General features: G+C 27.8%; 1 protein-coding gene across 1 annotated transcript; it reads left to right on the top strand.

Annotated features, from left to right (window-relative positions):
• Positions 1-19,004: 19,004 nt before the first annotated feature.
• On the top strand, positions 19,005-121,557 carry LOC136079998 (uncharacterized). Its single transcript, XM_065796643.1, has 13 exons — positions 19,005-19,131; positions 27,306-27,342; positions 29,002-29,091; positions 48,827-48,946; positions 66,401-66,877; positions 67,993-68,118; positions 76,347-76,383; positions 77,641-77,800; positions 103,483-103,711; positions 107,379-107,454; positions 115,966-116,015; positions 120,696-120,932; positions 121,009-121,557. The coding sequence occupies exons 1-13, from the start codon at positions 19,105-19,107 to the stop codon at positions 121,080-121,082; spliced, it is 1,740 nt and encodes a 579-aa protein (XP_065652715.1). The 5' UTR covers positions 19,005-19,104; the 3' UTR covers positions 121,083-121,557.
• Positions 121,558-134,762: the final 13,205 nt, after the last annotated feature.

Raw genomic sequence — 134,762 nt, 5'->3', positions numbered from 1 at the left:
TTTGGTTATATATAAATTTCTAAACAGAGCGATTTATAATTATAGTTAAAAACGATAAAGAAAAAACTTTTTATTATGGAACTTTCATAGTGCTCGACTGGTGGAGCGTTTATATATCGTTTGATTTAGTGTTGTATTATAATAATACAAAACTCTTGTTCGTTTAAAAGTGCTCAATATTTAGGAAATCTATTTTGGTTATATATAAATTTCTAAACAGAGCGATTTATAATTATAGTTAAAAACGATAAAGAAAAAACTTTTTATTATGGAACTTTCATAGTGCTCGACTGGTGGAGCGTTTATATATCGTTTGATTTAGTGTTGTATTATAATAATACAAAACTCTTGTTCGTTTAAAAGTGCTCAATATTTAGGAAATTTATTTTGGTTATATATAAATTTCTAAACAGAGCGATTTATAATTATAGTTAAAAACGATAAAGAAAAAACTTTTTATTATGGAACTTTGATAGTGCTCGACTGGTGGAGCGTTTATATATCGTTTGATTTAGTGTTGTATTATAATAATACAAAACTCTTGTTCGTTTAAAAGTGCTCAATATTTAGGAAATATATTTTGGTTATATATAAATTTCTAAACAGAGCGATTTATAATTATAGTTAAAAACGATAAAGAAAAAACTTTTTATTATGGAACTTTCATAGTGCTCGACTGGTGGAGCGTTTATATATCGTTTGATTTAGTGTTGTATTATAATAATACAAAACTCTTGTTCGTTTAAAAGTGCTCAATATTTAGGAAATTTATTTTGGTTATATATAAATTTCTAAACAGAGCGATTTATAATTATAGTTAAAAACGATAAAGAAAAAACTTTTTATTATGGAACTTTCATAGTGCTCGACTGGTGGAGCGTTTATATATCGTTTGATTTAGTGTTGTATTATAATAATACAAAACTCTTGTTCGTTTAAAAGTGCTCAATATTTAGGAAATTTATTTTGGTTATATATAAATTTCTAAACAGAGCGATTTATAATTATAGTTAAAAACGATAAAGAAAAAACTTTTTATTATGGAACTTTCATAGTGCTCGACTGGTGGAGCGTTTATATATCGTTTGATTTAGTGTTGTATTATAATAATACAAAACTCTTGTTCGTTTAAAAGTGCTCAATATTTAGGAAATTTATTTTGGTTATATATAAATTTCTAAACAGAGCGATTTATAATTATAGTTAAAAACGATAAAGAAAAAACTTTTTATTATGGAACTTTCATAGTGCTCGACTGGTGGAGCGTTTATATATCGTTTGATTTAGTGTTGTATTATAATAATACAAAACTCTTGTTCGTTTAAAAGTGCTCAATATTTAGGAAATTTATTTTGGTTATATATAAATTTCTAAACAGAGCGATTTATAATTATAGTTAAAAACGATAAAGAAAAAACTTTTTATTATGGAACTTTCATAGTGCTCGACTGGTGGAGCGTTTATATATCGTTTGATTTAGTGTTGTATTATAATAATACAAAACTCTTGTTCGTTTAAAAGTGCTCAATATTTAGGAAATTTATTTTGATTATATATAAATTTCTAAACAGAGCGATTTATAATTATAGTTAAAAACGATAAAGAAAAAACTTTTTATTATGGAACTTTCATAGTGCTCGACTGGTGGAGCGTTTATATATCGTTTGATTTAGTGTTGTATTATAATAATACAAAACTCTTGTTCGTTTAAAAAAGCTCAATATTTAGGAAATTTATTTTGGTTATATATAAATTTCTAAACAGAGCGATTTATAACAAGAGTTAAGAACAAGAGTTTTGTATTATTATAATACAAACAAGATTATTATAATACGAACAAGAGTTTTGTATTTTTATAATACAACACTAAATCAAACGATATATAAACGCTCCACCAGTCGAGCACTCTACTCGAAGTCGTCCACAAGATGGAGAAATTAAACTTGCAATACTCAATTAAAAATATCTCAATACCATCAGAGAAAGAATATATTTTACAATTACTGGCAAAGACCGAAACACTTATTAAAAGAATGAGATGGAAAGCGCTTTTTTTCATTAACAAACAATCGAATGAAAAAGATTCTCTCGATTACGTTAACTACGGTATTAACTCTTCTAAATGTCCTCCGCAAATTAAGGAAATGTGTGCTTTCGAAAACAATTTAATTAATCTTGTTAAAACCATTAAATTTCGGAAAATCAACAATGTTTTTCAAGAAAAAATAGCAAACGATATAAAATCTATACGAACCTCGAAAAAAACTTTAACTCTAGCCGACAAAACATCAAACATGTACAAACTATCCAAAGATCAATACAACCATCTCCTTAATAATGCAATTACTTCCACGTATAAAAAGGCGGACCCTAAACTCAAAGATCAAGTAAATAAACAAGGTAAAAAAATCTTAATCAACCATGATGTATACAATAAAATTGAAATTAACGGTACTGCAGATTGTTTCATAACTCTAAAAGACCATAAAGAGAACTTCCTAGATAAACCAACTGTTAGACTTATTAATCCTGCTAAAAATGAGATAGGAAGAATTTCAAAGTCTATTGTATCCAACATTAACTCCGAACTGAGAAAGAAGCTATTTTTGAACCAATGGCAAAACACCCAAAATGTTATACATTGGTTTCAAAACATAAAAGAAAAGCAATTCTGTAAGTTCTTAGTCTTTGATATTAGTGATTTTTATCCGTCGATTAATGAAAACCTACTAAAAAACGCAATAACTTTTGCAGAGCAACATCTAACAATAAATAGCGAACAAAAGAGTTTTATACATCATGCAAGAAAATCATTATTATTTAGCAATGGAACTGCTTGGATTAAAAAAATGGGAGGATTATTCGATGTTACTTTGGGGGCCTTTGATGGCGCGGAGATTTGCGAATTAGTTGGGATTTTTATTTTGCATCAAATCTCGCAGTTTTATGATAAAAGCAATTTCGGCATATATCGAGATGATGGGCTAGCTATGTTTAGGAATAAAAGTGGTCAAGAAATGGAGAGGATAAAGAAACATTTTGTACAAATTTTTAAAAATAACAATCTTCTTATCTCTATTCAATGTAATTTGAAAATAGTTAACTATCTCGATTTAACGCTAAACCTTAACGATGGATCTTTTCAGCCATATCGCAAACCAGATAATATACTGAATTATATACATATTAGTTCTAATCATCCACCGAGTGTAATTAAAAGTATTCCTAAGACTATTGCATTAAGATTGTCAGCAGCATCGTCGAGTGAACCAATTTTTAAAGAAAGTATTCCTCCTTATCAAGAAGCCTTGAAAAAATCGGGTTACAATTGTGAACTTGCATACCATCCATGTATAAAGTCAACAAACGGCAACCATAAACGCAAGATAATTTGGTATAATCCTCCTTTCAGTGCAAATGTTGTTACAAAAATAGGTAAATGTTTCTTGAAGCTCATCGACCTCCACTTTCCATTTAACCACAGACTTCGTAAAATATTTAATAGAAACACAATCAAAATAAGTTATTCCTGCATGCCAAACATAAAATCCATTATTAACTCTCACAACAAAAGCATTTTACGTAAGGAGGCAAAAACTAATGAAATGAAATGCAACTGCATTGAAAAAACCAAATGTCCCATGAACAACCATTGCCTTTCCAACAACATTGTTTATCAGGCCACCATCTATTCAAATAACCCGGAATATAAAGAAAAAGTGTATTTTGGAATTAGCGAAACACCTTTTAAAGTTCGGTATGCAAACCACTTAAAATCTTTTAATGCAGTTAGATACAAGAATGATACAGAGCTATCTAAAGAAGTTTGGAAACTAAAAGAAAATAACTTTACACCTTTTGTCAAATGGAGGATTGTTAAAAAATGCAAACCATACAACCCAACATCAAGAGTTTGTAACCTTTGTTTGAACGAAAAGTTCCAAATTTTGATGTATAGAGGAGAAAACCTACTAAATACAAGAAGCGAAATAATATCGAAGTGCAGGCACAAAAATAAGTTCCTTATCTCCTCTTTTGATACCGAAGATTGATCCTGGTTGGTTTACGTCACGTTTACGTCACGTTATACTAAATTTACATATACGTTAAAATTGTGTTTCCATGGAGTCATTAGAACTCACGCCACCGTAATTCTAATTGTAATTTAACGTTTAATTTTTAATTTTGTAATATATGGCTGATGATTGCCGTTAGGCATGAAACTTAAAGTTCCATAATAAAAAGTTTTTTCTTTATCGTTTTTAACTATAATTATAAATCGCTCTGTTTAGAAATTTATATATAACCAAAATAAATTTCCTAAATATTGAGCACTTTTAAACGAACAAGAGTTTTGTATTATTATAATACAACACTAAATCAAACGATATATATATATATATATATATATATATATATATATATATATATATATATATATATATATGTACATATATATAAGTAACAAGTTTTGTTTGTTATGTTTACATATTGCATATGAAATGTTATTTTTTTAAATTCCAATCTTATTTTTATAGTCTTTTAGATTATTACAAACTTTAAAATAAAGATTTCAAATAAAAGTTTTAGTGAGCATTCTTTTATATTAATTTAAACTGAAATTTTGAGTTTACGAAAAATAAAAACCTAGAACTAACAGAGACAATATCCATGCACAACAAGGGATTGTTAATACTCTGATATTTTTTTACTATTGATGGAATCACCTATTTCAAAAGCTACAACACACTTGAGGAAACCTTACTAACAGCCAGCCAGAGTTTTAGAGCTGCACCCTGATTAGAATAAAACGGAAAAAGTTACGCAGCCACTAAGATGTGCAAACAATAACCCATGAGTGTAGAGTCAAGGCGATATTGCATCATCCTAGCTAGGAAATAATGTAATACAGGTTTGCATCTACACCAGTCTAAAGGAAAAAGAAGGAATTAGTTTAGGATTACTTCCTTATACTTTAAACAAGGGCCTGTAAGACACCATCTTAACAGTTTTTAAAAAAGACTTCCATAATAGATCATCAGTTTTAAAGAGTTCTATAATAAAAGTTAAGATTCTTAAAAAAAGTCAAAGCTTTGTTAAAAACAACATTTGTTATAGGTTTATTTTTTTTAAATGATAGTAAGTTGATAATTCATTTCATCTTTTTTTAATAAGATAAAAGTGTTTTTGAAGTCAGGTTCATGTAATATGCTAATTATGTCACTAAATGAATACCAATTGAAATACCAATTGAATACCAATATGAAATACCAATTGACATCTAGTGTTATTATATAATTGAAATAATTGAGAAGGATTACTGTCTTGTGTTAAACCACAATGTCTAAACCGTTACACTAGGAAATCTAATAGTTCAAATTCAACCTAGCTACATAATGAAGATAAAGATATGTAAAAATCATGGAAATCAGTTTGATTTCAGCTGTCTCATCTTGTGATCTTAGTGTTAATGGTTATCTTCCTTTAATTTGTTAAGACTCTAATAATCAGATGCTGGGCATCTGATTATTAGAGCTCAATGTCAATCTCTAACCCAAATTTCTACCCTTGGGTAGAAATCAGGGGTGGTAAAAGATTAACGATTAATTAATTAATAACAACTAATTGTTGATTGATTAATCAACAAACGATTAATCAATTATTTTTTGCTTTAAAATGCTATAGATGTAATAGTTTTTTTTTATTAACACTTTGTTGTTATAATTACAAAATAGCATTTTTTAAGAAACAATAACAACTTTTTTCACTTTTCGGGTACCAGTAAAAAAATATAAGCAAATAATACAAAGCGGCCGAAGAAAAGCCTGAACGCCATTTACAATGTTATCCGGAAAAAGTTATTCTGACTTTTGGAAGAATTCTTCATTATAAAATAAAGCAAAATCAATATACAAATGCAAACATTGTTCAGTCGAAATTCAATTTTATTCATCAAATTTAAGTTTTTTATATCATTCAGAGCACAAACATAAAATTTTTCCAACCAAATCTTTTCAGAAAAGACAAAAAAATACACAGCTAAGTGTTGCTGTCTACTATAATAAAACGGGTAACAAAGCTGATGAAGTATTAGCTCGTTTAACAGCTGTAAATTGTGTTTTTTTGCAACTTTGACCAATAGTAAAGTTATTAAAAATGGCGGGAAAGCTCAAGGACTTAAAATCCCTGATGATCCACATCCTATAAAGGCAACTGTTATGAACTACACAAGTTCAATAGAATTAAAAGTTGCTCAAAAGCTTCAGCAAAAAAAATAACTGGAGAAACGTTTTCTATTTCTCCTAATAAGTGGACTTCAGGTGGAACTAGAAGGTATTTGTGTCTTGATGTAAATTGTTTAGACAAATTTTATTTTGGTCTTGGAGTGATTATTGGAATGATTAGAGTAAATGGTTCAATGCCTTCAGAAAGAGCAGTTAATATTTTTATTGAAAAGATCTAATATTGTTATTGAATTGATTTTGGCTTAAATTTGATCAATAATATCTTTCAGTATGTTACTGATATGCATTAGCCATGAAAAAAATGGGGCGAGAAATGGGAGCTACCCACCAAGTTTGCTTTTGCTAATTAAATTCATCTTGCGGTATGTGATATTCTTTGTAAGAAAGAAGCTTCAGCAACAGAAACAACTGGAGAAGAACTAACTATGGAAGAGCTAAATGAAGGAAAGTATCAGCTTTGTTGATAAGGAAATGCCGTTTAACAATTACTATGGTATTATTTTATCAAAAGTTCGTAAAATGGTAGATCAGAATTAGGAAAAGAACTCAGGCCTATTATGGATACTAAAACAAGATGGAGTTATCTAATCAGTATGTTAAAAAAATTTTTGGAATTAAAAAATGCTATTGGAAAAGCTCTTGTAGATATATTTAGAACAGATTTGATTTTATCAGAAGACGAAATAAAAAGCATTTCTAATATTGTTCAGGCTCTTCATGTTGTTATGTTAAGTGTTACAGCATTGGAAAAGGAGACTTTGATCTAATAAAATCTGATAAAATTATTTTGTTTTTACTACAAAATCTTAGAGAACAAAATACTAACGTTGGTCAAAAACCATTAAATGTAGTATCTGAGAGAGTTACTTAAAGAAGAAATTATGTTATTGCTGGTTTACTATGCTATTAACATAATCCAGATGACTTTAAATCAGATTCAGAGTTACCAGATAATCTTTTAAAATACCCAAATAAATATAAAGTTTGCTAAATTAGCTCGAGATGTTTTCATATGTTTGTTTCTAAATGAGAAAGTAGAAACAGCACCTGAGTTGATATTAAATCTACTTGTAATGTAGAACCAATAAGAAAAAAAAAACTGAAGCTGAAGAATTAGCAGAAATGATTTCAAAAATAACTTCAAAAGTTAGAAAAAGGACTAACTAGTAAGTCATCCCCTCAAGAGGTTTTTACTTGTATCAAACGAGAAATGGTAGTACTTGCAAGTACTGGAAAAAAGCCAAACTCCTTAGAAAAAGTTTACAACGTCTTTAAGTTTAAGTTTAAAAGTTTAGCCTTCCACCATCTTCTGTAGAAGCAGAAAGAAGTTTTAGAGCTGCAGGTTTATTTATTACTAAGTTAAGAATTAGTTTAAATGATAACACTGTTAATAACTTATGTTTTTTAACTTATGTTTTTTTTTCTTAATATCTGATGAAAAAAGAGAAATAAAATCATAAGAAGTTGTGTTTACTTTTTTTGAACAGCAAAGAATTTATTTGTAAAAATTATTTAAAGTTAATCGATGAATCAATTAATTTTTTGAAAGTTAATTCACACCCTAAAAACGTTTGACCTAATCTGAAAAATATCCCATCAAACTCCTTTTAACCAATGATTATTTTCGTTATAAGGTTCTCATAGCACCAAAATTTGAAATCATAGTTTGAAATTCAAAAGAGATATTTTAATTTGAATATTTTGTGTTGAAAGTTAAATTTGACCGTTAATGATAGATGTCACCTCTTAAAAATTCATTTTACAAGTTTTTAATTATCAAAGTGATAATTGATCACACTAAACTTTGTATCGGTACTTATGAAGAGCCTATCTGGAATTTCGATTGATTTTTTTGAGCTTAGAAAATTCACTCAGCATACCCCTATCACGTACTTATTGTTTACATCCACGCAAAAAATATTTTATTTGCGCGCGGCAAAAAAATTCTTTTCCATCATGCTTGCGTTTGCCAAAAACCATGAAGACTGCAGAAAATTTGTTTGCTTAATTTAAATAAAAAAGCAGACAGTCACTTTGAAAATTTGAGGCCCTAACGCTGATGAGAACTCTAATCAAAATCCTTTGAAGTGGTGATACTATATTGTATACCATAAAGTATCCATAATGAGACTTCATAAACTTTTATTGAAATCCAAGAGTTATAAACATTTTTCTACAACTGATATTTATCTCAAATTAAAACAACTTAAGACTTTTCCCAAAAAAAATTATTTCACTCAAAAAGTTTAAATATTAAATAGAAATACACAGAATTGATTCCTAAATTATTTTATCACTCTTTTTTTATTAACAAAGATATTGGCCATAAAAACACTTCTCAATAAATAATTGTAACAACACAACATTTGTCAGATTCTTCTTATTCAAATTTTTTCCATCTTGGTCCAGTTCTGCGCAGTTGGTTTACACTTTTTGCTGTTGTAAACAACACCATAGTTTAGGTGATGAGAGTAGTTGGGATATTAGTTTAGCTGATGAGAGCAGTTGGGATGAAAAGCATCTTTTTTGTATTTTTCCTAATGACTTTTGAAACAAAAATGTAAAGCTTTGGTGGCTTCTTAACTATTCAGTCCCAGGCTAATTTTTTCACCTTAATAAATTGTTGATCCTAATAAAAGACAGCAAGATCCTTTGGAGTGACAGAAATCTGGAGCGTCAGAAGATTTGAAATCTTTGATTTTTAAAACATAATCAGGTGAAAAGGAACAGCCAAAACAAGCTGTAACAACTTCCTTGAACGATTTCAAAGCACGGAAATCCAAGGCTTCTGAATGATTTTTAGCTATAGCACGGAACTTCAGCTCATTCTCATTTTTGAACAACTTCATGCAATCATTGTAATTGTAGTGGCCACCATGGTAAGGTCTAAGAGGGATGTGAATGGCTCAAAGCCAATCCATGGCTTTCAGCCATTTTCGTATCAGGTTTTTCACAACGTGATTGACCACACAAAGAAGGAATAAAATTCCATGGGAGAAAGTACTTCCAAAACAACTGTTTGGTTAGGAAAAATGAGCAAAGTTGGATGAACAGCATTGAAGTAAGCTTTGGCATTTTTAAAATCACCTACAGATTAGACAAAACTCCGGTATTGCTGTCTATTGCATCCAAAGGTGCGAAGTTTTCCAAATGGTTTGAGTAAGTGTTTTCACACCAAAAACATGGATGTTTGCTACTATGAAATTGAAAAACTGCTTTGAAATTTTCAAAGTTTTCTCATGTATTTTCTAAAATTGCCACTATCACTTGCTTCTTAACCCCTGTACTTTTGTGGCCCTCTTGTAACCAAAGTTTGACTGACTTTTGAAGAGGACTCAGACTCATTGAACTTTGAGTCGATTAAGCTTAAACTCACTTTTAAGGAAGTGCCACCACCATCTATTCCAGGCTTTAGAATAGCCTTGCTTTCAAGTTCTCTTGATGATATAATTTTTCTTTGAGCTGATGCAGATCCTAGCAATAAACCTGTTACTCAACTTGGATTCTATTACTTTTTTTATTTTTATTTTTACTTTATTTTTTACTTATCTTTATTTTGCTTGCTAGTATTTTATAAGGTTTTGACGACAAGACACTGTGATCTTCTTTCAGATCCTAGCTTATGTTTAATTGTTAGCAGTTTATGTATGTGCACATCTATGCATTTGTAAGTATATATATGCTTATATTTATATATGTAAATATGTTAGTGTTTTTCTTATTTTAAACATGCTGATATTGAAATTTTTTAATTGTAACACGATTTATACGGCATATATAATTGTACTGTGACATTTTAATATAAACGAAATAAAAAAAAAAAAACTCTATATTATACGGACCTTTAATACAGAAGAATATTGGCGCAAACAACACTTCAGCAATTGCCTTCGGTAAAAGAACAATAGACTATAATGTTTGTAACTTTTATTTGAATGGTTGGCATATAATGGTTGGCCTCTAATTCTAAAAAAAAACTCGCTAAACTCGTTCGATCAATAGGTGAATTAGGATCACCTCTAATATTTTTAAAACCAATATAATAAACCTGTAAAAAATAAAAGAAAAACTAACTTTAAAAATGTTTTAAAATAATTAAAAAAAGTATTCACCCAAAATATATAATTGATAAACAGAAAAAATCAATAAACGTACAAGTTTGCTGATATTAACTAAAGTTTCAAAATTCTCTTTAATAATTTTAAATAAATTTTCAAAACTAATATATCAATCTTCAAATAATCTTCACATATCTTGGAACCCTGCTTATAACTATTGCATGAAGTAAGTAGGCTATGTTTATTTCGTCTATCACAACTATTTAAGAAACTATTTTATTTTCTTGTAGAATTTCTAAAATTTTTTATGTGTATTATTAACTGGCCCCATAATGGTGGGGCTGGCGGTACTCTAGCACTGGGGCCCAGAGGTATAAGGGTTTGGCAAGCCCCTTTTTAGCTTGGTGTTTACAAATAGTTTTACAAAAAAAAAAGAGCTAAGAAAAAAAAGCTAGGAAAAAAACCATCTAAAATTTAAAATTTAGTATCTTGTCTTTTTTGTATTTTAATATTTGCAATTTCTATTTTTACTTTTTAAATTACATTTAATGGTTTTTATTTAAACATTTTCTCAGAAGAAACAAATAAACCCGCTTGCTTTTACATCTTTTGCAGAAAAAACTGGTACATCATAACAAAATATTTTTGTTTTGAATTAAAAATAAACGTGAAAAAAAAAGCAAAACTTTTTAACCAAAAATGTAGTCTTAAACAAAAAAGTACGAATCAAACAGACATTTAGCAATTCTGGTAGGTTTCTCTTTTTATTTTCAAATTACTCATTAGTTGCAATTTTTTTTACGCTGACTTTTTTGAGCAATTTAATCAAGGTGTTTAACTGAATTTTTTTCGTTTTAATTCCATTCCTTTTGCAATTGTAAAACTTTTTAGTCTAAATTAAATTATAGTTGTGCCCAGGTTGTGTCCAAACTCATTCACTTAGAATTTAAAGAAACTTTAGGATGGAGACCTTAATTTAAAAGAAGTTAGTCATGTAAATGCATACAAGAAAGATCTTTCATATGATATACCCAGTGAAATACTTAATCACAAAAGTATTTACAATACTCTCACTTTCTGAATTAAATTTATCATAAACAAGTTCAAAAAATTTGCATTAGCTTAAAGCTTTTTTAGCAAACTGGCAAAGTTTGCTAAAAAAAGTCGTTGCAATTATGGCAAAAAAGGACAACCTGTTATCTTGCCATTTTATATATTGAAAATAGTTTAGCAAAGCGATTCGATTTTAGTAATGTCATAGAAAATTTTGCTTTGGAAAAAATTCAATATATCAATTGAGATAATACTTTTAGTTTTTAACATTATAAATACTATTTAATATATTTTCTTTCAAATAAACCTTTAAAATGCATATATATATATTTTTTGTGGTTATTAATTAGCTCTCAGAGATGCTTACGGTCTTGTCACAGAGCACCGTGAATGATCATTACCAATGTCGTTTATTGGGCTAGAGCTGACGTCGAACCTCGGGACTCTTGGTTCTGAGTCAGAATGTTAACCATTACCCTATTATGCCACGGCTGCACAGGTGTATTGAATGTCATTATTCAAACAACCTTATTTTTATAGATCTTGATTTTCAGATTTTTAGTCTTCATGGAATTACCATCCCAAGAGCATTAAAAATAGGTAATAGTGAACTGTGAAAATAATTTCATATTTATAATAACATTTTTAAATCATGTTAGGACAAAAAACTTTTTTTGAAAGTTAAAAGTTTAGTACTAAATAAGAAAACTGTCTTGTTAGATTGAAAGTAATCAAGCTTTGTCATTTTTGTAGTCTTAATTAAAGTAGTTATTTAATGTTTTATAAGAGGCATAATGGGGAACCATTTCATAATAAATGTAAATTTAAGCACTTTAATCTTAATGTGGGTATATTCTTACAACCTTTAGTCTCATTAATTAGAAAAAATAGTTTTGAAAAGTTGATCATTTGAGGTTCAACTAAATTCATTTTAAAACTTAATTCTTCCTAAAACAGAAAATCCTAAATAAATAAAAAAAAAGACCTTTTTTTTAAAGTACATGATGTTTTTATAAAAAAGAATTTTTTTTAAGTTTTCTATGGTTTCCTACCATTTTTATTAAGTTTATAATTCAACGCTCATAATTAATTATTATACCTTACTCATATGAAATAGGGCGAGTAAAAATAGGCGCAGCAAACGTCACTAATAAAAAGTAATGACGCTAGAATACTAGTAAAAAACCAATAAATAGATAGTTAACTATAAATCAAAGGCTTTAACAGTGTAAAAGTTCTCAAAACTTTTTTTTGCTTATTTGGACATCTGCAAACTGTTTAATCAATTGATTTATTATTTACTAAAGCGTTTTAGACTTTAACACTCAATTTGATTGCACTCAAGAAGTAGTTAATTCCTTCCCTTCAGAAAAAATTTAATCTTTCTCAATTTGCTTTTGTGCCTAGTCCATATAACGATTCAACTAAGGCTCTGCTAATGTTAGTTATTTGGAATTTAAACTAACTCTTAAATTCAGGTGGGTATGTCCGATATATTTGTGTTGATTTAAAATAGCATTTGACGAAATCTCTCATCTAGCTGTACTCTTTGCAGCTAAAAATAATTTTAATTTACCGGACGCTGAAACAAGTACGATTTGTTTCAGCGCCCGGTAAATTAAAATCATTAAATATTTGTGAAAAATATGCTGCATTTTCATGTGGTTCTGTGATTTTTTAATAATTTAAAAGAGACTTTAAATAGTATGTTGCCACAAAATATAAATATATATGATGAAACTAATCTTTCTGATGACAAGGTTAAGCAAATAATTTTTGGAATAAATTTAAACAAATGATATTTTGGTACTAAACACACTGAAAGATTTATAAATAGATAAAATCATCAGTGTCTATTATGTTTTCATCTACTGCTGATGGTGTATTTTTTCCTCCATACACAGTGCATAAACCTAAACGTCTGATGGACCCTGGAGGTCCAATTGCTGCATCCAAACAAAACCTGGATGGCTTGATGAATATTGTTTAAGAGATACTAACATTAGTAATACCTAACTTCAGATATGTTGACAACAACACACCAAAAACTCCTATAAGGGATAATTTAGCATGACGTTGGTCTATTAAAGTTATCAAATTTGTAAAGGTAATAAAATTTGGATGATCTTTATACCTCGTAACAGTGCGGATTTGCTGCAGTCTCTTGATCTTGCAGCTTATGAATCAATGAAATAGAGAAAAGTAATATACTGAATAGAAAATTAAAAAAGAAAGGTTTCATACATTCATAAAAAAACTTTTTTTCTAATATTTGTTTTCAATCTCTTGACTAACATTACTCGTACAAAGGGTTGCAGTAAATGTATTCAAAACATCTAATGTCTACCCACTGATATTTACCTGGATAGTGTTGCAAAAGTGTTTTCTGTTTTCCAATAAAAAATAATATAATTATATAAATATACATCTTTTCACAAAATTAACTAATTTTTTAAAAATTTTCAGTTAAACTTCCAGATGATTTGACAAAAAAAACTTTTTATTACGCATTTGTACACATCTAAAATAGTTAAGGCAACAATGCCTAGGCTAGTACTTACCAATTAAGACTAGATTTAGTATATAAAAAATAAAAGCCAATGTAGAAAAAATACTAGTAAATATGTTAATACCAATCAAATAACTAGAAACTGAGAGCTTCAAATACTTACGAACATAATATCAAATCAAATCAATCAAATCAAATATATTTCGAAATAGTTATAACATTTCAAGGAAATTTACAATAATACAAGTACTAATATAAAGTAAATACCTGAATATACAACATAACCTTATAGTCAATGATGAAAATAGTAATAATAACTGATAACAATAATACTAATTGTAATAATAATGATAATTATAACAACAATAATAATAAAAACAAAAATAATAACAGTAATAATAATAGTAACAAAATGATAACAATTATAATAAAAGAAGAATTTCATAAATAAGGACAATAACAGCAGCATCAAAAATTTAGTGAATAATGCCAGCGACAACAAACATTTAGTACGAAGTAGAGAATGGTTGAATGAAAAGAGATAAATAAATAGACAGATATGCAAAAATATTGGTACTAATATTGATAATATTACAATGTAAAAAGTTTAAAAATTGCAGATAGAAAAAAATTTCAAAATGTTAAAAATATCAAATAAAAAACTGAAGGATCACAAATTGATATACATAATAAAGAATTCCAATAATAATTTGTAGAAATATTTAATTGTATTTTTTTAACAAATAATTAAAAAGCTTAATTTTGAATTCAGAGATTGAATTAAGAGATTTTACTTCAGGAGGTAGTTTGTTCCGTGATCTAATAGATTGATATTTAATGGATTCATTTCCATATTTAGCAGAGTGGTGTTTTGGAATAACTAAGTTTAAGCAACTGATGGAGCGAAGAAGATATTGACTATTTTTACTTGTAAAGAAATTGTTGAATGATAGGGAAAGTTTTTGTGATCATAATTCCAGACGAATTGGCAGTTAAGGAATATCACAAGGTCGCTTAATTTTAATATATCGGAAATTAGGTATTGCACATTAGATTTAAAGTTATTGTATTGAAAATATATTATTTTCAAAGCTTTATTTTGAAGATGGGACAACCTTAAAATGATTTGTCTATGGGATTGTTCCCATACTTGACATGCATATCTTAGATGGAACCAAAAAATAGCATAATATATATTTAGCAGAGTTTCTAGATTTACATAATGGCGGACTTTGGGTAGCATTCTATTAGATCTGCTGAGTTTCATTGCTAAGTCATTCAGATGGCCTTGAAAAGAAAGATTAGAATCAACTTTAATCCCAAGATATTTAATAGAGTTTAAAGGATAAATTATTTGTCCGCTTAGTCTGAAATTTAAGTGCTTATTAATTGGTGCCAGATTGGATTTAAAGATGATCAGCTCTGTTTTTTTAAAATTGAGAGAAAGTTTATTAGAGCGAAGCAACTGAACAAGATTTTCAAGATCATGATTAATATACTTGTTGATTTTTAAGTGGTTTGTCAACCAGTAGCATGTTAGTATCATCAGCAAAATGGTAAGCAGTTGCAAATTTAAAAGAAGTATTAAAGTCATTAATAAAAAGAAGAAAAATAAGTGGTCCTAACACAGAATTTTGTCGGACACCATTTGAGTAATTCTGTAAATCAGATTAAGTGCCGTTAATCGAAACAAACTGTGTTCTGTTTTGAAGCTATAAAGTAAACCATTTTAGTGGGATGCCTCTGATTCCATAATATTTCAATTTTGTGAGAAGGATGGAGTCATCCACAGTATTAAAAGTTTTTTGCGAATCTATAAACACCCCACATGCAAAGTGTTTATTATCTAGAGTTCTTCTAATTTTCTCAGTAATTTCAATAAGTGCGAGGGTTGTGGAATGTTTGCTTCGAAATCCATATTGATGTTGGTACAAGCATCTAAATTTTTCTAAAAACTTATATAGCCTGTTATGCATAGCCTTCTCAAAAAGTTTGCTTAGGTTGGAAAGAAGGGAAATTGATCAATAGTTAGAAAAGTCTAGTAAAGAGCCTTTTATTATAAATTGGAATGACTTTAGCTACTTTGAAAACTTCAGGGAATTTGCCACTTTTAAAAGAATTATTTATCATAATGCTAAGAGGTTTGGAGATTATGTGAGAAATAAGTTTAAGAAAAAATGTGTGTACGCTGTTAGGTTCATAACTTTTATCACTTTTAAGAGCATTATTAATATAACTAGATACCTCATCTTCACTCACAGGGTCAATAAAGAAAGAATTAGTATTAGGCAAATTAAGAAAGTCACTATAAGTACGTTTTGATGGCATGATTTTATTGAGTAGTTTTTCACGAATAGAGACAAAGTAATTATTAAATGTATTTGAAACAGTAGCATGGTCTATGATGATATTTTCATTCAGATTTAGCTGAGTAGATATTTTATGTAATGATGCTTTAACATTTATGATATCTTTTATGCCTTTCCATGTATTTTTTATGTTGTTCATGTTGTTATTAAAATAAGTTATGTAGTATGATTTTTTACTACTTTTTAATAAGTTGCTAATTTTATTTCTATAGAGTTTAAGTTTTGTGAAAAGTTCATTTTTAGTAGTAATGTTTTTATATCTTGCAAATTTTTAATAGAGTTTGTTTTTGACTGACATAGGTTTAAGTAAGCCTTCCAGATTTAAGCTATCCGGGGTTTAGACTTAAGTTTGATTTGATTTTTAGTTTTATAGGGAGCACATTGGTCTAAAACACTATTAAACAATTTTAAAAATTGATTGATGGATTCATTAGTATTGTCATCTTTTTTATTCATAAGCTCCCAGTTGATTTTAGAAATTTCTAGAATAAATTTGTTAGAGTCTAACTTTTTTAGACGTCGTCTGGAAATTTTAACTTTATTTGGTTGGTTGGTATCTATAGCATCATACTGTTGCTTAAACTAACAAATAATTCGATCCTAAAACTGTTTTATGATTATTTTCAACTCATTGGATTTTGTTGGATTACAAATAAATACAAATACAACAAAATATTAGATTTTATTCTTTCATTTAAAAAAATTTCAAGAGCTGAATGAATTTTAAAGTTTTTTAAAAATGTTTCAAAAACTTTTTCAGACGATCTCACAAGTTTTTGAAATATTTTGATTTATATTTTGTTAGTTCTCAATATTTAGCAGTAAACCACAGTTGTTAAACTCATTTCTCACAAATAAAGAGATAAAGCTTCATCCAATATTTTAAATGTGCCGTAAAGCAACTGCTACACGACGTCAGCATTACTCAAACAATTACTTATTTTAGAACTTTAACAACCTTTAAAATTATTTTAAGTATAATATCTGTAAATAGTCTTCGATAGATTTTAACCTGATTTTTTATCTTATTATTTTTGATTATGTTATATATGAGGAGCTAGTTTTCAAAACGCTGTATATGCATGTTTAATTTTGTGTACCGCTTTAAATATTATTTAATTAAAAAAAATTAACAAATGAAAGTGCACTTTATTATTATTTTTCATTTTATTTATTATTAATAACTATTCAAAGTTGTTTTTTTACATAATTGTTTGTTATTATTAGTTGTGTGTTATTTGTTTAAGTTACGTCAAACTTTTTTATTTAAGTTGTCATTTAAAAACAAAACCTCTCATACCAAGCTTTGAAAACAAGCTATTTATTCGTTTGTTAATTTTGTTAATATTGGTTGCAAAATACAAACTTTCACAAACATATTATAAATGTTTTTTTTTTGGTTAGGTTATGTTTGGTTGGTTATTTTAATGATAATAGTTGTGAAGTTTTTTTTTCTGCTTTCTTTATTTCTTATCATAAATTTTCTCAGGATTTATCTTAAATTTTCTCATTAATTAAAGCAAGATAGTAGTGAAAACTTTAAGAGATATGATGTCCAATGACTTTGCAAAAGCTAACTTTTTTAACAGAAACAAAATAAATAAAAAAAAAAGTTGTACTTGTTCTTTTTCATTTTTTTATAAATAATCAGAAGAAATAGTAAAAGTTTCGCCATTTTAACGGATATAAAAACTTATAACGGAAAACGGAGAGTATAGTCTATAATTTTATTTTTATAAATAGAGTAAGAATTTCAAAATGAATAGTTGAACCATACATGTAGAGGTTAAAACTTAGATCTCAAAATAAAGCATTAATACATAATTGATATTACTGATTTCGCAATTGGATAGGTAAATTTTCTTTTTTAATATTGCAATATTATTATTCTTTAATTGTTGTTGTAATTATTACTTCTTATTACCTAAAGTTTGGTTCACTCCTTTTATAGAATATTGTTTAAGTGTTTAAGTGACACGATCCTTAATAGCCATTTCCTAATTAGTTTAAATATGATAGTATTGAGTTTTAGTATGAAAATTGTTATCGTTATTATTGTTATTATTGTTATTATCATTATTACTTTAAGTATATAGTTATTTTAAAATGTAATGATTGTAAAAGAAAACAAATATCTATGAAGGTTATTTAAAAGCATTTAGAAACCAAATCAAAATCAAGCACAGTGTTAATAAACTATCTTCTAGTCTCTGATCAGGATATTTTACTTAAAACAATAGCAGATATTGCCATGAAAGAGTCTGCTTCTGAAGATAGAAAAAGAACATTTCTTCAAATAAAGCACAATTCTTCAATTAAATTCTTTATCAGAATTGAATTTGTGACTTTCTGAAAAAGTTTGTCAAGAAAAGACTAAAAAAAAAAGAAACTTTTTACATATTTTATACCCGATTATTTGCATTTAATAACTAGTTAAATACCAAATACCAAAAAATAAATAAAAATTGTGTTTAATAAAAATTATGCGTTATATGGTTCATCTGAAGAGAAAGAAGAAAAATATTAAATAAGCAAACTTTTTGGCTAAAAAAGATGTCGGTGTCTGAATGTAGTCAAGGTTTAAAATGCTTCTTAAATAATATAAGAATAGTGAACATTATTTATAAAGTAACTTAATAAAATTATATTCAAGAAATAAAACCTATTTACATTTTGTTTTTCAATGAGCTTTATAGCGTTGTATTCATAATTCATCCCACAAAAAAAAGTTAATGAAAAATTTATTTACTGAAATCATACACAAATTTCAAACTGAAATCGTAGAAAATTTTTAAAAGGAAATCACGCAAGTTTAACGTTCCTATGAAAAAAGAAGACCAAAAGTCCTAACGTATTTTTATACTTTAAGAATGAACTTCCGTGTTCTTTCAATTCTGGTAATTATTTTATTTACTACATTTTTTGTTACAACCCTCTCGTTTTGAGGAGGTTATAAACCTTTCATGCTAATATTTTTTAAACACCAAACAATTTTATAATGAGACTTTAAATTAAAACCATTATAAAAAGTTCCGAATCTTTCCTTGTTGAATATTTAATTGTCCTCCTGATACACAATCAACACCTAAAAACTTTAACGAACATTTAAATGTTCTTTAGGAAAACATGCAAATATTTGCATGTTTTTCCAAAAGAAATAGCAAAGAAGAACTGAGAAACAATTAACATTGGTAGGGAGTTCAATTGTATTTAAGTAATCAAAAATTTATTTTTAATTTAATTTTTTTGATTAAGTTTTTAAAAACGATACAATTAAAAAATATACTGTGATTAGTTACTATTGGAAAGAACAGTTTACTAAAACTTTGTTGTCAGTTATAGAGCGTTTTCATAAATTTAAAACATTTTTACAAAAATGAATGTCGTCTTACTATTTTGATTTATTTTATTTTTACTAAAAATGGTTTACTGACTTTGAAAAAATATATACATTCTGAGCATTAAAAAGACACTTGATACATTTTTATTTGTATTTTGAATAGATTTATATTTTGTGATACATCGTACAAATAAGCCTTCAAGAGGAATGTTACTACCCTAATTAGAGACAAAATTGATCAAACCGAAAGAACATGAACCAAGATATCAAGTTGATGTCTTAAAATTTTGAGCATTTTCTCAAGAAATTGTCAAGAAAAGAGACTGTTACTGCTAGTAAGCAGTTTATATCGTCCCAAAAATTTTTTTATAAAACTGAAATTGACTTCAAAATGCTCATATTATAGTTAAAAATGCTCAAAATAGCACATGCCATACTATTTTTAACTAGTGTTGCAGTGGTTAGAGTCCTGGCTCAGAACAAATTGGTCCGAGATTCAACGCCATCTCTAGCCCATTAGACGACATTGGTAAGGAAGGATACGTAAACTTCCTAGTTAAATACTCTTCGGCGCTACTCAGCAATAAGAACGTAAGGACGTCTGGGGGCACCTTAACCACCAAAAAAAAAAAAAAAATTTCAAAACACTGAAATTGAATTTAAATTGCTCAGCTTCTAGTTGAAAAAGTGGTCAAAATAGCCATGTCACACTATTTGATTGATTTAGTTCAAAAGAAAGCAATTTAATAATAAAAATAATATTAACGTTTCTAATAGTTATAAGTAACAGTTTCTAAACTGTTAATTCCGCTAATCAGGTTTTGTTTCATCTGGACTGAGAAAGAGGCCACTGTTGTGTAATCATAAACTAATAGAATCTCTTATAGAACATCATTCAAATACATTCGCCAATATTTAACAGCTGCTTGATGTGAATCAAATTATTTTATTGCATACATTTTTTTTGGGCAGCCCTTTGCTCATATTTTCTTATAATTGCTATTGTATGGGTAATGTTGTAATATTGTACGGGTATATAACCCTTAAATCAAAAAACATACCACAACTCAAAGCTCCCTCACCGAAACGTGTTTGTTAAATTATTTAATGTGCATCAATGAAGTGTTTGCTTCAAACAATATAAAGAAATTACAAAAAAATTTATATAAAGATGTTTTTTATGCTTTTTAAGTTGTTTCATAAATATCGGTACAGTGAAAAGCAAAGTAAATAATTTGTATAAATCAAAGCAAAAAACATTTAGTTTCAATTTTTGATATTTATATTTTTAACAATTTTTAATTTTATTTAATTATGCTGGACTTTGTCACCCCTTGAAATTATACCGTTCTAGACAGCCGCCGTTATTGCATATATTTCATAAGACAACACTGTTTAATGACGTTATTTTTCCTCTCAACACTAAATTGTTGTTAAAAATAACGAAGCCTATCTTTGAATAATTCTTAATTTAACTTGAATATTCTATACTTGAAAAAAAGTCATTGCCATAGTAAAAACTTTTATTATTTAAACTAAAATTACAATGAACCTTTAATGGTTGGGTGTTTGTGTTAGTTAGGGTGCTCGAAGTAAATCTTTTGTACCAAAATTAAATGTCAAATATCCAATATTCAGTTGTTTGCATTTTCTTTATAATAATGCAATCTATTGATTTGTAAATTTACTTTACATATACGCCGTAAACTTTTTATGAAACGCATTACAATAAAGTTTAATTTTGATATCGCCATTTTTACAAAAGTTATAAAATAAGTTGCTCTTACTTGTAGTGTCCTGAAACTTGCTCTTTGTCTGATCCTAGTCAATTGATTTTGTACAATTTTTTTTATTTGGCAATCAAACTGGTTATAAAAATCAGATAAAAAAAATAATAACTCTACCGATATCCAACTTTTTGTTTTGGCCCGATAGCAACAAGGAGTATTTTTTACACACTTTTAACATCTAGCAGACTTCAATATTCTAATTACAAACATTGAAAGTCTTTCTCCTTTAACATTACCCGCAGCCATCCCAGTCAAGCGGAGGAGGTTTTCGAATTATAGAGGTTCAAAATATAGAAAGTTAAACGTAAAAGTTTCTTAAACTCATTTCACGGTGACTTTGTATTTATTCGAATTATGGAGGTCTATGAACTAAGGAGATTTAAACTAGAGAGATTCTACTGTATTAATAGACAGCATATTCCAGACTACTTTACTTAAAAAGATTTCATCAAGCTTGTTTTTATCATTGTTTTAAACAGCTAACTTTAGGGGATCATTTTTGTGAATCCACATGACATTTATAAATATACGTAGATTTTGAATGTATTTATGAAATCGTAAATAAAGTTCGAGGACATTAGGGTTCTCAGTTTTGGATAAACATAGAAGAAATTTTTACAGAGTATTTTGGTATAGAAACTTTTGCAGTTGATTCTTAGGACTAAAAAAATGTTTGAAATGGTCAGCATGCAACGTCATAAACATTTCAGGAAATAATTAAAATGAAATTATTGATACGTTTAACTTTATCAAAAACATTTTCTAAAAATTCATTGAAAGCAAAAAATCAATTTCAGCAAATAAAAATACAGATATTTGTACGACAGAATTTCAACTTTTTAACAATCTTTGGGTAACAATAAATGCAATCAAGCTTAAACAAACTTTTTGCAAATTATGCGAGTAACATTTAGTTGAGATAAATATTAGATATAAAACATTTAAATCAAGTACTTTAACCTCTTTGTGACTATATTACTTAAAGAGGTTAAAGATTCTTTCCTACTTAATTACTTTAAAGAGTGAGTTGCAGAAAAATTCGAAGCTATAACAATTGAGTTTAATTCAAGCCATTAAACTTAAAAATATGCCACTACTTTGAATCGATTAAATACGATGTTGTTTAGCACCTACAAGTTGATAATTAATCAACAACTAGTTAACAAATTATTTTTATTATTGCAACGACTAAAAACAAATTTAAAAATACACAAAAAATCGAATATATAAAGCTACTTATTGTGTCATGCAATGACTTTTAATAAAAACCTTTTTCCCGAGAAAAACCTTGGGGTATGATAGCACAAGTATGTAGGAGTATATTTGAGTTGGTTTTAAAATCTTTTATTATCGTCCGTGAAACGAAAATTGATTTGAAGTTTTTGACTTTATTGCTCTCAATAAATGAGTTACATTTTCTATCGAAAAAATTTAAAGCTTGTTCTAACGCAGTGTACTTACAACTTAAAAACAACGAGAAATCAAAAAGCATTCAATTTCTTTAAAAGTTCAGAAAATCAGATTCTAAATTAACTGATCAATCAACTTAAAAAAAAAGGATTACTCATTAAAAATATTTATTAAAAATTAATCTTGAAGGGTAATTTCTTACAAATCATATTATATAACACAGTATTCTCTACAAAAAAGTTAAAAGAAACGTTTGCTGTTGTAATCAATCAAATATTTTCGAAGATTCTTAGGGTAGTCTGGATGATTACTGGGCTATTTGAACCGCTGCCAGTGATGGTTGAAGTCATAATGAAGTGATTCTGTTGCTTGCTCTGAGTAGATGCCTAATGAATAATTGTGGCGATCAATAAATAGATAATATATTTTTCAGAGAGGTTTTCTGCAATAGCCATCAGAAGTTAAGACTTCACTACTTCACTTCCTAATTCTTGACTAAGACGCATAGTGTCATGGGGTTAAGAATCCTTGTTAGCTATCACATAAGCAGCTACTCTTTCTACTGCTTTTGTGTCTTTTACTGCAACTTCAAGTAATCTCTGTTGCAGTATTCCTTTTGTACAATTATGTAGAATCCCTCTTCTAATCAGTGAAAAGCGTGTTGCCAATTTGTGAAAAGCTCCAATTATGTGGAATCCCTCTTCTAATCAGTGAAAAGCATGTAGCGTTTCTCAACAACCGGGTATTCTTGTGGCTGACTGGTAGTGTTTGTTGTTCAAATCGGTTGAGGGATTCTAAACTTGGCTTTTCCCACAATTCATATCATGCAACTACGTGGTGATTCTCTTGTTGCAAGATAAATCTTTACGTTTTGCTATTCAAGCAGTTAGGGAAGTTTCACAGTTTCACCGTTGTCACTTTTTCTAAGACATAGTTGACAGTTCTCGCAAATACCAAATGGGTCTCTTTAATCTTCAAAGTTGATAGCTTGATCATAAAATTTTTAACAGCGTTTAACCATAAAGTTAGACAGCTGCCTATTTGCTTTTTTTAAACAGAGTAAACAGACAGTTTTTCTGTTATCATCAAGAGCTTTTGCTCGTTTCGGCATTTTAAATAGTTTTGCACTTGTATTTTGCTCAAAAGTCACAATGAAACTGTTTGCAGGCCTTTGCCGAATTTTAAAGTTATTAAAGGGCCTAGGGAATTTTACTTAAACAAGTTGCTTATCTTTGTTAGTATTGTATTTGACAAAACGTACAAATTTTTTGTAAAAAATATTTTACTTTATTTCAAATCAATTTTTCTTTCACGGGCAATCATGGAAAATTTTAAAACCAACTCTAATGTACTCCTACATACTAGTACTATTATACCCCAAAGGTTTTTCACGGGAAAAATGGTTCGAACTAAAAGTCTTTTTGTGACGCAGTAAACTATTAAATATATAAAGCAACTGTTAATGAGACTTAATGTAACAAATACTAATTAGGTTACACATTATGAAAAATGAAACTAAAATTACACTTTATTTTTTAATTAAAATAAACTTGATTTCACATTATTTTAGACAATTACTCATTCTAATTTTTATTAATTTGATAATAAAATCATTGCTCCAATATGTACATAGCAAAGAATACACACACACACACACACACACACACACACACACACACACACACACACACACACACACACACACACACACACACACACACACACTCACTCACACATATATATATATATATATATATATATATATATACAAATTATAAATTTTTATAGCTATGATAAAGATCGTAGCTTTAAAATACATAAAATAATGTATAAAAATACATAGAATTATAATTAAACTTGACTAAAAATGAAAATGGAAAAATGGGTTTTATTAATGATCTTTAAAACTACATTTTAAAAATTATTAATAAACCCATTGCGCATGTGTCGTCCGGGGAATATCCGTCAGAAGTCTTATGGTTGTTTTGACGTCCGTTAGACATTCAACGGATGTCCCAAGTACGAAGCGTTCCTACTAGAAATAAGCAATAAAAACAAGTATTGATTAACTGATGACTAAACGATGTCATCTCTTTTTAAATTTACTATAATAATGAAATTTAATTTATAATAAGTAAAATATCTTTTATAATTAAATAATGAAATCATTTAAAAAGCATGGAGCAAACATCAAATATTTATATGTTTATATTTAAGTCAAAAAATAATATTATGCAAAATTTACAATGATTGGAGCCTGGGAACAAAAAACTCGAAATTATTTTGCCCCTTTCCTGCCTTAAACGTGAGAGCAACATATTGATATAATACTTGTTGTAAGAAAATTTTCTAAAAGACCAAAAAAAAAATGTTGGATCCGCCCCTGTATGACTGTTAACTTTTACGCTAAAGCGTATCAGTTTGCTAATAAAATATTATATGGAGTATAATACTGTGAAATAATACACTTCTCAATACTGTCTTGAGGCACATTCGCTTTAGAATGCACAAAACGGTTAAGTGGTAAAAAAGCTGTAAACGTCCAAATTCATGTGTTGTTTTAATATTAAATAATTTTAAAATTCGCTTTAAAATCTTAATATTTAATATAAAATTACAATTTTTTATTATAACCTCATTGAAAACATACTCCTCAAGTCCTTTTTAATGGCGCAAACATAAAACATAAAATATTTTAAAAAAAGTTTGACAAAATTGCTGTTTGTATCAATATGCAACCTTTACCCTCTATTAGAATTTGAAATTCTTCAATAACTTAAAAATTTAACAATACACTCTATCTTTTAAGTAAATTTAGTAAGTTTTATTAAGTTATAGGTCATCTTTATCTAAAAAAGATGATTAAATTTATTTAACATAATATTTTAGGTAATTATTGTCATTTCTTGTTATTTCAAATATCTGTATAAAGTATCAATATTAAGTTGGATTTGCAAACTATCACACAGACTAAAAGAAAATATTGAGTTCGTTATGAAAGTTTACTGCCAAATATGGTTCAATGTAAGAAGTAATCCATTATACTTCGAAGGTATTAGAAATTTTTGGGTAACCATTAACTTTTCCAGTATGCCAGAAGTGACATAAAAAATCATCAATCAAATGATACAAAATTATGTATTTTTAATGCATCAGAGAAACATGTTTATTGCTATGATATCAAAAACTCACCCACATGTAAGAAAATTGGCATTTTAACAAATAATTAAAGCATGGCCTATAAAAAAACAAAGTTTGACAGTTATTCGTATAAGAAATTAATTTGAAGCAAAAAGTTAGGCAGACCTAATTAAATGGCAAAAATCTGAACTCAAGGAACCTCCAATTACTGTGAGCAGCATCTCACACTAAAACCTCAGATGAAAATCTTATAGAAATGTTAACAAATGGTTATGTTCCAAATGTGCAGCATTTTCCATGCCATATCAAGGAGGAGAGAAAAGCATCACACTTTTAACCAAGCCTTCGGCATCAGGTTTGCGGTTCGGATGGTAGAAATAGCTTCATTTGTGCAAGACTTGCATCGCAAAATTTAATGCATGTTTTCCACACAGGAGACAGTTTAAGACAAAGACAGATTAAGACAGTGTAATAAATACTCACAAAACAGTATTTTTTCGTAATAACCCAGCCCTTCAGCAATAACTGAAGTTCTTAAAAATTGCAAACATTTCTAACTGAGTAATTGTGTAATATTTAAACTCTATTACATATTTAACATATGCATAAAATTTGCTATTTTTGTTTTGTAAAAAATAGCAGAAATCTTGTTTTTTTTTAAAAAAAAAAACAACTCCCAGGCGCCTATTTTTTTTTAATTTGGTTTAACTGAAATTTGAATCAATGTGCAACTCTTTCGCTCTATTACAATTTGAAAATCAAAAAAAAAAATGTTTTTCGATAACCCATACTATTAGAAAAAGATGTGCTTTATTTTACTCAATAAAAGTTTTAGCTGCAATTGATCACTATAACTGTATAGAGCAACTACAGCTCATAGTATAGAATAAACAAATGTCTAAAAAAGTTGAACAACTCCACAAAGTTAAGTTAACAACTCAAAAAAAAAAAACCCCACTCAAACTATATAACAATAATTTAAAGCAAATAGGTAACAAAAAATAGATCGAATTTGTTTTTAATAATTTTAATTTTCCTAATAAAATTGAAAGAAAAATAAAATAAAAAAATAAAATAAAAGCAACAAAAAAATCTTTATTTTTATGTTTCGGTCAGCGATGTTTTCTCTCGTATATGTAAACTTAAGAGCTCTTTGTCAACACGCACGAATGAGCATTAGCAGCAGAGAAATTCTCATTCAAAAAAATAAAATAATAGTTAAGACTTTTCAAAGATAAAAAATAACTTATCATTTTTCTTCAAAAATTTTAAGTTTTGATCTGATGCCTTATAAATAAAAATTAAAAGCACATATTTTAGTCATCTTTTTTAATTTTTGTGTTATTTGATTTCAAGTCAAAGCAATTTTAATATTTTTTTTATGATTTAGATTTGGAACCACTTTAACTTAATATTGTATTCAAGAGGTAAAAGTTTTTTTGCATCATGATTTTTTTCTTTAATAGTTAACTTTTAATATTAGACATTATTTTTTATTATCAGGACACTAAAAAATAATTTAACAGTCTTTGGATGTTGGCCGGTATTATTTTTATCCCTTTTAAAGGAACAGAACCATGCATCCTTTGATAATATGTTAGCACTCTTGACAATCCATTATAACGGATAGTTTTGAACTTAGTGCATTTATGTAGCGAAAAAAAAATCCAATTTTTATTTCATACACTTGCCTATGTATTTTTATAAAATGCTTTGTATAAAAAAATAAAATGCTTTCCAAAACATTTAAAAAATTTAAAAATTAAACACCTTTACTATAAAAATTGTATAACCTTAGGCTCTACTTAAATCTTTTTTTAGATATGAAATCCAATACTTTTTTTTTTTTCTCAATACCAATCTACCGATGCCAAAAAAATATCAATACTGCATTCCAATACTTAGAAAAAAAAACTAACTTAAAGTAAAATAAAGCCAACTTTTTTTCTTTGCATCAAAATTTTTTTTTATATCAAATCATAATACAAATAAAATCAATCCAACGACTAAATCAACTGTTTTCACTTTATACTTAATAAATATCAAAATAACTTGACGAGCTTGTTAAACTATCTATGTGCAATTTATAACTTGTTCAACAGTTATATATTGCACATATATAGTTTAATTTTTTTTTATCTTTTCCAACATATTTCAAAACATAAGTATTTTTATTTTAATAATTTTTAAACTTTTAATAATATTTAACAATTGTATTTTAAGCACAATTCAATAAAATAGATGTATGTCTCTTTTGTTATATATATATATATATATATATATATATATATATATATATATATATATATATATATATATATATATATATATATATATATATATATATATATATATATATATATATATAATATATAAAAGAAATATCTGATGAGTATTTATTGATGAGTCACAGTGTTAAATGAAACTGAAGTGAAAAGCTTACTAAAAACTAAAAGAAACTAATAGAACTAAACTAAGAAAAACTAAAAGAAACTAAAATGAAAATAAATTTTTTTAAATGATTTTCTACTAATTTATAATTGCTCTGTTCTTTTAAGAACATTGAGCACTCTATTCTGTAGAATACATTTTAAAGTTGTTTAAATATATATAAATATATATATATATACATACATATATATATATATATATATATATATATATATATATATATATATATATATATATATATATATATATATATATATATATATATATATATATATATATATATACAAATATATATAGCTTTATAGCTAGATTGATATTGAAGTAACTTAAAATAAACTTGCCTTGGTAGAGTCCGCCCATAACTTGTGGGTGCAGAATTTGTGACAAATGAGTTGGTAAACAAATTAACAAGGTATTATTTTCAATGCATAAAAATATGTCCTAACAAGTTACGTTTGCCTTGTGTCCATCTTCGACTAAAGTATGAGTACCTACAACTTAGTGACTATGGTAGTTTTACTTTTAATAACTACCTACAAAAAAACTATTGAAAGAAAATAATATATTCATTATAATAACATTGCATTTTTAAAAGTAATATTTAGTTAACTATATGAATTGTTATTTTTTGATAGAAACTTGGGCAGAGTTTAACCATACGTGCCCTGGCATATATTGGACAAAATTTATTGACGCTCAAACAAATTTTAGCTGCAATAATAAAGGTTCGTTTTTTATTGTTTGATTAAAATTATTTTTAGAACTAACTTTTTATGGTTAGTATTTAATTATGTAAATAAAAATTTTGAATAGAAATAATTAGCAGCCTTGAGCAGACAATTAATTTAATTAATATTTTAAATTCAGCTGTAAAGCTTGCTGGTGTCTTCAGGAAACTTTTATTTAACAAAATTTGGATTTCAGATTTTGTGTAATCCCTAGTTAAAAAAAAAAAAAAATACTTGTCCAACAAGGATTTCATCTTGGTTCCCATTAATTCCACACAGAAACCACATAAGAACTCATATGAGACAAGCGTTTTTTTTCACTGGGTCAATGACTTTTCATACTCGTAAAGGTTCATTTGATGCGCTTTATCTACATGCAAGTAGTAAAAATTACAAGTTCTACGGTTTGCCATATTTGATTTTTAATTAAGCCTTAATTACAATAAAGTTGTAGGTTTTAGCAGGCAATCTGTTAAAACCTAAGTCTTTAACCATTAAAAGTGGCTGATTATCCAATATATATATATATATATATATATATATATATATATATATATATATATATATATATATATATATATATATATATATATATATATATATATATATATATATATATATATATATATATATATATATATATATATATATATATATATATAGCGGGTGATGCAGAAGTTATCGAACAAATCCTAATTTCATTATTTAAGCATAATAATTAGTTTTTGTAGTTTTATGCGTAGGCATAAACGTTCCATAAAATATAAACTTTATTATTTGAAACACAATTATTTAAAATGAGGTTAAATGCAGCTGAACGAGAATCTTTTCGAAAGCGAATAAAAATATTTTTTGCAAAAACACCTAATATAAAAAAAAAAAAAAAAAATCGTAAATCATTTTGAAAGGGAAGAATTTGCTCGAAGTACAATATATGATAACCTAAAAAGACTTGAAACTGTTCAATCATTTTCTGATAGAAAGCACCCTGGTCGTCCGACATCCTGGACTAGAGAAAAGAAAGCCGAATTAACGAGACTTGTCAACAATCGAAAATGGGTCAGTCAGAGATAAATAGGTATTAAATTCGGTGTAAATCAATCAACAATTGGTCGTCAGTTAAAAAAAATGAATATTAAATATAGAAAACATGAAAAGACTCCAAAATACACTATAGAACAACATTGATATAAAATATGTGGATTATACCACATATTTTACGGATCTTAAATGCTGTATATTTTAAACCAAATGGTATAAACGTACTCGATACCAGATAAATGAACGTCCGAATGCTTCTATGATGATATTTGAAAATCTATTAATTAAACAGTAATTCGAAAACAACCGTTAAAACTTTCAGAGAAACAAATTTATTTGGTATTCACTACTTTATTCAATTTGGGAATTTTAATATAAATAAATGCGGAATTTTTTAATCTACCACATATGTGATATTTTCCACCTAAAGCCCGAGTGAAATTTACCGTATGCTATTATAACGAAATTTTCCAAAATTAAAATGTTGAAAAATGTATGTATTTTTAAAGAACTGCTATTATTACCTACATTCAAAACAAATATTAAAAATTTTATTTGCTCTTTTGCTAATTAAATCTCATTTGTTGTATCTTGGGTTTATGAAGTATTGCCTTGACTCGTTCAATACCAGAATTTTTAGAATCTTCAAACATTTTCTGAAAATATAAAAAATAAATACTAATGAATGCAATTCTAAATAATAACGGTGTGGCGGAATAGGGCCACCACACCGTTATTTTTGATTGTCGCAAATTTGTTTGACGAAAATGTGAAAAAGGATTAGCGTCGCAAACTGTCACATTATTGGTTGTTGAATAACAGAATAATGAATAATGTCACAAATAAATTTAATGAATAATTTTGAAAATAAATAAAAAGGAGAATGTAGTAAAGGAGTTTAATTAATAGTTGCAAAAACAAAAAAAAAAGAAACGGTGCCGCAAATAGTAAAATTGAAATAATGTTGAAAACAACAAAAAAGGAGTATTGTCGCAAATAAATTTAATGAGTTGTGTCAAAAATGGAAAAAGGAATATTGCCCTAAAGGATTTTAAGGAATAGTTTTTTATTTATTAATTTCGTCATTAAAAAAAGAATACAATGCCGTTTTATATAAATAAAATTTACATGACCGGAGCTAAAAGAAGACAATATTTGCCTTTTTCACTACGCCCCGACTTGCTTTCATCAGCAAGCGTATACAATCATTAAAATGTAAACATAAAATTACTTTGTACGGTATAAAAAATAAATACAAGTTTTACAAGTATGTTAAGATCAGTACCTAATCTATAATCAAAAGAAAATCGTAAAAAAAAAAAAAAATCATAATAATAATAATTACACCTAAGAATTAAAAATAAGTTAATAGGAGAATTTAAGGAAAATTTAAATTAAAATTAATTAAAAAAGACCAGTTAATAAGATAGGTGTTAAAAAAGATAAAAAAAAAAAAAAGGCGAAATAAAGAATCTTAAAAAGAATTTAATTAATTAACATCGTTAAGAAGTTTTTGTGCATTTTAGGTTGCTCATAATTGTAATTTGAAAACCTTGTAGGGTACTCGTGGTTAATTTTATTGTTAAAGTGTATTAAATATTATAGGAGTTACTTTATTATGAAGTTTGTACATAAATATAAGAATTTGATAAAGGTTCAACTGAAAAACATTAAGTATGTGATGATTTTAAAGTAGTTCTTTAGAATGTGTAAATCGACCTGCACCTGAAATAAATCTGACAGCGTGTTTTTGTCTACTAAGCAATTTTTTAACTTTACTTACATTAGAGCTGCACCATGCAATATTTGCATAGTTTAATATAAAAATGTATGCGGGAAAAATATAAGACTTTTAAACAGTTTTGGTTTAATAATTGCTTAGCTTTGTATAGAATGCCAATATTTTTTGAAATTTTAACTTCTAACGTTCTTATGTGTTCTCTCATGTCAAATTTTCGTCAAGTATCACTCCTAAAAACTTTAATAATGACTCTTTAATTACTTTAGAGTTACAAATATTAAGATCAGGAAGTTTTAATGGAATATTGTCTTTATCGTGAGTTCTATGAAAAAAAGTATACTTAGTTTTATTTAAAAATAAAGGACAACTTGTTTGAATTAAACCATTCTGCTAGATTTAAAAATTCCTTGTTTACTATTTTAAATAAAAGGTTGACATCTCCATTAGAATAAAATAAATTTGCGTCATCTGCAAATAAAACCGAATTTAAAATGTTTGAAAACTTATGAAAGTCGTTTACATAAATAAGGAATAACAGTGGATCCATAATTGAGCCTTGGGGAACACCGCAAGCTATAGTCAAATAATCAGTTTTTCCTTCTTCGTGTGCTATGTTTTGTTTTCTATTACCTAGATAAATTTTGAGCCATTCTAAATATGTGCTTTTAATTCCATAACTTTCAAGTTTTTTTATAAGAATGGTATGGTCACTGTATCAAAGGCTTTGCTAAGATCTATAAAAACTCCGAGGGTAAACTTACTTTCGTCAAATGCTTTAAATATATCGTGAACAATTTTAATAATGGCATGGTCAGCTGAATACCCTGGCTGAAATCCAAACTGTTTATTATATAGAATATAATTTTTATTAAGAAATGTTAAAAATTCGGTTATACATAATTCGCTCTAAGAGAAGCAGGGAAGAATTGAAGTTGGTCTGTAATTTTCAAGATTAAAAATGTCTCCTGATTTGAAAATAGGTATGACCCTCGCAATTTTAAGTTTTTCCGGATAAATACCTAGTTTTGAAGATAGATTAAAAATATGTAAAAGAGGGATTATTAAGTATTTTATCGATTTTTTAATTACGTTGCTACTAACATTATCATACCCCACACTTTTGTTTAGTTTTAAAAGATATACTGCATCTAAGAGTTCCTTTTCAATAATTTTATGATTATCCATCTCAGAGGTCTTGTTAGGAGTAAAACATGACTCAAAGTTTACTTCAGCAGTTTCTATTTTCGACGCTAAAGTGGAACCTACACTGACCAAATATTGATTAAGTGATTCAGCAATTAACGATTTATTTGTATTCGTTTTTTTTTTCAATGTTTAGATTTATAGGAAGACTTAAAAGTTTGTTTTGTGCCAATTACTTCCTTAATTATGTTCCAAGTATTTTTTGGATCATTTTTATGTTTTATGAAATGCTCGATATAGCAACATTTCTCCAATTTTTTAACAACCATCTCAAAGACACATTTATAATTTTTGTAATTAGTTTCATTCTTGAAAGTCTTTTTTTTGAGAAACTTATTATATAACCGTTGCTTTTTTTTGACGACTTTTTAATTCCAGGCGTTATGCATGGATTTAATAATGTTTTTTTTTTCTACACATTTTGTAACTACAGGAAAAGCCGTAATGTAAAGTTGTAGTAATTTATCAATAAACTTATCGTATGCCTTATCTGTGTATTCCATATCAAGGAGGTCATCTCAATTTAAATTTGATAAAAGAGTATTAAAATTTTTTATGGATTTTTCATTTATATTTCGCGAAATTTTTTTAATTTTTTGTGCATAAATGTTAACACATTTTTGTGAGATATGAAAAACAGGAAAGTGGTCCGAAATGTCGCATTTAAATATTCCTGTTTTATTTTTGATTTGAATTCATTGGTGATCATTTGATTAATAATTGCTGCGCTTTCTCTAGTTATTCTTGTGGGTTTATTAATTAGTGGAATATAGCCTTTCTGATATATGACATTAAAGAAATTATTTATATTTGTATTTAAATGACGCATGTTCAGGTCAAGGTTAAAATCACCTACAAAATAAATGCTTTTATTTTTGCTTAATTTATTTTTAATTATGTTTTTAATTTGATTTTCGAATTGTTTTATTGAGCCGGACGGTGGTCTGTATAAAACGTGGATGATAATGTTTTTTGTGGTTTTATTTATTATTTCCACACATCGTGATTCACAATCATTCGTGGTTGAGCACAAATCTTTTTTCAGCTTGTATGACAAAGAATTACTTATAAATACACACAAATCCTCTCCTTTCTTCCCAGATCCTCTAAATTGATGAATCACTTTATAATTTGGTAGCTGAAATTTTGTATTTGTCTCGATATATTCATCAGTACACCATGTCTCGCTGAGACTAATAATTTTAAAATTAAATTTTGCCTCACATAAAAATAGTTTAAATAATTCAAAATTTTTGAAAAACTCCTTTTAAATGCAAAATTTAAAATGAATTTGCAACTAGTCCTTGCATGATGTTTTCAGTTTTAGGGTCATAACATAAAGTAATAATATTTTGAAATACATTATCTTACTAAAAAAATTAATATCCTGGTCAGAATGCTTATCATATCTAGAAGTATCTTAAATTTATTTTGTAATGAATTAACTTCTGAGTTAAGTGTAACATTATCTTCATTCATAAGTAGGGTATTTTTTATAAACTGTTTAATCATATTTTTCCAAAAAAAAAAGGATAGAAAAAAAAAAATAATGATAATAATAATAAATTTTTTTTTTTAAATATAAATGATAAAGTAATTAAGCACTCACTTTATTTTTCCTAAATTCTCTAACTATAAGTTTATCATACTTTACAGAAGAATATTTACCATTTTTTCTATGCATCTTCATTTCTTCTACGAGTTTTTTCCTTATGACCATTGTTTCGAAAGAGAAGTCTTCTTTGATGTATATTCCTGATCCTTTAAGTCGGTTAGATAGTCGGTAGCACCTTTATTTTGTCTTTGCATTGTAGAATTTTAACAACAATTGTTCTAGTTTTATTTTCTTCTTTTTTTCCAACTCTGTGAGCCCTCTCAATATCAACGTTCTTAATATTTTATTCTTTTTCAAATGAAATTAATAATTTTTTTTCAATTTCATCCGAAGTTTCTTGATCATTTTCGGGAAGCTCGTCGATGCGAAAATTATACTTTCTGAGTCTATCTTCTAGCTGTCGTAATTTATTCTTTTCCTCTTCACCTATACTTTTTTTGTTTTTAATTTTCTTTTCTAATTCGCATACCTTTATTTCTTGGATGTCTTGAGTAACTGTTAGGCTTTCTTCGATATCTTTTTTTGTCTTTTCTAGTATTCTTACTCTCTCGGTAATTTCTTTAATAGTAACAAAAAAAAAAAAGTAAAATGTAAAAAATAATAACTATGAAAGTTTGTTTAGATATGAAATAGCCTGCTACCAGGGGCTTCAGTACATACACTAACTATCTTAGAGCCTGATGCTACAAAGGAGTGTCGCTACATTGACTGAAGGATAGGGGTTTGGTAGCAATCTTTTTTTCATTATTCTTTTTCTTTCATTTTTTTTTCCATAACTCGTATACTGTAAAGATAAGCAAAACAAGTAATCAATTGCTGAAATTTACTACTTGCGACATTATTCCGATTGCTTTTTTTTTTGTTTTTGACACTATTTATTAAATTCATTTGCAAAACTTTTCTTTTTTTTTACGACATTAGACCTTTTTAATATATTTGATACTATTCTGAAGTTTATTTTTCGACACCATAGATGACTTGCGAATGTATACGTTCTCGTTTTCAAAAAAAAATACGCGCGCATACTTGAAGGCAGAAGACAAATAATTCGGAAATTTTCCAGTATAAAACATTAAGTTTTATGCTGGATGATTGTATGTTTTGTTAGGAAAATTATTCACTTATAGATCTTTTAACAAGAATTAAATTATTTCAACCAGTTGTAGTGCCATTAGGTACTCAAAAAATATGTGAAACTAAAGTGGGTTTGAAATTCATAAAGATTCTTTTGGAAAATCAGCTTTTTAAAAAGGAAGACGCAGAAAATGGATTAAAGCTAATCCATGACGTAGAGATGGGATTAAAGCAGTCCATAACTTTCATAACATTGAAGTTGCTTCAATTTCTAATTCGATCCAAAAAAGAGAGAAGTATTCTAATGTAAATAAACGTAGTTTCTTATTAATATTATCATCTACGATGATAATATCAATAAGGAGCTTGATAATAGAGCTTGATATCTATACTAAGTATACTGAGAAATAATACTGAGAAATAATATACCAAATATACTAAAACTATACTGAGAAATACAAGAGCTTGATAACTATACTGAGAAAATAAATTATGACACCAAACCACCTATTAATAAGTTTACCATTTCTAAATATTTTTAATACAGTATTTATAGAGCAAACTTATTCCTTTCAATTAATAGAGTGCTAAACTTAATGGAAATACTGAACTTGAAAAATAAGCTTGATTTGAACAAAGTAAACATACTTCAAAACTTACTTCACTCATATTTGATGTTGAAGGACCATCTTTATTTTGTGCTTATAAAGCACAATAATAAAAAAATTTAAATTCAAGATAGCCAACTTGGTTTAGTTATAAACATATTAATACCATTTAATGTCTAATTGGTATATAATAAAAACCATCTGGGGCAACTAGTTTTTTTTATCTCCTGACTGAGTGATTGTATATCAGAAAGATTACTATATCACCATTAACTCTTAGCAGAAACTTGAACCTGGTGGCTATATTCTTGCTGATAGAGTGATTCTATCACTTACTACTGTTATTCGATAACTATTGTGTTTTTTTTTATTTGCAAAATAATATGATTGTATCTTTAGGTTATATATTTATTAATTTGCTGAATAAAGCCTTCCTTAACAGCTTGAGTTTTAATGTACTATTATTAATTCACCGGGACTCAATATTAAAAATGCTATTGGGGCAACATTAAAAATCATAGTTTTTACAAAAGAATACAATTATCTGGACGCAAAATCTTGAAAGCTTTTAAACGTATCTATACATAATGTTCATGAATAGAGGAATTTGGTATATAAAATGTCTCCCGTTAATTATATGACTGTGAGGATCACTCACAGAAAATACCATGTTGAATATGAATGCCTATGATAATTTATTAAGAGTGTATTTGATTAATGTAAATGTATATAATCAGGGTGGCCAGCAAATTTTCTTGTTAATTTTCCGTGACTTTTCTCTAAAACTTTAACATACAAAGCAACAAAAAACTTCACATATCCCTTTACTTTTACCCAAAAACATAAACTTTCTTCAAAAGCAATCTCATTGACTGTTAAATAATGATATTAAATAATGAAAGAACAAAAAAATAAAAAAATGAAAAAAAAAAAAAAAAAAAAACCGTTATTATGGACTTTAAAAATACATTTCTTGCAATCTTATTTTTTGCATAATTAATTTCTTGAATAATAGTAAATTTATAGAAAAGCATTATATTATTTGGAGAATAAAAATCTAAATAAATTTTAAAGGAGGGTATCAGGTTTAATTTGTCAATTGTCTGGTTTAAAAAATTCTTTATCACCTTTTTGTGCTGTACTGAACTTATTTTTTTCTGACACAAGTATAAAGTTTTTAAAACTACCTAATTTTTTTACAATACTATAACTTTTTCAAAACTAGGTCTTTATCATTTGCTGTTTACTTTCCTACCATTTCCTGTTGACTTATTACTACTTTTTGCTACAATTGGCTATATTAAGTGTCTCTACCCACTTAACTTCGAATGCTAACTTACTAGTACTTAAAAATATTCAATTACGATGTTGTTATTTATTAAATTTGAAATTATTTTTCAAAGCAATATTAATTGAAAAAGCAAATAAGAATTTTTGATGTTGTTGTTATACGTAATCAATCTGAATTTAAAGTTTGCAGAAGAACATAAAATATATACATAAAAGTTTTTTATAGCAATCAAAATTTATAAAAATAATAAATAACTAGAGGGTTCTTCCCAGGAATTTTTTATATTTCATATTTCCCGTTACCCGCGAAAATTACCGATATTTTACCGGGAAAAAAATTAAAATCAAAGAAATACTTGTGTATATATTTATTATATTAGGATAATAATTTATTCAAAATAAAAATATGTTTATGTCCACAAAGCTATTAAATCTGTATAATCTGACTTTAGAAGTCACCTAAAATATAGAAAATGTAAAAATCAAATCATAGTTTTTTTAATTTAACGTGATTCCGAGCAAACATTAAAGTCATTATTTCTAATACAAAACGCTAAATGCTCCCCTGTGGCTTGTAAAACGTGGTTCAAAACAAACGCATAAGTTTCAAATGCCAAACGCTAGTTACTCTTTAAAGATTGTATTTAAATTTATTATTCAAGAAATTTCGAATAACTTTCAGTTCTGCCGTATTGAAAAGTTAAGTAAGTTTCAAAATGCTCATACTTTTTAACTCCAAAACTAATTTCTTTGATCTAATATTTTTATTTTTTTTAAATTTAGAATCGCCGAAACATTGTTTTAATCATGGCTGATTTAGTGTGGAAATATTTTTTAAGAGAAAAAGGAGGCGAACAAGCCAACTTGAAATGTCCAAATAAATTATTAAGTTGTATGGGCTCGTCAATCAGTGGATTTATAAGACTTTTGCAACATGTTCTTAACATTAATATCAAGAAAAGAAACTTTAATGACGATCAAATTGCTGGTTCAAGTAACTATGAGACAATTCCTGCAAAAGCGAGTAAGTCTCTCGCATCATTTTTTTCTAAGAAACAGTCCTTAGCAGAGATAATGACCAGACTTGCGGCCGTTGATGGATTTTTAGTTCACGGAATATACAAAGGTGAGTATATTCGTCAAGCATTAAGTGAAAAACAATATCATCTTTCAAAAGGTAAAAACAATGTGACGACACTAATTCATGAATATTGTGCTATATTAATAAATGTGCTATAAAATATAGGCAATAATTTTATAGTAAATTAGGAAAACCAGTTTGCATGTTTTTCTGTTGAAAATTATGTAAAGTAATTCACATATTATATCTCTTACTAACCATAAGCATATTTGACTCAAATACTAACAGCACAACCCACAATCTACTCAAACTAAAAGCCTGGGCAAGTGCTACTTCAAATTAAAGTGCTCAAAAACATAGTTTGGTGAATTTTAAAAAGACTTACATTTATAAAAATGCCAGATTCTGCAAGATCACATGAAGACAACAGGAAGGTTGCCTGCTTCATGTGCTTTCAAAAGTGTTATAGACAAGTGACAACGTTTATCATTAAAAAACCTCATTCTCTACTTGATAAACCAATTGATTTATCTGATACTTAAGTCCTGAAGGGAATATGTGAGAATTTCAAAGTGAAACTGAGGAAAAGGATTCTGGCCAGCCTGTCCTCTTGCCACCTATCTTTAACTACAAGAGCATTCAAGTTAGAACAGAGACACTAAAACAAAAATGTGACTGTCTTATTTGCAAATTGGAAGGCTAAAATTAAATGAAAAGAAATCACTCAGTACTGATCCGATGCCATCATCAGCAGCAAAAACTCACAGAAGGTACTCAGAGTGTCTTGCTCTCATAGGCAGAGGCCTTCCCCATGAGTGCAATCAGGCAACATTTAGAAAAAGATGTAAACCCTTGTGACAAAAGACCAAACATTGGCAGAGCAGATTACATCTTTAGTAATTTTTTCAAAAGATGCATCTCCACATAGAACAATTAGAGTTGCACAACATAGTGGGAGAACTCTTCCCCTCACAAAAGGTAAATTGTTAATATCATTTTAGTTTTTTAAGATATAAAATTTACTATAAAAATAATAGAACCCCACATCATTTTAAATTTATTGTCAAATTGGTTTAGTGAAATTTAGATCTTATTAAGCTTTGTTACACTATTCAACTAATTTTTCTGTATTTTAGGATCTTCCAGTGCCAAAAAAGTTTTTGACAATGCTCCAACCATGACAGTGAAAGACCTTGTCACTGATCAGGTGAATACTAATTTGTCAAACTCTGGTGTCAAAAAACTTGCATCAACAATCAATCAAGTCAGCAGAACAAAAGTTATTGAAAGCAATTTTCATGCAAAGTTTGATGCCTTTGGAAGACATTTATCAGATCATTTCAAATAAACTGACATTGATGTGTCAACTGAAAAAGCTTCAAACACCAAAAAGTCAAAACCTGTTGTTCATTGCAATGACCTGAAAAAGCTTTTAAATGAAGTTCAACTGTCTCGACAATCATTCTCTGACAACATTGTCAAGCTTGGAATAGATGGTAGAGGTGGATTCCTGAAACTCAGTATCGGAATAATTGACACAAGTGGTATCAGTCACTCTCCCCCAAGCAAGCGATCGCTCACTGCACCACATGCCAAAGATAGAGAAATTAATTGACAGCTTTTGGTTGCAGTTGCAGGAGACATGTCAGAAACAAATGAAAACATTAGAAAATTGCTTTCATTGTTTCAAGCCAACTCTACAAACTTCTTCATTTCTTGTAACTTAAAGGTTGCAAACATTATCTGTGGTTTACAAGCACACTCCAGCACTCACTCCTGCGTATGGTGTACTGCTGATTGTCAACATCTTTCATTTCCAGGGCAGCTGAGGACTTTTGGCTCTATCATAAAGAGCTTAAGACACTTTGAATCTGCAGGATTGGACTTAAAAAAGACAAAGTTTCACAAGAATGTTATTCATATGCCTTTGACTGATCTTCCTGACCAAAAGCTTGTTTTTGATCTCATATCTCTCATAAAGCTACACCTGATGCTTGGGGTTGTCAATTACTTGTTTAAGGCATTAAGATATTTGGCCCAAAGTTGATGATTGACCAAGACTCCCAAACATTCAACGACAACCCCATCATGGATGTCAATTTGCTGGCAATGAATGCCACAAACTTTTGAAGAATGTTGATCTCCTTCAAAAACTAGCAGAAACGGACTGTGTATTCCAAGCTACTGGTATCATTGATGCCCTTCGAAAATTTGGAGCATTTGTGACTGACTGCTTTGGACAAGAGCTTGATCCACACTATGCAGTGAAAATTGATGCACTTTGAAACTTATATCTGGCTTTGTCAAATGCTTCAGTGACGCCCAAGGTACATGCAGTCTTCTTTCACATCAAAGAATTCATTGAAATGAAGCACACTGCACTTGGACCTTACAGTGAGCAGTCAACAGAAGCTCTTCACCACTCATTTGCTGAACACTGGAAAATATGCAAAAGAGACGCAAGTTATCCTAACTATGGTTGCAAACTGAAGACGTTTGCATTGTGGACTACAATAGCAAACACATGTAAAACCAACGAAGGTCAGAATTCATTTACTTCAATATGTTTTCAGAATAATTTATTAGTCAAATCAGAAGATTTGGCATTATTTCTTTATTTTTATAAAGTTTTTCAAATTAAATGTGCTGTAAAAATGCAAAAAAAAATAAAAAATGTGTGCTCTCATTTCTGTGTCATGTGCTTATAGAATAAAATTTCAATCGCAATTTTTTTTCTTGCACATAATTCGTTGATTTCGGTTTTTACATTGTTGGAAAAAGGAATGTGTGTACTTCCATCCCACCAAAAGGTTTTTTTGGAAAAAGCGGGTTGAATTTTTTTCCAAATTTTGTAATGGTGTACGTTGCACGGAAAGTCATCTATTAATGTCACCATTATAATAACCTTATTCAACCCATATTAAAAATAAATTTTCTTAAATTTAAACTTTTCCTTTAAATAGATCAAAATAACTCAGATTTAATTTTAATGACTTTAACACGAAGTTTATTTAATGTTTAATACTTAATAACAAAAACTTAACTTGAGAACTCCCAGTTGACTATTATAAAATATAAATATAACAAAAAAATTATACTTAAAAATATTAAAGTGACGTTATAAGAGTATAATAAACATATTATTAGTGTCTAACATTTAAATTTTAACGTTTTACTTTTTTCTTTTTTTTTTACTTTCTTTTTTATGATTGAATTAGTATTATTAGAAATAGAAATTTTTTAAGAATTTAAATGGCCGTTTTACATATACACATGTATACTAGTTTGAAGAGTTTATACCTAAAAAATCCTGATTTTTTAGGTCTAAACTCGACTCCAGCAACTCCTCGGATTCCAAAAGAATCCATCTTTAGTCCTTTATTTTTTATCTTATATACTAATGAATTTGCTAGCAACACAACTTTAGTCTTGACAAAAAATCATTACTCTGATCATGGGTCTGTAATAGTTTGGTGCTTGAAATGGCAAATTGAAATCCAAATAAAATTTGTTTACTGCCAGTAATTATTGCAATATTGCAACGTTTTTATATTGATAAGTAACAAAACTCTTACTGAGTCTTCTACTTTGCGCAGATTATCTTTCAGTATTGGACTCTCATGAAAACCATTTACAATCCATTACAAAGTTAGCACGAAAGTGCGAAGGTGCATGCTAATGTGAATAATCATTATAAGCAGTAGACAATTAAGTTTTGTTTGGATTAAAATTTACCAAAAATTTGCCTCTCTTTATTTTACTCACCATTTTCTTACTCCTGATTCCATGCTCTACCACTATAATTTTCTTACCCGTTCTTACATAAATCAATGTTGTCGAACTTGAGCTGGTTTTTCAAATGATGCTCTTTCTATTGTAGACAAGGCCCAAAATTTTATTGCAAATTTAGTTAGATATTTACCTTTAAAGAAAAGAATAAATATAGTTTGCGAAATAAAAACTATTTAAAAGAACCCTTTTGTCAAACAAAGTTTAATCAATTTTGTATAGATTATCAAGCACCTTATCTCTGGAATAAAATTGTCCAGCCTAATTTTGATTCATCTATCTCTTTTTCTGTTTTTAAAAACAAATTAAAAAAAAAAATTTATTTTTTCAACGGATCATATATTGAAATATTTTTGAGATATTATTTTAACGATTTATTATTTGAAATGTTTTGGATTGTTATTTTGTCATAATCTACTTGTATTATCTTATATTATATTTATATTGTAATTTTTATATGATTCTGGCGACAAGATCGTTATGATCTTCTTCCAGATTCCAAGTTTATATATTTATATATTACATGTAAATCACGACATGTAAATAATGTAAACTAAAACTAAATTAAAAAAAAAAAAAAAATGCTCCAGCTGCCAAGCTTGAGCCCTTGTCTTATCTTTGTAAGATTTTTTACCTCATACTTTTTTTTTATAAATACTTCCATGGTTACACTATCAATATACAAGCTATCATCTCGTGTTCCATCAACCAAAAATCAATCTTGCATGACTCGTAAGCAAAGTTGCATACTTTTGCTTTACATTTTCTTTCATGCTCAAAAATATTTTATTCATAACTAGATAATTTTTCTTGCACATCATTGTTTTGGAATTCTTTCCTTCTCCTGTTTTTGCTGAATCATACAATCTAAAGTCTTTCAAGCCTTCTGTCAACCATTTTTTTTGTCTTCAACTTTACTCTTTGTTTTCTTTAACTTTTAAATAAAAGAATTATCATAAATATATATGACATAATAAAACAATCATCTGTTAATACTATATTAATAAACTATTTTTGCTAAATTTTATAAATAAAAAAGTAATACAACGATTAGTTGAGGTAAAGTTAACTCACATAGGTTTAAAGTAAAAGAAGCATGTGAAAACCTCTTTTAATATTTAAAAATACTATATTAAGTCTAAAAAATTGGAAAACATTGCATTAGAAAAATAAATTAAAAAATATATTAGCTTGGAGCAATATTATTTGTTCTCTTGCAATTAATAATCCCACCTTTGTATGTCTAACTAATAAAATAAGGCCTTTTTTTTTTTTACACTTTTTAAAAAATGGTAAAAATTAATTTTTTGAACATATTAATTAAATATTAGATCTAATATGAGATTAAACCTAGTAGATAAAATAAAATCTAAATCTAACTCTAATATAAGTATAAATACGCCCACCGTTCCAATATACTGTTTCGATATGCATTTCAACGTAAAGAATTATGGAAAATAAATTACGTTGCCCATTTTTTCAATTTTTTATATAAATTTTATTTTTTTGAATATTTAATACTAAAAGAGTAATAAATATTCAAAATATTCAAAAAAAAAAAAAAATAAAAGAATAAATTTTAGATTAAATTAAAAAAATTACCAACCTTATTTGATATATTGATATATATATATATATATATATATATATATATATATATATATATATATATATATATATATATATATATTGATTTTTAAGGAGTTAAAATAAAATTGAATGTTATTTCATTTACATTAGGCGCAATCTTTTCTTGAAGTTAGCCATATACTACCATTGTTATATTTTTCAATATAATATAAAACAAATAAAATGACAAATACAATAAATACTTTAGGCATTAGGGGAACCTGTTGTACATTTGACCACGCTGTACCTTTGGTCACTCTACTCTGTCGGCTTACTATTATTAATAAAAAAAAAATGTTAAGTGCCATTTGAAATGATAGTCCACGACGACTCTTCTTACCGTAAAACATAATACTTGGGATAGATAGTATTGATTCACAAGTAATCATAAGTTTTGTCTCTTAAAAATTAAATATTTGTGTTAATCTTATTCTGATTTTTAAAACTGTAAAAAGTTGTTGTTTGATTCATCAAAGACATTATAAACATTAACCAACATAATTTTTTTGTTATGGAAAAGTTTGGATGATTATGTAATAGGGATTAAGACGATAATTGTTAAAGAAGCCCATCTCGTGTACATTTGACCAGACAAGGACGTTGTACCTTTGACCAGAATAGGACCTTATACCTTTGACCAACAAAAACTGTTTTCTCGGTAATTTAATTTCGCGGACTTTAAGTTTTATAATACCAAGGAGCAAGGTTGGTGTTTTTCGCAAAAATATTTCCGAAACGGATGTGCTTAAAACAATGAATTTTGTGCTTCAAAAAAAAATAAGTTAGAGTGAAGCTGCGAAACATTGCAACATTAAAAAAGCAACTTTGATATATCAGTTGAAGCAACTTTTATATATCAGTAAACGACAACCTACAAGACTTGGTAGCTCTTCTGCATTCAATAGTGAAACTGCAAGAATTGTATATAAAAATTGCAGAAATGTTTAAGAACGTTATCATTTTGACCCATCAAATATTTGGAACTGTGATGAAACAAGAATTACCACAGTCCACGTGTCATCAAAAATTCTAACTCCAAAAGGTAAAAAATTAATAGGAAGAAGTGCTGAACGAGGCAATAATGTAACAATGATTGTAGTCATTAATGCTACTGGAAATACCATCCCACCATTACTAGTATTTCCATGTGCTAAATTCAAAGACTGCATGTTAAATAATTGTCCTCCTGGAAGTGTAGGAGCAGCTATCAAGTCTGGATGGTCAAATAATGTCATTTTTGTACAATTTCTTGAAGATTTTATTAGAAATGTGCAACCATCAATTGAAAAACCTGTTCTTTTATTAATGAATAATCATGAAAGTCATGTAAACATTTCTGTCATTGAGTTCGCAAAAAAATTGGGCATAGTTTTTATATCATTCTTACACAACCCATAAAATGCAATCTCTTAATTGTGGTGTTTTTGGACCATTTAAAACATTTTATAACAATGCCATAAATAACTGGATGATATTACCAGGCAATGCGGGTAAACTAGTTACAATTTATCACATATCTTACCTTATTGGTCAAGTTTATCCTCATGCTTTTGTACCAAATAATATTGTAAACAGTTTTAAATCTACTGGATTTTATCAATTTAATAAAAGTATTTTTACTGATATTGACTTTTTAACAACTTATGTTACTGGTAGGCGATAAGTGAATACTTAAGCTTGCATTTCTAATGAAAGTATTAATGTTAAAACTGCTCTACCAGTTTACCATCAACATCATCTATTGTTTTAGAGGAAATCCCTACTGTGATTTTACCATCAACATCATTTATTATATCACCTGAGATAATAGGACCTCATCCTAAAGCCAAGTTTAGAAAAACAAATACTTCAAATGACGTAAAAGAAAATCACGTATTTTAACTGATACACCTAAAATTAAAGTTATTCTAAATTCAAAATCTAATAACCAACAGTTTAAAAAGTCCTCTTCAAGCAATATAAAAAAAATGGCAAAACTGATTATTTTTAGTCAGTCTGACATGTGTTTAAATGATGAAAACTCTGATGAAATTGATTTTGGAGGAAACATACTTGATAATGAAAGTGAAATTGTCTCTGGAAATTTTTAATTATCAAGTGGGCAGGAAAGAAATACTCTAGAATTTATGTAGCAGAAGTTATAGAAGTTGTTTGTTTAGTTTACAAAATTAAGTATCTTAAGAAATCAGGAGACTTTTGTTACAAATTTCTAAAGGAGTGACTTTATGACAATATGATGTGGAACTTGATGATATTTTCATAAAACTTCCACCACCAAAAGTATTGGTCACCAAGTATTGGTCACTAAAATAATAAAAATAACACTATATATTAGAAAACATGTTTTGTACAATTAAGTTGCATTTAAAGTTTTGGACCTTTATCTTAATTCTTTCATGTAAGTAGCATTTTACTAAAAAAAATATGTGACTTTATCTAATTAATTATAATAACTGATTTTATTTAAAAAAATTAGTAACACTATTAGTTATACTGACTGAGTATCGAAACACAAGTCTTTGCAAGGCTGTAAGGATTAATTTTTTTAACTTTTTTTCAGATAACTACAAAATTGATTGCAAAATAGTTTGATTTGTTTTTTTATTGACATAAGGTAGGCCAGATGTTGCTAACAAGCTAAAGTATTAAAGAGGTTCAAAAATTGCATGACTTTTTAATAATTACATTTTGTTCAAAGGAACAACGCGCATCGGTCAGAGGTACAATGTACGTATTGTACTTTTGACCAATTGACTCCTTTTTTTAAAACACGGGAAAAAGATACTTCTTGGTCGAATGAAAAAAAAGTCCTAAGTATAATTTTTGGGCAAAATATGAGAGAATATTATATAGTTTGAATGGTTTAAATTAACTCAATAGACTCCGCAAAAATCACCTTAAAGCAAAAAGTGGTCAAAGATACAACAGGTTCCCTATTAATGATTTTTGCAATAACATAATATTTAGAAACTAAATAACAACTTCTACAATCCAAAACGCACAAAACCGTGTAATAAAACAGCAAATTTTAAATCCATTAGAAAACAAAACTTTTTTTAATTTCCAGTCTTTACTTAAAAACTCATGCAAATCCCAAAAAAACCGTGTGGATTTTACCATATGAATAAATACACTATAATTTCACATGAAGCCCACATGGAAATCTTATATGGCTTTGTTGCACATGAATCCCATGCGCAACACATGTGAAATTTCCCTTTTGGTTTGATGTAACAAATTTTCATATGAAAACCACATAGGAAAATCCCTCCCACATCAATCCCATGAATCTCACACAGAACACACATGGAAACCATGTAGAATAAACTATTTTTAACTGGGTTGAAGGAAACAGCGATTTTGGTTTTGATTTTGCTAATTGTAAAAAATTTATTACCAGAATGGTTGAAAAATATCTTGTAAATGTGACTTGGATTGACACTTCAGCTAAGCATAAAATGAATATTATCGATATGCAATAGTTTCTAACGTTTTATAGAAAATTGAGAATATTGAAGCACTTGTTGATAACGCATTTTGTAAACCTAACTATTTTTAGCTCAGATTACTTTAGTTTCTAATTTATCAAATGATTCTCGATATTTAGTGTAGTTTTTTGTATTTTATTCAGTTTCTTATGCTTTATTTAGATCCTGAAAATTTTTGTATAAATCACGGTATATAAAAATAATGTTTAATGCCAAGAGCAATACCAAGTAAATTATTTGGAGTTATAACTCTATACGCATGCTAGATTATAATGATAAGCCGTTGATCGATGTTCAACTCAGAGCCGGATTTTCTAAGACATTGGGATTTATTTGAGGAATTTTGTTTAAGACATATTTTTCACAAATAATAGCTGCGGAAGGAAAAAAAAATTTAAGAATTTGAAAAAACTAATCAAACATTTTTTGCTTGAAAGGGAACGCTCAACAGATTATCTCATTAAGAATGAAATTAATGGCAAATAGACTTTTTTTAATTTTGAAAATAAGTCTTGGTTTTATTAAAACATCAAATGACACTATTTTAACATCTATACACCGATTGTAAGATCCAAAATTACTCAAGAGTTTAAAAGCACAGGACACTGGAGTTAAGCCTTAGTTAATCGCTGCAATTGCAGAAGAATTTTCCGAATCCTAGAAGGAAAAATATTACAAACAAGTGAAATAAAGCATTGTTGAATTTAATCAAAACAAACAATGTTGAGGCACACTTTTATAAACTATTTAACAAGTGCTCAATTAAAACTTTTTTTCCAGCCTGCCTAAGACTTTCATTTGAACTTATGATATTCAAAAATCACTAAATTGCTTTTATATATATATAAGTATAAATGATAATTTTTTTTTTGTAAAGAGGGAAGAAAGGGGAAAGGACGAGAAAGACAGGCCTGACTGTGAGATACACAAAGTTTTAAGACATATAAGATATTTTAGGTATGTTAAACTCTTTTTTTTTCTTTTTCTTTAAATACATTGAAAAAAGATACCGTTAGAGTTTTTATATTAGGAAGGTATAAAGATTTTTGGCAGTATTTATTATAATTTCTAATCTTATTATAAAGTGTTTACAACTTTGGTTCTGTCGCTTACGTGAGTTTTTACGTTTAGCGTACCTTTATTTAATGAATTTTTTTTATTGAATTTTTTTAGGCATAGCAAATACTGTATGGAGTGGTTGGTCTTTTTGCAATACAACATGCGGGAATGAGGTTATCTATAGAACGCAGTTGTATTGTAGCTTTTTAAATAAAAGTGTTAGTTTTTGTGGAGGTATTTATTATTTTATTTGAGCCACCGGTATTGAAACATAGTAAACTTTTCAATAATTTAAAATCAATCATATAAGACATTTGTAATCTAACTTAATGCATCTTTAATACATTTTAGTTTTACTTTTTGTATTGTTTGTATACATTTGCTACCTAACTTAAAGCGTTTACATTACATATTTTTTGTTTTTTTTTTGTTTTAATTCTTCAAAATGTTTTTTTATATTTTTTGACCAGCTAAAATAAAGTATATATAACAAAGTCAAAAATATATAGTAAAGAAAAATAAATTTAGCTTCAATAAAACCAATTTTAAATAACTTTTTTTTTTGAAAGTTATATAAAGTAGACTAAAATCATTTAAAAAGTTTGAATAATTTAAGGAACTTTTTTTCCAAAAACATTATTAAAAATTCTTTGTTTTAAAATTTTTTTTATTAGTGTATGCAAGTTACACTGTTTATACGAAATTAATATTTCAGAACACGTTTCAACTTTTTGCATAAATTGAGATTTCTTACATGATTTATTAAAAGTAATTCAATAGGACTTGGCAGAGGTGGAGGGGAGATTAAACAAACACTTATTTGTAAAAACGGAAAAACAAATATGAAAAACTCACCCATGACTGTTTACTTTTTATTATGTATGACAGCTACTTTCAAAAAATTATTTTTTTATTAAAATTTATAATTCACCATTATCCTCTTGTCCCACTATTTTCCATTTCACAACTAATTTGCAACGCAGCTGCCTTGTATATTAGGGTGTCCAAAAAACAAGACAATAAAAACAAGAGATTATTTATCCTCAAAACAATAAAATTTGGGCTATAAATATAGAATTGGAAACAAGTTATAACATAAAATTTGTAACTTTGCTTCACGTAAAGTTTAAAATACTGCCAGAAACTTTTTCGTACAGTTTTATACGCTCTACTTACATATTTTCTAAAATAAATGTAACTAATCACAGCTAAGGGAATTTCACACGATTAAATAATGAAGCACATACGTTTTATAGACAGAAAGTAAATAACAATGTTTAAAACTTCTTTTCATTAAATTAAAGGCATAGTAAAACAGTTATAAAACTCAATTTTTTTTTCTACGATTTTGTGCGACACCGCTATTTTGCCTGTTTTGTCTATGTTTGTCTTCACTTGTAAATGCTAAGCTTAATCTTGTATTAGATTGCATTATATACATAGTCTTGTATTAGCTTGATGCTTCTTCGGTACAGTCATTGATAGAGATATTATAAAAATAAACAGAACTTTCAAAAGTTTTTAGTATTCTCTTAGGATTTTATTTCACCGCTAACCTATTGATCAACTTCGCTCTCTGAAAAATCAATATTTTCAAAAAGATACCATGAATATAAACCAACCACGCGGTAAAGTGTTGTTCTGGAACCAAGTTTCGAATTATTTTGAGGATATCTAATTTGGAATTTAGGTGCAGGAAACTTAAGTTGTTATCGTTTTTATCTTCAACGCTGTCGTCTCCGATTGCTAACAAATCAAGCTGAAAAGTTAAGAACCAAGAGTGTCGTTTTTTAACCGAACTATTGCTAGTTTTTGCACTCGATATGAAAACTATAGATATGTTTTTTTTTTAAAAAAACGCTTATTAATTTACTTGAAGTATTAGTAACCAACTTTGAAATGCCATATTGTTTTAATTTAGCTAATTAATAGTTAGGGCTTTCAGTTAGAACTTTTTTTTAAAAGTTTGAACTTGAACATGTTCGAACAATTACTTAAAAAAGGTCAAACTATTTCAAACTTTATTTTAGTTACTTTAAAACATGCAAAAGTAATACAAAGTATGTGTAAAAGTATTTATTCGTTTATCATCATTAATTATTACAAAAGTAAATAATATCAATACTACTCTTTATAGTTTCGTGTAAAAAAGTTAGTGCATTTAAAGTTTTGTCATTTAAAGAACTTCTAATTTTAGCAGTAAAAAGTCCAAGACTACAAAAATACTCTCTCAGCTTCTACGGGTGTAGAAGAAATTGTGCCTAGCTTTGCCAGCTTCAAAAAATCGCCATTACCTTTAGAACAAGTTTTGTTCCAATTTCCGGAGAGTCAAGTTTTATTTCAGTGTCTAATTGTTCAATAAAAAGTTTCAGTTGTTGAGCTAAATTCAATTCATTTTTGACACTTTTTACGTTATCAGTTATACTATCAGTATTTACTTCATCATTAGAGCAATCGCCAAATGGCTGAAATAATCGCTGACTAAAATTAGTAGCAAGATTAGCAATTGTCTTTTTTTTTAATTTTGTTGCTAAATTGGTCATTTTTATTTGACATTCGGATTTGACAAGTATTTCATAAAAGGTGTTAAATAAATGTTTCATCTTTCAATTATTCTATATTCAAATATCTGTTTAACGAGTTGATTTATACGTATATTAGCTTCATGAAACTTTTTTCTAGTAAACTTAATCACAATTTCAAAATAAAAAAGATCAGCATTTCCTTTTGAAATAGTATTAATTGCCAATATTAGTGGTTTTAAAGCAACACAAAATTTATTTATGATATCAACAGCGTCAGATTTACCTTTAGGATAGATAAACTAGAGTGGCAAATTTTTTGGGACGGCAAATTTCTGTAAACATTTTAAAATTTTAATTTGAAAATTGTTTTGATTAACTTTTAGCTTATGTTTTCAACAAATGGCAGTTTTTACCAAGTCTTGGAATTTTGTTTTTAAAGGATATTTACTAGGGTTGTTCGCCGTAAACTTACGAAAATTTCGCATTTTTATCTTCCGTTTTTCAAGTTGCTAATGCGGAAGTCGTACATGCGCAAATTCATCTTCCGTAACGCATTATAAGAAAAAAATATATAATAATAATTCCGTAATAACTCTTAAAGAAACTTGCAGAACAAATCATTTCGAAAGAATACTTGCGAATACTTCAGTCGTCACCAAATTGCCATAATCACGATTTAAAACATTTTCTTTAGATTTTGAACATTGTACACATTGTATTTCAATGGCCTCATGGATTTTTCTTGTGTAGTTGTTTGAAATAACAGAAAGCGTTTTAGGGTTCTCCCAGTTTATTTTACTATTACAATGTTGCGATTGTTCTATTATTCCAGATGCTTCCCAATTGTCTTTTGTAACATCATTTTTATGTTCTTGAATTCGTGTGGAAATCTTTTTATTTGTTTCACCAACATAACATGCACCACATGGCCAAATAAGTTGGTGCACTCCTCGATGACTGTTTGGAGGCAGTTTAGACTTGTTTCGGCAGAGTATATAGATCATAGGGATTACCAAAACGGAAGGCTGCTTTAACATCGACTTTACGAAAATCTCTTCTAAGAACAAGGCTTAATTTTGGGACCCATGGTTCAATAACAAGATTTTTGTTATCTATTTTTTGAGAACAAAATGGATTTGTAGAGTATTTATAATTTTTAGCAATATCTGAATACTGTTTATAGGAATGTCCATTTTCAGTAAAATTCTTAATAAGAAAAATTATTTTATCTTGAATGTTATATTCTGAACAAATTTTGTATGCTCGAGCTAAAAAACTTTTAAAAATACCAACTGCAATATTCGGTGAAATGGATGATTTCGGTTTTATAAGTACGTTTTGTAATTGCATTGTTACAATGTATAGAAAACTTATTTTTTTTAAATATATATTTTGTCTTCCCACAAAAAATAACACTTACAAATACAGACATCAATTAGTTTATGAATGCCTACTGAAGATAATTTAGTTCGTTGTATTAGATCATCGCTATCTTTGTTTAGCATATCAATAATTGTAACAGTTGCTTTATCAAGTGGCACTGATGGGTATAAATTAATAACATCAATTTATACCCATTAAATTAATAACTGATGGGTATAAATTAATGACACTCGAACTTCGTCATTAATAAACCATTCCTTTGCTGTTGATACAAATGAAAATTAATTTTTAACACGGCATTCATTTTTATTTAAAGTTGGTTGTATTATCTCAACAAGATGTTGCGAAAGATTAAGAGGTGGTGTGCCGATTGTCGAAACTATTATTCGCATTGGAAAACCTTTTTCACTTTTATGTGCTTTAATGCAACCGTACAAACGGGATGGAATTGTATCCGAAGGATATATTTTACCATATGTTTTTTTTTTCTAATTTTTATCTTTTTTTCATTTACTTAGGATAGGTTGAATAAGATTTAGGAACTTCTGAGTTGGATCAACTGTAGATGTTGCTTAATTACCAAGTTGTTCTTTTATTTTTTGCATTGCTGATTCTGAATTTAAAATGGCAAATCCATTACCTTTATCAAATGAATAAATTTTTATGTTGATTGAATTTTTTAGTTCATTGATAGCTAGACGTTGATTTTTAGAAATATTACTATCAATTTTCACTCTTAAATATTTGGTTAATGTTTTACTGACATTCTGTCTTAAAAATTCTGCTCTTTCTAAGTTCACATTTTTTTCTATATTTAAAGCGCATTCCTCAGTTGATGTTATATTATCAATAAATGGAACTTTGTTTTGTGTTGGAATAAATTGCGGACGAAGACATAACAAGTTTTCCTGTTCACGTGAGATTGAAATGTTCGAAAGATTTAATATTGAATTTTTTACAAGATTAGTAGGTGGTATTGAAATAGTATTCAAAGAATTAAATTTTTTTATACTATTTTTTTTTTTAAATTGTTAAGAAAATTGAACTTACGTAATAGGTGTTGTTTTGTTTGTTCAAATTTAATTTCTCATGATTTGCTCAGAAATTATAATTCAAGATGAAATTAATTTTCTTATTAAGGTTTTCACTGAAAATGGACATTCCTATAAACAGTATTCAGATATCGCTAAAAATTATAAATACTCCACAAATCCATCTTGTTCTCAAAAAATAGATAAATTTTGTTATTTTACCATGGGTCCCAAAATTAAGCCTTGTTCTTAGAAGAGATTTTTGTAAAGTCGATGTTAAAGTAGTATTCCGTTTTGGTAATCCCTTGATCAATATACTCTGCCGAAACAAGTCTAAACTGCCTCCAAACAGTCATCGAGGAGTGCACCAACTTATTTGGCCATGTGGTGCATGTTATGTTAGTGAAACAAGAAAAAAAATTTCCACACGAATTCAAGAACATAAAAATGATGTTACAAAAGTCAATTGGGAAGCATCAGGAATAGTAGAACAATCGCAATATTGTAATGGTAAAATAAACTGGGAGAACCCTAAAACGCTTTCTGTTTTTTCAAACAACTACACAAGAAAAATCCGTGAGGCCATTGAAATACAATGTGTACGATGTTCAAAATCTAAAGAAAACGTTTTAAATCGTGATAATGGCAATTTGGTGACAACTCACCATTGGAAACCATTTTTTGTAAAATTAAAAAATATTTTTTATTTGACGTTGCAGTGATATCATTTGGTTACGTTCATCATAATTTTTAAACGGTTTTTTAAAGGTTTTATTAGTTTGAAATGTATATCAGCCAAAATATTACTTAAAAAAAGAAATAATAGTTTGATACCGTATATGATGCTTTAATGCTTATTATATATATATATATATATATATATATATATATATATATATATATATATATATATATATATATAAATTGTGAACTAGATAGGTTAGGAAAGTTAGGAGGGGGAGGGAGGCTGAAACAAAAATTAAGGGGGTCCAACGCGGCAAAAATTTAGTAGAAAAAACTACAACTTTGAATTAGTTTTAAGGGAAAGGGCAATGCTCCCTTAGCAATATGTCTCTTTGCTAGTATTTATATATATTTATATAAAGTACAGAACTTGGTTTACTTCCGACTTTCGGTTGTTTATTGGCTTTAGTAAGCAGAAATCGGGGTTTACTATTTATATTCTCATATATAAAAACTTAGTACTATATTTGGTTCCATTACAAAGTTTAATTGAACTTTGTTTGTTTGACAGCTGTCATTTCTTACTGAATCTTATGATTAATTTTTTACTACCTTTCAGACTAGCTACAGCTCTGAAACTTTCAGCGCTTGTATAGCCCTGGTGAGCTTCTATGTGAAAATTGTTTCCAGGGGGAAGGGTTGTATTGTACGTGCCCGCTTTTTTGCTACAAAATCTTGTAACTAATTTTTAACTGCTCTCCAAAATAGCTAGAGCTTTAAAACTTTTAGCAGGTGTATAGCCCAATAACGTTGGGATGTTGAAAATTAAAGCATTTTCCAGCGCCAACGACACAAGAGGCAACAAATGCCCTTCCCACCTCCCAACCCTGAATTTTTTTTTTTTTATAAAGGAAAATGTTTTATAAAAATCATTGAAAGGGATGTCTTTAAAAAATTTTTAAATTTATTTGTTGTTATTGAGGAAATAAAAGCTTAAGCGCATATAACAGAGCAACTCAAAAATAAAGAAATTAAAACTGACTAAACATAAAACTATTATATTTGAAAACAAGTGAGAGCTAATTTTAGGCATTTTATTATATAATTTTGTTTTAGCATTTATAACTTAAATTATATCTTTTTTTGATTTCAACAAATGCATTGTTTCCCGATTACGCATTTGCATTCGTATGTTAACGTTGTTGAAGTTATCTTCATTATTTAATTCTTATTAAGTTAATGACATTCTAAAAAGTATATTTTATGAAAGTCTAGATTTTTTTATAAAAGTTTAAAACTGAAACTTATCAATACCATATAAAAAATATTAGAATTTTAATTACTTAGTTAATAAAACATATTTGATTCATAAACCGTAATTTAAAATATTTATTATATAAAATTTTGTTATAATCATTTTGGTATTTAAAAATTATAATTTTTACAATTATATCCGTTTGGGCAACAATATTTTCTTACAGGCTACAAAACGTCGTTTAGCGAAAGAGCTCGTTTCGCAAATGCGACTTCTGTAAGCGCAACTTTAGTTTGTAGCAAAATAGTTTTATTTCGTAATTCAACTTGCGAAAGACTACATTTTGTAAGTAGCATTTGCGAAATGAACATCGACGGTTTTTTTTGTTTTCTAAAGTTCGGTACGAAAAAAAAAGTTCCTGTTTCTCAATATCGTTCCGAAAGAATTTTATTTTTCCGGAATTTTACGAAATCTTCCGCTTAACAACTCTAATATTTTCTCTGTTTACTTGTTTATTTTACGTCTATTAATCATTATAATATAATTGTTTCAATAAAAATACAGAATTAAGAAAGTAGTGCGTATTCTTTTCTTGACCTAGTACACTTATTTTTACATGTAAGGGCGGCAAATTTTTTATAGCTTATGGGCGGCAAAATTGTAAATCTGCCTCTGGATATCAAGCTCATTTTTAGTTAAAGAAAAATCAATATTCATACCAATCAGAGCTATTTTTAGTTCTGTTTGCACCTCCATAAAACGATCAAGCATATCAATAGCACTGCTCCATCTTGTCCTTGAGTCATAAATCAAAGCTTATTTTTTCCCAAACTTTTCAATTATATTTGATTGAAGTTCATCATCATTGCTCACTGGTGATCTACGAAATTTTTTAACCAATTTTCTTATTTTTGCCACAGTTTCTTGATACTCAAGTTTCAATAATAGAATAAAATCTTCACCAACTGCATGAACAGTTTGAATATCATCACCAACTTCAGTTCCATCTTCATCATCACTATAATCTTGATAATAATCTACAGCTTCCATATCACCACTAATAGGGCTATTATCAGAACCATGTGCATCAACTTTGTTTTTTTGTGGAGCACATCAATCTTACTTAGATGAATAGTGTGGCTGTAACAAATTTGATCTTTAGGTTTAGTGTTATGACAAAGTTTTTCATTATGCTAGCTCCATCAGTAACAGAAGCTACAATGTTTTCGTCCAAATTTCAAGGATTATCTTTATCCGGAGATTTCCGGAATTCCAGATATTTTTTTACTTTTAGTTTTTCCGGATATCCAAACAATTTTCATATTTACAATTTTAGATACATATTTTTGTAATACATTTGTTTTTTAGGCTACAAAATTAAGAAGAAAATAAGAGAAAATATACTACGGAGATTTTACACAAACATATTTCCGGATTTTTAGAATATGGACTGGATGATCAGAAATTTAAATCAAATGAGTTAAGCTTATCTCTGACCAATTTATTGGCTTTTGTTGCTGGCATTGTACCTTATATTATTAACATTCCAAGCAATTAAAATCCTTCATTATGATATAGATTTAAGTTCATATATCTTCTGTTTTTTACTAAAGTATACTCATCAAATGTGAGACTAAATTTACGTTTATCTTCAAGTTTCATTCAACTTTTAACTTCTTTCTTGACTAACCGGAAGTATTAATGACAAGATTATGAACGGTTTGAGGACTTTGAGGGATTTGGTATCCACGGACATGAAATTCTATCACCAAGTTTTACTTTTAGCAATGGTGTGAAAGCCTCTAGTTGTGCTTACATCTTTAAACTTATTAATATTTTTTATTTTGTATAACTAAAACTTTTATAAGCTCATCAAAGCTATATTAACTCGTCTTTTTTTTTTATCTCAGAATTTTTTTAACGATCTATTTTATGGGTATTACAATGGAATTTATTTAATAATTAAAAATGTGTAACGCACGTAATAACTTTAATTTTAGAACTTAAAAGTAACGTTCGAAATTATTCATTTACATATTCCATTTGTGACTTAAACCTTAAAAAAGTTGCTTTTGAAAAAAAAGTACTGCACAACAAAAAATAAGAGTAACGAAAACTGTCTAAAAAAGTCACAGTTTAAAAAAGATTTTGCTACATATTTCTTATGTCTTTAGATATATTTAGATAAATTATATTTAAAATGCCTTACTTTTTTTTGCCTTAATCCTCACTTTTTATAATTCAGTATTATTATTTTTTTCTTGTTGAAGTATAAAACAATGTCTTCAAAACAAAAGTCTTCTAAAAGTAGTATTTGGAAATATTTTGAAGTTTCTAAGAAAGACATTCATTTTTGCATTTGCCTACAATGCAAAGCATTACTTTCTAAAGGTGAGAGTTCTACTAAAACATTCACCACTAGTGCAATTAGGAGCCATTTAAAAATAAAATACCTTAAAGAATATATATTAGCTGAAAAAGAGTATGACACAAAAAAAAAAAAAATTAAAACCGCCTCTACATCAAGTAATCATCGAGTTAAAAAACATATATCAATACTTCAAAGTGTTAATAAAAAATTATGGGATGTTAATGATCATAAAGCAATCACAATCCACAATCGCAATTAGACATTCAACCATAAACAATTGTAGAAGATCTTGCTTTTAAAAAATTAATTGAAGAGATGTATCCTAATTATCAAATACCCACTAGGAGTTATTTTAGTGAAAATGTTGTTCAACAAATACAAAATGAGCTTTTAAATTTTCTTGGGAGTAAATTATTTGCTGCGAGTTCTCCCTCCTTTGCAACTTACATTTGAACAGCAAAAAGTTTAAAATGTTGTCTTCATAAGCATGACAGCGCAAAGGCTTTGTAATGAGTTTTTCCAATACTCAAAATTATGATTTTTTTAGAGAGTCACACAGGAAAAAACAAAAATGAGTATTATTATAGAGGTTAACCAGTTTTAAATTTCCACACAAAAATTCCCATTGTTTTACATGATAATGCTGCCAATATGGTAGTCAATGCCATGTTTTATGCCTACAATACAGTAATACATACATGATTTAGTTTTGTCGCAAACATCTGTGAAAGAGATTTTAGGTTGTTGCAGATGCCTTGCAACTCATTTTAACCATAAATAAGCATAGGTTAGTTCAAGATTTAACTACAAAATGGAATAGTTCCTACAATATGATTGAAAAGTACTTGATCAATGAGCTCCATAGGCAACCTATAATACCCAATCAAAACTAAGTTCATTCCAATGGAGTTTTTTAGATAATGTTTTTCATAATTTAAAGCCGTTTAAAACTTTAAGTGTTAACCTTAGCAACCGTTGAGTATGTCAGATTTCTTCATAAATTTGTCAGATTTTATTTCTTCTTTTACGGCTCTGAAAGGATTTTTTAATCAAGCATAAGTATGTGAGGCTTTTTTTAGTATTACTATTTTAGTTAAACAATTAAATGAGTAGGTAGAAAAAAGACTGGGCATAATTTTACATTATAAGTATTTCTGTATTTCGACTTTTTGTGACCCAAGATATAAATTAGCATTTGAAAAAAAGATGAGAAAAAAATAAAAAGTTGGATAAATGAGCAGATAAAAGAAATGCAACAAAATAAATTAGAGCTTGAATCTCCTGATTCAGATTGTAACGAACTCACTGTAAGTAACACAAATGAAGTGAAACCAGCTTATTCAAAACTTAAAGAATGTTTCCTGCTAGTTACCAAACTAAAAACTATGATAATTCCAATTTTGTAAATATTGAAAACAACAAAAGATTGAAAAGATCAAACTCCAATATACACAGGGTAAACAAAGGAATATGAAGAATAATTAAAACTTCCACTTGTTATGGAAAAAGAAAGTTTACTTTTATGCTGTAAAAGTTGTGGAAAGAAATATAAAGAAAATAGCCCAAAAGTTACTTTCAGCACCACCTTCTTCCGTATGAACTAAAAGACATTTTTGTACAGGTGACAACAATTATAAACCAATAGAAACAGGCTACCACAAGAAAATGTTAAATAATTAATGTTTATGCATTACAACTTGAGAGCAACAAGTGATAATTGAACTTCAATTATGCTTTTGATATTTCATTTCTTTACTTAACAATTATTTGATTATGTGAAAGACTACAGTTATAAATTTATTTTTTATAAATATTTTTTTTTATAAACGTTATTTTTATTACCCAGTATGATTATAAAATAATAACTTTATAATAAATACAAGCATTATTACGGAACTCCATAATATGTTATCAAGGAGTTCTGTAACAAGATATTATATATCATAAACATAAATGGAGAAACTGTAAAGATGTTTCTTTGTTTTACTACAGCAACAACGTATATCTTTTTAAACAGATTCGAGTTAAGCAAAATATCTTTTTTGTTTGACATTTTAAGTTTAATAAAAGGTGATATATGTAAAATTTAGCTAACTTTATTATTAAGTTCTATATCAAAATTTAACTTATTTTACCGCAGCTATCAGATACTATACAAATAATTTCAATCTAATATAAGAAAACATATGTTTTCCAAGATTTGCATTTTTTGCATGTTCGGTAAAACATTTTCCAAACGTTCGGCGCATCCTTACTTTTTTGTAGAAAAAAACTTTTAACATTGTTGCTAAAAAAATCTAAATTTAAAACTGTATGCAAACAATACCTCGTACTGATAATTTTAGTATCAAATTTCAAATGTTACATTTGAGCACTACTGATAAAATAAAAACAGTGTTGGTGGTATGATTTTACAGTCTTCCTTATGCTCTGGTAATTACTTTTTTTATTTTTTTTTAATATATTGATTGTATTTATTATTAGATGTCAAAACATATTACAATAAAAAAAAAAGGAAAGTAAAATCTGTTTTCCATAAAACGTGCCTCATAAAAAGCACCAACTTGGTTGAACTGATAATAAGCTATCAAAAGGTTCATGCTACATACATGCAGGTTTTTTGATTTTTTGTATTTAGCTCAAGAATAGACCAATAAATTGTTGTTTCATTCTGTAGATATTTCATTCTGTAAATATCATTTAAAAGCTTACTATATGCTCTTTCTAAATATATTTGTTGCAACTTTTTTTCTGTCAATAATTTTAATTTTAATAGCAGATGTCGAAGAACGATTTTTGAAAAATTTTCTTTTATGAATTCAAGCTAAGGCGTAATGCAGCTCAAATAGCTCGGAAATCAACAAAAATTAGGCCAAAAGAAGTATCAATGAATGTGCAGTACAAGTTGGTATCAAAAGTTTCGTTCCGGCAATACCAGCCTTGATGAGGAGCTTTATACTAGAAGTCTATCAACCATTGACAATGATCAATTGAAGCAGTTAATTAAAGACAATCCTCGCAAAATCACACGAAAGGTTGTTAAAAAGCTCAAAGTAAACCAATCAACCTTCGCCATTTAAAGCAAATAATATAAAAATAACGTTTCGTTCTTTCCATGGAAAGACGAATAGCTTGATAAGTGGATGCCGTACGATTTGAACTAACAGCAAACAAATAGTCGTTTGGAAAAGTTGCTATTCTTCGTTTTGCGCAACAAAAGCAATCCTTTTCTGTAACGAATTATAATGTACGATGAAAAGTGGATGCCCACAACAACTGGCAACGTTCTGTATAGAACGTGGTTTGACCACAATCAGCAACTAAAACACTTTCCAAAGCCAGCATTGCATTAAAAGAAGTTTATGGTGAAGGCTTGGTGGACTGCACCTGGTCTTATCCACCAAAGCCTCCTGAATCAGGGCAAAGCAATTACAGCAAAGAAAAACAAATTGATGAAATAACCGGAGGCTTCAACATATGTGCCCAGCATTCGTCAACTTGACCAATTCTTCTCTATGAAAACGCTCGGGTCACACGTCGCAAAAAGGACTCTGCAGAAGTTGAACAAATAGGGTTACGAGACTATGGCTCAAACGCCGTACTTGCCAGACCTCTCACCCACCGACTACCACTTTTTCAAGCATCTAGACAACTTTCTCACTTAGAAATGCTTCAAAAGTTGAGACGATGCTTAAAAAGGATTTGCCGAATTCATTGCCTTCATAACTCCGGATGTTTACGCTACCGGCAAACTTTTTTGGTTTGGCAAAAATGTGTCAATTCTAGTGGTTAATATTTGAATTAATAAACGTGTTTCTGAACTAAGTTGTACTCACTTAAACTTAAGGTATCAAAACCTGCATTTATGTTGCACTAACCTATACTAACCATTATATATTCTCACCAAGATAAAAAACATCATTGCTGAAAAATATTTATAATCAACTCTTTCAAAAGAATTTTAAAGCAGAACTTTAAAAAAATTAGGAAATAGCATTTTTTGAAAAATAAGCAACAATGATTCGATTTCAAGGTAATCACAATTTATTTTTACAACAATATCTAAAGAGTTAACTTTTACATAAACTTTATTTTCATTTTTTTAAACATCAAATGCAATGCTCAAAAGGAACGCTTTCTTCTCATGTGATAACTTCCATTTAATGAGACATATGTCCTTTACATGTGTTAATTCTGTGTAACACCCATAGTATTGAGAGTTTCAGTTTTTTGCTCAGTGACTAAATTGCTACAGCATATAAACCGGAGTTCCTAATGGTCATATTACTGCAGAAAGCAAGCAATTGGTTAATAATGTTAGATCATATTCGAATAATCTAATAATCTTTTTGGCTGTACTGCTTGGCATGCTCCGATACAAATTTTCAGTTGGAAAACTTTAAACATATTGTCGCAATCTTAAGCATGTGGAGAGCTAATATTAAAAGCCAATCTTTAGAGAAAATAAATATTTTAAGATTTTCCAAAACATCTTTAAATAGTTTAGTGTCAAAACAAAGAACACTAATATTTTTTTTTGCACGTTCTTTTACTTTTTTGTAAATCAATAATTTGCTTTTTCAGAACGTCACGTGTAACCATTTCTTGTGAACAGAAGATCAACAGAAGTCAAAGCTAATATTTATCTCAATTAGATAACGTTAGTTTTGGCAAATATAGCCGGCAATAATTGCGTTCAGAAGTTGTAATTAAACATTGTAGCTTGATGCAAAAATTAAAGTTACTTTTATAAGTTAATCAAGAAAGAGAGAAAAAAAGTAAGAAGCTTTACTATTATTTTAACCATCCTCTGTTGTAACACAATGCTTAATAAATTTAGTTTTCATATAAACCAGTTATTTCTTTAATATACCTTAGTAATATTTTTAAAATCTATAAACAGCAAAATTAAGATAAATTATGATGTACATTAAAAAGAGTTGGATTTAAACAAGATGTACATTAAAAAGAGTTGGATTTAAACAGCAATTTTCCATATTTGTCTAGTCGACAATAATTTTTGACTAAATAACACATAACTTAAATTTTTTTTTCTTCGGAATAATTCTCAAAGTTTTTAAAGTTATAATATTTTTCTTTGTTTTTATAAATTGGAAGATCCTATTGAGTATACCGCTTCAAGCAGTTATATGTTAAGAAATGACTGTGACAACATCAAATAATAAAAAAAGATATAAAAGATAAGTAGTCTCCTAAGTAGTGACTGTAGTTTTCAGTCTCCTTGACTCTAGTGGTTTTTACTAGTTTTTTAGAGATGAAGTCAGTAAAAAAATATTTTTATTGAACTTCAACTATCTTAGATGTTATTGTTGTTTAGCATGTATTAAATTTAATTATAATGATGTATATATATACATATATATATACATATATATATGTATATATATATACATTTATATATATATATATATATATATATATATATATATATATATATATATATATATATATATATATATATATATATATATAAGTTTATATATATATATATGTAAATTAGGTATATGATAAATTTTAAATCAATTAGCCTGGGGTTCTATATGATGAATTTTTGCCGAGTGCTGGTTTGAAAACCAGTCCCGCGACCATGTAGTTGCAACAAAGTTGCAAGTTATCCTCAGCTGTTCTCGCCAGTTTGGAAGAATGAAAAATGCAATAAGCGCAAAAATGCCTCTTGAGTTCCACCTGGCACTGTGCAGTGATGGCAGCTTGTGCCATTTGATACGAGGCAATTTTTCCTCATTTTTGTAAAACTTGTATGCTTCACAAAGCTGAAAAAGAAATTTAAAGTCATCTCTTTAGCTAAGGTTCTCATTCTCTGCTACCACTGCTGTACCCTTGTAGGCATATTTTTATTCATTATAATGCTCCATAATCTCATCAATAAACTTGTAGTTAATGTTAGGCGACTGTGAATGTATAGGAAAAAAGAAATCCAACACATTTCGTAGAACAAGATCAAGAATGTGGTATTGGCAGCCGATGTATTGAGGTTCATCGAATCCCTTGTCTTGAAATGTTTTCTGAAGCTTGGCTATAACTCCATGCTTGCCACCAGTATTTACAGCTATTGTGTCAGAGATGATCATCTGAATACTGTTCCATGGATTGTAATCATCAAGTAGGTCCTGTAGTGCTTTATATATGTTTGTTGAGGATCCTTTGTCACAAACCAAAATGCTAAGTTTTAATATTCTTTTGTCATTTTTCAAGCACACAACTTGGTACTCTGTCTTGTCAATTTTCATACCATCAAAATGCAAAGAAAATTTCTCTTCAGAGATCAGTTCCATGAGGCGGTTCTTAAATTGTTCTGCATCTCTGATAGTTCGACGCCAGACTCCAGACTATGATGGTGTTGGGACACAAACTCCATCTTCATCCAGACTTTGAAGCACCCGTGACGTTTTTCTGGTTGACAAAGAGTGACTAGACACTAGTTTGGCAGCAGACTTAGTTGATTGGCGTGTTGCACGCTTTCTGGGAGAATCTCCTGGAACTGCCTCCGAGTCACCACTGCTGCTTCCTCAGAATCCCCACCATCGCAGGAAAGTTTGGTTTGTCGAGGGATCTGATGTGCTTTTGGCCTTTTTTGATGGATGGATTGTTGACATAGAAGCCATTTTCATAGTTGTATATCTTACCCTGCCATCTGATTCAATTTGTACTTTTTACAGTTGTTTGTTTTCACTACAAAGCCAATTTCCATCTGGTTTTGTTATATAGAATAGATGAGCAAGATTTTCTTCAAATACTGCATTTGGTCGCATTCTGTGTGTCTCAAATGATGTGATAAGTTTGTCAACATTAGAAGACACTTGTTGTTTGGAAAGAACAGGAAAATTAAACTTCTGCCAAAGATTCATCAATTCCTCGGATATTTTTGATAGTCAATCATGCCGTCCTTTCAATTCATCAAAGAGTCCCAAAAATCTTCCAACGATATCTCTGTTGGAAGGCATTTTACACAATTTGTCGCTCATATCCTCTTTTACCTTTGGTACATTAGGACGGCGCTTGGTGGTTCATTTCAATTTTTGTATCCACATTTCACCAGCTGCTTCCACTGCTGATATTGACTTTTTACGTTTAAAGGACATATTTTCAAAAAGAAGAACTAAACAGCAGATCTTGCAAAATAATACCGCAAACAAAAATAATTGTTTGAATGATATGAACAACTATACAATATACAATATTATACATTTACAGTTTTAAAAATCAAAGTCAAGCATAGTTAGAACTGGGAACAAGATCAACTAAAAAATCAAAAAAGTTAAAAGTGGTGAGGTGCTTGGTGCGGGAGGTTAACTTGTGATCAAATGAAATAAACCTCAAAACAGTGATCTATTGGAAAAAGTTCATCAAATACAACATCAGGAAAATTAAAATTTTGAAAAAAGTCTCTTAGGTATATATATATATATATATATATATATATTATATATATATATATATATATATATATATATATATATATATATATATATATATATATATATATATATATATATGTATATGTATAAATATATATATATTTATATATATATATATATATATATATATATATATATATATATATATATATATATATATAAATATATATATATATATGTATATGTATATATATATATATTTAATATATATATATATATATATATACATATATATATAATTATACATACATTTAAAATTATATATATATAGTTATGTGTATATATGTATATATAAATTTATTTATATATATATATTTATATATATATATGTACATATATAGATATATATACATATATATATTTATATATATATATATATATTTATATATATATATACATATATATATATATATATATATATATATATATTTATATAAATATATCAGTATATATACATTTATGTATATATACTTATATATTTATATAAATATATATATATATATAAATGTATATATATATATATTTATATATATATGTTATATATATATATAGATATATATATATACATATATTTATATAAATATATATATACATATATATATATATATATATATATATATATATAAATATATATATATATATAAATATATATATATATATATATATATATATATATATGTATATACATATACATACATAAATATATTTATATATATATAAGTATTTATATGTATATACATATATATATATATATATATATTTATATATATATATATATATGTATATATATATATAAATATATATATATTCAAGTATATATTATATAAATATATAAGTATTTATGCTTTTTTATATATATATATAAATATATATATATATATATATATGTATATACGTATATATATGTATATAAATATATATATATATATATATATATATATATATATATATATATATATATATATATATATATATATATTAGACTCGTTGTATATGTTTCATATAATGGCAGAACAAGCATCTAATCTGATATCAGCGTTAAACAATTTTTATGATCAGTTTGAGGTTGCATTTGATTTCTATATTGGAAAAACCAATTTTGATGAAGGAAACATTTTTCAGTTATCAAATAATTCTTCTGGAGAAGTATATATATTTTTTCAGTTACTTGGTAAATCTTTTGGAGAAATTTACGATGGCTTTTTTGCTAGTAAACTTTCTGGAACAAAAATTATAGTTTCAAGTTTTATTTTAACTGCTAATACATGGAGTGCAGTCAAAATTTCACAACATTACTTTAATGGTTATTATTATCAAAATATAACTGTCAATGACACTGTTGTATTTTCTGATAATCAAGTTCGGCCAAACGTGCTGTATAATGTCGACATTCATGCTTGCTATGGATTTTGCCAACCAAGTTCAATTATGAATTTGTTTATTACCAGTAAAACGCAAGGTAAAATTTGTATTAGTGGCTTTTTTAAACTCCTCTTTATTAATATTTTATAAAAGTTTTTTTATTCAATATGTACATATATATATATATATATATATATATATATATATATATATATATATATATATATATATATATATATATATATATTGAAGTATATATATATTGAAGTATATATATATATATATATATATATATATATATATATATATATATTTATATATATATATATATATATATATATATATATATATATATACATATATATATATAAATATATATATATAATTTAATGATCCTGGAACTGAGCCTTGTGGAGCATTGTTAAAAAACTTAGCTATTTAGCTAGTTACTTCTCGATACCATTAACTGAAACAAATTGAATTCTCTCACGAAAATAAGAGAAAAACCAGAGAAAAAGGATACCTAGGTATCCTTTAAAATCCTATTAAAGCTTTAATACTTAAAACTTATTTTTATGGAATAATTTCTATTTGTTAAAAACATATTTATTTTTACGATATTTCAAGGGATATTGATACCCTCGTTTTCATGCTTCTCCTAAAAAACTCTTAAAAAAAAAGCTCTTACAAAGAACATTGTTTTTTCAATATAAGCGGTTGTGTATAATATAGCGGTTTTATTTTTTATAACGGTTTTTATTATAATTGATAACGAGGGTATTATTAATCCCTTGAAATATCGTAAAAATAAGTATATTTTTAACAAATGGAAATAAATTTATAAAAAGAAGTTTTATTTTAATATATATATGTATATATATATATATATATATATATATATATATATATATATATATATATATATATATATATATATATATATATATATATATATATATATATATATATATATTTATATATATATATATATATGTATATATATGTATGTATATATATATATATATGTATATATATATATATATTTATATATATATATATATATATATATATATATATATATATATATATATATACATTTATATATATATATATATACATATATATATATATATATATATATAATATATATATATATATATGTATATATATATATATATATATATATATATATATATATATATATTACTTCAGTTTATTGGTTACCATGGAGCAGTTGGTCGAGCTGCACTACATCAAATGTGTTAAATAGAACTCGTAGTTGCAATTCTAATCATTGGTTAAATTGTACTGGAAACAGCATTGAGATCCAAACTTGTAGTAATTTATATTTTTTATTTTATATTTTGTTTTTAGATTTTTTTAAGTACTCAAAAGTCAAACGCCTGGACAATAAAATGTAAACTTTTTCAATAACTATTTTGATTTTTCTATTGTCATATATGACTATAAAATGACGATTTTTAGCAGACAGTCTAATAAGGCTCTAAATTTTCAACTTTAGTTCAATAAAAAAAAAAGGTTTAGGCTGCGTTGTAAAATAATACAAAAATCTAACAATGTACACAATTTAGTTAAGTGAACGTTCCATATTCTTTAATTTAATTAGTAAATACTTAAATAAATATGCATTTTAAATTACAAATCATAAAAAAAATCAACTAATAATAACAATAGATTTTATAAACAGTTGACATTACCTAAAAAAGACGTTTTATTTGTTTCTATTTACTTAGTTTTAATTATTAGAACAAAAAACTTTTCTTTTCTATTCTTTGATCCACGGATGAGTTCAAAAAGCAAAATAACAAAATATTTACTTCAACATTTTAAGCACAATTGCAAATTCAATGGATTTTCAATACTTTTGGGTTGTGATCCTGTCAATAAATTTAGTTAATTGAATAAAAACTTAAGTAGATATTGAATTTCGATGCTAATTTTGTTTTAATTTTTAATGCTTATGTTCATAATTTATACGCAATTAACCGAGACTAGCTTACTCCTCCAGGGGCTACTTTGCAACAATATTAAAAAGATTTTGTAGTCAACCGGCTCTAATAGCAATATGAATTGTTAGAGATATTTGGTTTTTTTTTGTTATTTGGGCCATTATCTTTAATTTTATTATTGAATTTGCTGCTATTTTATTTGTTGTTTTTATTTTATTCAGTAAGCAATTTTTTTTACCGAATTTTTCTCCTTTAAAAGTGACGTGTTTTTAGACGAGAACTACAGTAGCGTGCAAAAGTAGTCGGACAAGCGCGTAACTTGAGATAACTTTTGAGTGAAAAATCAAATTTTTTTCAAATTTTCAGTAGAATGCCGAAATGCCGATTACAATAAAAATAAATGAATTTTTGTTAAACCAAACAATATAATCTTAAAAGTTCATTTTAATAAAATATACGCATGCAAAAGTATCCAGGCAGAAAAAAATACTTGGAGTACATTTTTTTTTAACATTTCTTTAATTAAAAATGTTGTAATTTAAGGTAAATTTTCTCTAATACGTCGTTGGGAAACCCTTAGCATTAATTACTGTTTGACAGCAACAAGGCATTGAGTCCAACAACTTCATGAATCACATTATTGTCTATTTTTCCCCGTTCTTGTTTCAGAAATTTAAATATATTATGTTTACTTATTGATTTTCGACCTAAAATTTGTTGGTCAAGGTGTTCCTATAGTTGTTTAATAGGATTAAGGTCAGGTCTTCGCAAAGGCCATTCAATCAGTCAAATTTTTTTGGGTTTTGGAAAAGTCTTTCACTAAGATTGAACTGTGCTTTGGGTCATTGTCCTGCTGAAACATTCATCTTCGAGGCATTTTGTCTTTAGCATGTGGGACCATAATATCCTTAATGATATCTTTGCACATATTTTTGTCCATTTTGCCATTAATCAAATTGATAGGAACAACACAATCTCTATTGAAGACGATTGTTTTTTTACATTTAATGGTTTAAAATGTTGCTGACAGATGCAAATTATTTTTAAGGACGGTAAGGGATTACAAGAAAACGATAGGAGCTTGTTGTTAAAAAAAGTTATTCAACTGAAGAAATGCAATAATGCATGGATTTAATTAAAAAGAGGAACAATCAGTCAACATATGACTGCAAATCATTTTATTATACAAAAAAAAAAAAAAAAAAAAAAAAGTAATAATAATTAAAAAGCTAAAGCAAAAACTTTTTACCGTGAGTGGTCTCGGTTTTCTATTGACTTTAAGATATTTGAGTTTTACGGTGAGTTTCCAACTCAAACAAAGTAAACAAGAAAGTTAAAAAGTTTTTAAATAATATTCCTTGCAATAATTAGAGAAAATCATTTTTAGTCTGATAACCCAGAGTAAAGCATCAAATATATAACATTGTAAAATAGATAAATAATCAAATATTACATAAATATAGCAAATATCAAGTATCAAAGAGCAAATACTGCAGCAGAGCTGCAGAAGATGAGCCAATTTGTAACTTTTTTAAGTCAAGCCCATCTTTATTGATGCGTGGTAGAGTAGCTGGTAATTTTGTCCCACTTTTTATTTATGTAAAACCAACCATTTGTAAAATTCATGGGCAGAGAGAGGAACAAAAATTTGTCTCTTCCAAATTACTATATATATTGGTTAAATTCACTTGCTTTTAATAATTGGTTTGAAAGTCTTTAGCTGCCAAACAAAAAGGTTCTCGTTTCTGACAATGTTGACTCACGTTTCTGACAATGACTCACCTTAACGCTATTTTGAGTACTTCAAAAGTGAAGAATAGAAAACGGTACATTTGTTTGTTTGCCTCCTAAAAGTAAACATGTTACACAACCTTCAGATTTTGCTTTTTAACGCAAAGTAGGAGGGAGAAAGATTTCCTTTAAGTGAAAAAAAGGGACGCCCAAAAATAATGTTTTATTGTTTTATCTAAATAATAGATTAGATTGCTACTGAAACAAGTTCTTGATTTCCTAAATCTGAATATAAAAAAAAACAACCTCAAAATGGTTTTCAAAAATGTAGAACTTACCCTTGTTATGTGCTAACATTACTTGGTAGAACTTAAAATCAATAAATAGAGGTCAACCATGAGTTCGTCATTCTTGAATACTTTCAAATTGACAAGAGCTTCAATTGTATCAAAACCAAAGTTAGGTAAAATAAAAATTAGTAGAAATTCTGGTAGGAAAAAGTCTTTCTCATTCGGAGTTACTATCATAGTCATAATAACAGATGATCTTCTAGTATTTTCAAACAATCAAAGTTAAAATTTTGGATTTATGTTGAATACAGTTTATTTATCGTGCTACCAAAAAGTGCACAAAAATCTTAAAAATGGCGAACTTAATAGATGAACAGTGCTTCGATTATTTCATATTAGATCTAAAATCAGATTTTTTTTTTTTTGAAGACATAAGTTTATCAATAATGTCAGTTCTTTTCTTTGTTGAAATTGGGAGTAGAAACGCTTCAACCAAATTTACTTCTACCAATGTATGATAAAAGTCGGAGCGTAAATTCAAACGCCGTATAACAAAGCAGCATTCAAATAGTGTCTCTTTAATACAGCAAATAAATGCTTAAAGTGAGTTTGAGCGGACGTGTGCTACAAATACGTTAGAAATTAAGAATTTTATTTTTGAAAACATTCTTATTGTTATAAACATTTTTTTCTGCCTTCCATATATCAGAGATGTGCTTTCAAAGTAGATATTCTTAGAAGATGTTACGAAGCTATCATTCGAGTTGAAAAGAAGTTATAAAATTATTTTTAGTAAAGTTGAAGTTTATTTATCCAAAATTTATAAAGTTGCAGATCAAAAAGAACTTTTCTCACAAATCCTTACCTCTTATAGGATTTAACATTGCTAGTCATATTTAGAAACAGAGAAAGAAAAAATTGAATGCAATATTCTGGTGGATACGTATTTAGTACTTTTATCAAAAAATATTTTATTGAAAAAGTTGGCAAACTTAACTTAATTGAAAAACACTTTTAATTTTGTTGGCTTAAAAAATTGTGGAATAAATCAAAATTTTTTTAAAGACTGTTATTATAATACTAATAAAAAAATATAGTAATTTAAAAATCTAGATAATTTTAACAGAGTTAGCATTCAGAAAGTCAACAAGGTTATGTAAAAATAAGCTGCCAATTGGTGGCAGAATTACTTCAAGATGTTGAAGTTTATCTTACTGTTCAAAACAATGTTATTTTAATTTGAACTAGGTGTTTAAATAAGTACCTATTAATCTTCTTGACCATATTTTATCACTTTACTTTTGTGTTCTTTCACTACTCTACTCAAAGAAGTTTGTAAACGAGTGTAAAGTCAATTATATATTGAAAAGAACAAATTTGTTCAGAAAAGAAATCTAGAAAGTGTCTTTAAACTCCACCGAATAGATTTTAGACATTTAATAAAGGTTATTTTGATTGCCAAAAAGTTTACTAAAAAGTGTTTTAGCATTCGAAATGTTTGAAGTATGTATGATTGGTATGTAGCAGTGTGATTGAAAGATGGAATAATAAAGTGAAAATAAAATAAAAATGTGTAATTTTTTATTTTAATTAATAATATCATATAATGTAATGAGTAAAGCGATTAGCTCAACTATTTAAGTAATTTAATAATTTTATGAGTTTTATTTAAAAAGTTTTGAAAACTTATTAAGACTTTTTTACAACACTTTTTCTTCACACAACTTCAACCCTATTAGCCGCTTTTTCACCTTCCTGTAAATTTTTAAAGACTGACAATGCACCTTTTGATACCCCACCTACCACTAACCACAAGTTTCCCTCAGTGTCCATTTCTTATGCACAGTGTATGATATAACCACAATAGTAAATGCAAACGGTTAGCAAGGATCCTGATAATGCCTGCCTAGTTGACCCAAGAACGCCACTTAAACGGAAAGTTAGCGTACACATCAAGGTACCCTGTGATGCAAATTTTGAAATCTTTTAATTTTGTCCGCGAAAAAATATTTAATTTGAATGTTCTAATTGAGTAAAGTTTTGACTTCATAGTGCGCCAATAAAAACACTTGTAGAATATGAACCACTCTATATAATTTGATAAAAATTAGTGCAAATGTAACCTATAGCCACACCAAACTCCTGACAAAATTTCAGTCTAATTGGTCATCTATTTTAGAATTTATGGCAGTTTTAGTTTAAATTTTGTCACTTTTTTGCTACTTATACCTAAAAGCGTTACCGATTACTTTGATATTCGGTCCCCATTTTTAAAATAATGGTTGCATGAGTATTCTGCTTTGTAATACCAACAATTTTTATTATCAATATTATATTGGTACATGTACCGTTTCATATTATAGACCAAAATATTGATTTGCTACTTAAAGCGTGGTTTGAATTCGTTGACACGGCCTTCAAAGTGTGTGTGTGGTTGGGTGGAGCTAGGGGGGGGGCAACTCTTCTATTTCTAAATAAAAAACAACATTTTTCAAACAAAAGGTCCTCATGAAAAAAACTTAGTAGGCCACGGTCCCCTGGCCATGAATGCATAGCGTGAACACATCAACATTTCCAAGGTATAAACTACTTTCAAAATGCTAAAAAAAAGTTCAAAACCTGGTCAAAGGACTACCAGTTGGTAAAACAAACAAAGCAGATCTCTTAAATTTTTTTGTATTGACTCTTGAAACCATCTCAAATACATTTACTTTTAAACTTAAGTGAAAAAATAACTATTTAAACCCTATTTTTTATATTGTATTACCATAAAATAGTATCTGATTACATTTTAAGACTTGTTTATTGATTTTCTCCAAAAAATATTTAATAATAAATAGCTCAATGTACTCTTTTTATAAAAATACTCTATTATACTATTTTTAAAGATGGTGAAAATGCACTAGTTATCATTAAGTTACTCCTTTTGAAGTTTTCATTTCTTTCAGCAAAATCCGGCTGAAGGATGTATCCAAAGCAAGCCTTCACAACAAACTTGAAGCTTTTGAATGCGCTCAATTATGCACAAAATGTTGAGAACCATGTTTGTACCAGCAAGTTGCAGCAGCACTTCCACATTTTTAAGATGTTTCCTGCATTCATTTCCCTAAAACTGGCCCCATGACATGGACGCAGTTAATTGTGGAGGGCGGCTGATCACTCAACAGCTTCTATCCGAGCAGTTTTTAAAGATCTTGAAAAGATGGTTGACAACTGCTAAGAGGAAATGAAATTCCATCACTGGGATGATTTCCAAAATCAGAACATTGGCAGATCCGCAGAGGATTGGCTTTCGAATGAAATTGCTGAACAGCTTTGCATTAGCAACAACCCCACCAGATCGCTGAAAGAATTTGAGACTTAAATTGATTGAGCCCAGTGTTTGCAAATTTTTAGATTTGGCAAGGCACTTAGATTTGACATCACACCATGTGCAAGGGTGCGTACTTGAATGGGTTTGAAGATGACAAATCGTGTTTTCAACTTTCATATTACAAGCCAAAATTATTTTAACTCCATTTGCTTTAATTAGTGACCAGATTTGTTTAACATTGGATTGTGTTTCTGGCAAATCTTCTGATACCCCAACAAGAATTTGTCTCCTGACTCCAGTGTCTTTACCAGTCCTTTGAGTGAGAGGTTGTTGTTGTCGCGGTAAACTAGTTTTATCTCGTAACGCAGTATCCACAATGCTTAGGAAAAACTTGAGAAAACCGTTGCCACCATCAATTCCGAGCTTAAAAAAATATCTACGAGAAATTTTGCGGCAATTTCTTCACCTTCAGTGAATTATAAATCACGGACGGAAAAGGAGATTCTGGCACAATTCGGGTTGTTGCTCACTGCAATGATTTCTCAAATCTTGTGAATTATGTTATTCAGTCCCGCAAAATTTCTGGTGGCTATTTTGTCTTAAAATGCAATCACGTCTTCTACCACATCAACAATTTCATCAGTCACAAAAGATGCCCCTTGAGGCCCTATAGTGAATAAACTGTCGAAACTTGTCATCAATATTTTCATTAACATTGGTTGAGGTATAAGCGAAACAATAACTATCCAGAGTACAAAGAAAGATTGTTGCGCTGCATAATTGATGTAAACAGTAAACATCTTTAAAGAACTGCTAAAATCATTTGAGTTTTTAGAGATTGGGCAGCAGAAATTCATACCATACGGCTTATAATGAACATTTTCACTATCTTTAAAAATAGTATAATAGAGTATTTGTATAAATAGAGTACATTGAGCTATTTATTATTAAATATTTTTAGAGAAAATCAATAAACAAGTCTTAAAATGTAATCAGATACTATTTTATGGTAATACAATATAAAAAATAGGGTTTAAATAGTTATTTTTTTACTTAAGTTTAAAAGTAAATGTATTTAAGATGGTTTCAAGAGTCAATACAAAAAAATTTAAGAGATCTGCTTTGTTTGTTTTACCAACTGGTAGTCCTTTGACCAGGTTTTGAACTTTTTTTTAGCATTTTGAAAGTAGTTTATACCTTGGAAATGTTGATGTGTTCACGCTATGCATTCATGGCCAGGGGACCGTGGCCTACTAAGTTTTTTTCATGAGGACCTTTTGTTTGAAAAATGTTGTTTTTTATTTAGAAATAGAAGAGTTGCCCCCCCCCTAGCTCCACCCAACCACACACACACTTTGAAGGCCGTGTCAACGAATTCAAACCACGCTTTAAGTAGCAAATCAATATTTTGGTCTATAATATGAAACGGTACATGTACCAATATAATATTGATAATAAAAATTGTTGGTATTACAAAGCAGAACACTCATGCAACCATTATTTTAAAAATGGGGACCGAATATCAAAGTAATCGGTAACGCTTTTAGGTATAAGTAGCAAAAAAGTGACAAAATTTAAACTAAAACTGCCATAAATTCTAAAATAGATGACCAATTAGACTGAAATTTTGTCAGGAGTTTGGTGTGGCTATAGGTTACATTTGCACTAATTTTTATCAAATTATATAGAGTGGTTCATATTCTACAAGTGTTTTTATTGGCGCACTATGAAGTCAAAACTTTACTCAATTAGAACATTCAAATTAAATATTTTTTCGCGGACAAAATTAAAAGATTTCAAAATTTGCATCACAGGGTACCTTGATGTGTACGCTAACTTTCCGTTTAAGTGGCGTTCTTGGGTCAACTAGGCAGGCATTATCGGGATTCGTGCTAACCTTGTTAATGTAAATTGAATGTTTATACAAACCTTACGATTTAAAAAGTAGCTTCTATTTACAACAAAATTGTAAGTTATTAAGTAGTTATAACTTATAAATTAGTATTATTAAATGGTTACTTAATAAATGATGCGCGGATATTTTTACTCCTTATTCGTAAAGATAAGTAAAACTTTAGATTAGGACAAATAACAATTACTTGAGCCAATTTAAAAACAACTACACACATGAGTTATGTATAACAAGTCTTTAAATAAATGGTTAATGATTTTTACAAGGTTTCTACCTAAAGATAATTTGCATTAAATAAAATTAAATATCTTTTATGTAATTCTTACATTTAATAAATGTTTTACATATAGAATTATGGAAAGTTTCAAATACAGTCACAATAAATAGGTATATTTTCTTTATTTAAATGTGATATTTTTACTATATTATATATGAAGATTGAAGTAATTGTGTTTAGAATGAAAACAATATAATGTACTAATGTACTATTAAGTTTTTCTAGTTTAAAATAAAAGTATTTGTATTGAAGTATTATAAATTAACATAAGTATCAACGAATAAAAGCTAATAATTAATATATCACCACATTCTTCATGTCCATGAAGCAGAGTTCAGCATTTTACGCTCTTCTTTGCAGATGCTTAATTATTTTTCATTTACTATTTCCATAGATTTTGTATCTATAAAAGATTATATATAATTGAAAAGATTTCATATTTTAATAATAAAAATAGTCTGATATTCCAATAGATTTCATTTTTGAAACATTGTGCTTTTTATCTTGCTTATTTCCTTGGAGGTTTATGCTGTAGTATAATATGTTCTAATGTATTTCTCTAGTAAGTATTGCTTTAATTCAATACTAATGAAAGCTGGAACTCTGTTAGATAAGATATAAATTGAAAAACCTAACCTTTATTTACAGTCTGATTTAAAATATCAGGGCACTTAAGAAAGAAATTCAAACTACAAGGTAACTAATATCAATAATATAATCTACTTCTCCTTATTTTCAAATTAATCTAGTTCTTCAAAATACAATTTCAAATATTCCAGTTTACTGACTTATGAGAATTAAGTGATTTGTAGCATCTTAGATTAACTGCATAACTTGTACTGTTTAGTTATTAGCTTAGTGTCATCAACTGGGAAACTAATACAGTTATAAATAAAAGCATAAACTTCAATTACTTCAAGAGTGAAATTGTTGTTTTTTATTGCTGAATGACAGATAGCAGAAAAGTCTTTTGCATCAATTTGTATCATATGTCTTTAAACTTTTTAATAACATATGATAAAAATTACTGATCAAATCTAAGATAGCTAGCCAAAGATAAGCTTCAAATGAGATCTAATGAGATAGGGTCTCCAATGTCTGACATCTTGTGTTAATGTATACTCTTCTATCTCTATCACTCTATTTTCTTTGAAATTTTTATTTTACTAAAGATATTACATATATTTATAATATTTTTAAAAGCGCATTTATTCATATGCTAACATAACTATTAAAATATATATTTCGAAGCGAAATATCTGCAAAATTTATTTTTCATTAATTTTTTTAAAATGATTTGATTCTTTATATAGTAAATTTCGATTATATTATCAAGTTTTATATAACTTAAAGTTTTATCTTTTCAGAAATCTCGTGTATTTAAGTCTTCAAATTAGTCCAAATTTTCAAATACCATCAAATGTTAATGTGGAATTTGAGTATTTGTTGTCACCGCTTTTTAGTTTTGAATCTAACAATGTCATTCAGGGTTTTGATAAAACTGAGGCAAATCGACTAAAGTATAAAGTAAGCATTCAGTTATTTTACTTTTTTATGATTTATAAATAGAAGTTTAAAAGTACCTTATATAAGACAGCTCAAGAAATAAAAGGTTAAGATATAAAAGCTCAAGAAATAAAATTTTTTTTGTTGCACAAAATAAAAAAAAGCGAAAAAGGAGCTTCTTTCTATCCTGAATAAGATTAAGGGTTTTTGAATAGAAATATTCTTAGGGATCCCATCTGACCCTTGAGTATTTGATGGGTCTCTAATATAATCCTCGAAGTTTGGAGTTGCAATTGGCATTCCAAGACTCGAAATTTCTTTAGAACAAGAAATTATGTGATTAGCTTAAAGGTGTGCTTCGGGTTGTTATCACGTTGAAATCTTCAAACACGTCATGTGGAAGTATTTTGTCCTTGATTAGTCCTTTATACATTATTTTATCTGCATGCTTTATATTCAATAGATTGGACTTACTCCATCACGGCTAAAGCCAAAGAATTACTGAGCCACCACCATGCTCTACTATGCAAAGTTGGTACTTATTATCCTTTGAAAGACCTACTGGGCGTGAAACATATATAATACCGTCAGAAACTAACATTTTAAACTTTGATTCGTCACTTTAATTAGTTTTGACCGTTGCTATGGTGTCCAATTTAAAAGTTCTTTAACGAACTTTAGCCGCACTCTACAATTTTTTGTAGAAACCATAGATAGTTTAATGAGGTGACGGCTAAAGAGATTGTTTTGTATTAAGCGAAGGCTTACTTTTGCATAAGAGCTGGAAGTTGGACGTGGCTGAGTAAATTCTTTATGAATCTCTTAATAATTTGTGTGTTTTAAAACATACTTGGAGGAAGCCTTTAAACTATTGAGTATAAAAAGAATTTTTTGCTCAAACTGTCATGGTTTATATTTAAAAAATCTGCAAGACTAAAAAAACTTAAAAATTTATTTTGCTCAAGGGTGAGATGTGAAGCCGCAAAAACATTAGGATTTAGAAAATGAGGAAAACACACATGACCACTAAACTATCGACAATATGAGTTTTTTTAAAAATAAACCTTTTTATAATTCTTATAAAAAGGTTTATTTTTAAAACCATTAATTTTTTTATTTACTATAAATGAGCGCAAATTTATTACATAGAATATGTGAATAGTATAACATAATAATAAACAAATATGTTATATGTAAATGTAAAATTCCCACTAATATAACGTTATGTACAAAAGTCAGTAGGTATAAACGTCAGTAGGTAAGTTGAGTATGGGTGTACATGGAGCAATCTTGTATAATATACAAAATGAAGAACACTAATAGCATCTTGAACTTTATATATGAATAAATTTTTTTTTAATTTCTAATGATAATATTTTCATTAATGCTGTAAAACTTAAAAAAAAAAAGTTATAAATTAAAAACAGCACTTAAGAAAAACACTTTTTTTAAACAAACCTAATATTTATATGAAGTAAACAAATTTAAAACTCACTTACTCTTGGTCTGCAAAGCGGGTTATGATGCTCTTTAGAGAGCTGAACTCATCTTTGAGGTCCTTGATAATGTGGTCTCTGCATGGCAGTTAGCCGGAAGAGGATAAACCACCCTACATATATATATATATATATATATATATATATAAATATATATATATATATATATATATATTTATATATATATATATATATATTTATATATATATATATATATATATATATATATAAATATATATGTATATATATATATATATATATATATATATATATAAATAGATATGTGTATATATATATATATATATATATATATATAAATATATATTTATAAATATATATAAATATATATATATATAATATATCTATATATATATATATATAAATATATATATATATATATATATATATATATATATATATATATATATATATATATATATATATATATATATATATATATATATATATATATATACAAATATATTTATATATATATATATATATAGTATTAGTAGTGTTAGTGCCCATTCAGGCCTGTTTGATACGGAACCCTTGGCAACATTGCTAAGGACTCTGTGTCAAACGGAAGGGTTTAAAAAGAATGCCACTCTTTATCGCCATTTCCCAACCGAGGTAATGGGGAGATATAGTTGCATCATTTTCTCTTTTATGCAATTATGCAATGCAAAAACATGCTAAAACAAATATCAAAATTTACAGTTTTACTTTTGTTAAAAAATTGCATTGCGACAACATCTCCTTAGTTTTGATCTACAGCATTTATTTTGTTTTTATAAAGTCTTTTATTTATTAAATAGTTTTTAGCCGGGACGGCCGAGTTGTTAGCATCCAGAGCTTCTGAACGGAAAAGTCATGGTTCGAAACACTGACAACTTTTTATTAACCTTTTTTGATTTTTTTTTAAAATAGAAAATAAATCACATTTGAAGTTCTATAGATATTATATACATAACATAAATAAAGATGTTATACACTATAACAAATGAAAGGATTTTTATAAAAGCTAAAAATTCTAAAAACATCAAAACACAGCGAAAATTTGTTGCCTATATGTCACATACGCAATGAGATACTTATGTTATTAATATGCTCAGGTAATTAGTCGTAATAAGCTGCGGAGTGTCTGAAAAAAAAATGTGGTCTGAAACTTAATAAAGAATAAATTTAATAAGACTGTCCTGCTTCTCCAGAAGGTGCTGCTGCGGATCACAAAAAAAAAGTCCGTAGCTAGAAAAAACTATTTTAGCTATAAATTTGTAAATATATTGTGTTAAGAGGCGGATTTAAAGCCACGCAAAACGACACTGATGACAGCACATTTAACCGCTGATCTATCAAATTAAAACTTATAAGCTGGTATTTATAACAGTAGTGATAATATTTAATTATCACTACTGTTATAGATACAAACTCCTATCCGTGAAATGATATATCTGTACCAGTTTTGTATCTTTTTGTGCAACTGTATGCACAATAATTTGATTTAATCAAAAAATGCAAGAGAAATGCAAAAGCAAACTTGACATATTTTTTGCCTTAAACTGACGTCACTGCGCAAAATAGTTTTGGCTGAAGCGTTTTATAGCAAAGGCTGCAAAAATAAATTTTCGCGGTCTAAAATTTTCTCAGTTCTGTCATATGTTTAGCGTTACGCACAAATGGTAGTAAGTCCAAACGTCTTTATTATATGTTGAGTTATGAACTACTTAAATTATACGGCCTGATTTGTTGTATTTTCCGTAAAAAAATAAGAGGCTAGTTTTTTAACAGCTTAATGTATAAAGATGTTGTTATGGTTAAGAGTCAGATGTTGTTATGGTTAAGATGTTGTTATGGTTAAGATGTTTTTATGGTTAAGAGTCAGATATTGTTATGGTTAAGATGTTGTTATGGTTAAGATGTTGTTATGGTTAAGATATTGTTATGGTTAAGAGTCGTTTTGCACTATAAATGTTTTATTTTTATTTTATTACAATGGTTAAATATTAGATAAATTTTCTTTGAGTACTTACATTATTTTTTGCTGGATTTTTTGCTAAATGACTACCTGCTTCAGTTTATTCCAAAAACACAGAATACTGAAATAGATTTTTAGATAGATATATATCAACATCCTACTAACAACAAACTTAGATGTTGCTTAGATTTTTTAGTTTTTTAGTGTTGTAATTAGAGCGCAAGAAGCTTGTTTCGTTGATGTAAAATATTTATACTTTGATAAATTTTAATGCAATTTGCAATTTCTCTATAAAGTGTAGGTTTGTTATCACCTTTCACAGCAGCATTGCTAAGTTGGTTGGATGAATTGAGTGTCTATTTTAAGTTAAGTGTGATAATTAACTTAAATAAAAACAATCATAAAACTTGTTCTGCATTTTTTCTATCCGGAAAGCACCTCAATGTTGCAGCTGCAGTTGTTTCGTCAAATATTGCCAATGTAAGGTTGACAACTTGTTTATTGTTTCCAAGATAATTAGCTTAAAAACTAATTTTTCTTTTTTTTTTAGTATTTGTTTAGTAATTGATCTTTTAATAAACTTTATAAAATATATTCCCTGCAATTTATTCAGCTGTAACTTCAACTTAGTCTCTGGAAAAATCAAATAAAAAGTAAAGGAAAAACATATTTTTTTACATTCAACAAGTTGTTTTTTACATTTTTTCATAAAACGGAGTATATCATATAATAAGTATGATTTAAATACTCCTTTTATAAACTGGATGGAAAATAAATAGTTCTCTATTTCCATAATATGCTTTATAAATCATGAAAATGCATTAACATTGGTAGAATGGTTATCGATAACAACAACTTTTATTTTAAATTCAGTTCAGTGCATTTAGGTAATACACTCATCGATTTCATTTTTCAAACAAAAACCTGCTATGCAAGCTTCAGGTGCGGCTTTTACAATATAAAATTAAATTTTTGAAGTCTAACAACTTAAAAACAAAAACAATTTCTTTTTAAAGATTATTTTCACTATGCCCACCAAATTATTTACCACTTTGAAATTGGGCTGCTTTTAGTAAATACATCCTATCCACAAGAGGCAGGCAATCACTTAATACTCAATTATTATCAATGATTTAACATACTACAGTTTTTAAGTCGTAAATTTGACTATTACAAAAAAAGTTAAGCTTAAGAAATATGGTAGCCCTTACATGTTAATAAAAAAATAAGAAATTTATTTACAGTTACTGACTCAAAAACTGTTGTTATCCCTGATACATCATGGCCTATGGTAATTAAATTACCTTATTTGTTGCATTTTATTTGCTGTATGTTTGAAACATGCAGCATGCTAGAGTATTTTTATTGCAAAACATTATTTTGCTGTATAAATATTGCTACGAAAAACCTATGTTTTGTTCCTAATAATTTTAATTATAAAAATACAAAATTGCAAACCTTTAAAATTATTTCCAAAGGAGAGTTGAAGGTAGTTTTAGCAAAATGTATGGTTATTTTTATTAGCATGTTGATATATGTTGACAAAGCTATCTGAAAACCTCAGTATTCTGTGTTATTGTAATGAACTGAAGCAGACAATCTGTTAGCAAAAAACCCAGCAAAACATATAGTAGCTACTCAAAAAAAAATTAAATATCATTTAACCCTTTTAATAAAATATTTTATAGTTTTTATTCTAGAAGAATAAAACATTTAGATTGCAAACACGACCCTTAACCATAACAAGAACTCAAGCTTTTATACGTAAGCCCTAAAAATACAGGCACCTTAATTTTTTACGGAAAAAGCAACAGTTGAAATTGAAAAAAAAAGGCAGCCTATAAACCATATTTTGAATATATCTTGATTATTTTTTTGTGTAATTTATTTCACCGTTAGGAATGTTAACATTGCATATACGTATATATGCAATGTTAACATTCGTATATATATATATATATATATATATATATATATATATATATATATATATATATATACATATATATATATATATATATATATATATATATATATATATATATATATATATATATATATATATATGTATGTATTATTAATTTTAAGGTTTGGTAGTTTTAGATGATTTTTTTTCTGATTTATTTACTTTATGGTAAAGTTTGTATTTTATTTTATCCATATTTAGTGAAAGTTTGTTACTTACTAATCATTAACTTTACATAACTGTTCATTAACTTTTTTACAAAATATTTTAGTATCTCTGCGAGTACAAAAAATACTAAAATCATCAGAAAACATAATTAGGTCTAAAAGATTTGGTGATAAGTATAAGTCATTTATGTACAATAGAAGTAACAATGGTCCTTAATTAAATCCCTGAGTATCCCCGGAAGGTATGAAATATGGAAATGTGTTATTTTAATCATAACACAAAATATATTTTTGGGATGTCAGATAACTTTTGAACCAAAGTAAGTTTTTATTTTTTACTTCGTAGTTTTCAAGTTTTTCTACTAGCAAATTGTGATTTACGGTGTCAAAAGCGTTAGGACTTTGATTAGAAAGTTCAATTATTGCATGTTCAGTCGAACTTTTTTTTAAAAACCAAATTGCTTGCAATACTACGTATTGTTTCTCAGTTTCTAGCAGTTTTGAAAATCAACATATATAGATATAAGCCTGTAATGTAAAATATTTCACTTTTCTCCAGATTTAAAAAATTGGTGCAATACGGGCAATTTTTAGTTTGTCAGAAACAATACCTGTTTTAAATGAAAGATCAAAAACATGAAGTAGAGAAGGTTCAATAATATTAAATACTGATTTGATAATATCGATACTAATTTTATCAAAACCTTCCTTTTTTCACCTTTGAGACTGCAAAATGCAGCTTTCAGCTCGCTAACTTTTAAACTAGTTTCCTCCAAAAGTTTATCATAAGTTTTTAAATATGAAGGAGTGGAGTTAGGTGGGATTTTAGCAGCCAGTTTTCGAACAATATTAACAAAGTAGTTGTGTAGTTCTTCAGTTATAATAGATTTATCATAAACTAGTTTTCCATTAATTAAAGGATTTTTTGGAAGAGTTTTTTTTTTATGATGACTTTTTTCAATTAAATCCTTAATTACACTTCATACCTTTTTAGTGCTTCAGTTGGTTTTTTTTAATAACTGAGCATAATAAAGTTTTTTGAGTATCTTTTTGTTTTTTCGAATGTAATTTTGCAATTTTTATAAATTGTTATAAGTTTTATTAGTTTTATTTTTATAAGATTTTTTTAAGATATATTTAGTTTGTCTTTTTTTTGTGAAGATTTTAAAAAGTTTATCAACATCCAGGGACTTTAAAGTGATTTGGTATTTATGATTATTTCTTTTTCTGGAAACGCTACTTCATATTGCTTGCAAAGTTGACCAAGAAACAGGTTATAAGCGTTCTTAGCATCACTTGATTTCACAATGAAAATTGAATCAACATTATTTTTAAAATAGCTTTTAAAATACTCTAAGGAGTTTTCATTGATCTGTCGCCGAAATATTGTGGATTTTGTGTTAATGTTGTAAATTAAAATGCTATTGGTAGCTAAATATGTAGGAAAATGGTATGATAAAACAGTCTGAATTACACCTGTTTAAATATGACTATTATAAAAAATGTTAGTTATAATGTTATTGAGCAGGGTAGACGACTTTTCGTAACTCTTGTTGATTTGTTTATTGTTAGAATAAACTTATTTTCTAAAATAGCATTTATAAAACTCTTAACATTATTATTAGAAGCATAGTTGATTGGGTTGGTGTTAAAATCCCCGACCAAATAATTATGTTTCCTGGAGCTTATAATATTATTTAGAAATGTTTTAAGATGAATTTTAAACTTTTTCATATGACCAGATGGTGGTCTATAAATACTATTTATTATTATTTTTTTTAATTTTACTTACTAATTCAAGGAATAATGATTGAAAATCTGTTCCATTAACACAGAAGTTGTTACGTAAAATGTAACGTAAGTGAATTGTGGATAAAAATACAAACGCCCCCACCTGCATTGAATTCACGTGGTTAGTGAATTGATGTGTAACTAACTAGTTCAAATTCATAATTTTTTTCACCACTTTTACACCAAGTTTCCATCTAAAGAGTTTAGAAGGGACTCTAGTAATAAATCACGTAGATAAGATTACTTTATAATATATTTCTTGAAGATACGACTCTTTATTTACAATAAACCAAGAGCATACGCCAAGTCACACGTAGAATAATATAAAACGCAAGAGAGAAGGCGAAAAGAGCACTTTCTCTTTTATATATAAAATCAAGAAACCAACTGGCTACTGCGTTAGCGAACTAACGCAACACTGCGGCCGGCACTTTTAAATTGTTATTTAAAATGTTAATGTTCTTTTAAATCATAAATGTTACTTGAGTTGATTGTTCTTTAATATCGTAATTTCTTTCAAACAGATAAAGTTTATTTGCTGCTCTTTTAATAATAACAGATCTATCACCAGAGATGACACGTATTTCGGCAGCACGTACTTAACTATCATTTGAATATCGTAACCTTTGTATAACGCCCATTTTCCACACTAAACGTAGAACTTTTGGATCGTCGACTATCACAACATCGCCAATTTTCATTTGAAATCCCCAACTTCGGTGTGTCACGCTTTTATGCAATTCTCGTAAACTTGTTAAATATTCTTTTTTACAAATGCCCATAGAAATAAAAAATTGCTTTTCGGTGTAAATACTTTTGTTAATCATCGACTTGGTCTGTAGGTAAAAAGTTACTAAGATTCACAGATTCTTAAGATATTTTCCTCCCAAATACGAGATAATTTGGGAAAAGAAATGTAATCGGCTGGTTATTTATAGTAACTACAATTTCAGCCAGAATTGTAGTCATTTTTTCGTAAATTACTCTTAATGTTCCAAGTACTTTTTTAATTACTCTCTTGGTGGTTCGGATTATTCTTTCGAACATCCCTCCCCACCAAGGAGCTGCTGGAACGTTTAAACACCATCGTATACGTCGTGAACTCGTGAAGCTTTGAGTTTCTACCGCAGAGAAGTTAAAACCATTATCACTTATGAATTGTAGGGGTGCGCCAAAGCGACTAATAAAGCGTCGAAGACCACGAATGCAAGCTTACGCTGTACAATCGGGCACCAAATCTAAATAAAGAAAACGTGTACTACAGCATGTAGCAAAAAATATCCACGCTTTATACATCATATTAGATTCATAAATATTTGTAATCATAATTGGACGGCAAAGATCTACTCCAACGTACTTAAATGCATATTTATCACTAACTCTCAATAAGAGTAGAGGCGGAAAATTCGAATATTTATAGGGTTTACTGTTAAATCTTCTGCAAATGGGGCATTTCACGTCAAGTGGAACCACTTTTTGGTCAAATTCAACATCACCGACTCGGATTTCGATGAAAATTGGGTCACATGTTGGGCATATGGACAGAAGAAAAACATGTAAATTTTTTTGACTTAGGTCAATTATTTTCTGAGATATGACCTTTCAAAGTTTTGACCTTTTCACTTGACCTTTTGCTATTATACTTAGGAAGTTGATTTTGGTGGCAAACAGAAGCTCTTGCATAGACGAACAACTTTGTGTCTATACAAAAAAGTGATAAGTTCAATAAAAAAAAAGTTATTGGTCATTTGGTCATTTGACCTTTGACCCTGGTCGATGGCAAAGGTCAAAAGTCATAATTTTTTTTTTTACAGATTGCTTTTTTTATTGTGGATGTCTCATGAAAAAATCTTTTTGGGATTCCCATAAACAGCTTTGGGAATAATATTAAAGTATAAGTAGGTTCTAAAAATTTAACATTTATCGGCCTTACAAAGGCGGTATTTTGAGGTCATTTTCTGTAAATAGCCTATTGTAAATATATATTATTAACTATTTCCTTTTTTTTTTTTTTTTTCTAGGTTGTAATTTAATTACTAGTACTATAAATACATACTAAGTCAGTATTAAATTGTATGAGGCTTAAAGCTATATATATTTATATTAAAACAATCAATTCATTTCCATTGAATTTGTCATCAAAAGACAACTTAGGAATTAGTTTTTAGCAACTTTCAAATTAAATTTAGATTAAAAATGGCATTTCAAGCACAATTAAAAGAGTTAAAGAAGAGACAACACTACTATTATGATCCTTTCCAACACCATAAGAAAAAACAATATAAAACCTTGAGGGTAACTACTAGTCGACAAGTAGCTATGTATCCCTCAAAACTTATGGCTGGAGCAAAATTATGTGATACTTGTCGAAAGAGGATCACTGGCTTACCTTCCAAAATAGGATTATGTGATGATAAAAATTCTGCAAATTGTAAAACAGAGTCAGATTCTCAAGGCAGTTCCAGATCTCAAGATATTTGTAGTGACAAGGAAGATGAAAATTATCAGTGCCAGGAAGTAGAAATTTCTATTTTTAATAAATCCTTGTCGTTATTGGGTGAGCCACCCTTGGATAAACGCAAGTTACAAGCTGTTAAAAGTTATATTCCAGAGAAAAAGAAAAAGCTTAAAAAACTTGTAAAAAGGAAGTTAGACCTTTTATCTACTAATTCAGATGCTATTGATACTTTAGAGGATGATGAATACGAAGCAACTAAAAAAAAAGTTTCCAACACATGTGCTGATGACATTGTTAAAGTGCTTCAGGATAAGTATAAATCAACACAAAGTAAGAGTGAAAAGATCATGATTTTGACAATATTTGTTGCTCAATGGAGTAATCGAAAAGTGATGAGAGAATTTAATTGTTTGCATTGACTTGTATCTCAAGCAAAAGAAGTTTTAATAACCAAAGGTGTTTTATCAACCCCTAACCCAAAAAAAGGGAAATCACTTCCTGTACATGTGAAAGATATGGTAAAAGAGTTTTATTACTCTGACACTGTTAGCCGTATAATGCCTGGAAAAAAAGATTTTCTATCTGTTATGGAAAATGGGGAAAGGAAACATATTCAGAAAAGATTAGTTTTAAGTAATTTGAAGGAACTTTATCAACTATTTTCAGAAAAGTATCCAAATATCAGAATTGGGTTTTCGAAGATTGCAGAGCTACGTCCAAAAGAATTTGTTTTTGCAGGAGCAAGTGGTACTCACTGTGTGTGTATGTACCATTCATCAAAATGTTAAACTCGTGATAGTCGGATCACATATGGATGATTTACAACTAGAAGATGAACTAGAAACCCCTATTAAGAACTACAAACATGCTTTGGCAAAAATGAAATGCAATCCTTCCTTGCCAGCATGTCCTCTAGGCGAGTGTAAAAATTGCCCCTGGAGTTGCTATGCGAAAGGAACGGCTGTTGCAATGCTTTGAAATTAAAGGAGTTGAAGAAATTGAGTATAAACAGTGGACTACAACAAATAGGTCCCAGCTTCAAACCTTTATACAGTCAACTGATGAATTTATTGAAAGATTTTTAGGGAGTTTGAAAACACTTACTAGGCATGATTTTATTGCTCAAGAGCAGGCAAAATATTTAGACTGGAAGAAAAACAATTTATCAGATGGAGAATTTCTGGTTATCGGTGATTTTTCAGAAAATTATGCATTTATTATACAAGATGCAGCACAGGGATATCATTGGACAAATAATCAAGCAACTTTACATCCTTTTGTTTTTTATTATAAATATGAAGGAAATTTATTTCATGGAAGTTATGTGCTGCTTTTGGAATGTAATACTCATGACACAATTGCAGTTCATCTTTTTCAGCGTAAACTAATTAATTTTTTAAAAGTGAAATTTGAGGTATTAAAAATAACATATTTTAGTGATAACTGTGCAGCACAATACAAAAACTGCAAGAACTTCATAAATCTGTGCTATCACAAAGATGATTATGGTATTTCAGCCGAATGGCATTTCTTTGCCACAACTCATGGTAAGGGCCATTGTGATGGAGTTGGAGGAACTTTTAAACGTGAAGCGGCAAAAGCAAGCTTACAACGTCCATACCATGACTAAATAATGACCACCTATCAATTAAATACTTTTGCTAAATAAAATATCCATGGCATTTCCTTTGAATACCTCACTGCAAATGATTGGCAAATTAAATCCACAATATTAAAGGAAAGATTTTCGAATGCTAAAACGATTCAGGTACCCAAAAACTTCATTGCTTTAAACCATTATCCACGAATGAACTTCAAGTACAAGATTATAGTTCCAGTTCTGTGTCTAGAATTGAAAAAACTACGTCACAGAATGTTAGCCAGCTCAACTTCAGTTCAATTACTGGTTACATGGTTGTAGAGTATGATAAACATTGGTGGATAGGTTGTGTGTTGGAAAGCAATCCCGAAAAAAGAGAAGTAACCATTAACTTTCTTCACCCTCATGGTCCAAGTCAACTTTTCTCCTTTAGAGATCCTCCAGATATTTTTACCGTTGATTTGAATGACCTTTTGCTAGCAGTCAAACCCAAAACTACAACTGGTTGGTCATACTTCATTACTTCTAAAGAGTCTGAAGGAGCAACCAAAGCACTTAACTTGCATCATCGTTAACTATTATAGCTTTTTTAATTTATTATTAGCAAATATGTATTCAATGGTAATGGTGTAAATATTATACTGCATTCAGTACTGTACTGCCATGTAGCTAAAACTGCTAAATAAAGCATTTTTGTTACTTTTCAACTATATATATATATATATATATATATATATATATATATATATATATATATGTGTATATATATATATATATATATATATATATATATATATATATATATATATATATATATATATATATATATATATATATATATATATATATATATATATATATATATATATATATATATATATATATATATATATATGGGCCAAGTATCACCAAATCATAATATATTGGTATATGGTAGCTATTATATAACCTAGGGCCTACACTCAATAAATTACCTTAAAATACTGTATAATTTTAAGGTATTTAAATATTAAAGTTTTAGAACCTACTTATACTTTAATATTATTCCCAAAGCTGTTTATGGGAATCCCAAAAAGATTTTTTCATGGGACATCCACAATAAAAAAAGCAATCTGTAAAAAAAAACATTATGACTTTTGACCTTTGCCATCGACCAGGGTCAAAGGTCAAATGACCAAATGACCAATAACTTTTTTTTTATTGAACTTATCACTTTTTTGTATAGACACAAAGTTGTTCGTCTATGCAAGAGCTTCTGTTTGCCACCAAAATCAACTTCCTAAGTATAATAGCAAAAAAGTTATGACGTTTTAAATAACCAAGGTCAAGTGAAAAGGTCAAAACTTTGAAAGGTCATATCTCAGAAAATAATTGACCTAAGTCAAAAAAATTTACATGTTTTTCTTCTGTCTATATGCCCAACATGTGACCCAATTTTCATCGAAATCCGAGTCGGTGATGTCAGATGGGTGGTTCCACTTGACGTGGAATGTCCCAAATGTAGCAATTTCTAATTATAGTCTTAATTAGACTGCGAGCTTTTGACAACCAAAACATGTTTCTTATTTCATTTAGTGTTTCTTTAAAACCACTATGTTTAGTAATATAATGATAATGTAAACTAATTAAATTTGCAAGGTAACTCTTATTAGGTAAGTATATAGGAAATTTAGAATCGAAGGGAATTGATGCGTTACTAAGACGACCTTGACAACGAATTAATTCATCAACAGTAAAAAATCCTAAATCTTATTTTATTTAATTGTAAGACTCGCTATTAAATATACTTTTCTGAATAAATTTAATCCACAACAATTCCGCATTATTAAGTTCTAAAGTAGTTATTGTATAAAAATCATTATTGAATTCTTTTTTAATAATACGAACAGATAATATTTAAAACACATGTTAATTCTTTGTATGCAACTAAAAACAAATTAGCAAATAGTAACATTGCCCTTTATTCTTATTTTGGAATATTATTTTTAAGCAAAGGAGAAACTCTTGATTTTGAAGTAACTAGACAAGAATTCGCAATTTCCTCAGCGCTACTTAAATTTAATACAACACCCATACGCTTTTAGGCTCGCATCGAAAAAACCATATAACTCAAATTTAATATTTTAGATGTTATCTACACATCATACTATACCATCTTGGAACACAAATAAAAGTTACTGAACCTAAATCATTAATAATATCGTTCCATTCAATTAAGATATCATCCTCTATAAGTGAGTTCCAACCTAACTTTAACTTGCAAATCGATTGAAATAATATCTTATAATAATAGGATTCAATAATCCCAAAGGATCATAAAAACTTGCAATAAATCATAGAATACTTCGTTTAGTAGGTTTATTGTCCACTAAATATAATAAATCCTGAAAGGAAAAAATAAAGTTATCTTCATTCTTATCCCATTTTAAACCAAGAACTTTGGTTATGTCACTTGAGGTCGGATTGTCCTCTTTGATTAAACTCCGTTTAATTTGACTCAAATTTCCTAAGATAAAAATTTTTTTCTCTTAAACACAATTTTGCTTTATTATAAAATAAAAGTCCTTCGGATACAGAATCGAAACTTGCATTTAAATCATATACATGTAACGATTGATATAATTTCTTGCTAAAATTAAAATCGTTCGCAGCATAATGTTTAACGTGATTAATTAAGGTCGCAGATAATAAGAAAGGAGAAGAGGTTGGGCTAAACAAAACTCGACAAAATCGATAAACACTTAAATCAGCATTTTTAAAAATATTATTGTCTAAATCAAATGTCTTTATAACATATAAATCTTACAAAGTCACGATGCTTTTCAGCTAATGCAATGTTTAAAAACGCTTTCTCAATATCGCCAATAAAAGCGATTTGCTTTGCACAAAAACGTAAAAGTATACTAAATAACGAAGTTGTAAGTGATGGTCTTGAAAATAGACACTCATTTAACGAAGGACCAGATGCGCAAGCACTTGCATCGAAAACTATACGCACCTTTGAAGTTAGTTTATCTTCACGTATTACAGGACGGTGAGGTAAATAGTGAACGTCACCAATATTTGATTCAAAATAAGAGACTTTCTCAATAATGCCTTTAGATAATTGATCCTTAATAATTATATTGTAAGATGCAAATAAATCTCTATCGCTTGCAAGTTTTTTCTCTAATGATAAAAACCTAGACTTGCATAAATTAGTGTTGTCGCCTAACACCGGATGATCTGTTTTAAAAGGCAATTCAACTTTATACATTGCACCATTAAACTTAATATTTTTCTAAAAGTTTTCATAAACAATCTTATCACTCTCACTAATTTTGGAATCATCCCATATTAAATCTAAGTCATTTTTAATTAAAATCTGTTCCCTATTGAAATCAGACGCAACCTTTAAAACGTGAGAAGTTAAAACAGTTGAAATTTCAATTTGATCCCTATTAACCATCATGAGACCGCCTAATAAATATCCTAGTTTAGATTTAATCGCTACGGGACCAGTAACTCCCCTTACAATTGAATTCTCCATAAATTTCCAATAAAAATATGCACCATAAAGAGTTTAGAAGGGACTCTAGTAATAAATCACGTAGATAAGATTACTTTATAATATATTTCTTAAAGATACGACTCGTTATATGCAATAAACCTTGGATCGCGCCAAGAGCATACGCCAAGTCACACGTAGAATAATATAAAACGCAAGAGAGAAAGCCAAAAGAGCGCTTTCTTTTTTATATATAAAATCAAGAAACCAACTGGCTACTGCGTTAGCGAATTAACGCAACACCCTCAGACATATAATTTTAAAATCGTGTTTAAGTTCATTAAGTAATCTTTTTAAGTTTTCAAAGTTTCTATTCAAGCTTCGAATGTTGATTTTTTAAATTGAAAAAGTATTTTTATTTTGTCTAAAATGTTCGAACATTCAGAAACGGAGCAATTTTCACTTCCTAACATTTTGTGATAAAAATAATTTGAGTCGGTGTCCCTATCACCGAGAATGTCGTTTTCATCTGAAAATTTAATTATGATATTTTTGTCCATTTTTAAAACAGTTTAATTTAAAATAAGTAATGGTCTAAATAAAATTCCGTTAATGAATGACAAATATTATGAAGGAGAATTTTTGTTTTTTTTTGCAACCCAATTGCGAGTTAATGATTTATGTTAAGTTATGCATGCAAACTTACCAGCTGCTCCCTAAAACTTTTCCTGATTGCGTTGTTACAGAACAGAAATCTTCGTTTATATAAATGTTTTTTCCTTCCAGATTGCTTGACTTGCTCAAAATTGCGACTTTGTCTTTAAAATATAAAAGTTTTATCACAGTTATTCTCGGTTTATTTGATTCTTCTTTTCCAGTTCAATGGGTTCGTTTGATTTGGACATTATAACAGAAAGTTAAATAAGACTTAATAATATTTTAGAATTTAAATTTAGATATAATAATATCTTAACAATATTTTGTTGACCTATTGTGTTCATCAGGTAATAAAAACTAAAACGCTAAAAAGTTACGTAAAACAAACTTTTTAAAAAAGGAGACATTAAAAAGCGCAAAATATAAAAGCCAATAAAAATAGCAGTAAGCAACCCGTAATACGGGTTAGTAAAAAATAAATAACAATTTGACTTGACATATTATCTAAAAAATAGGAATTACAAATTCATCTACTTGGGCTGCCATTTGTTCCGGTTTTTTTCGTTAAAGAACGCTATAAAACTACAAAAACTTAAACTACAAAAGCATTATATTACAGACTTATTATTGTATTTTAGATTAAGTAAGTTTATTAATAAAGGGGAGCATTATTTTCTATATTTATTATTGTGTTTATGAATTAGTGACTCGTAAATTATTTCTTAAACATGGTCATAATTTGTTATGGTACCAAAAATAACATAAGAGCTTAGTAGTAACAGAGTGTTCCAATAGTGATCTCCTTTATTATTAAACTTTTATTAAACAGAGAGAAGACAGACTGTGTTTCAAAGACACTGTGTTTAAAAAAAGTTACAATAAGTTAATATAATCGTAACTTAAGTAGTTGTTTTAATGACATCAGCAAAAAAAAAAATATTAGCACAAAATAGCTATAGCATAGTTAACCATTAAAAAAAGGTTTTTTAATGTTATCACTAAACAAAATCATTTTTACCTCAATAGTTTAGAATCCCAATTTTTTCTTAACTGTGAATAATGATCAACACAGTAAGTTTCATATCATACGAATTTACTAAATTAAAACCATGTTTCAACAGTAGGCAGTAAGTAGTAGTAAGGCAGTGACAACTAAAAAAAAAAAAAAGAATACAGTTATGTTTGAACTTCCAAAAAAAAAATATATAAAATCATTTTATTTAAGGATAATTATTATCAGCTATTTGAAAATTTAATAAAATTTGATTCGTAAAAAAATGTAGCGACTAATTAGAACTAAAATATATATAACAAATCTGATAATAGTCTAATTTTTTACAGTCATAAAAAAAGTTTATATAATAATCTTTAACTTATCAGTCGTGATATCGTAGTATATACAAAAATAATGAGAAACAAAGTTGAGTGTAATAAAAAATAGATATACGTAGGTTGAATTTCAATTAAAATATAAGTATTAGCACTTATCTGATGGGTCCAAGATTGGTAACTTTGAAAAAAGATAAAAATATGCAGCTTAACAAATTCTAGTATTTATACTTTGATAATGATTATAGTTAGATTTATACTTAGTCTTAGTTCTAAAGTGTCTTATAAATAATTCACAGAAATTAGGACTACTCACACTATATAGTGCCAAGTAATACCACAACTTAGTAACATCTCTTGACTGGCAAGGATAACAATCTTGCTTAAGGCACTGCTACGTAACACAACTTTTAAGACATTAAAATTAAAAAAAACAGAATATAAACATATATAAACTTCAAACATGTTATATTTTATAAACTATTAACATTTACCCTATTAAACATATCTATCATAAACTATTAATTAAAATTTGAAAATAAATTTGTGTACTTTTTTTTACCACACACCACTATTTTGGGTTGCAGGCAAAAGTAATAAAAAGATTTGGTTTACAAGATCTTTTTATTACTTTAAGTTTTTAATTATAACCATAGCATTTTCATAGTGTTTTTATAGACTTTTATAAGTGAATAGAAAACTATAACGCACCCTGGTCTAACATAATGATTGTTTCCAAGGTTGCTTACATCTTCATGTAAGGTATCATATTGCATGCTTCTCAGTTTGCTTTGGTTATTTCTATGAAAGCTAGACATTGCTCTTCAATTTTAGCATATGCATCAGCAGCATATTACTGAAATAGTTTCTTGCCATAATTTATTAAACAAAACATTTATCTTACTGAAGGAGCATAATGGTAAAACTGAGATAATTTAAAATGATTCCTAACCAAAGTTTCATGTTCAAGGTTGCAAACCAATTATGCCATCACTTAGAAAAAAAGTGAGTAAACCGTAGAATCTAAGTTAGCTGACATTCTAAATATAACTTTTATATGACCTTTTGGGTAATAACTTCCCTGGAAGCAGGTAGAACACCATCTCCTCCAACGAATACAACTGCAACTTCCCTATAGTTTGCAAATAAAACATTAAATTATGTAAATAAAGTTGATCGCTAAGTTATTATTTTTTTTTACTGTTTTACTGTTTTACCCAAGTGAAAAATTACCAAAAGAAAATTATTCAGTTACCGGATAATGAAGTCAACGAAGCTAAATGAAAAAGATATTTATTGCTTGTTTTTTTATTAAATAAAAAAACAGAAAAGTAACAAACCCCAAAATGACAAAAATTATTAAATTACTTTATATAAAAATAGAACAAACATGGTGATAGTGGAATAAATCCTAAAATAGAAAGAACCTTTAGAAAAAAGCTTACTGCTCTCAAATCTACAAAAGTTTCAAACTTACATTTTTTTATCTACATTTATCTATAATAAAAAATGAAATAATAAGTTATCATTACTTAAAGTTGATCCAGAAGCAGCTAAAATAAATTATCAAATAAAAAGCTTATTTAAACAATCCTGAAGATAATGTTAAAATAAACAACTTTTACTGCTTTAAAAATTAAGTAACAAATGTAATTCAAGTATCAAAATAAACGTGCAAAGTTAGCTGTTGTGGCTGAGGCAACTGAAGTTAAAACTAAATAAAAAAATATTAAATAAAAAAGCTATTTTATCTAATTCTGATTATTATGTTTTACTTTTTATTGATTATTTTATTACTTTAAAAGAAATTTTTTTTAAATTTTTGATTTTTTTTTAAAAAAAAAAAAAATTCTTTATGACCCTGTAACTTTTTGTTTTTGTTTTATCTTTTTAAAAATAAAGTCTTATTTTATATATATTGGTAACATTTATATACTCTATACGAAAATATTTATTCTTAACAGAATCAATCTCGGGGCTTGGCGATAAGACAAATTGTGTCTTCTTCTTGACCCGGCCATCTGTATATTGGAAATACTGATTGTAATTTATATTTTTTATACCGCAAAAATGAAAAGTAAAAAAAAAAAAAAAATATGTTAAAATAAACAATATTTATTGATTCTTTTTAAAATAAAATAAAAATAAAAGACATTAGTATTTGCTGATACACCATCTGAAAATACCACACCTAAATGACAAAATTTATTAAAATATATATAAAACATATTCAATAATTTAAAAGAATATTAAAAAGAAGCTCTTAAATCTATAAAAGTTAAGTCCTTACTGAGTTCTATCTGTCTAAAAATAAAAATTAAGATAAAATTAAATACAATAAAATTGCTAATGCAACATTCGAACTCAAATAAAATCTAAATAATAAAACTTACTAAAGTTGCTGTCAGCTTGCCTGTCTAAAAAATTTTTTTATTCTCATTAATCCTAATCTATAATCTATAAATAAACTTACTAATATAAACTTTAAATAAAATTACTAATATGCTCTATAAATAAACTACTATATACTATAAATAAACTTGAACTTACTAAAAAGGCCTTCAGCTCCTTCTAACTGCTCTAAAAAATAAAAAAATACTTGCTTAAGATGTTCTAAAAAGACTAAAGACAAAACTGAAACACTTTACTAAAAATAAACATTGTACTAAAAAAAACTATTTTACCAGTCATTTTAGTTCTAACTTCTTCTAAAAATAAACAGGCTATTAAAATAGAAAAATAAAAACAACCACCAACAAACAAATTTTAGTTTTTAAACAATAAACATCATCAATCCCACTTGAAACTAAAAATTTATTAGCTCTAATCGGCTTGCAGACCTTGCTTGAAAGACCGCGTGAAGTAAAAAAACGCTTTTAGAAAAGCCTAAAAACTACTATATTAAAAACGAAAGTGAAACGACACTAACGCTATTAAATTACGGTATTCATATTAAGATAACATAATAGTGACGTCCAAAGTTCAAGTTTAAAATTTTGTCAATATTAGTCCCCAAGTTTTTTATTATTCCTGTTATCTTGACTGCCAAGGTCTTTGGATTTAGCCATTCAAAGTTGTGACTGCATGTTTTAGATTGCTCAGTGGCTTCTAAAATTGTCCGTTTTTCTTTTTAACAAACTCTTTTGTGTTGCACACTTCTTAAAATGACTTTTTTTTTGGTCTAGTCATAATATGTATTTAGTATAAACATGTATGTGTGTATGTCTGTTTGAATGTGTAAATAGATATATTTGAATACAAAATTGAATCTATATTTGGCAGTCGGCCAATGTAAGCCAATGAGGACCTTTTATTTTTTGTTTTGTTTTAGATAAGCTATTTGGCAAAATATTTTTTTCGGCTTTAGTTGGCAAAAAACAGATACGTAACCCCTCCCCCCCCCACCCCTATTTTAATTACTTCGGAACGGCCCTGATCAACATTTTAATATGTTTATTATTACTATTATTATTATTATTATTATTATTATTATTGTTGTTATTATTATTATTATTCCTAGGTAGTAAGCTTATATTGGTCCAACGTTAGGCGAATGCATGGTGATACATCGGCCCAAGGTTGAAATTCATTGGTCCAATGCATATTTGATCATTGTTTAGGCATTGGCCCGACGTTGTATACAACATTGACCCAATGTTGGCTCAACGTTGAATACAACATTGGCCCAACGTTGTATACAACACTAGCTCAATATTGTATGTAACATTAGGCGAATATTGTACACAACGATAGGTAAATGTTGTTATAATATAGTTCTATACTGAATTTACCAAAATAATGTTGCTTATCAACCCAATGTTTTATGCAACATAAGATCGTAGTTCAAATAGATGATTTGCATTGCTACATTAATATTTATAGTGAAATAAAAACAAATATGTATGATACAAGTATAAAATATTATTTACTTAATTTACATAATTTCTCCGTTAAATATAAATATTGCAAACACCATACATATACCAAAAACTAACACATTAAGTTTTAAATAAAAAAAAATTCCTATAAAATTTATGGAGTAGTTTCAATATTGGCTAATCTACTTGTTATTGAACCTGCTTAACTAATGATATTTGGTGCCAACAACTATCATCTTTTCTTCCACCATCTCTATCAAATGCCTGCATAAGCCATGCTTATTTGACTTCACAGCAAATAACGTTGTTATGTTTCTTGCACCAAACAAACATAATAAATTGAAAGTAACTGTGTAATGCACATTTGAAACTGAAAAAATAACTCTTCTAAACCACTTACCAATAGCAATATATGCAATTAACATTTTTCCTAGTTCAATTTTCTGTCTTCTCCCTGCATAGCTTAATGTTAAAGGAAGGCCATTTTTAAAAACACTTCTGGGCAAATAACATATACAATCTGCTTCGTCTTTAACTCTAAACTGTTCAAAATAACTAACCTGCAAAAATATACAAGCAGGCAATAAATAAAGTTTTTTTGGTTAGAATTAAATCAATATAAAATATCATTTACAAAAAACCTTCTAAGAGTATTGTGTTTAAAGTACATAATTTGTATAAATATATCATACAAAATTCATAAACGGATCATAAAAAAATATTAACTATATCCTTAAGTATTTCCTTGCCTTTCAATTTTTCTTCTAGGGTACTTGAATTCTCTACTGCTATTAGTGGCAATGACACTATGTCAGGCTTATCATTAACTGGCATATCTTTGTTACTATTTCTAATTATGCTTAAAATTAAATTTAATGTGTTTTGTTGTTCACCAAGCTGCACTTAAATGCTTCACAATCGTGCCAATAATAAATGCGTATCTTTAAGGGATACAATTTTATTTTAAAACAATAAAGTTAATAATATCCTTTAGAAACTAAACAACAAATTACATATAACATTTAGAAATCATGAAAGTAAATACAACATTCGCTAATAAAGGCATTAAAATGAGAAGGAAAAGTTTTAATGATAAAAATATATACTTTCTAATGGATTCGCAACAATTTTGTGAGTATTGGAATTTGCTGGTGTACATTTAATTTCTGGCACTGACGAAAAATGATTCTCGTTAACATTTGAGATACAGACTGCACTGTAAAACAAAAAAATTCATATTAAACAATGTTTCTCAAATGTTTGTTAATAATTTATTTACATATTTAATTACATATATAATTCTAAATATAATATCAAATATTTAATATCTAATATTTAATATCTAATAATTCTAAATATAATTCTAATAATTACATATTTAATTACATATATAACTCTAAATATAATACAACTTTTAAAAACAATATTATCAATAAAAACAATAATATAATAAATAATATAATAAAGTCTGTTAGATAAATCTAAAAAAATTTAAGATAAAAAACGTTTATATGATAAATAATAATGAACCATCGGCAACTGTTAAAACATTAAAATCATATAAATATTACGTTTTCTTTTCTAAGATTTGATTTCAAATGGATTTTAAAGTCAGTGTAAGCTTTTATATGTTGATTATTGCACAATAAAATGTTCAAACACTCTGACTTTTGATCGTAACATAAAAAAGTTTTATGTTACGATCAATCTTTATTTATAGCATTAAATTTTACAGCAAAACTGTAAAAGTTAATGCTATAAATAAAGATTTCCAATCATCAGACAAAAAGACTTTTGAATTAAAACTTACCATTTAATAAGTTTTGTTCATTCAACTTCTCAGAGCAAACGTTGAACTTTTGCAAAGAGTTTGGAGTTACAAATAAATCCCAAAGTTTAATAATATTTTTTGTATTATTTGAAATTGAGTATAAATCATTAATAAAATAATCTGATGAATTATCTGCACCAAGATATACACAATTTTTTGTATCTTCAATCTTTGTTTTGGTTGATCATTTTCGTTGTTTTCCTTTTTTGCCTCCAGATCAAAAGTTTATCCTTCTGTTAAGTTCAATCTTGCATTGCTATAAAAATCTCTTTGCATTGCTATAAAAATTCATTGATAATTAAGTTATAACTGAAGTTAATGTATAAGCCTAAAGTTGTTAACGCAAACTAAATAAGAACAATATCCAACAAAATCAATTAAAAAAATAATAAAACCAAGAATAATGTCCCTCTGCCTAAGAAAGATGGTATATATACAGGGTTGTTTTGTTTAAATCTATTGATTTAAATCAGATGAAATTCATGATTTAAATTGGTCAAATTATTATCATGATTTAAAATGAGTTTTTTGATTTTAATTGTTTTTAATGATTATTTATTAATTTAATCTCATAGTTCAATCAATTATTATAAAATTATCATTGATCTTATAACATAATTACTGGCAATATTAGAAAGCTCTACATAGGTAAAATTTAGAGTCTAGTAACATCAATTATTGCACACTGCGTTAGTATATTAGTAGATGAGATTTCACAATCAAACGCAGAAAAAATCAAACAAAAGAAACATATTTAAAATGTAAAACATTGCTATCTGGGTTATTATTTATTATTATTATTATTATTATTGTTATTATTACTATTGTTATTATTGTTATTATTATTAACATTATTATTTTTAATTAAAATTACTTACAGAATGATGTTTATTATTAATGTTATTTATCTTAATAATGTTATGATATTAAGAACTATTAGTATTTAATGTTAGCATCATTAACGGGTGATGCGGAAGTTATCGGACAAAATAAAAACGTCAATAACTTATTTATAAATAAAAAAAACAAACTACTATTATATTTTTTTTAAATAAAGCATTTATCTTTTAATAAAAATATATTATTTTTTATATGAAAAGACACCACCATCTGCAATTGATCTCAATTTTGCTCTGACGCCTTTCTTATGCGACTGTAAAAAGTTTAAATCAATTTCTTGTAGTTTTAGTTTAATGCAATCAATTAAAACTTGCTCTGTTGAAGCTTGCCAATCTCCCTCGTAAACCATCTGTGCCAAATGTCCCCAAAAATTTTCAATTGGTCGTGCTTGAGGCACATTTGGGGGATTGGATTCTTTATCAACGTAATAAACATATTGGTCCATCCAATTTAGAGAATCTTAAGAATAATGAGAACTTGCTAAATCTGGCAAAAATAAATAGTTAAAGTCTCCATGACACTTGTGAATAAATGGAAGAAGTCGTTTTTCTAAACATTCTTTAATATAGATTGATGAATTGATCGCTACAGCCTTGGAAGTGCGAAACAATGGCTCGGATATACCACGGTCAGATATGGCTATCCACATTAATAATTGTTTTGGAAATTTTTTTTTTACTATAAAACGAACACTTTCTGGGCATGTCTTTTTGTTGTTTGTGTAGTATCCATAATTTCCAGGCATGTTGTGCCCTGCAAAACAAAAGTATTTTTCGTCATGGTTAACTAGTTTCCTGCTTCTTTTCTTTGCTTTTATTTGTTTTTCTATAGTGTGCTTTAGAGTCTTTTCACGTTTTCTATATTTAATATTCATTTTTTTTAACTGACGACTAATTGTCGATTGATTTACACAGAATTTAATACCTATTTATCTCTGACTGACCCCTTTTCGATTGTTGACAAGTCTCGTTAATTTGGCATTCTTTTCCCTAGTTCGGGATGTCGGACGACCAGGGTGCTTTCTATCAGAAAACGATTGAACAGTTTTAAGTCTTTTTAGGTTATCATATATTGTACTTTGAGCAAATCCTTCCCTTTTAAAATGATTTACGATTCTTTTTTTTATATTAGGTTTATTTACAAAAAACATTTTTAGTCGCTTTCGAAAAGATTCTCGTTCAGCTGCATTTAATCTCATTTTACCACAAAAACTGATTATTATGCACAAATAACAATCAGTTTTTGTGATTAAATCAAAGATAAACTACAAAAACTAATTATTATGCTCAAATAATGAAATTAGGATTTGTCGGATAACTTCCGCATCACCCGTTAATGTTAGGTATTTACACATCATTATTGATTATGGTATTTGTAACATCCTTGAATTGTAAGATCATGTAATTCAGAATGTTATGATTGATTGATGTATTAGTTATATGACTGCTAAAGTCTAAGGATTCAGCCAATTAAAGTTACCACTGATTGTTTTAGAATATTCAGTAGGTGCTGAACTAGTCCATTTTTCATTTCTCATTTTCTATATATACATACATACATATATATATATATATATATATATATATATATATATATATATATATATATATATATATATATATATATATATATATATATATATATATATATATATATATATGTAAGTATGTATGTAAATATGTATATATATGTGTATATATATATATATATACATATATATATATATATATATATATATATATATATATATATATATATATATATATATATATATATCAACATTTATATATATACATATTTATATATATGTATATATACATGTATATATACATATATATATATATATATATACACATATATATATATACATGTATATATATATGTAAAATATATATATATATATAAAATATATATATATATTTGTATATATATATATATATATATAGGTATATATATCTTAATGTATATATAAACATATATATATATATATATATATACACATAAATATAGAAATATATATATATATATATATATATATATATATATATGTATGCATATATATATATATGCATATATATATATATATGCATATATATATATATATATATATATATATATATATATATATATATATATATATATATATATATATATACATATTATAGTTCAATGGAAGTCTTACTAAAGCTGATTTTTTCAAATACAATTTCACGGCATCGTTTAATGACTCTTTATGTCCAAAGCCAGGTATGATAACTTTAGAAATACCTTTAAATTTATCACTTCAAGTAGATATTGGAAAACGTTTGGCGTTAACTAAAACAACTCAGACAGCAGTTGAATGTTTTAATATTCCCAAAATACCAGTTGAAGAAAATAAGCAAGTTCTTAAAGGTAAGTTTTATGGTTTATTTTCATCATAACATTTAGAAAATGATTTCTTTTTAAAAAACTCATAAAAAGACATACTTATTTATATAGAGTTAAGGAAATATCTTTGCGTCACTCCACATAAAACTGGCAGTTTCTCGATAAGATTGAATCAATTAAGATTCTTTGTTTTCGATTAAACATGTAACTATTAAAACCTAATCATGACCATTGGTGTTGAAAGCTTTGAACAAGCAAACAAATGTGGAACTGTGTAGTTTACCATTATCTGCATATTTAGAAATTGAAACAATTAGTAAAAAAAACTGCTAGTACCGCAGAAATTTTTTTATGGTAACCTAACTAAGGATTGCATAATAGTAATTTATATTTTAAGTATTCAACTATTTGAAAAAAAATGGCTCTTCATATTACTTTAGACATTACTGTAAGTAATAATAGTGGTTAGTTTTTATTTTGGTTATTGGTTGAACCAGGTTTATAAATTGAAACTACTTTAGCAGTTTTTAAATATCTTATATTGTTGCAGTTGATTGAGAGAGGTTTACTGTATGTGTTCTTGATTCTGCAATAACTGAATACACGCTTTTTGATATACCCGAAAGTTGTAACGCCAAAAAATTTTGAATAAACAAACATTTAAAATGGTACATTTTACAAAGGAGTCAAATTATTTTTCGATCAGAAGATGTGTTTATAAATTAAAATATTTTGAAATAACTTTTACTATTCTTGCTTTAATTTTATTTAGTAGTTATAGGTGCAATGACATATCATTGTGTCGTAAAAAGTTGCTCAAATGGAAGTTTTAACTTTTTTATATGGAAATATGAAATATGCGCAGAACATAAATGTAAAAAATAGAGAAAACTTGATGTTATTATGCATCATCTTTTCCATGAATACCTTTTCCAACAATAAAAAAAATATCCTTCCCAACGCGAAATTTGGATCAAAACTTGTTAAAAAGCCCTCCTGCAACAACTGATTTTTTCTGTCTTAAGAAAGATGCAAGATTTTGCTTTAATTATTTTAAACATACAGAGCCGATATTAAAAAATCTTTTTCCCACTAAAACACTTAAATGCGATTCTAGAGATAAAGCTGTTTTTTTATGCCTCTAAATAGAAATAGTACAATAAGTACTGATTCCACACAGCCTTTACTTAAAAAATATAAATCAAATGTAAAGTTTACCACATACTGTAATATCATATTTTGTTGATCAAAATCGAGACAAATTTTCTGTGAAACACCCATGCTCAACTTCCTTATTACTTGGGGTTACTTCAGTCCAAAAAAACATTGACTTTATAATTGAACCAGAACCAGTAGTAGTTGAAGTAGTAGATGAAAATGAAAAATATATTAATCCACTTTCCAATCTTTATAAGTTGTCTCAAGCTCAATTTATATTATAAGCAACCTGGATAAAACTTATAATGGCAAATTACAAAAATTAAACCGTTATCTTTTTTTTCAAAACAGAAAATTGCAAAATCAGGTAAACGTAATTAAAAATAAAGTCAAAAATAATCTTCAAAACGAAGTCTACAAACAGTATTAACAACCAACAAGAAATGTAGCTTTTACTCAAACATTCCTTCCGTATAAGTTTTTACCATCACAACTAACCATAACGTTCAAGCACGTTCGACAAACGTTACAAACATTCAAGCACGTTCGATTAACGTTCATAGGTCATTCTTAAATGTTCGCAACATTTGTTGAATTTTTTGTGATAGCTGGGTTTCTCTATGACCTTATAAAAGCAACTGTACATCTTTGATTTAAATTCAAAACTGAATCAAGATGGTTTCTTAAAAAATCCCAGATAAAAAAACATCAAAAAAACGTGGTAGATACAGAAAATTATGTTCATAAGATGAGTTTTTACCTGTTCTGTTAAATTTACGCCTTAGATCGTAAAGTAATAACATTATTGGTAAAGGTAATGTTTCTCTTGGTAATGTTTCGAAAATATTTAAATCTTGGATAAGAGGCGTGTAACAGTATTTTAAATTATTAATTAGTGTGCTACTAAGAATTACCTTTATTTCCCCACCTGACAAACGAGAAACTTTTCAAATGATACCCGAAGAAGTAATAAAAAAAAGTAATATTGCTAAACTTAGAATTCTTACTAAACAGGTAGTTAAAAGAATGAAAACTTTTCAAATAAGTGGTATGTATTTTGCATAACAAAAGTTGAGTTTCGAAAACTGTGTATTGAGTGATTCAGTTTTTCTTAAAAAGCAACAGGAATTTCATAAAAACTAGCTGTTATCTTCTGTTTAAATGTATTTCTTGGACCGCTCCTAATGTCTTTTCAAATTGATATGCTTTAAAAAAAAAAATTGAGTCTAATTTACAATGTTAAGCTTTTTTCCACAAGAAGTTTTCAAAACCAATTTATTTATTGAATCAAAATAGTTTTGAGAAATTTTGATTTTTCAATAGAATGGAATTTCTCATTTAAGAGGAAGTTGAGATTTAAAAAAATCGTTCTCTCAATTAAAAACATGCTAATATATTTAAAAAACCTTTTTTTTTATTTTAGCAATATTCTTATGAGTTCTTTTATTTAAAATATTTTTATTAACATTTTCAATTTAAAATTTATATACTTTGAATATTTAAAAAATTTTTTTAAATGGGTAATGTTTTATATTTATTTGTACATTTTATGGGCATTCTATGTACATATTTGTATATTTTATGCTTGTGAAATCTTTTATTTTGATAACTCTTATAAACAATTACTTTGTTTACTCAATTTTTGTTTTAAAAACTTTTATTTTGTCTGGGTTATGTTCTTTATACAGAAGATTTTATTCATTTAATGTATTTAAGTGGTTCTCAATGGCAATATTATATGAACTTCTGCAAACCTTCCTTGGCCAACTATAATTAAACGACCGGGTATGTAGGTTTTTACTGAAAAAAACTAGGTCATTATTTAAAAAAAAGTTTTTCACAGAACACCATTAGTAAAAATAAAATAAATTAAAAAAAGACAAGCTTTCACTGGCATGGATTATTATTATTTTTTTAACATGAAAATGTTTAAAATAACTATTTTTCTTAAAAAAGATTTCTTATTTAAAAGCAATTTAAATGTTGATAAAGTCACATTCCATTTTTTAATATAAATTCTGCAAATATGGCAACAATTGATAGAAATAAAAAGCTAATTAAAATACTTTCTTTTAGTTCTTTTAGATTTGAAAGCAACAAAGTCGTCTTTCCTTTTTCCGCTGTGGTATAAATGTTATACCGCTATTAAAATGTCTATCAAACATAAAAACTGTTCACTTCCATACCTTAAGAGCTATTTAGAAGCATATCTGGTATTATTAGCATTTAAAAATTAAATTTCGTGAGCCAAATCTAGTTTATTGAAGCCATGTGAAATGATGCAAGATGTTTTCAAGGTAACTGAAGCCCCCCTCTTGAGAGCAAAATTGACTTTCTTAGGATTTAATAAAGCATGTACTGCATTAAAAAATATTTTACAAAGGAAATCTTTTTTTAACAAAGTCGATTCACTTTGTTCACACTGTGAGGTAACTATTTCGGAGTTACCCAATTTGCATATTCAGGTATTTGCAAGAAATCCAAAACCAGTTTTCTGTAGGAAAATAATAAGCTTCTTGTTTTGATTTTTCAGAAAGCTATGGGCGTGGAATTTATTGGGATGCTGATAACTCTCATATTTATGTGTGCATGAACCAACATGTCCCTAGGTATGTTGTAATGTTTATATTCTGTCAAAAAAAAAAGAAATTTGTATTTATCTTACATTTTCGAATGAATTTGTGGAATTTAGACCTTTAATTTAACATTTCTTATTTGTATTTTTCCTAAAGTTTTATCCAATATAACATAGTACTTCTAATTTATTTTTTTACTATGAATAAACTAATTTCTAGAATAAAAGACTTCTTTTTATGAAATATTAAAATCTGCCTAAAGTTTATAAAAAACATTTCTTTTTTGAAATAATTATTTGTTTTATTTGCAATTGATGTGATAAATATTATGTAATTTTCACCGAAAAGCCAGTTTTCTTAAAAACTTTTGTACCAACATAACCAATATGTTGCTTTTGTGTGATGTTCTCGTCAAGAAATAAGCCTAAAAATTCTGCAACGCAATCTCTTTTTATTTCAATTTGATCTATAAAAATATCAGGTAGAGTTGGGGGTAAATAACGTTTTTTAGTTATCGAATGAAAAAGAATCCATATTGTTTTATTAACATTTTAATAACAACTATGTTTGTTTTATTAACATTGTTATCAGATAAAAATAAATTAGTATCATCCGCAAACATAATGCTTAAAATATTAGAAGCTTTATAAAAATCATTAATGTAGATTAAAAAAAAGAGGTGGCCCCAAAATTGATCCTTGCGGAACACCACATGAAATATCCAAAACATTTTTGATAAGGATTGTTAAAAGAAACAAATTTTTTTCAAAAAGTTTTGAATTACTGTTAAACTATTTCAAAATTATGCCATTCACTCCATAATATCTAAGTTTATGAATCAAAATACCATGATACAGTATCAAATGATTTTAATAAATCCAAAAAATTACCTGAAGTAAATTGTGAATTTTTGAAAGAGTTTGAGATTTCACGGACGAATTGTATAATTGCAGGCTCAGAACTATTTTTTTAAAACCAAACTGATTTTTATAAAAGAAGTTCTTCTCCTTAAAATAAGTATATAATCTATTGTAAATATTTTTTTCTAAGGTTTTTGAAAATGTTTTAAAAATAGAAATAGGTTGATAGTTTTTTATATTAGTTCTGTCTCCTTCTATGTATATTGGGATTATCTTAGCTTTTTTTAACTGATCAGGAAAAACTCCTTATTTTATTGGCGTATTGAAAACTTTAAAGAGAATATACTTTAATTGAACAAAGCATTCTAAGACTATGTTTCTATTTTGTTTCATCAGCTCCAGGGGCTTTGTTTTTTTTTTAAATAGTTTTAAACGACCCTTGAAATTCCTTAATTGTTAGCTCAATTGATAGCTCAGAAATACAGTCATCCATTGGTGTTAGAAAGTTATTGAACACAACTTGGGTATTAAAAATTTTGTTTGTCAGTTTGGAACCGATGTCAATGAAGAATTTGTTAAACTTATGAGATAATATTCAAGTTTCAAAAACATTTTTGCTATCCACTCTAATCACCTGCGGTAGGAAATCTGAGCAAGTGTTTTGTTTTTCACCAAAATCTCTTACAATTTTTCAAGTACATTTAGAGTCGTTTTTAACATTTTCAAATAGTTTTGAGTAGTACTTCTTTTTTAAGTTTTTATGAGTTTTTTCAAATAGATATTTATAATATTTGTTTAATTTTTCATTTAAAGGTGATATGTTTTTAAGTAAATTGAATACAGCTTTTGTTTGATCCTAGATGATTTTTTAAAACCCTTAGTTATCCAAGGAGCATTTAAGCTTTTTTATTTATTGTTTTTCCACAATATAATAAATAGGAAAATAAGGATTATAGACAGAATAAAATGTTTTAAAAAAATTTTCATAAACTTTATTTGCGTCGTCATTAAAATTTATATGCTTCCAATGAAGCAGTGATAATTGTTTTTTTTATACTGTTCAATATTGTTTATGTTATATATGCGTTTACTTATTTTTTTATTCGTTTTGATTTTATCTTTCGTATTTGAGTTGAATGATAGAATAATTGGGATAGCATCAGAAATATCTGTTTTCAAATACCTTTTTGTATATTGTTATTGAAGACATCAGTTGTAATAATGTTATCTATAGTTTGTGACTAGAAAATTGCTCCTTTTTTAAATATTAAATCACAAATTTTTTTTATTTTACAGCCATTCTCGAAGTTAAAGAAATCAATGTTTAGATCACCAATAATAATTTTTTTTTTCTTTAATGCCTATATTGATAACATTTTGTATAAAAACGTGCTCATATTTTTGCTCAGACCGTCAGGTGGTCAATAAAAACAGCTTCGTAATACATTTTAAGACTCATTTTTAAAGATTTCAGTTGTTAAAGTTTCTTTATCGCCGTAAGAAACGCTTAAATTAGTTCTAACGTAATGCAAAATGGTTTCCTTCATGTAAATAAGAACTCTTGATATATTAACTCAAAGCCGAAAATATAAAAATTCGCGTTATTACTTAAATCGTTAGTGCCTATCCAAGTTTTAGTTAAACAAATAATATTAAAATCATTTTTAATTTCTTCTAATAAGCAAAGGAGCTTTTCAAAGTTGTGACTTATGCTTCTGATATTTACATGAAGGATTTTTATTTGTTCGCCGTTATTGGAATTAAAAAGAGATTCTTCTATTTCAAAAGGATAATAGTAAAAGCAACCATTATTTAAATCATGACAATAATTCTTTTTCTGCATTTATATTTATTAAAGTTTTCATTTTAGAAAAATTAAAAGCTTGATTTTATAATCGCTAATTTTAACCATTCTGGTGAGAGTTATAGAATCTCCTTTTGTTTCCTCAAATACGTTATTTTATTTATGCATTTTTTTAACAAAATTTTTTATTAAATTTGATTACTGCATACCCTCTTACGATGCCTTTTAACTGCTTCCCACAATTTTTTTCGATGTTCCAGGGTTTCTTTTGCATAATATTTATTGATAAAAAATCCAGTGCCTTTATGTTTTTTTTACAGATGTTAAAATTTTTCAGTTATCATAATGATTTAGGAGTTTAAGGACATTAGTTCTTGGTAGGTTGTCTATAATTCTTCTTTACCTCGTCGTTCTATTTGATGGGCTTGCTTAACCACTATACCATTGGCAATCCCAAGCTAATTGTTAAAGATCTTTTTAACTGCTCTTGCACAGTCATCTATGTTTCAGACATTTGTTCTGCAACACCTTAAACTTTTAAGTTATAGCGACGAGATCTATTTTCTAGATCAATAAATTTTTTTTCAAAGTATTTGTTTTTTCATTAATCTTTAAATTAAGTTGAGAAAGGATTTTCTTGATGCTTTCCTCTTTGAAGTTAATTCTATCTTTAATGTCGCTAGTATTTTTTTCTTGTATTTCAACTCGGGATATATTAAAACGTTTTTTTTCATGTTTATCTAGTCTGTCTGATATTATTTTTATGTTGGAACTCATTATTTGTGTAAAAATTTCTTCTTATTTTTTTTATAGCTTTTCAGTTTCTTTTTTTGCTTCTGATCTTCAAGCTTAGATATTATTAGTTTCATCGATAAATCCATCTTTACACAATTATAAACAATAACGAGGCACTTTCAAATCAAAATTTTAAATCCCTTTCAAATGCGGCAACAAACATTAAAAGCAGCTTTCACTTTTACAAATTGTAAAAACAACTTTGAAAAAAAAAAAGACAACAACAAACTTTCAATTTCCAAATCTTTCATGTTTTCAAACTTTATGAAATAGGTCAAAGCAACATTTCAACAACTTCCAAATAACTTTCCAACAACTTTCAACTTATCAACAACAAAGCAACTTTCAACTTTCAAGACACAACTTTTAACAACAATATAAATAAAATAATTTTCAAAAAGCTTTCAACTATAAACATTTACAGCAACTTTCAGGTTATCAACAACAAACAACTTTCAACTTTCAAAAAACATTCACCAAAAAAACTTTCAAAAAACATTCACCAAACCAAATTTCAGCAAAACAACTTTCAACAACAAATAAACACATTTTGACTGGAATTCAAGCAAAGGCGGATCCATAGGTAGGGGAAGCAATAGGGGCGATCGCCCCTCTTATATGGTTTAAAAAATTTTTTGTGTGTGATAAATAGTTAGTGCAAGCATCCCTCTATAGAAAAAACATGCGAAGTCAACTAAAGTATTAAAATGTCTCGAAGTAATTTAATCTTATTAAAACACAACTACTTAACAAAGACTTAGTTGTTTAACTAAATACGAAGTTAAACTTTTTATTTGTTGAACAACAAATCGAAGTCTTCGACTTTGAAAAACGATCAATCACGTTTCCAACAAATTAAAAATAATAGAAGTATTAGTAGATGATGGCAGTGATGTGGTTCCTTTCTTATCCTTCTACATTTAAACTGACTTAGTTTAACTTTCATGTTTAATGTACATTTAGGTTCAGGTAAGTTTTAAGTCCAAGAATTAGGCCACAGAAATTACTGATTGCAGAAACAATTTTAACAACATCTTTATGATTCAGTTTAATAATATTTTTCTTAATCAAAAAACAGATTTGAAGGCGTGGTCAATTTTCATTAGAAAAACGTGTATTTAAGTCTAATATCAGTGTATCAAGTTGGGAGATATAAATTAATCGCCTGTAAGAACAGGTGATATACTTGATTTTTTGGCAACAACGAAAGAATAGTAACATTGTTTCGTTGTTGCTGAAGGTATATTTTTACGGCATGTCTGCGGTTGCACTATTCTTTTGAAGGTAAAACCATATTTTTTTAATTATTGTTTGAACACATGTACATCATAGCCTAAAGACACAATAAAATCACTTTCTTTAATTGATAATAATAAATTTCTCCTTTTGATGAAAATGTTTTATCATTCCATTTAGATATTTTCTAGTGCATCAGTTGTTTGTGGAACCTCAACGCTAAACGTCTATAAAGCGTCTAATTGTCTCTCGTCATTTCTCTCAACCTATTTGTCTAATTGTCTAATTGTCAACTAATTGTCTCTCATCATGTCTCTCAGCTGTTTTGAAAAGTAAAAACAATTGTGAATTAAGGATGTTTTTTATAATAAACCCTCGTTTTGCAAAAACATTGAGGAAAATTAAAAAATACGCCAATAATAACAAAAAAAATTGTCCGCAATAATCTGAATCCGCCCCTGGATTCAATACGGAGAAGACAAAAAAAATTTTTAAGAATGAAAATAAAATTAATTCTTGTTAAGTATGTGTCACTATAAGGTGTATATTAAAAGAAAAATTATTTGATGGTAGAAATCAGGTTTAGCGTAAACCAGTTTCAAAAACAGAATCTTAGTTAAAATAACCAAGAAACCAAGAAGATATGATAAATAAACAAGCAAAAAGAAGTTGACCAATAATTATTATTGCTTTACACTCAGCTAACAACGTTGCAAGAGAAAATATTGTTGCAAGAGAGAAGTCAGAAGAATGTTTTGCATACTTCATGGATAAAAAACTTTCAATAAATGTTTAGAAAATTATTTATAAAGAGCAACCATGCAAGTTTCTATCTTATCGAACAACTTCTGAAATAAAAAACTAGTGCTTACATTTAGAAATATCTAACTAAGTTACTTAGACAAAAATTTAAACTACAGCATATTATAGATTATACAGCATATTATAAATAATACAGCATATTATAGATTATACAGCTTATTATACATTATACATGCAAGCGCCTTGTGAAACTGCAAAAAAAGGAAATTTTAAAATATTTAGATGATAGAAAAAAGATAAATTTATGCTAGCAAGAGTTGGGGAGGGATGGTTGTTCAGCATCACCTTTTCAACAATAAGTGCCTTCAGGTTCAAAAAATAATTTATGGAACAACAAAATGTTTCATAGTATTAGATTTTGGCGACCAGTTATGCTGAAGTATATAAAAGATATATAATAAAAAAGTGATACTGAAAATCAAGTAAAAACTTGTAAAAACTTTTCTTAATTTATATTCGTTAAAGTTTACCTTCCAGAGTATAAGTCTGTTTTGAACAACTATAGTTTTTTTCCTTTCAAATAATGATAGAAAAATTTTAGTCTACATAACCGACACTTTTTTGAGACAATGCTGTCCAATTTGTCATACCACACTAACATGATGAGCGATTTAAAAATCTTTAAAGAAGAACTTGTTACTTATTGGCAGACATAGTGCTATTGAATTTCTCTACTACATGCTTTAATTTTTTAAATTTATTATTCATATTTTATACAAAGTTGAAATAAAATCTTGGAAAGCAAAAAAAGTTTTGAAAATCAATGTTTTTTGAAAAATTTTTTTTACAGGAATCACAAAACGTCAAGACGAATTAAAAAATGTGATAAATTAGAATATCAAGATCATGTTAAAAATCATTAACTTTTAAACAAATTAAACACAGTGGAAAAAAATCAACTTTTGTCAAAATAGCAATTTTTTGATAAAATGACAGACTTTAGACGTTCAGGTATTTGCTCAGAAGTTTGTCGCAACTTGATCTTGTCATATTTAGGCCCATATCTTGTTCAACTCTTATTTTAGGGCATCAGCATTTTGATAGATTTTTCTTGCCTTCATATCCTCCATCAGTGAAAAAAAAATCCATTCGATGAAAGTAAGGTGATAAAAGTGTCCATATAACTATTTTCCAAACATGAGAAATATCATCTTAGAGAAACTTCAGAGTCTATTCGGCTTGATAGGATAGAGCAGAATCGTGTTGAAAAGCCCGTTGCTTTTTCTTAAAATTTTTCTTGACCCTGGAAAGAAACCCTAATAAATGTAATAGAGACTTCTAAGTTGCTTTTATTCCATTTTTGAAACAAAAGCTGGAGGAGCTTTATGCAGCCGTTTTGAACGGATAGAATTCTATCTTCAAAACTGAATGTCCGTGATTCAAAGCCGGATCTGGCTAAAAATGAATTATTGGCAAGGAAGGAGGCTTGAACTTCCTCTTAAAATGCTATTATGAGATGCTCTGTAATAAGACAGTTAAATTTTCTTGAAGCACCTCAAAATAAAGTTATAAATGATTAAATAAGTAATAACCAAAATTTTAGATCCGTCAGAGCAAATTCTCCCCTAGTTCATCATCAATTAAACTTAATCTAATGGATTTTTGCATTTTTTTTGCTATAAGGTAAATAAAGTCAAAGAAAATCTATCGAAATTTGGAGGCCATTGAAAAAAAAAATGACCATGATATGAATTAAACTTGACAAAAACATGCTGTGAAGAACTTTGGAGAAAGTACCTGAACGTTTAAAGCCTGTCTTCCAATAAAAGGAGGTTTATTTGAACAGAACAGTTTTTTTATACTACCCTGTGATCAGTTTAATCAAAAACAAATGAAATTCAACATATCCCTGACCTTATTCTGATTTTTCACTTTCAATTTATCTCAACGTTTCGCGCACCCGTGTATTTTTTTTTTTTTTTTTTTTATATATAGTTATTTGTTTTAGGTGCTCTAAAAAAATGTAAAGGTCTTATCACGGAACACCGCAGGATAGCCTTTTATTCAGGATTTTTACGCTTCCTTCATAGCCATTGATCTAAATATAGCCGGATTTGAACCACGGAACTCTAGTTTTGAAGCCAGAATACTATCTACTACACCACTACTGCTAAATTATTCATTTTATTTATGTAAAGTATTTGTAATAAAATTTAAAAGGTATTTAATTTAAAAATTGATAAATTAAGAGCTGGCAAATCATTAACAAATAATACTGGAAAATTGTGCCAAAATAATGTCAATAAATTGGAAATTATTGTTAAAAATTTCTCATGTATATAATGATTAGAGATTTACGCTCTAGTTGTTTATATAATAACTTTACAGAAAATGGCAATAAAATGTTTTATTCGTAAAACAAAATACTTTAGTTATAAAACATTACCGTGAGTACATAGAAAAAAATACAACTTTTTAGGATTTTTTGGAAAACAATATATGAATTTCAGATAAAATATAAGTAGCTTTTTTTAATAAATAAAAAAAACATTTTAGTTATGTAAATATGCTTTATTTATGTGAGTGTTTTTTCTTATAAAGGGGTCGTCAATAAAGTACGTACGCTTTTTTATCGTATACCCCCCGCCTTTTGTAATACGCTTTTTTGAGTACCCTCCACCTCCCTAAAAGTACCTATGCCATTAACCTATTTATCTAACATTTTATGATAATTTTTTAAATTTAGTGTCTCCTTTTTTTTATAATTGACCCACCGCCCTCCCATCACATATACGCCATTTGCAGACCCTTTTTCCCTCCAAGCGTACGTACTTTATGGAAGATCCTAAGTGTAAATTTTGACTAGTTGATTGTAATCAACAATCAGGTATAAGTTTAGGAAATTCGGTCTCCAACGATAGGAGTTAAGGTGTTAATCACAAGTATTCACTAAAATTATTAATTTGATCAAGAACCCATTAAAATTAGGTGATTTTGATAATTTTTTTTTTTCAAAATTTGAATTGTAAGCTGAAAGTGTTGGCAAAAACTGCTTCTTAACAGTTCAATAATGTTCATTTTTTTTAGCGATATTAATGCGTGCTATTACTCTGGCAATAATGGAGATTCATGGGATAGTAAGATTCTTATTTGTTATTTATTTTTTATATATATTTGTTACGTTGTAGGAAATTTGTATATTTCTGAATCAATAATAAAGAGCAAATTGTTTTCACTATATTTTTTTTAGTTATGTATGGGAATTATGTGCATGCTTTATATGCACGCATTTTTTATGCATTTTAACAGGATTTTTAACAGATCAGAAAATGAGCAAACGTATTAAAGCTTTTTAGCTAATAAAATTATTAAAAAAAGAAATTAATTGTATCTTTTAACTTTTTAGCTGACTACAACATAAAGACAAGTCTATATTAAGTCTATATATGAGGCTGATATTACCAGTTTTATCGCCTAAAAATACATATATTATAGTCACCAGTTTTAACCTTTCTAAATAGTGGTACTATCTTGAAAGGTTAAAACTGGTAACTTAATCAATAATAGAATGTAGTATACTAACACAATAAAACTCAGTTTTATAATTTGTGTTAGTAATTACTAACACAACTTATATATTGTGTTGGTAAATGTTAGTAATTACTAACACAACTTATATATTGTGTTGGTAAATGTTAGTAATTACTAACACAACTTATATATTGTGTTGGTAAATACTAACACAACTTTAGTATTGAAACACGATAAAGCTGGTAAATAGTATACTAACAAAATAAAACTTATAATATCATCCTAACATATAAATTTAATGTAGACTATTGGATATATTCTAGTTAGCTAAAAAATTAAACATACAGTTATTTACATATATTTATAATATTGTTATCTAAAACGCTATATAATATATAGCTCATTTTCTATGCAAGTTATTATATTATGTGCAAAATAATATATAAAAAATAAATTTTTATAATAAAAATGTTATAATAAAAAATTTGGAGCGTATAGTAAGTAACATTGGGTTTATACAGTAAAATAAGTTCGTTAATATTTAGTAGAGCAAAGGTATTTCAATGAATAGAGATTAGCTTTTCACTTATGTTTATGTTTAAATGTTTATGAACAATGTGTTGGTTATCAATAAAACTTGTATTTGCAACATTCCTAAAATTACAAATTTTCAGTTATAGTTATATTAACTACTTCAGATAATGAACGGATTATTGAACAGTTTTATATCAGAAAATGAAGGCACAATTGGATAGTTGAATATTGAGTAGTGAATGGGCTATTTAATAGTTCAATATTAGGTGTTAAAAGGATTTTTAAATAGTTTATTGTTGAATAATAAAAGGATTTATGAGTAGTTTTATATAGGGAAATAAAGGAATTACTAGACAGTTTTACATAGGATAATGGACTGTTAATTTACGATGGCAGACTGGTAATGTATGGACAAAAAAATGTTTGAATAAGAGTGGCACACGCCAGAGAACAGGGTTTATTGGGAGAGAGATGGAGGCTCTGTTTGACCAGTTAGGGTCTGAAGTTCGCTGTGAGCTTCCTCAGAGGGTTCTTGGTGTTGGTCCAGCAGCCGTAGATTTAATGAAAAATTACATTTACTTTGTTTAATTTACTTAATATAAATAAATTGCATAACAGTTTTGAAAGAGCTGGACACATTATAAGTTTCATAATAACCAATTTATATTTAAGACAGTTCAGAATATTAGCTTCACTTGCCATCAACGTATATGCATCCAAGTTTTTATTGAAATTATTGCACCTGATTTTAGTTTTAATAATTTTAACTTGAAGAAATTCAGTAAAAAATTGGGTACAGCTTATAGTTAAAAAAAATTGTATGCTAAAAGTAGTATGTCATGTGCTGATGTAAATAAATTAAACTTGTGCATAAGCGTAAAAATTGATTTTAACATCTGCATCGGGTTTTACATTTTGTTTTCACATATGCAAATTCTTTTTGTTCCCCTTTCGTTTTTTTGTCTTTCTCTTCATCCTTATCTTATCTTCACCAGTGAGTTTGTAAATGTCTCATAGACTGACTAAAAAATCGAGCCTCTTTTGAGAAAAATTAAGTAGTTGTGAATTTAAACTTTGTTGAACCAAACGTGTTGTCTTCACTTTGTTTACTATACAAAGAATATACTGAAGAATCAAGTTTTTTGATGTTTAAAGTTTGTAAACTTACAAACAGAGATTCTATTTGAAGTTCTTGGGGTCTAATTAAGTTATGTCTTTAAAAAAAGCTTTACGTGACTAAAAAATTGATTTTAAACTTACTACAGCCATGTCTGTTATAACACTAAAGAGCTTGGTTACACATTTCCCCAGCCCTGATTGTAAGCAGATCAAGACCATCTAGTAAGGAGAGGAGTCTGGATTCACCAAATTTTTTGATTTGGTGGATCGAGACCAGAGTAAAGGAAGGGAGGGGGGGGGAGGAGAGTTGTAAATTTTAGGTTCAAACTATAAAACTTTTTTAGTTATTTTATTTTAAATATTAGTATTACACTGTTTTAACCTATGTAAATATGAAATTGCATCACATTGACATCCCAGTCTGGCTTTTTTTTTTTGCACCACGCAAATTTATTAAAACTTCTTATAATTTTTTAGCAGCCTTTTCAATTTACTTTCATTTTCAAACAACATATTTCATTAAACATTTAAACTTAAAAAGGGTAGTGTAAAAAAGCAGTTTCCAATTCACTTTCTTTTATTAAAGTAGCAATAGATAAGAATAAAGAATTTCTTTTTTTTTTGGAGCAGAAACATAAAGCTGTTGATCAAATACAGAGCATTGCATGCTGTAGCTTTTCTGACTATGTTACAATAAACTTTAACAAAGAGTATACGATATTAAAATTAATTACCTCCAGATTGATTACTGGAAGCTATAACTTTTCCTTGTCGATTACACCTCCTAATAAAGGATAGTTTTTCACATAATAATCATCTTTCTTTATACCATCTATCAACGTTCTTTATAACATCTATTAATAGTTTAGCTGCTGAAGTCATATGTCTAACTTTTTTGCCTTCTACGTTTTTTTTAATTGAATCAGCTTTTTTATAATATAAGTCTAAATGTGTATAGTATAATTATATTACTTTTAATTTGATTTGAAAGCGATTTTATAGAATCTCAATATTTTTTCTTTTAGTTTATTTTTTAGTTTAGTTTGAGTCATTTTAAGAATATATTTCTTTTCCTAATGTTTGCTCTTTCTCAAGTTTTATGCATGCGGAACAAAATATTTTCTGTTGAAGTAGATCTTCCAGAACCTGGTGTAGTATCATGTCTTTCAAATTTTGCTTGCCAATAAAAATTACATCATGTCTCAGAAATTAAAAGATTGTTTATATTTAAACGTCTAGCTTTCACTGTTTTTGATAAAATGTTGGTACGTTCTATGGATAATTTTAGTGTTGCTTGATGAGTTTTTGTTACCTTTGCTTGAACTTATATGAAATTGTTTCTCTCAAGAAAGCGACTGTTAAGTATGCTTATATTTCTGCAATAAAAAACACTTTTCTTACAATTAAAACCTACCGTTCTGATTGAAATGAACACTTACTTTTTCTTTGAGTTTCCATTGATAGCTGCAATCTTTTTATTGAATTTAAGTGATTTCTCAGTTCAGCTCGAAAGATAAGTGAGTATAAACCTTGTCTCCTATCTCTTGTTTTTATACAGGTTACAAACCAAAACATTCAAGTTCAATTTGGAAGCACACTCAATTAAATTTTTTGCCAAGTTTCTTCCAAACCTTACCCCAACTGGGCAAAACAAATCTACATTAAATTATTTTTACCATACGTGATATATACACGGCAATAGTTTTCTTTTTAAATACTAAGTTTAAACTTATACCTTCCGAAAATGTGTTACTTTTTTCCTGTCTTTGATGTTACTATGTTGAGCTTTTTTTCCTTTTCCTTGCATTTTTGCAAAGATGATGGCATTTTCCTATCCTCCCTTTAAAATTCAATATTTTCACCATAAAAAAACAACTAAAGTTATCTCAAATTGTCTAATTGGATGAACTACCTCTTAGTGATATCTCTAGCAACGTCATAGCAATGCATTTGATTATCTGTATACACCATACATTTTACTTTATTTCAATCCAAACGAGTTTTTGATTGCTATGTACAAGCTTGAAAAACCATTTTCTGGATTTTTTTGGAATTTTTGTTAAGGTTGGTATGGTTTGTAAATTAAGTTCAACAGTTTGAGTCTTTTTGTGTGTAATTTTATTACCTTAGTTTTATAATTGATAATTAAAATAGATTGTAAAATGAAGCAACTTTCATTTTTTTAATAGTTTATGTTGTAAATGTTTTGCGTATACTTAATTAAACGTAGTTTTGATAGTAGTTAGTTTGTTTATAAATACGTATTTGTTAAACCCTTTTTAGAACTATTTGTTACATAAGACTGGTAGATGACAAATTGTTTATACTTTTAGCAGTTCTTCAACTTCTAAAAACTGTTAAAGATGAGGTCCAGGCTTTTATAATATTACCGGTAATTGAGTTACATTGGTTTCAACTGCGTTTTTTCTAACTTTTCTTACTCTTGTAACATTACTGCTTTGTTATTTGTTACTTCTGTAGATTTCTTATCTGGAATTAGAAGATAAAGACAGTTAATTATTTAAATGTAGCAACGTATTAGGTTATTATTTTACCTTTAAAAGCTATAATTAGATTATAGAAATAATTTAAATTAATATAAAACTTCTTAAACTTAAAAATATTGAATTTAGACATAGATGTCCGAATTGGCTCCATTATCGGGCACCATTTAATGACAAATGAATTATATGGTACTCATCGGAATTGCAAAGTGTATATGGTATTCAATAAAGTATACAGAAAATGGTTAGCCATAACAAACCAACAGTTTAAAGAAACTTTATCAAGCAATTTTAACACCAGTGTGCGTAAAAACTTAGAAGGAGACTACAATCAAATCGCATATCTTGGACCTTATCAATGGTTAGGTAAACAAAAAATTGAAAAATGTTATATTTCGACGATGTGATTTATTATTAATCAATTTTTTTTATAAATAACTAGGAAATGCTGAAGGTTTATTTTTCCGCAAGCAGGTCAATGATTCATGGATAAAAAGAGTAAATTGGCGTGTCTAATTAATTTATTTAAAGCCTAACTTAATGTTAAAAAAAAAGTGTGCAGCGTATATGTTTTGTAGTATTATGCATTTTCCTTCAAGCTGTAGTTAAAATCAAGGTTAAGTTTTTACTATTTGGGACCAAATTGATTTTTTTAAACAATGTTAATAACTAATTCACAAGTTAACAATAGTTGATTATTCAAGTAACCCCGTGATGGGAAAAGGATCGCCCGAAGAATTAAAGTGGCACTCGAGAGCTTCCAGTTTGTAATTTGCTTTGATCCAGAATATTTGATAAAAAAAGTAAAATAAAAAGTTGATTAGAGTTCTTTGCTTTTTAAGATTGTTTTAACGTAACGTTACTTATAAACTCAGATAATAAAAATTTTATACATTTTAAATTTATATTTTTATTGTAAAATTTATATTTGCTTTTATAGTTAACGCAAAAATGCACAAAATACAGAAATATATAGATAATCTTAAATATTTAAGATAATTAATTTTCTTTTTTGTTATTTCTATTAAACTATATATAGTATACTAGCTGTCTCGACCCATAAAACAGGCCACGGTAGAGCAATGTCCCGTGTAGTATGAGATTTTTACACCTATCTTTTTTTTTACTCCCCTTGTAAAAAACGCGCATGAGATTTTTACTTCTTTATGAAATTTGTATTCTCTTTATTCTTTTAAGAAGTTTTCTTTATGTTGCGCCTTAAGAATTTTAATGATTACGTAGCGCTATTAGAATTTTAATAACTATGTAGCACTATTAGAATTGTTATGTTTATATACGTTTTTAAAGTTATTGATATATTTTTCGTCATCTTCATAATAAATTTTATACAATATTTTTTTGAGTTAAGATATGACGGGAGCAGACAGGAGACAAAAGTCATATCATCCAGCACCGTTGTGTCATTTACATATTAAACAAAAAATAATCTATTATATAAAAAATACATACATATATATATATATATATATATATATATATATATATATATATATATATATATATATATATATATATATATATATATATATAAATATACATATATATATATATATATATATATATATATATATATATATTATATATATATATATATATATATATATATATATACATATATATATATATATATATATATATATATATATATATATATATATATATATATATATATATATATATATATATATATATATATATATATATATATATATAACAATCTTATTAAAGTAATATTAAACATTTTTAAATAAAACGTGTTATATTCTTTTTTTTTTTTCAAATACAATACAACTTAAGATAAAAAAATTAATAAAGTTTAAAGATAAGTAATGATGTAAATGGTGATGTTGCTTTTTAACAAAAAGAAAAGTTGAAAAAAAAACAGAATGAAAAAAAAACTAAAAATAAAATAGTATTTGAGTTACGTTGTAATCAAGTAACTGTTTATTTAAGTTTTAACGATTCGTTTGAATGTTGCATGTTGTAATCAAGTAACTGTTTATTAAGATACTTTTGAAAGTTTGAATTGAAGTTGTAGTTTTACTATTATTTTTTTCTTTTTCACAAAAATCAGATATGAAAAAAGTTGGTAAGTAATAGCTTATATCGCTTCTTACGACTCGTTTGAATGTTACATGTCATAATTAAGTAACTGTTTATTTAAGATACTTTTGAAAGTTTGAATTGAAGTTGTAATTTTACTATTATTTGGGAGGAATAAGTTCCACAATGTGGCCCTCGGTAAGTTATTGAGAATTCGGATTGTTTAAGCATAGTTTTTGGTAAGTGGAAATTAAACAACTGATATTTATGATCTATAATAAAAAAAAGGTCTTCAAAAAATAGGCAGCATATGATATTTTAATCTAAACATGAATAAAAGAATATTATAAATATTTAATTGGTAAACACTCACCATTTCAAGCTTTCTAAGCGGTAGATTGGCATTGCTGTATTTATTAGCATTTATTTTAAGGCGGCTTAATTGTTTTTGTTTTTTTAAGATAAATCTTAGTTTTGACGGATAAGTCCTTGCCCATGCAATGTTACAATCACTAATATAGCTATGAATAAATGAAAATTAAATAAATTTTAAACAATTTTTATCCAACATATATCTAGTTTTATACATAATTCCAATACTTTTTGAAATTTTATTTTCTACTAGATTAAAATGCTTTTTCCAACTTATTTACTCATCGATTAAATTGCCTTAGAGTTTAACACAGAATGTGCGTTGCAATTTGGCTTTTTTATTGAAATATCCAGGAGTTTAAACGGCAACGTGTCATCTTTAGAAAATTTGGAAAAGAGAGCATATTTGCTTTTGGTATGGTTTAGTGAGTGTTTGTTGGCTTTAAATCATTCATTAAGGTCATCAACTTCATGATTCATAAAGGTAAAGATTGTCTTAATGCTAGAGTGAGTATGAAAAACTTGAGTGGCGTCAGCAAAAAGATTAAAGTTTAGTATACTAAATGATAAGTAAATATTGTTGATATAAATAATAAGCAATAAAGGCCCTAGAATAGATCCCTATAGACCTCCGCAGGTAATATTTTCTAATTTAGTGTTAGTTTTGTCATAAGAAACACATTGTTTGCAATCTTTAACATAGAAGCAAAACCATTTAAAATAATTATTTTTGACTCTATAACTTTTAAGTTAGTAAAGAAGAATAATATGGTCCACAGTATCAAAAACCTTTGAGAGGTCAATAAACACTCCATGAGTATATTGGTTGTTTTCAAACCCATTTAATATTTCTTTAACAAATTTAATTACTGCATGTTCTGTCGATTCCCTTTTTCTAAATACATACTGATTATTATTTAGAACTTTGTAAATTGTGAATATTATTAGAACTGTGAATATTATTAGAACTGTGAATTGTGATTATTATTAGAACTTTGTGAATTGTGAGATGGCGTATTATGCATTATTCGCTTCTGAACTTTAGAAAAACATGGGAGTATTGGAATAGATCTATAGTTAAATAACTTTGAGATATCACCATCTTCAAAAACTAGAACCACTCTAGCTAGTTTCAAAAGGTCAGAAAAACTGAATTTTTAAATGAAAGATTAAAACTAATAAGTAACGGGTATTCAAAAATATTAAAAACTTCATTAACAACCCTAGGGCTTATACCATCAAGACCTGCACTTTTGTTTGATTTTAACATATTAAAAGCAAACCAAAGCTTATCAGGCGACCTGGTATTATTTTGTTTTCTAGGTTTTTACCCACATTTATAAAGAAATTATTGAAACTGTTTGCAATATCTTTTTTCTCATTAGTTATTGTTCTTTCATCCTCAGTAAATAAATATTTCGGTAAAATATCTCATGAGTTTTCTTTTCTTTTCCGATAACTTTTTTATTATATTTCAATATTTTTTATAATTTCCAATATTATTTTGTAATAAATTTGAAAAATAATTTTTTTTAGCTATTTTTTCAAGTTTTCAAGCAGGTTTTTGTATATTTTTTATTTTTTTTTGTTTTGATAAGTTTTTTTTTAAGTATTTTATATAAAGTTCTTGCTTCTTCTTAGAAGATTTAATAAGTCCTTCCGTAATCCATAGACTTTTAATTTCCTTCATCGGAAACGCTTTGTTAAACGCATTAGAGAACTCATTGTAAAAAAACTCATTGTATCTTTGCAATAATGTTGTTATTTCCAGTTTACTTTGAGTAAGTAATTTCTAAATTTCTTAATACTAAAATCAGTAATCTGCATTTTTTTTTCCGTTAGTACTTTGGTTTTTTTTTCTATTTTCTAAAAATCAGATATGAAAAAAGTTGGTAAGTGATTAGTTATATCGCTTTTTACGATTTTTTATGTTGCATGTTGTAAAAATGTTAGTAAAAATCTTATTCATAAAAGATTCGGTTTGAAGAATTACACGAGTAGGCTTATTTATTAAGGAAAGAATGTTGTATTGAAAAGGAGAGTTTAAGAAACGTTTTACATCGTTATCAGTTTTAACATTAAAAAAAGTTTAGGTTAAAGTGCCCCAGGATGTTAACTTGTTAATTTTTTACTTCTTTTAAATACCATTTTAAGTGTTTTTGAAAAGATTTTATATTTCCACATGGTGGTCAATAAAAAGCAGTTATTAAAACCTTTTTTTATTGTGGTTTAATAATTCAATAGTTAATGATTCATAATCTGCATTTTAAATGCTGAGAATTTCTATTTTCTGAAAATGGATTGACTCGTGAATAAAAATGCATACACTGCCTCTGACTTTGGTGTTTTGCTTATAACCTGGAATTTGAAAATTATTTTTTTCATTTTGCATCATGTTTCAATGAAGCATATTACCATAAACTCAGAATTTATATTTTTTAGCATTGATTTAAAATTTTCAAAGTTTTTTCTCATACTACGTATGTTTAAAGTTAATGTTGGAAATAACGATTGTGGCGCATTCATGAGGTTAGAGACTTCCATAATATCAAAATAGTTTGAGTTGATTATGGCGTCCTCAAAAAAGTTTACATCTGGATCAATATCATTATTCAAAACAAGTGTGTTTTGCTTATTAAAAATTTCAAAAATATTTGTTGCATTTAGTTGTTAGTCATTTTTATTATTAAAATATTTAAAATTGAGATTAAAAGTGATTTCTAAATTAAAATAATAATTGTTATCTAGCAGTATCATTTCGAGGTTTATTAAAAGTAATGTTTTTAATACAAATGTTTTATTATTAACTTATTTTTTTATTATTAACTAAAATTTAATATTAACTTACATTTTAGTTTACATTAGTTACATTTAGCAAAAGTATACATAAGTTTATAAGATTACATAAATTAGGTAAGGTTTAAGTTATACATAATATCAAAAAACATTTATTAAACAATATATTTCCAGTTTGTACTTCTTTTTGCTAAATAAAAATTGTTATGGAAATAAAATTTGTTACATTTTTAAAACTGATAAAATATGCACTCATCTTTGATCTCAAAGTGAGTCAATGCAGCTTTTAATTGATTGATAATAGCAATTAGCACTTAAAACTGATATTATTCTTTTACAAGCATTAAAACTTCTTCAGAAGTACCTTCGTTGAACTGTTGCTTTCTTTTTCTGTATCTTTTGACTTCTTTTTTATATAGCTCACATTTGAATTACTCTTTTCCATATTTCTCAAATTTATTAAATTCTATCGAGCATCTTTACGATTGAACATACTTAGACAATGAATGCATCAAACCAACAGCTTTATTCAAAACTTAAATGGCACCTTACAAAACTAGAATTGTTTTATTGAATTTTTGCACTATTGTGTCCCAAAAGACAGTCAAAGAACCAGTTTCCTATTCACCAAGATGTCTTGCTAGTCAAAGCGCTTCTTCTCAAGTTTTACCTTTTGTACGTTCATCAGTTGCAATGATATCTAGAGCAGATTGACTATTCCTGTAACCCTTCCGCAAAGTACTTGTTGCATCAACATGTGCTGTCGACGACTGTCTGATAGTTAGGCACTGGTGTCTTGTCTTTAGCTTGCACTTTTGTAAGGATTGTCCATCAACGAGTAGATGTACTAAAGAATGTGAAGATACGTTGCCCATTATCAAAAAACCAACTGCTGCACTACAACAAGCAACAGTGTTTTTACTAACTAAATTTAATAAATAAGCAAAGCAAAGAATGTAAATAGAATATTCACAAATAGATAAAATGTGAACCTAAACACCATTATAACATTTACACATATTCGAGGCATTATCATGCGTCTGACCTCGACAGTTGCCAGTGTCAATATTACTTTAATCTAAGAACTCCAGTGATGCATTTAATAATCCAATTCAAGTATGACTTTCAAACTTAACCAATGTCACAAAACACTTAATTGGTTCACTTTTGTTTACATAACGAACTTTCATAGACTACTATCGCAGTACTATAGAACTTCCCATATTAATGAATGGCAACCCTCACACTGAGTCTTCTTCTTTACGTTCTCTTGGATTATCTTTTACAACTGACCTTTCATGGAAATCATATATACAATCGATTGCTAAATTGGCATCTGCTAAGGTTGCTTCTTTTTGTTATGCTCGCCATTTTCACTCTCCTGATTCTATTCTCAACTTCAACAAATCTCTTATTCGCCCCTGTATGTATCAGGTAACCAAAAAAGTTCGTGCGGTTTTTCCGTATATAATAAAAACACACAAAACGACAAAAGTAAGTTTATTTATTCATCAAAATAGTCACCATTAGCATCTAAAACCTTTTCCCAACGTAAAACAAGCTTATTTATTCCACTTCTAAAAAATTCTCGGTCCTTTGAGTCTATAAAAGCTTTCAACTCCATTTCAACCGCGTCCTGGTCTCGGAACTGCTGTCCTTTTAAATGATTTCCCAGGGAAAGGAAAAAATGGAAATCAGTAGGGGAGAGGTCTGGCGAGTATGGTGGATGAGGCAAACTCTCCCAACCAAGGCTTTGGAGCTTGTCCTGAGTCACGCGAGCGGTGTGCGGTCTCGCGTTGTCGTGGAGAAGCAGAACTCCTCTCCTGTGCACCAGTGCAGGCTGCTTTACAAGCAACAGGTCGTGAACTCGTTGCAGCTGTGCTGAGTAGACCAGTCCAGTAATGGTTTGGCCTGTTGGGAGCAGCTCGTAATGCACCACACCAGCTGTAGTCCACCAAATGCAGAGCAAAACCTTCCGCTCGTGGAGATTGGGCTTGGGTGTCTTTGGGATGGGGTCATCGGGGGACAACCAATGGTAGCAACGCTTGGTATTGTTGTACTCAATCCATTTTTTGTCGCATGTCAATAAACGATCAAGAAAAGGCTCAACATTGTGGCGTGATAAGAGTGATGTGCAGATCGTAAGCCGTTGCTTCTTGTTGTCGATCGACAATTTGTGCGGAACCCACCGACTCAGCTTCCACGCTTTCCCAATCGTATGCAGATGCAGGCGGATGGTTTCAACAGTCACAGCAAACCTCACTGCAAGTTCTTGGCAAGTTTGGCTGGAGTCAGACTCAACAGCGTCCTTCAGTTCATCCTCATCAACCAACAATGGGCGTCCAGAACGCGGCAGGTTTTCGATGGACTCATCTCCCGAAGAGAATCGCTGAAATCACTTCTGTGCTGTGCGTTCACTTACTGTACCTTCTCCAAATGCTGTGCAGATGTTTTTGCCCGCTTGTGTTGCATTCCTTCCAAGTTTGAACTCGTAAAGTAAGCAAGATCGAATAATCGTTGGTTGGGTTGCCATCCTTTCTTTGCACAAAACCTTTCCTGTAAGCTCGTTACAAGCCTACACTATATATGCAGCAATTGCGCGTAATACACGCGTTCTATTACGCAACAAAGCTACTTGCCTTGTGCAATGTGGGTGTTGTAAAAAATGCTAAAAACTATTCAATTACCAAAAACCGCACGAACTGTTTTGGTTACCTAATAATACTGTTGTTATACGTGAGCTAATTTTTTCAATGATGCTCTTTCTCTATTAGAAAAGGTCCAAAAACGCATTTTAAATATAGCTGGACCCGTTCTCTCTGCTAAGCTTGAGACCCTTTCTCATCGTTGCAAAGTTGCGTCACTTTTTTTTTTTTTACAAATACTGTGATGGTCGCTGCTTAAAGGAGCTATCATCTCTAGTTCCATCAACTAAAACTCATTCTCATATGACTCTTCATTCAGCAAAGTTTCATTCTTTTACTGTATCAGTCCATGTATGCTCCAAAAACTTTTATTTGTCAAGGTATTTTACCCTTACTTTAACCCTTTGGAACTCTCTCCCATCTTCATGTTTTCCTAATACATACAACCTTTAACTTTTTAAGTCTTCTCTCAACCATTTCCATGCTCAATAACTCTACTTTTTTTTCTAGTAACTTTAAACTAAATAGTGGTTGCTTTCAACCTTGTAGGGGGTGAATCAGAATAGAAAAAAAAAATTTGATTGACTTTCGATAAGTCAGGTGTTGAATCAATTAACACACTCTAGTACTTTGTTATTTGTATTTCATCAATAATGAACAAAAGTACTTTCTGACCCCTTAAATTAATGAGTTTATTACAAAAAGTTGAAGACAAATATGCCGCGACCTGAGTTGCCATGCTTATCAATATGTGCAGCCAAAAAAGGATTATAAAAAGCTAGTAACTCGAGGATACCCATTAAGATACTATTGTGTACTGAAACAAATTTCTCTTCATGTCCACGAAATGGTAAACCACTGTCAGCTAAAACCTTCACCACATCTACCGTTCACCGAAGAACAGATAATCGATAATTAGATTCAATTAAGATTGCTTTCTCCTGTTCTTTATCAACACAACCAATCAAACCGCATCGCTGCGCAAAAGCTACTTGGACAGCAACGTTGATTAATGTCTTTACTTAATTAGTTAAGTTTGCGCACTTTAGAGAAAATAAACATTTTTCTTTCTTTAAGTAAATACATTTCAAAACTATTTGACATGAATAATTATTAAACTATTTTCATCACGCATCACGCGATGCATTACGCATAAAGTATTGTCATCACGCATCACAAATCACGCGTTTTTCTATCTCTAATAAGAAGATTGGGAATTGGGAAGTTTTTCGTTGGGAAAATTATGGATGTTTTGTTTGGTAAATAAAGTATAACTTGTCTTATAAATCAGCGATGTATACAATTTAGAGGGATATTATTTGCGCTTTTTACGAAATTAGAAAAGAAAGTTTAAATAAATTAAAGCAACGTGTAGAATTTATTATTGATATTGTCAGAATACAGTTCCACTAAAATAATTAAACATTCAATACTTGTTTTGTAATGTTAAAAGAGTGTGTTCAGAACTTAAGCGCGAGTTAAAAACATTAACTTCCTTAAAGCAATGACTATTCAGCTTTTTATTTAGTTAGTAGCTTTACCCATGCTAAACAACTATTTGAGATAAATAATTGCAAAAATGTAACGTAAACTATAAGTATTACTAATATAATATATTGTAAAACTTAAAATAATTTCAACATCAGAATATGATTTACAAGTTTCTTAAAATTAAATTCTTATACTCAATATATGTTCCCAGCCGGCACATTAACTTGCAAATGCGCATCAGAAACTTGTTTGAATACCCATTTTTATGGTATGTATGTTTATGTGCCTTTTAATTGTGTCAAAAATGCATTAATTATGCGCTTTCCTATGCATTTAAAAGCGAGTATGCAACACTACAGCTATAGAGTATAAAAACCGCATTTAAAACTCTTTAAAATACGAAAAAATGACAGTAATTTAATATTATTTAATACGATGTTTTTTTGGTATTTAGTAAGCATTTAAAATAATACGCATTTTTACAAATATATGTTAGTCATTTTACTTAGTATAACATGTATCAGAAAAACGTTTCAGACGCATAAAAACAACTGACACATTTACGGTTCTAAAACGAGTTGCTAATACGTGTATACACAAAAGCGCGCACACATTGGGTCTAAAAATAACAAATAAAAATTTATACTTATAAATTAACTTGAGCAGTATTCAATATGCACATATAAATTATAGGTTTTATAACATAATAATAACGCATTTTATGTTAATTTTAAAAAACGAGAATTGCTCCGCATTAACCCATTTATAAAAATGTGTCAATTTTTACAATATATAACTGTTTAAACAGCTATAAGACACTATACAACGTAAAATTGAAAAAAAATATGAATAGATAAGCAAATGCAATCGATTTATTGAAAGTTTTGACTGCATTCGCATTCGGTCGTACAAAGAAGGACGATTTCAAAGACTAACAATACTTCGGATATTTTTTGATAACTCTTCAAAGTTCAGCCAATCTATATAAGACAAAAAGAAATTAATTTAAGCAAAGAAAAAATACTTACTTAAAAATGAATGCATGCAATCAGTTTGAGGTAAGAATCATACCACATCCCTAAAAGTACTAAAATTTATAATTTACCTTCACGTATTCTTTGATGCTCTTTCTGCATTCTTTGTTTTTGTCTGTATTCTTCTTTTTGTATTTTTTGCATTCAGCCTTAATTGCCATCATTAATAAGAAATACACCTAAGAACTTAATATTTTTTATAACATTAGCTAACTGGATGCGTAAAAATAGATTAATAACAACATAAAAAAATTAAAATTTTTGCTTTTTAATATAATTTTTATCAATAGTGGCTTTAATATTATACGTATCATTAACTAAGTTAACATAAATACAATAAATACAACATATAAATTCATTTAACATTTTTAATGTATATCTAAATTAGTGAGCTTATTTTCAATTATATAACAATAATAATTATATATTAATATTTTTATCAGCTATATGCTAGTTATATAAATAATTTTTTTAAATCGAGTTATTACAATATATTAGAATGAAAGAACTTTCTTATTTATAGAGACTACAAAACAATAATAAACTAGTGAAACCATTATATGTAATTTAATAGTAGAAATAAATTTATAAAATTTAAAAATAAAAAAGTTTATTATAAATAAGAAAATTGATGTTAAAAAATTACTAAAATATTGCTTTTAACTCCGTCGGCAAAGTTAGTTGTAAATGCGCATTAGAAACTCGTTTAATTACATATTGGTTGGGTTATATATGGCAGCCATTTTATCTTGTTGAACACACGTTGTAAATACGCATTAGATGCGTAAAAAGACAGGTATACAATACACTATGGTCGGAAACATCACTTTTCTTGGCCAAAAACTATTAAAACTTAAAATAACGGAATTTTTAACTGGAATATGAATTTTCAGTATATTTTAAGTGTTTTTGTATAAAATAATTATTTTTTTTTTGAAAAATATCAACATTTAGAACTAAAATTAAGATAAAAAATTTTTACTTAAGATTTTTTCTTCTTTGCTTTCTGAGTTTTTTTTTTTTTAGTTCTAAATTAGAAAGTTTACGATACTTACGAGTAAATATGTTGTTTCTGGAAATTGAAAATATGATTTACACACGTATTTACGAAAATATTAAAATTTTATTAAACTCTTTAATTTAATTAAAGTTCATTATCCAAAAATGTATTTTCCTCTTCAAGTTGTTCTTGATAATCGTCCTCGTCATCATCCATATTATCTAAATTCTCAGTCGCACGTATTTCACCTATATCCTCACAATACAATAATTCTTTTACTTCTGGTGGCAGTGTTAAACGCTTCCTTCGGTGCACAAGTGTATTTAAGCGAAGAGATGAAATTAATGGATCCGATATGTCAAGAGCTCTATGAAATACATCGGAAAGATTATCAATGCGGCTAGTCTTACGTGCATGGTGCAGTCTGTCGCTTTTATATATTTTGTTTCGTAACTCAGCTGCATCCTCTCCGAAGTAACCAACAGGAAGTGCTGTGTTCTGCATTAGTTGCTTTGAGTGAACTATAACTTTATGTACTGTGGGAGTCATTGGCAACCAGGGTTACTTGCTTTGATATAATTGAGCAGTTTGAAAGCAATTCTCTTCAAATTTATCCAAATTTAGGGAAAGTTGACAAGATATACATATTAATATTATTCTCCTTCAAAATAATAATTTGGTGTCTACTCCTAAAACTTGCGAAAATTTATCATATTCCGTAAATGCTCTACGCGACCTGTTGCCGTCATTTGTGGAACCACAACCACCTGCTTTCGGAACATCAACACGAAGACTTTGTTCTTTCTAAAACTCATTCTGAATATACTCTTTTCTTTTCTTAATTGCATATTTATCTTCATCCGATCTTATTTGCCATTTTTTTACTTCCATCTTGTATCCTAAATGTAGTACGAACTCAAAAAATCTAATCCAGCAGTGCAGTGGACTAATTCCGTACTTTAGATTTCCATCGATAGGATGAAATTTTACGCTGTTATAATCTGTGCCTTTGAGAAGGTCAATTTGGGTTGCATGACATATTGGACATTTTTGATTTGATTTTGTATCGTTTAAAACATTTAAAACTTTCCCATCTATAACATTTAAAAACATTCTGAACGTTATTTCGATTCTTACCAGCTTCGATTTCAACACGTAAATTTTCAAGCTCTTGAGTTTGTTTATTTAAGTCAGCAGATTCTCTTGTTATCACTTCCTTCGTTTCACTCGTGTACTCTAACTTTAAAGGCCGACAAAATCTTGTGGACTGCGGAAAACAATTATTCCAAATCGGGGCTCTGCGCTACTCAAGAGTCTCAAGGGAATCACTCTTGTAGCCAAAAGACATTAATCAGCATTTCGTGATGTACTTTGATCAAGGAAAGATTGCTTATATTGAGATTGACCAGAGCTGCTGTCAAAACTGTAGCTAAATATCATTTCCGTTGATATGAAGTTACCCGTAATTGTCGCAAATACTTCCTTTTGCATCTCTATAATTCTTTTAGCCGTATGCGTTAAAAGCATTTGTAAAGGAACCTTTGCACATTTGTCGTCTACAAGTACACCATCGGGTCTGCACTTACTTTTTATTGCTAATATATTATCATAAGGTGGATAAATATTAGCGTTACGTTGCTTGCTTTCAGTCCTGATGGAACAGTATTGGCTCTTCGAAAAATTGTTTTCGAGAAGAAATGCTAACGCTTCCTCATCAGATATTACAATAGGTGCTTTTACATCATCGACATATAGCTTCCTAATCTTGGATGGTCTTGATGGACTTTCGATGCTTTCTTTTAAAACAACTGCCAAATCTACTTGTCCTTGTATTCGAGCCGAAATTGATGCTGCTTGAACTAACAGATTTGTTTCGTTGTGTTCTGACATCGAGAGGTTTGCTGCTTGTCTACTCTTACTTCTTTCAGATTTCTCAGAGTACTTAAGTTGCGGGCGTACAGTTAGTTATACAATTTTTTCATCTGGGCTTAGTTCTACTGTGCATTGAGTCTCTGTGGAAGCGGTTTCTAAATTTATTTGCCTGTTTATTACAGTTTCTGAACGAAGCCAGCCAGAATATTTAATTTGAAAATCATCTAATCTTTTATGACACTTTTCCCACTTTGCAGACTAATTATTGTTAAGCATGCGTGCTTATTCTGTTAAATATTTATAACACTCATATAAAGTTTTATTGGCTCCACATTTTTGTATAAAATAATTTATTAGTGCGTCCTTATTTTTTCCTTTCTTCTGCTGGGTCAACCAAATATCAAAAACAGCTTAATTCTGTAAACAAATGACGACTGAAAAAAAAAAATTTACTCAAAAACCGCAAAAAACCGCAAATCGAGATAAACATTTTCCAAAATTAAACACTTCAAAGTAATTTTGGTTTTTAATCTTATGCTTAACACTCCTAAAAAAAATGTGTTAAGCTTACTCAAACTTAAAAAATAAAATGAATTCCAAAATGTTAAAGACTTTTGGAAAAAGTTATTTTATTTTTTAGAGTATCCAATTTTTGAGTATTATATTTACAAAATTAATAAACTTACCATCACCTTCGTTTTCCATTTAAACTTTCATTTAAGACGCTTCGTTTATAGCTTTAACAAGCAATTGAAGTAAGCACTATAAAACACCGAACGCAATTCTGTTTACAAATAAAGCAATCAAATTCAACTTCGAAGACTCACCGAATAACGGTGATTTGCATATTACAACAACAAAATTAATTTTTAGTTGTTTTGGAGTGTTGACTACTAGACTTAAAAAACAAAAAACATTTTTC

This window comes from Hydra vulgaris, chromosome 05 (assembly GCF_038396675.1).
Source record: "Hydra vulgaris chromosome 05, alternate assembly HydraT2T_AEP".
Lineage (NCBI taxonomy): Eukaryota > Metazoa > Cnidaria > Hydrozoa > Anthoathecata > Hydridae > Hydra > Hydra vulgaris.
This window is presented reverse-complemented; position numbering and strand designations above follow the sequence as displayed.

Coding starts and splice junctions, on each gene's coding strand:
- LOC136079998 (XM_065796643.1), top strand. CDS start 19,105: ATGAACTTCCGTGTTCTTTCAATTCTG. Junction 19,132..27,305: donor TCCGTGTTCTTTCAATTCTG/GTAATTATTTTA, acceptor TTTATGATTTAG/ATTTGGAACCACTTTAACTT. Junction 107,455..115,965: donor ATGAACCAACATGTCCCTAG/GTATGTTGTAAT, acceptor CATTTTTTTTAG/CGATATTAATGCGTGCTATT.